Source organism: Haliotis rufescens, unplaced genomic scaffold (genome assembly GCF_023055435.1).
Source record: "Haliotis rufescens isolate VD_foot unplaced genomic scaffold, xgHalRufe1.0.p SCAF_2, whole genome shotgun sequence".
NCBI classification, from domain to species: domain Eukaryota; kingdom Metazoa; phylum Mollusca; class Gastropoda; order Lepetellida; family Haliotidae; genus Haliotis; species Haliotis rufescens.
In genome coordinates, this window is record NW_025963890.1 from 10,663,491 (window position 1) to 10,776,239 (window position 112,749).

Consider the following 112,749-nt stretch of genomic DNA (forward strand, 5'->3'; position numbering starts at 1 on the left):
TAAGATGTCTTTTACATCAACAAAGACGAAACATTATAACTACTTTCAGCTAATTAGCCCATATATAACGGAAACACATTCCGCCTGCACCGGTTAGCTCCCTTAGCGACACTTACGCGTAACGTGGCTTGGGACAATGTTGGGGTTGTGTGTAAGCTCCGTCCGAATCCCCGTGTCGTATAATCGGTCTGTTGTTGAGACCCGCTATCGCTTCTGTAAGGGTACTGGGCCTTCTTTCAGGGGTAGTTGTAAATTACAGCGACTTAAAGTGGTGTTGCTTTATCTATTTTATGAGCTATAAGAGGTCAGTGAAGGGGCTAACCCTCTTGGCACGCCAGGAAGGCATCAACTGGTTTATATCAAAATGCACGTTTGAGTAGAACGGTTATAAACCAGGATGTGTGGTTTGGATGTGAGGAGCGGATACGCTGTAAGTTCATACAGAGAAAAAAGAAAAATTATATTTTACGGCCAGTGCTGATGCGGTTATATAGACCCGGAAGGTCCATGGAGTGTTCGCGAATTTTCAATTTGTTCCAATAAATGCACTGACTGCTCCCTGGTTTGTTTAGATTCCTACTCACCACCAACCATGGTGTGCCTGATCCAGATTCGAACTGCTCGTGTCGATACACCCCAATCTCATTAAAATCAGATCTTAGTTTTCGCTACCGCTCAACCAATATCTGAGGACATCCCATTACGGGTCACCTTCAGACCGACCTTGCGCGAACTTTGACCGACCAATGGAATGACTAATCACCCGGCAGCTTTCTCGTATGAGGTATATTAGTCACTTTTAATAGTACGAGTGTACAAGTCAGCACTGACTTCAAACTGTAATCATATGGGAATCGAACTCTAGTGCCGAGCAAACACTTGAACTACTATACTACCCCACTGTCCTTACGGGATCAACAGACATAAGTTGAAAATAATTTTTGGCCATATTATTCCTTGAAGGTTCCTTTTTAACGGTGGTTAATGCCGCTCTCAGCAATATGCCAACTTTATGGAGGCGGGCTGTAAATAATCGAGTCAAACAAACCAGTGATAGATATTATGAGCATCGATCAATCCCATAGGGATACGATGACACGCAATAATCAAAGTCACCAAGCTTGATTCATTACGTCACCTCTTACGACCAGCAAAGGTGGACCTATTTTAATGGAGTTGTCACAGTATGTTACCTTACCTGATCGATTCCCGACTACATCGAATAATGTTCTTTCTATCAACCACTGGTTTTCCTGGTCCACATATTTTATAGGCTGTAAACTAACCTCTTCAAACTAAACCAATCAGGTGCGTGCGTGCGTGCGTGCGTGCGTGCGTGCATGTTACCCTAGTGGTCATAAAGCGCTAGTTCGTCGCTACCCTGGTTTGTTTCTGAACAGAGATACACTCTTGCTGATGGGATATGGTAGGACCATTGCCCAAATTAGCTTTAAACTCTTCTCACTCACTCACACACGCTACGTTTAAGGGCTAATGTTGCTTTAATAAACACTGAAATGCAGATAATCGCCTTCGTGGTTGAGAGTACAGACCGGGAGGTTGGTGGGTGGGTCTCAGGGCGCGTCATAGTTAAAAACGTTAAAAGATGGTACTTGTTATTACCCTGCCTTGCGCTCGGCATTGAGGGAATAAAAGAAGGACAGGTCGGCTGGGAGGCAACATACTGTGTCTGAATGGGATATCCAAGTTTAACTACGGCATGGTTTCCTAGTGGCCTTGCACTTTAAAACCCGCATTTGTTCGAGCAAGTGCAGAGCGGCCACCACACACACACATGCATGCACGTCGCTATATAAGTGCAATTATCTTGACCGCGAAGTTAAACACCATTCCACATCACCTAACCGCACTTGAAAGACATAGATAACCTGAAAGGTCATGTTGATAATGCTGCAAATATGTTGTTTTTTTTCAATCAAACTGTTTGAAATTGATAAGTGTCAATTAAGTGACGTACATTGTAGTATACAGCACTTGTATAACTTTTATACAAGATAACGGTGCAATTCATTTATGTCGCCAAATCACGTTCAAGACAAACAGAGCATCACGTGACCCTGATTAATGACAAACAACAACGTAGTTGTTTACCTCGCATCGTGTCAATCTCAACAAACATGATGTGAATAAGGTTCGTTATCTCTGCCCCGCATTCCCGTGGAGATAATCCCGTCAGTGACAGCCACGGATGAAACTCGCGTTGAGGCATGCCCGGGCAATGAGTTTGGCTTCTGAAGAGGGTGGTGTGCGGAGAAGGAGGGTGCGGCATGGATGGGGTCAGGATCTAGGAAGGGATTGGAGCCGTGTGTGGGTGGTGGGTGTTGGTGGAGGGGTGTTGAAATTGTATCTTGTCCAGAAGCAGTAAACTTGCTATTATTTATTACATTGGATATGTTAGACTGAAGGTTTAGATTATAAGCCGCTGGGGTGGGACGTTGGGGTGAGGTTTTAGGGTACCAGGAGTGGGGTTTGTCGTTTGAAATTGTATCTACTTGATACGCTGCAAATGGATGTAAGTAATCGGTGGGGATATGAAATTTGGTAAGTGAGCCCTCTGGGGTGAGAGGGAGGGTGGGGCTTGGACGGGGTCAGAATTAAGAAGGGATTGGAGGTGTGTGAGTGGGTGGGTGGGATGGGGTGTAGGGGTTGGAGGTGTTGTTGAAATTGTATCTTGTCCAGAAGCAGTAAACTTGCTATTATTTATTACATTGGACATGCCAGACTAAGGGTGTATATAATAAGCCGCTGGGGTGGGAAGCTGGGATTAGGTTTTAGGGAATCAAATGGGACTTGGTGATTTGAAATAACATCTACTTGACACGCAGCAAATGGATTAATCTTCGGTGTTGATATGACATCTTTCAGTGAGCCTCTGGGGTGAAAGGGAGGATGCGGCTTGGACGGGGCCAGAGTTTAGGGCTCGGACAACTAGACACTATATTTACTTATATTTAAGTAAGCGTACGTGGGTGTAATTGGACGGTTTGAACGATTAATGAGAATGTCACGGTAGGGGTAAGGAGGATGAAGGATAACATGTGATCACGACAGGGGTATACGTAGGGCGGACGAAGGAGATTGTGTGATCACGGCAGAGGTAGGGTGGAAGAAGAGAATATATGATCACGGCAGAGGTAGGGTGGAAGAAGAGAATATATGATAACGACAGAGGTAGGGAGGAAGAAGAGAATATATGATCACGGCAGAGGTAGGGTGGAAGAAGAGAATATATGATCACGGCAGGGGTAGGGTGGAAGAAGAAAATGTGTGATCACGGCAGAGGTAGGGTGGAAGAAGAGAATGTGTGATCACGGCAGAGGTAGGGTGGAAGAAGAGAATATGTGATCACGGCAGGGGTAGGATGGACGAAGGAGAATATGTGATCACGGCAGAGGTAGGGTGGAAGAAGAGAATGTGTGATCACGGCAGAGGTAGGGTGGAAGAAGAGAATATATGATAACGACAGAGGTAGGGTGGAAGAAGAGAATATATGATCACGGCAGAGGTAGGGTGGAAGAAGAGAATATATGATCACGGCAGGGGTAGGGTGGAAGAAGAAAATGTGTGATCACGGCAGCGGTAGGGTGGAAGAAGAGAATGTGTGATCACGGCAGGGGTAGGATGGACGAAGGAGAATATGTGATCACGGCAGAGGTAGGGTGGAAGAAGAGAATGTGTGATCACGGCAGGGGTAGGGTGGAAGAAGAGAATGTGTGATCACGGCAGGGGTAGGGTGGAAGAAGAGAATATGTGATCACGGCAGAGGTAGGGTGGAAGAAGAGAATGTGTGATCACGGCAGGGGTAGGGTGGAAGAAGAGAATGTGTGATCACGGCAGGGGTAGGATGGACGAAGGAGAATATGTGATCACGGCAGAGGTAGGGTGGAAGAAGAGAATGTGTGATCACGGCAGGGGTAGGGTGGAAGAAGAGAATGTGTGATCACGGCAGGGGTAGGGTGGAAGAAGAGAATGTGTGATCACGGCAGGGGTAGGGTGGAAGAAGAGAATATATGATCACGGCAGAGGTAGGGTGGAAGAAGAGAATGTGTGATCACGGGAGGGGTAGGGTGGAAGAAGAGAATGTGTGATCACGGCAGAGGTAGGGAGGATGAAGGAGAATGTGTGATCACGACAGAGGTAGGGTGGATGAAGGAGAATATATGATCACGGCAGAGGTAGGGTGGAAGAAGAGAATGTGTGATCACGGCAGAGGTAGGGTGGAAGAAGAGAATATATGATCACGGCAGAGGTAGGGTGGAAGAAGAGAATATATGATCACGGCAGGGGTAGGGAGGATGAAGAGAATGTATGATCACGGCAGGGGTAGGGAGGATGAAGGAGAATGTGTGATCACGACAGAGGTAGGGTGGACGAAAGAGAATGTGTGATCACGGCAGAGTCAGGGAGGATGAAGGAGAATATGTGATCACGGCAGGGGTAGGGAGGGTGAAGGAGCATATGTGATCACGGCAGAGGTAGGGAGGGTGAAGGAGAATATGTGATCACGGCAGGGGTAGGGAGGGTGAAGGAGCATATGTGATCACGGCAGAGGTAGGGAGGGTGAAGGAGCATATGTGATCACGGCAGGGGTAGGGAGGATGAAGGAGAATATGTGATCACGGCAGAGGTAGGGAGGGTGAAGGAGCACATGTGATCACGGCAGAGGTAGGGAGGGTGAAGGAGCATATGTGATCACGGCAGAGGTAGGGAGGGTGAAAGAGCATATGTGATCACGGCAGAGGTAGGGAGGGTGAAGGAGAATATGTGATCACGGCAGAGGTAGGGAGGGTGAAGGAGCATATGTGATCACGGCAGAGGTAGGGAGGGTGAAGGGGCATATGTGATCACGGCAGAGTCAGGGAGGGTGAAGGAGAATATGTGATCACGGCAGAGGTAGGGAGGGTGAAGAAGCATATGTGATCACGGCAGAGGCAGGGAGGGTGAAGGAGCATATGTGATCACGGCAGAGGTAGGGAGGGTGAAGGAGCATATGTGATCACGGCAGAGTCAGGGATGGTGAAGGAGAATATGTGATCACGGCAGGGGTAGGGAGGGTGAAGGAGCATATGTGATCACGGCAGAGGCAGGGAGGGTGAAGGAGCATATGTGATCACGGCAGGGGTAGGGTGGATGAAGGAGAATATATGATCACGGCAGAGGTAGGGTGGAAGAAGGAGAATATGTGATCACGACAGAGGTAGGGAGGATGAAGGAGAATGTGTGATCACGACAGAGGTAGGGTGGATGAAGGAGAATATATGATCACGGCAGAGGTAGGGTGGAAGAAGAGAATGTGTGATCACGGCAGAGGTAGGGTGGAAGAAGAGAATATATGATCACGGCAGAGGTAGGGTGGAAGAAGAGAATATATGATCACGGCAGGGGTAGGGAGGATGAAGAGAATGTATGATCACGGCAGGGGTAGGGAGGATGAAGGAGAATGTGTGATCACGACAGAGGTAGGGTGGACGAAAGAGAATGTGTGATCACGGCAGAGTCAGGGAGGATGAAGGAGAATATGTGATCACGGCAGGGGTAGGGAGGGTGAAGGAGCATATGTGATCACGGCAGAGGTAGGGAGGGTGAAGGAGAATATGTGATCACGGCAGGGGTAGGGAGGGTGAAGGAGCATATGTGATCACGGCAGAGGTAGGGAGGGTGAAGGAGCATATGTGATCACGGCAGGGGTAGGGAGGGTGAAGGAGAATATGTGATCACGGCAGAGGTAGGGAGGGTGAAGGAGCACATGTGATCACGGCAGAGGTAGGGAGGGTGAAGGAGCATATGTGATCACGGCAGAGGTAGGGAGGGTGAAAGAGCATATGTGATCACGGCAGAGGTAGGGAGGGTGAAGGAGAATATGTGATCACGGCAGAGGTAGGGAGGGTGAAGGAGAATATGTGATCACGGCAGAGGTAGGGAGGGTGAAGGAGCATATGTGATCACGGCAGAGGTAGGGAGGGTGAAGGGGCATATGTGATCACGGCAGAGTCAGGGAGGGTGAAGGAGAATATGTGATCACGGCAGAGGTAGGGAGGGTGAAGAAGCATATGTGATCACGGCAGAGGCAGGGAGGGTGAAGGAGCATATGTGATCACGGCAGAGGTAGGGAGGGTGAAGGAGCATATGTGATCACGGCAGAGTCAGGGATGGTGAAGGAGAATATGTGATCACGGCAGGGGTAGGGAGGGTGAAGGAGAATATGTGATCACGGCAGAGGTAGGGAGGGTGAAGGAGCATATGTGATCACGGCAGAGGTAGGGAGGGTGAAGGGGCATATGTGATCACGGCAGAGTCAGGGAGGGTGAAGGAGAATATGTGATCACGGCAGAGGTAGGGAGGGTGAAGAAGCATATGTGATCACGGCAGAGGCAGGGAGGGTGAAGGAGCATATGTGATCACGGCAGAGGTAGGGAGGGTGAAGGAGCATATGTGATCACGGCAGAGTCAGGGATGGTGAAGGAGAATATGTGATCACGGCAGGGGTAGGGAGGGTGAAGGAGCATATGTGATCACGGCAGAGGCAGGGAGGGTGAAGGAGCATATGTGATCACGGCAGGGGTAGGGTGGATGAAGGAGAATATATGATCACGGCAGAGGTAGGGTGGAAGAAGGAGAATATGTGATCACGACAGAGGTAGGGAGGATGAAGGAGAATGTGTGATCACGACAGAGGTAGGGTGGATGAAGGAGAATATATGATCACGGCAGAGGTAGGGTGGAAGAAGAGAATGTGTGATCACGGCAGAGGTAGGGTGGAAGAAGAGAATATATGATCACGGCAGAGGTAGGGTGGAAGAAGAGAATATATGATCACGGCAGGGGTAGGGAGGATGAAGAGAATGTATGATCACGGCAGGGGTAGGGAGGATGAAGGAGAATATGTGATCACGACAGAGGTAGGGTGGACGAAAGAGAATGTGTGATCACGGCAGAGTCAGGGAGGATGAAGGAGAATATGTGATCACGGCAGGGGTAGGGAGGGTGAAGGAGCATATGTGATCACGGCAGAGGTAGGGAGGGTGAAGGAGAATATGTGATCACGGCAGGGGTAGGGAGGGTGAAGGAGCATATGTGATCACGGCAGAGGTAGGGAGGGTGAAGGAGCATATGTGATCACGGCAGGGGTAGGGAGGGTGAAGGAGAATATGTGATCACGGCAGAGGTAGGGAGGGTGAAGGAGCACATGTGATCACGGCAGAGGTAGGGAGGGTGAAGGAGCATATGTGATCACGGCAGAGGTAGGGAGGGTGAAAGAGCATATGTGATCACGGCAGAGGTAGGGAGGGTGAAGGAGAATATGTGATCACGGCAGAGGTAGGGAGGGTGAAGGAGCATATGTGATCACGGCAGAGGTAGGGAGGGTGAAGGAGCATATGTGATCACGGCAGAGGTAGGGAGGGTGAAGGGGCATATGTGATCACGGCAGAGTCAGGGAGGGTGAAGGAGAATATGTGATCACGGCAGAGGTAGGGAGGATGAAGAAGCATATGTGATCACGGCAGAGGCAGGGAGGGTGAAGGAGCATATGTGATCACGGCAGAGTCAGGGATGGTGAAGGAGAATATGTGATCACGGCAGGGGTAGGGAGGGTGAAGGAGCATATGTGATCACGGCAGAGGCAGGGAGGGTGAAGGAGCATATGTGATCACGGCAGGGGTAGGGTGGATGAAGGAGCATATGTGATCACGGCAGAGGTAGGGAGGGTGAAGGAGCATATGTGATCACGGCAGGGGTAGGGTGGAAGAAGAGAATATATGATCACGGCAGGGGTAGGGTGGAAGAAGAGAATGTATGATCACGGCAGGGGTAGGGTGGATGAAGAGAATATATGATCACGGCAGGGGTAGGGAGGATGAAGAGAATATGTGATCCAGGCAGGGGTAGGGTGGAAGAAGAGAATATATGATCACGGCAGAGGTAGGGAGGATGAAGGAGAATATATGATCACGGCAGGGGTAGGGTGGGAGAAGAGAATATATGATCACGGCAGGGGTAGGGTGGAAGAAGAGAATATATGATCACGGCAGAGGTAGGGTGGAAGAAGAGAATATATGATCACGGCAGGGGTAGGGTGGAAGAAGAGAATATATGATCACGGCAGGGGTAGGGTGGAAGAAGAGAATATATGATCACGGCAGGGGTAGGGTGGAAGAAGAGAATGTATGATCACGGCAGGGGTAGGGTGGAAGAAGAGAATATATGATCACGGCAGGGGTAGGGTGGAAGAAGAGAATGTATGATCACGGCAGGGGTAGGGTGGAAGAAGAGAATGTGTGATCACGGCAGAGGTAGGGTGGAAGAAGAGAATATATGATCAAGGCAGGGGTAGGGTGGAAGAAGAGAATGTGTGATCACGGCAGAGGTAGGGTGGAAGAAGAGAATATATGATCACGGCAGAGGTAGGGTGGAAGAAGAGAATGTGTGATCACGGCAGAGGTAGGGTGGGTGAAGGAGAATATGTGATCACGGCAGGGGTAGGGAGGATGAAGGAGAATATGTGATCACGGCAGAGGTAGGGAGGGTGAAGGAGCATATGTGATCACGGTAGGGGTAGGGAGGTAAAGAGAATATATGATCACGGCAGAGGTAGGGTGGACGAAGAGAATGTATGATCACGGCAGGGGTAGGGAGGATGAAGGAGAATGTGTGATCACGACAGAGGTAGGGTGGACGAAGGAGAATATGTGATCACGGCAGGGGTAGGGAGGATGAAGGAGAATATATGATCACGGCAGGGGTAGGGTGGATGAAGAGAATGTGTGATCTTGGCAGGGGTAGGGTGGATGAAGAGAATGTATGATCACAGCAGAGGTAGGGAGGGTGAAGGAGCATATGTGATCACGGCAGAGGTAGGGAGGGTGAAGGAGAATATGGGATCACGGCAGGGGTAGGGAGGTTGAAGGAGCATATGTGATCACGGCAGAGGTAGGGAGGGTGAAGGAGCATATGTGATCACGGCAGAGGTAGGGAGGGTGAAGGAGAATATGTGATCACGGCAGAGGTAGGGAGGGTGAAGGAGCATATGTGATCACGGCAGAGGTAGGGAGGGTGAAGGAGCATATGTGATCACGGCAGAGGTAGGGAGGGTGAAGGAGAATATGTGATCACGGCAGGGGTAGGGAGGGTGAACTGAAGGAGCATATGTGATCACGGCAGGGGTAGGGAGGGTGAAGGAGCATATGTGATCACGGCAGGGGTAGGGAGGGTGAAGGAGCATATGTGATCACGGCAGGGGTAGGGAGGGTGAAGGAGCATATGTGATCACGGCAGGGGTAGGGAGGGTGAAGGAGCATATGTGATCACGGCAGGGGTAGGGAGGGTGAAGGAGCATATGTGATCACGGCAGAGGTAGGGAGGATGAAGGAGAATATGTGATCACGGCAGAGGTAGGGAGGGTGAAGGAGCTTGCGGGTGTGGATGCGGGGATGGACTGGTTAAAATCTCCGGTGTGGTCCAGGAAACAAACACGGTTTAGGACAAGAACGTGTAACGGTATCAATTGAGATATAAAACTTGGATGTGGGTGGTGTGTGGGTACAGATCTATGGGGATTGGGTTTTCGATACTGGATCGAATCCTGATATGGATATCTAACCGAAGCGCCTGTTCTTTAGAAGTAAACACGTAGGAGTTATAAACATCCATATAACCCATTGTAATTGATGCTTCTAGAAAGACGATTATTACACGCTCTAACGAAGTGAATGAGCGAGTTGTAGTTCAACGCCGCTTAACGGAGTGAGTTGGGTTTTGCTACCTTGAATACTACTATTGGTATGTCAGCTTATTGTTGGAGGACAACCACAATATGACGCTTATTGTAGACGATAACCGTGTCATTAGCACTACTATGGTGCCGACGAACCAGCGGATCCTAAACAACAAAGGGAGGAAACTCTGAGCCTCTGTACGACTGCACAAGTGACAGAGAATAGAATGTGTGAACGTACAGTGCTGACATCTAGGCCGAACGCCGTGACGGACGCAATCAGCAGTTTGTTAGGAAGTAGGGCACAGTGAAATAACTACCTAGTTTAACACATGATCTATTGGCAATCATGTGAAGCATCCCCTACAGACAAGTTATGGATAGCCACGGCGGAGAGCTGTTACCCCATTAGTCGTGCTGTACTCACATGACAGACAACATATGTAAGCACAGGGCAGGTTTCAAGTCACCCAGACAGTACCGTACAGCTTCTAACTAGCCCCGATAGAGAAGCACGATTGACGCGCATGCGAATCGTGTCCAAAGCATGGGTCCCAGCAGAGTGAGTTGACAATTCGCCACGTCATGTCCTACAGAGGTTAAACAAGCTGCTTATTCTTTTCCGCCCTAATTGTCTGGAAGGAGATCATTCCTGGTCATAAATAGTTCTTGTGATTACTTCAGAACTTGTGTAAATCCAAGTAAAACTACGCCCAGAACAGCCACTACTACCCCTTGCATGGTTAGAGTTTTTTAATATGACAGGGGGCACGGGTGGCCCAGTCGTCTAAGGCGCCGCGATTCGCTGTGCAGAGTTGCGTCCCTTGGGCATGCCAGGAAATAATGATTGTGGGTTTGAATCCCGGTTCGCCCCGATTATGTTTCTAGGTTTGTCAGCACCATACCCGTGCTCGTGGGTTTCACCGAAGTGGTAAACGTCTGAGACCTGCATCACTTCGAGCTTTCCTCCCACATTAAGCTGACACGCCGTCATATAACTGAAATATTGTTAAAAGCGGCGTTAAAACCCAACTCACTCACTTCTAATATGACTGAACTGTTTCTCGTGAACTGCACGTGCAACCGAGCATGGATTGTTTCCTTGTATAAAGCAAGTGAGTATGGTTTTACGCCGCTTTTAACAATATTCCAGACGATGGATACCAAAATTGGGCTTCAAGCATTGTACCCATGTGCGGAATCGAACCCGTGTCTTAGGCGCGACGACCGAACGATTCAACCACTAGGCTACCCCACCACTAGACTAACATCGCGCCTCTAAAATGAACACAAATTCCAGAAAAAAACCAGTTGTTAAATTAAAGTTATAAAATATAATAAAAAGGAGCCCAGAGACCTTTCTTCATTTTCAGATACTGCAGTAATATAGACTTGCCTAAACATGACAGACTTCCATAGGTTGTATTTGATGTATTTGTTTCAGGATGTGTATGACAATCATAGGTTTCTGGTACACTAAAGGGTGGCGCCTTGGTCAACTGGGCCGCTCGTAGCCCTTGGTCAGTTGTGAAATCGTACAGATTGTACCCTTACCCCTGTTGAATTAAGCATGTCAACGAAAGAGCTCAAGGACGTGTTTTCGTGGAAATCATACTGGAATGTAGAAACGTCCTCTTGATTATATACGGGGCGGTCGGGTAGCCTAGTGGTTAAAGCGTTCGCTCGTCACGCCAAAGATCCGGGTTCGATTCCCGACATGGGTACAATGTGTGAAGCCCATTTCTGGTGTCCCCCACCGTGATATTGCTGGAATATTGCTAAAAGCGGCGTAAAACCATACTCACTCACTCACTCACTCACTCTTGATTATATACACACGATGTAAACTGATCGCCTGGCAGAGGGAGATTCCGGCCTGACAGGGTGTCACTGTGCACTTGTTTTTGTTTGTTTGTTGTTTGTTGTTAAACGCCGCACTCAGCAATATTGCAGCTATATGACGGCGGTCTGTAAATAAATCGAGTCTGGACCAGACAATCCAGTGAATGATATCATGAGCACCACCAACGCAATTGGGATCGATGACATGCATCAACCAAGTCAGCGAGCCTGACCACCCGATCCCGCTAGTCGCCTCTCACGACAAGCATGGGTTGCTGAAGACCTATTCTACCCCGGATCATAACGGTTCATGTGTACTTAATATTAAGTACTGCAATTGTTGGGTAGGAATATTTGAAATTAAATATTGAAATTTAATCAAATCTATTTTGAATAAAAGAGTAAAACAAGGTTAATACAGGAGGAGACACAAACTGCTTGACAGGCTATTTCAAAACAGGTTTGACTAAAATTCAATTGAACTTTGACTGAGATGGAGGTTAATGGCACTGGTTGGCTTTAGGCAAAGGGGGCGAGTATAAAGAACTTATTATTAGGTGTGCATACACATATAGTCTTCGTTTATTCAGAAACGCGTACTGTAATTCGTATGTAAGGTTTGTATAGTTTTTGAGTGACAACATTCAACATGACCTTGCTAGGCTTATATAAAGCTGTGACTGCATGATAGACGTGCTGTGAGATTTATGTGATGTATGTATCGCTTTGTGAAGGCTGTGTGGTGGCTATGTGAAGACTGTGTGATGGCTGCGTGGTGGCTGTGTGAAGACTGCGTGATGTCTTTGTGACGACAGTGTGGTGGCTGTGTGAAGACTGTGTGATTGGTGTGTGGGGGCTGTGTGAAGACTGCGTCATGGCTGTGTGAAGACTGTGGTGGTTGTGCTAAGACTGTGTGGTGGCTGTGTGAAGACTGTGTGGTGGCTGTGTGAAGAATTTGTGGTGGCTGTGTGAAGACTGTGTCATGGCTGTGCTAAGACTGTGTGGTGGCTGTGTGAAGACTGTGTCATGGCTGTGTGAAGACTGTGGTTGTTGTGTTAAGACTGTGGTGGCTGTGTGAAGACTGTGGTGGCTGTGTGAAGACTGTGGTGGCTGTGTGAAGACTGTGTGGTGGCTGTGTGAAGACTGTGGTGGCTGTGTGAAGACTGTGGTGGCCGTGTTAAGACTGTGTGAAGGCTGTGTTAAGACTGTTTGATGACTCCGTGAAGACTATGTGACGGCTGTGTGAATACTGTGTGATTGTTGTGTGAAGACTGTGTGAAGACATGTTGTGGACACGTGCTGTGTGACGTCACGATTCAGCATGGAAATGTTCGATGTTGTGTAAACTATGGGCGAGATTAACATGGATGAAAAGGATATCTGTCTTCCAAAAACCATCAGAAGCCAATCAATCAATCCTATTTCCATTGCAAGTACAAACTTCAGTGTTAATGCTTGAAGAGAAAAGGACGACAGTCTATCTTATCAACACACAGGTATCTATGCACGTATACCAACGGTATTATTGGTTATGCGGTCCTTTGAAAAACATCCACGTGAAGAAATAGATGAACCAACCCACTCGTGTCTGGTTATTCTGTCTTTATCAAGGCACAAATACACAAAATATGTTACAAATATATAACAAATACATAACAAATATATTAAAATTAAAGCTGATTTAAATGCAAGGGCCGCTTGTACAGGAATGCAAAACGGCGGATATCCTTAAAAGGGCATATTTAAGGATACACGTCATCCGCGTTTTTGAGGAATACCATCCCCACAAAAGACTGGGGAATAGCAGAGGACGCTGCGTCACAGGATGTGGTTTACAACATTCCCCAGGAATAGCAACGCAACAGAGACAAATGGATTTCCCGGTAGTTAATCCACGTGCAGGAAGGTAAAGTGCACGTGTAGGAATTCGTACCCTGTATTGGAGCTTGTCGAGTGGATCCGGGTTTTTTCGTCACAGCTGCATCTTGGCGACACGTGACCAGCAACCACTCGGATCCACTCGGCTTATAACGATAGTTACGTAATACCTCGTGATACTTCATGGATTCACTGCAACCTTTGTAACGCCAAATCCCGCAGCCGTTTTGGAAGACTGGTTATGTTGTTCTTTACCGAAATAAGGATTTTGCTTGCCAAAATAAACGGAAAACAATTTTGTGTAGGGATATTATGTTCATATTTACTAGTTCCAAAACGGATTCCTTCGAGTGCTGGCCGAGATGTTATTAGGACTGAGACGATCCGATTGGATCGGCAACATTACATCTATACCTCGCCTGCATAGCGTTAGCGTGCCTGCTTGCAATGAACAAATGGCCGACTTTGGGAGATTAACCATTGTCATATTCTTATAAAGTAAGAGATTGTCAAAATTGTCCATTAAATATATTTAAATCGCTAGGTTATTTACATATATATATCTTTTGTCATTTGTATTAGAAATCTCAGAAGAAAAACATGTCATAAACTAGTCTGATGCAGTCACAAATATGAACGGAGTTAAACGAATCAAGTTATTCAGAAAAAGATGTAACAATATTTATGTATATATTTACTACATACGACGCATTAGACTAACATACCTAGTCTGTGAAATGAAATTATCTTACAGAAAATAAACACTTGTTAAATTATCGTTATAAAAATATAATACAAAGGAGCCCAGAGACACTTTATTTTTAGATACTGTAATAATCTAGACTTGCCGAACAATATAGACTTGCATGGGCTTGGTTGGATTTATTTATATCAGGGTCTGTAAAACACTAGCGACGCATTGACAGCGAAACAAACAACTTGTTTAAAAATCAACCAGTGTCGTTTGGTTTATAATGAAGGATGAATTAAAGTCTGGACGGCAGCCTGTTCTCAGCAGCTTCTACAATTTTGGAATCTTTAAATTCTATTAATAATAATATAATATTATAACCGTAATCTTTAGACTCGCATATGTACAGGGGATGGTTTGGCCTAGCGGTTAGAGCGTTGACGTGTTTGATTCTCCATATGGTTCCGTGTGTTATGCCCATCCTTGTGTGTCTTACAGTATTGGTTGGAATAGTAATTAAAGCCGTGTAAAACTATAATCACTCGGTTTTTCTACTGACACCGGATTTATTTCGAAATGCCTAGCGTCCGTGGGTGTTTGTTTGTCACTTACTCCACAAACAAACAACACAACTAGGACTAGCGAGGATGTAGGACTAGTACAATGTCAGGACATGGCAAATTAGCCAAGTGCTCACACCCCCTCCGCCACCCACTCACCCACCCCGCCCCACCAAAACGATTTGTATGTTAATTTGTTTGGAGTGATTACTTTAAAAGGGTATGCTCTCATTCAGGTCAATTTACATCGACTAATTTATATCACCATCTATTGGTCTGTTTGTTCCTTACACATACAATAAATAGCTGTAAAAACACGAGATAAGAGCATGAAATATGCACAGCGGTACCCCATGCAACACTAGGGACACTGCCTCGAATCATTACGCATGTGTAAAAACAGCAATAAAACTTATGACCGCCTATAAATATACAAAGCCAAACTATCCGAAATAAATACAATAAATCAACAGAAGGGTCATCCATTTAGATTTACGACACATTACCTACTCAAAACCTGCATATCGAGGTACGAGCAGTAAAGCCTGGAACCTAAGCGTGGAGTCGGCCAAGGAGTGTTCTTCCACTTCCTTCTTTCAACCTTTCAAGCGGAGAAACTGGCCCCCTGATCAGGAAAGGGGCGGTGAGCGTGTATGTCTCCTCGACCCACTACCCTGTCAGAAACACGCCTACCCTCATGTTCTTCGCAGGAATGCAATAAATAAAAGTAATAGTGACCCATATATCCTACAAGGCCGAAAAAAAGAAATATTGACCAATGTATTCTATGAGGCCGGACTTCGTGTGGTTAGTGTTAAGGTGGCGATGGTTCCTGGTAAAGTTGGAATAAACATGGTGGAATCCCCCATACGTCCACCGACAAGGCTGCCAGATGGGAAAAGAGACTCGTGCTAATTTAAACCTGTTTGATACCAATGGTTTATTGGCCGGAATAATATGAGTATATATATTGTGTGTGGTAGTTCATCGGGTTTTAGCGGTGAGTTCGAATCCCATTACTGGTACAACGTGAGAAGCCAGTTATTGTGTATCCAGTCTTGGAGAAATATTGTGGTGTAAAACCCAACTCGCTTAGTAATAAGTAAATGACTAACTCACTGAACATATAATACAACAATAATGAAACTGTAATAATCACAAGTACAACTGTATGTTTTAAGTGACCGTGGTAATGGAAGAGTTGATGGTTCTTCAGCAGTATTCTAGGGGATGGGGGGCAGGATTCTGGCAGTGAGTATCTACCATGCATGTGTTTCCTCCCAAAATACAGATAAGATAAGATAAGATAAGATAATTTTTATTGCAGAAACGTTCCATTACGGGACAGATGCAATTTTAAAAGACAAGACATTATGATTTACATATACATATATACAGACATACATAATTTACATTCCTGTAGACACATACAAAAACAAAATAATCAATATTACATATTTTTATACATAACATGTCAACGGTTGATTATGAGGGGGTATTTATTGTTTGAAATTATAGATGTGGAAACAAATGCAGTTGATATTGACTGCTTCATTATTTGACAGGATGTATTGAAATAATTTGTCTTCATGACTGTGGACATTTACATTTACATTTCGTCTGGATAGTTTTTCAAAGAGTATATTTCTTTCTCGAGTGTGTTTAATACAGTGAAGTAAGTAATGTTTTTCGTTATCAATGATTGAACATGTAGAGCATAGCCTCTGATGTAGTGGGGTTGGTGGCTTTGTGTGTCTTCCAAGTTCAATATTTAATTTATGGTTACTTAATCTTAGTTTAGAAAAGTGAACTCGATATTTTTTTACTTTACAGTGACTGAGATAGGGTTCTAAATTTAGATTGAATGAGTATGTTCTTACGCCGTTTTTAGCCAAATTCCAGCAACACACGCGGGAGACACCAGAAATTGGTTTCACACTTGGCACTCATGTGGGGAGTCGAATCCGGGCCTTAGGGCATCCCCACCCCCAACCACGGTACCGGGATTCGGATTAATGAGATTCCATATTTAAAGAGCGTGCTGCGCGAGATGCGAGATGCGAGATTTCGGACAAATGGACACATTTACCGCCCTCCCGACAGACGGTCAGTCACCCCGAGACGAGAAGCAGGGGCGTGGCCCATGGGGATGGCGTTCACATGTCTGACGTGAAAGGTGGGGGTGAGGGGAGGGACACTTGTTCTGTTTATACAGCAGAGGAGGGTCCGGGGAGGGAGAGTTCCGGAATTCTTATCAGGGATGTCTTAGCTATCTACTTTATGTTCGACAGACAGGTTGGGCACTAGCCTTGCAGTCCCGAGACCGACATTCTTGGAAAGACTGCCGTTAGTGTACCGAACCACTTATCCAAGTCGTGTTTAGTTCAAGTTTAGTTCATTTTTAGTTCGAATATCACACACCAGAGATATTTGTTTGTAATTTTTTCCATATGTGTGAAATGGATTAGGACTACGTAATTATGCGGCCCGTGGGTGGCAAAACAAACAGAGTTTATTGTTTCATTAAACCATGCAGCTATCGAGTTTCCGACCTCGCTGGCTCTAAGCCTCGCTTTAGACAAACAATGTAATTACCGAGTAATCACTATATTCAAAATTCGTAAAAACGGAAATCTCTCCACAAATAAATGGTACGACTGTAGCAGTATGTAATACAGCTGTAGCAGTATGCAATACAGCTGTAGCGGGATGTTGATGTTGTTTACTGTATTGTACGGGATGTTCTTTGAATATGAAGGTCAGGTTTGACGAATTGGGATTTAACAACGCGTATTCGATTATTAATGCTAGCCCACTTACCATGTCGTAGTTTATAATGGCTGTCCCACTGAAACACAAAGTATATTGACTCGGAGTCAACCTGCCTTTTTTCCACCAAATTAATACCGAACGCCAGGCAGGGTAACGACAAGCACCATCTTTTAACGTATTTTAGTATGACTCAGGCAAGGATCCGAACCACCGACCACCAGCCCTCCGGGCAGACGCTTTATCCACTAGACCATCTCTGAGTCCGCACTGGTACAAGCCGCCACAGCCGCATGTTCACTATATGAATTAACTAATAATAAACCGCGACTTAGACCCGTGCTTGTCAGAAGGGCGACTATGGTTGTCGTAAGAGGCGACTAACGGGATCGGGTGGTCAGGCTCGCTGACTTGGTTGATGCCTGTATCCCATTTGCGTGGATCGATGCTTATGATATCAGTCACTCGATTGCCTGATCCAGATTCGATTATTTACAGACCGCCATCATATAGCTAGAATATTGCTAGTATAAACAAGTAAAACCCCATTTGACCATAGCCACCCTGATGTTAGACTTAAGACCTGCATCACGTCGGGCTCCCCCACCCCCCTCCAACCCCACCCACACCACCCCCCTCCCACACCACCCACACCACCCCCCTCCCTAGCTTGCACGCCGTGATGTGACTTAAATACTGTTCACAAACTCAGTCCGATTCATCAGAATTAAATTTTAATTTTCAGTTATCAAGAAGATCTATATGATCACGTGCGTATCATGATATGCGTGCGTGGTGTGCGTGCGTGCGTGCGTGCGTGTGTGTATACACCAACGATGTAATTATGAAACAGTTGAAATCGAATCACCGTTTCCAACTTTCTCTTGATATCACATAGTCTGTCTTACAGACCCTGATACAAATATATATCAAATACAGCCCATGCAAGTCTATAATGTTTGGCAAGTCTAGATCACTATCTGAAAATGACGAGAGTCACTGGGCTCCTTTTTATTATATTTTTATTAAGATAACTGAACAACTGTTTTTTTATGTACAATATGTTCATTTCAGAGACTAGATGTTAGTCTAGATATCACACGTCATGATATTATAGGAAGTGATAACTTTGACCCACTCGATTCTCCTACACCGGCGAAGTATCCACTTGTGACATGCAAGAACACAGTCCCAGCCATCCTCTGTGATTAACCATTGTCCCCTTGCGGGGAACTGCCCACAGCAAGGTCTTGTAAGAAGCCATCTCACCTATAACACAGCTGATAAAATAGACACTCTGCGATATCACCGGCGGTAGCTGTAATTCCTAATGGCGACCAGTATGTTTTGAGTTGTCTTCGTACATTACCTAATTGCTGTGTGACATAGGCCACCGTCCGTTTACTGCCAGAACGTGTTTTATTGCAACTAGGGCAACCACGCCCCAGCCCCTTGTCTCCCCAACCTTGGATGATCTTTGTAATAGATCGTTTCATACCGGAAATTGTCGAAGGCTACCGGAATTTACCGATATATATTTTTTTACTCCTTGCAATATGATCCAATTGGTAGATGAAAAATAATGATGTAAAAGGGGTTATTTTAAATACGTATTGACAATAAACATTAATGTGTTGGTAATAAAAAAAAAGTTTGTTTTGAAGCAATGATGGAAACAAGCGCCCTTCTCAAGAATATTTTATAAATAACTAGCCAGGAAACACAATACGCGTATCACACTCGGAGAAGCCACACGGATATGCCACCATTAAGACATACGGATATGTTTACACATTTCCAGAGAAATTTAGAATAAACTACACGACTGTCAACACGTAAAGTTATTATTTCGTTTTGTAGGTGATAGTGGTCAGTCTCGCTGTAATACAGACCATGACCATTTACTTCGCGGAAATCAGCTAATGCTGTGGCATTGCTGAAACCACCAATGAGGTAGGAAAGTCCTCACTTTCCTTGTAGTGTGTGTGTGTGTGTGTGTGTGTGTGTGTGTGTGTGTGTGTGTGTGTGTGTGTGTGTGTGTGTGTGTGTGTGTGTGTGTGTGTGATATCACTATAAGAGAAGTCCCAACGCCATTGAAGGGTAAACGCCTATATGACACTTGTGACTTTGGGATCTCCTCCCACATTAAGCTAAGACGCCGTAATATAACTGAAATACAGTTCAATGAAGTGGCGACTGTAGTCATAGGGGGCTATGCTTGACGTAAGAGGCGACTCACGGGATCAGGTGGCCAGGCTCGCTGACTTGGTTGATGCATGTCATCGTATCCCAATTGCGTGGATCGATGCTCATTATGTCAATCACTGAATTGTCTGGTCCAGACTCGATTATTAACAGACTGCCGTCATATACTTAGCTTGAATATTGCTGAGTGCGACTTTAAACAACAAACAAACAAACACAAACTCACTCACTGTTACACCATAAATACAATTAGAAACCAACTGACAAGGAAAGCATGGCATGATGCCGGGTTACATAATGACAAGCCGCAGAAGCTAAACAGAAGCAAAGCTGATGTAAAGCAGTAACAAGGGAGAAGCAAGAGCAAAGCAAGAGCAAAGCAGGCGCAGTGCAGGCGCAAAACATAGCAAGTGGAGAAGGCAGATGCAAAGTAGGCGAAAAGCCGATGCAGAACATGCGCAAAACAGAGCAAGCAGGTGCATTGCGGGTGCAAGGTACGCGCAAAGCAGGAGCAAAACATGCGCAAAAGAGCAAGCAGACGCAATGCAACAGCAAAGCAGGAGCAAGGCAGGAGCAAGGCAGATGCAAAGCAGATGCAAAGTGGGAGCAAGGCAGTAGCAACCCATGCGCAAAACAGAGCAAGCAGGTGCATTGCAGGTGCAAGGTACGCGCAAAGCAGGATAAAGGAAGATGCAAAGCAGATGCAAAGTACGCACAGAGCAGTAGTAAAGCAGATGCAAAGTACGCGCAAAGCAGTAGTAACACAGCATGTAGTACAAAGCAGACGCAAGGCAGGTGAAAAGCAGTAGCAAATCAGTTGCAGCACAGAAGAAAAGCAGAGCGCTCACATTATAAGTAACACTGGCTTGCACTTGCCCTGCCAGCCTGAAGTACAACGTAGGATGAAATACAGCTTCAACGTCGAACGCGTGTATACGGCAATATATGCATAATTGAAGCAAGGATGAGAGTGAAGCCAAATTTCCGTTAATATCAAAGACCATATACATGTATGGTCTCTTGTTAATATCAAGACAAAATCGCTTCAGTGTGTCCTTCTTGTTGTATTAGTGGCAGAATCTTTTATTTAACACTTTGCAATTCCTGGAATGCCAATGGCGAGAAAATGACCCACACATGCGCAGTGAACATGAAACGCTGAACCGTCACATCTGAGATCACTCCGCCAGGCACGTAGGGACTATATTTCATCCGTCCTGTGACTGCCCCAAACCCACGCACTGTCTGGCGATATAATGGCATGCGTCCTCAGCAAGCAAATTACGTCGCTAATTAATCTGTGTTTATGTTACGGCTTTTGAACTCATCCCTTGCATTCCATATTGGAATCGCAGCAGGTGTTACCAGGGATCGTAAAGAGAGGTGCCATCATTTGCACAGGATTTGTTTGTGACATCACGGACTTGTATTGGTCCGTGGTTACATACATACAAGCACAGTATAGATGTAACTGTATATAGGAACTCGTCAACGATGCTGTTGATAACGACAGTGTTCAGCATTTGTAAGCGACGTGTGTTGTTGTTACAAAAGAGAAAAGCTTTTTGCAAATTTTAAATAATTGATTTTCTGCCCGCCATGTGTCATGTAACACTATCATGTAAGCAACATTCCCAATTTAGATTAAATATTTTTATAAATATTTTAAGGACTTAAATGAAATCACTAAAATATATTTGTCAATTGAAAGGATATAAGGACATCTTCAAATATTCAGATTAATGTCCCTTTTCTTGAAACATAAAGTTTTTATTTTCATTTAAAGTTCATTTAAAAAATAAAACAACAAGATAGTCATGTATTTTCTCTAAAACGATAAACCCCACTCATCCAATTATGAATTTTGGTCTCGGGAGACCAAGTCTTCGAAGGCACCGCAGTTGCCTCCCTTAGCCGTGATTGGGGGTTCGAGTCCCATATTATGTTTTTCCAGCTTTAGCAGCACCATCTCTGTGCTCATGGGTTTCACCAATGTGGCACGCGTCTACGACATGCATCACCCCGGGCTGTCCTCCCATATCAAGCAGACACGCAGTGACATTACTGGAGCACTGTATAAAGCGGTGTTAAACCAAATTAACTCACTCACACAATTAGATCTGATGTTCTCGCCTGGTGACTTGGATAATAAATGGTTTGAATATCCTTAACATGAATCACAACATGTGTACAATATGTGAAGCCTATGTCTTTACACAAGCACATCCAGTAATTTAGCACGGGAGTTTCAATGTGAAAACATCCGATGCTGATACCTTTTCACAAAATTCGATATCCATACAGTGACAAGCACAGGTTGAATGCTTCAATGGGTTTGACAAGGCAGATCCTGTGATGAAGGGTACTGGGATTTTTGCAACATCGTCCTCGACGGCCGAGGTTGATACTGAGCACACAGATTTTGGAGTTTGGTAGTTACCATGATGTTGAAGACTAAAATCTAGTCTCTGAAATGAACATATCGTACATAAAAAAACACTTGTTCAGTTATCTTAATAAAAATATAATAAAAAGGAGCCCAGTGACTGATACTGCAGTGATCTAGACTTGCCAAACATTATAGACTTGCATGGGCTGTATTTGATATATATTTGTATCAGGGTCTGTAAGACAGACTAATGATGTTGTTGTTTCGCTAGTTTTCGTTTTCAACAATATAATTAAAGAAATGATTGAAGCAATTTAATATATAAAAAACACTTTCGTGTCATTATTGTTCGAAAGAGATATGGTTACTGACGTTGTACTAGGTAACTAAAATTATATTCATTTTGCATTGATATATTGAAATACATTCGGAATTGATGTATGATGGTAAATATGCATGCAACATAGAAAACAAAGGGAAGATGCGATCACCTTGTCTTACTCCAACTTTTCAATGAAAATGTCCATACAGCTGGAAATTATTTTACCCCTTCTAACTAAACTAAGGGAAAAAAGAAACTTTACCTCTCAGTTGATTTTATCGTATGTTTGATTTTCAATTTAAGGTAGCGATATTATATCCCCAAAAATGAAATGTACTGGCACTTATATAATGAGTCAGCACTCCAAGAATATTTCTACATTGATTTACATTTTCAAAGATTATTTGAGTTAAAGCTTTTAATTATTTTTAAAATCGCATAATACACATGTGCTGATATCTCAGAGATCTTATCTTTGAAAATCAATAAATTTGGGGGTTTTTTCGCACATATTTCAAACATGGTAGGGGTCATGTGATTACAAATTCAATTATTGCCAATGTCTTCGTTGAACCAACTCTTTTTACACAGGATTACCAAGCCACAGATTACCTTTTACAAACTGTTGCATGAATAAGAGATTGTTATATAAACATAACCAAATTAAACAACAGCTCTTTCAATTTTCTTTTACTTAAAAAACAAACTCGGTATACTTTCATTTGCGCCTCAAATCGTATTTATTTTCCAGTGAAACATAACCTTCCTTGTCATAAGATGCGACACACACACGCACACTTTAACTATGGATGAATAATTATAACTCAGGGTATATTAAAAAGTCCTATCCCTGTTATAGTCGAGTTTACGTCATATCGGCGACATAGAACTACCTACACGAAGCTAGAGCGTGAGTTGTCAGGCCAGATACATTATGCACTTACAAACTCATAACATATTTACATGGTTTTAACTTAGCTGTTTTATTTTAAGTCCTTTGTCTTGCTTCCGTTCAGCCACCATGGTAATGCAGCAGGAAGTGATTTGTCATACACGGTTTTGCGTAAAATACAAACAAGTCTCCTTTAGTGTTGTATATATTGTACAAAATCATACACGGTAAATGTGTACTTGTATTGAACAAAAAGATCTCCTTTAGTGTTGTTCACACACACACACACACACACGCACGCACGCACGCACACACACACAAGCACGCACGCACGCACGCACGCACGCACGCACACACACACACACACACTTGTTTTCAAAATCCTGAATCAGCCTTTGAATAATAAAAGTATTTTGGGATAAGGGTCCAAGCACTGCAGGGTACATAAAGGTACATTTCCTGCACTAAATGATCATACCTTCTGGGTTAAAGGGGTTCGATTTAAGTGATGAAATCTTAACTGTCTTTATGCGTACTTATTACCCGAGAACATATCCTATTTTCCTGAATAAATTCATTTAATACAACAAATTCGTTCATACCCGTCAATCCGATGCGATATTTTCTATAATACTGTACACGCGGATGGATTTAACAATATATGTTTAAAGTAACTAAACAAAACAGGAATTAAGGTATATAGATTTGAATCGCATTTTTTTTAAAGCACTGTAAAATATTGAAGGAGGGTTCATCATTTACAACCCTTATATTTTTGACATTGTCAAAACGTGTGTAGTCTTAAAATGCCCGTCAGACAGCATTAATATTCCTTTGTTTGCCGATACGCATCTAAAGAAAAATACGTCATAAAAAAATCACCACATTAAAAAGACGTTGCTCTTCCCCACTACGCCTATCACAGTTAATAGCTTCGAATACAATGTCTGATTTGTCGACGTGTCTTATTACTCGACACGTGAAGAATTCCATTGGCAGACTGACGTTCAACTGGCACGCGTCTCCTAACATTAACACCTCAATAAAACGCCATTCCATATGCCCCATACGGAGGAGACATCTCCAGAGGGTCCGCGTGATGAATTCAACATCGTCCCGCAACATTTAGAGTGGTTTAAAATACAGAAGCCTAGTTTGCACAGTAATATATGACTTAATGAACAAAGCCTGTTATCGGGAACGTCTCCTAGATGGCGCTATTTGTAGACGTAATGGCGGGACGGAAGGGGAGGTAATTCTCGCATGCTTTTATGCATTGCATATGGGCGCAAATAGCTTTTCGTGGCCTAAGTTCACCTTTTATTGCACTGCTACACCTTAAGTTAGCACAATATTGTTTGATGGTTATTTAGTCATACCTTTGGTATTTCATTGTTTTCAAACCTATTTTAAGCATCATACATATTATATAGTTAAAAGCAAAATTGCGTTGGTGGGGAAAACTGTAACGAGTCTTTTATGTTTAAACAATTTACGAAAATTCAAAGAATGGCATCTGCCTATGATTGGCTAAAATAATTTCTGATAGTTTAACTTAAAGAAAGGTTGACTTAGTGGTCACAATATGTGATGAATTAAAACATTTTGAGGCACCAACAAGCTGATCACATGTTCGTTATAATCAGTGCCTCGTTGAGAGTTACAGTATATACACATTTTTATAAAGTTATAAAGGATATAAGTAATAATTATCTAAAAAAACCTGGAAACCTTTTAACAACGATCTAAAAATTAAGTCCCTTTCAAAAGGCATTATATATTTTCAACTACATGTTTATATTTGGACTCTGTACACCTGTTTCGTGTAATGACATGTGGCTAAATGTTCCACCATGATGAATATATCTATACAGACAGACAGACAATTTATTCTTATTTTGTGGCCATGAGGCCAATAGTACAGGGCAGTTTTAAAAAGGTATGCCTAGGACGCCTGTTAACATCAGCACTTCTATACAGTTGTAGACAATTTGCATTTATCTTTTTGTCATTTTGTTTAAATAAGGTGAGTCGTTAAATAATGTTTTGTATTTTGGGATTTTAGAAGATGTATACATTTTTGTTGATTTAGGTTGCTGGTATAGAAATTAGGAATATATTTATTTATTTCTACATACAAAGGGCATTTAAATAATATATGGAGTTCATCTTCCTGCAAGTTCAAACAATACTGGCGCATAGCTACACTATCATCATTAACTTCTAATGTTTTACTTTTAATGTTTCTAAACAGTTGAATATTTAAATTAAAGATACCAAACAGAAATCGTATGATATCTAAAATGAGTTGATATTAACATAAACGTGATACCCTGGCAGTTGATTTATTTTACATCTTTATATTTACATAAAAGTAAATACAATTAGCCGCGCTCACCGGTTGACTACGGGTGACTGATTGGATGATATAAGAGTAGGCGGGGCTTTTGTCTACATGAACGATGTCACTAATTTCGTATCTTTGTCTGCAGTTGTTTTGTGTGCGTTATGATTAAATGAGCGATTTCTGAAGTTAGTGTGTTTGACTATTTATTTGCATTAATTGACTTCAAAATGTTTGCGTTTACGACACAGTGTGGGCACCGTTCCTGAATCAATGAACTAAGTATTGTTCATTTCAACGCTTGTACGCTTTTGAATTGAGACAGCACTTAATGTATAGATAAAGGTAAAATATGTAGAAACGAATTGTTCAGGCAGAGTTTTTCCAATATCCCCGAGGGGGAAAGACCATCAACAACCTCGCCTTTCAGCAGTTGAAAAACACCAGACAGTACCTTTAGACGTCTGTAGCCTCTATGAAAATGTGGATACAGTAAACTACGGTTATAACGAACACGCTTATAGCGAACTGACGGATATAACGAACTTACTTTTTGGTCCCGACTATTTGCTGATGTTATACTGTATATATGCTTATAACGAACTACGGTTATAACGAACTAAAATTAGTAGTCCCTTTGAGTTCGTTATAACCGTACTTTACTGTACATCAAGCAAGTCAATATTGTGTAGTTAATACGTCTTATGTACATCTTGAGTTATGAACAACTGATGACACGGTTGACAATAATTATTTTCCGCCACTGTTTTAATGTCATGTTGCCAACAACCAGCTTGCAAACGCTTAAAGGCAGAAGGTGGGAGCTATTCAATCAGCGTAAGGACACAATAATATTTCTTTGCGATATTTACTATATCATTTCTCAGAAAGCCTTGCCCCTATACTGTTTAAGCTGTGGCTTTTGTGACTGCATTGAATACTTCGTAGAGTGCGTGAACCTGGTTTTAACGCCGCTTTGAACAGCATTCCAGTTATATCGCGACGTGTCAAGGTGTGGACCTTAAAAATCTAAAAACATTATCAGGCCGAGATTCGAACTCACGGTCATGGCTAGGTTGCTGTTGCGCCAAAGGGACGCAACTCTGCACAAGGAATTGTGGCGTTATTGATGACACGTGCCCCTTTTAAACCACCTGTATTGACAGCCACAGACTGGGTTTTCCGGTCTTCTCACTGTAATGTTAGTACATCCAGAGGGTAGCTGATCTGTCACAGTTATCATTCATCACGGAGCGGAGGGGATCCTGATGGTCGAGGTGTTGGCTCGTTACCCCGAAGACCCGGTGTGAAGTCTATTACTGATGTTCCCTGTTATGAGATGGCTAGGCTATTGTTATTTACTGCGTGAAACCTCACTCACTCACTCACTCACTCACTCACTCACTCAATCACCCACTCACTCACTCACTCACTCTCACCCACCCACCTACCCACCAACCCACTCACTCACTCACTCACTCACTCACTCACTGTGAAAGACGGTCCATTATAGATTCCACACAAAATGAAAGACCAATGTAACTATGGACGGGTTGGTGCTAATAGTTAAACTGGCTGACTGTGTCGTACGCTGACGCATAGATCATCATACTGTCGATCACTGGTTTGTCGGTTTTGCTGTAGTTGAAATACTGACGAATGCTGCATAAAAGAATAAAATCACTTACACATAATAATTTTAAGGTGACTGAACAACACATTCCGCTGTGTGTATGTATATGTAGCCTCTGTTCAGGAACCCGATGTATAAGAGCAGTCGCTTAAACACAACAACACAACACAAGACACGTGTAACATACCACAACGCAACAACATTAGTTTTGCACAGTGAATTCGGAATATCTGCATTTAATTTAAATCAAAGCCAGTCATGATGATAAAAATAGGTTATATAATCAGCTATATAATCAGCATTACAAAAAAAATAAAAGACAGAAATGTTTTGTGTATGAACGATTTGATGGACTATCATGTTAGTCCTAAAACATGGCAACGAACATAGAACGCAATAAACATAAACAATACAAAACACAACACAACAAAGATATCACAACAGCTGCAACACGTGGCATAGCAACACACATGAAACACAATATTAACATGTACACACAATAAACAAAGATAAAGCAAAAAATCACAATAAACACGGAACACAACACAACAAAGATAAAGAAATAAATCACTATAAACACGGAACACACCAAAACAAAGATAAAACAACATAACACAATAAACACGGAACACAACACAACAAAGATAAAACAACATAACACAATTAACACGGAACACAGCACAACAAAGATAAAACAACATAACACAATAAACACGGAACACAGCACAACAAAGATAAAACAACATAACACAATAAACACGGAACACAACACAACAAAGATAAAACAACATAACACAATAAACACGGAACACAGCACAGCAAAGATAAAACAACATAACACAATAAACACGGACACAACAAAACAAAGATAAAACAACATAACACAATAAACACGGAACACAGCACAGCAAAGATAAAACAACATAACACAATAAACACGGAACACAGCACAACAAAGATAAAACAACATAACACAATAAACACGGAACACAGCACAACAAAGATAAAACAACATAACACAATAATCACGGAACACAACACAACAAAGATAAAACGATATAACACCATAAACACGGAACACAATAACAGGCATACGAGAACACAAGAAACATAACACAATAAACACGGAACATAACACAACAAAGATAAAACAATATAACACAATAAACATATCACAACATTCATAACATATAGGGGCGGTCGGGTAGCCTAGTGGTTCAAGCGATCGCTCGTCACGCCGAAGACCCGGGTTCGATTCCCGACATGGGTACAATGTGTGAAGCCCATTTCTGGTGTCTCCCGCCGTGATATTGCTGGAATATTGCAAAAAGCGGCGTAAAACAATACTCACTCACTCATAACATATAACTCAACACAAGAAACATGAAATAGTACAACACAATAACAGGCATCCGAGAACACAAGAAACATAACCTATGACATGACATTGACATAACAACACTAGTAAAACACAACACTAGTAAAACACATGACAACACAACAAACACACAACACAAGGCATTAAGGAAAGGATATGTTCACCAAGTCTCGTTTCCCGTAGTAACAACATGTAAACTTTAAAAAGGTGCCTCCCGACCCGCTCGACGGGCGCATTGGTTATCTGGAGATGCGGCTGAAATATGTCAGCGCAAATTACGCTTGAAAAGTGTCACTAATTACCTTACAAACGCGCAAAATTAAACAGCGCATTAAACATGCGCCGCCTGGCTATATCTGCAGATCTCCCACGCCGCTATCTTGTCTATCAAAGGGAATTATACGCCTCTTATGTTTTATGGCATTTTCGACAATTTCCTCGATAAAAGTAAACAGCCAATCAGATTTATGGTAGTCACGTGACACTGATGTATTGTACCAATGGGACACGGCACCACTATACTAGAGACTTCAAGTTCCTGGCAGACGTTTCAGGAACCTGTTATCAGGAGATCGGTGCCATTATCTCTTGATTCAAAGTAAACCAGAAGACAATGGATGAAGAAGAAATTCCCCTGAAGTGGTTTTGAAAAATATATTATATTTAGATCGCTCATAGATGGATAGATGTGTATTTATACTATCATTTTCGGATAGAATAGAATTCAAACCTTCGCGGTGTTATTAACATATGCCGAGTTTTTACATTATCAAAATTTGATAGGATAATAACGAAAAAATCTAACACCGCCTATATAAAGTTTATTAAACAGTAAATATTGTAAATACAGAAATTTAACCTACACGTTTACATGTTATTCTCCGGTATCAAATTGAAGCTTAAATCAAATTTACTACCCCATATTATAAAGGTGGCTGGTACACTTCTGGTATTGTCATCAATGTCTATGGGGTCCTTCTATTGTTATAATAACATTCGGGGCAGCTGTGGCACCGAGTTGACCGATTTACTGTCCGTCTGTATATTTGTTTGGGTTAACTTTCTCAAGTTAAGGAAGCAGTAAAATTGTTTATCTTGTTTACGACCTACAAAACACTGACCCTAGATAGGCCCCATGGGTCAGTTCAGCAGATTCAGTGGTCATGATGGCCTCGTCATAAAGCCCGGGGCCATGTGGGGTCCAACGAAATCTGTTGGTGGTCGAGGAGATGACTGGTTCAGATGGCAGTGTGCGCGTTGCGCACTATATGAAGTGAAGACAAGAGCCCAGTCGTTTCGGTCATGTTGGTCTTGGAGTAATTTTGGGACTTTAGTTGGGAATATGGAACGTTCAAATACAGCTGAAACATTTGACTTAAACTTTTGTGATGTAGCACAAGATTTTGTTATCGAGTTTACGGTGACGTTTTATTCATGAAACAGTTTCAGGTACCGGTGATACAGACAAAGTTCAGTTTCATGCTGCCAAGGGTGGTAAACTTATACAACTTTGAGTTTTGTCTATTTCTTTGTTGAATTGAAGGAAACAAAGACGTGTTTTCAAGATACAAATATTGAAAATATTGTTTGATATCTTAACATTTCTGTTTATAGTACTATTTTAAAATAACGGATTTGTTTGCGTAAATGATAAAAATGTGTGTTAAGATTTTAATAAAAACTAACAAAAAATATTATATGGGATAACAGGAACGGAAGGGTTAATAAAAGAATCTGTCTGTCCGTCTGTCTGTGTGCGCGCGTTCGCGGGTATGTGTGTATGTGTGTGTGCGTGTGTGCGCAGTCTACCCCTACATTGTACAGAGGATTAAGGGATTAGGGTATAGTCTGCATTAAACTTTGTTCAGCTTTATTCATTTATTTGCTTTTCTGGCCACAGACTGTTGCATATATACAATTCATATTTAAGATTATTTACAAGTTACAACAATTTTCTGCAATAGAGTGTAGACATTGTTTTTACCCAGAGGACTTTGCATTATGACTGAACAAAATTTTGATAATTCGTTTAGCACACTTTTTTTTGTACTATTAAACACACTGTGGAAGTTTAACCCATTTGGGTTATCCAGGTAGCAAATGAATTCTATAGCTTTCAAAATAATTACAACTGAAAAGTACTTAAAATTCATCACCAACGCCCCACTTCAACTGGAAGCCTGGGACAAGATGTTTTGACCTGATTTAGTGAGAACCACTGGTTTTCACATAAATTATTAAAATATTGTTCAGCTACAAGTTCGGATTTAAATATTGTATATGTTACACCTTTTGATGATTCCAACATTTCAGAAGACCATATTTGTAGATAGTGACCGGACAGTGTTAAAACAAGGTGAATACCATATATACATGAAACCAGTCTTAAAGATAGATTCAGTTGACAATATCATTTTATTCGCATTACACTTAGCACGCGTATCATCTAATAACAATTCTACAATATATAAGAGATATTAGTTGCTTTTCCTGACACGAGACGGGCCCAAATGACACCATACGTGCATATGTTTGGATATAAAGGGATTTTCTGCTAAATTCCCCGTATTTCATATATGACGTGCTCTTTTTTAATTAAGTTTAACTGATAAAAAGTTCAGCAACTTTCACATGAACAATTTGCACATGATAATGATTGTAATTCCTTAATTATTGCATGCGACCACGGTGAGCACCGCCACCAGAAACTGACTAGAACTCACCCCCTTATTTTTCTACGGTCTACGTTGTTTTATCAATGCTGGGCGTTCTAGGTGTAAACCTTATGCTCGTGCGTGTGTACGCACCTTTGGTGTCCGAGAAATGTGAAGAGGGAGAGAGCATTGATATTTCAATGAAAAAATAACATGGAGCGTTTTACAAGGTACTTTAAGTTAAATCATATGTTAAAAAGACTCAATACCATCGAATAGTGTCATACGAATGAAAGTAAAAATCACTTTGACAAAGTGAAAACTGGTGTTTCCATTCCAACACATCGAAGGCATGTGTGGTAAAACCTCATTACCACGTCCTCCTCTGAGGGAAATATATACACAACCTGCACGGCAACTAGATAACTGCTAAAAGCTTATGGTTTCAGTATCAGGAGTAATTTAAGTGTTTGAAAGTAATTGTACCCGACATCGACCAAATGATAGGCTGTTGTAAGTATCCCGCATATGTAAACCAGTTTTACTGAATGTAGTTTTGCGGCGAAAAAATAAATAAAATATAATTCTGACACATTTCAAAGAATAATGTCTTAGATGTTCCCTAATTCATACTTACTAACCTGTTTCAACAAATCGCACGGGAAAGCTCCGTAAACGATTACCAGTGCACTGTAATTAAGGCATTTAAATACGTCCCTCGCAATCGGGTTGTTTCATGAAAGTTCACGGAAATGTCCGACGGGATCTGACAGTAGGATTCAGTGAACAGTTTAACAATACATGTAAATCGGAAAAGTGACGACTAAAGTCGTCCCGGCTACCGCCCAAACATGATGGTCAGACGAGGCCGTAGAGCTGATTTTATGAGCGCTTCATTTAATTATCTGCAAAGTCAATGAGAATTGAATCTAGATTGTTTCGACGATAGTTAGTTTTGTTTGTTGTTTAACGCCACATGAATCAATATTCCAGCTATATGACTTGCTGGAGACATATGTTCTTACCGGGAATCCCCAAGGCTTGTTTTGACGATAGAAGCGGACCGTTTTCAGAGTAACTTTCAAGTGTTATGAATGCTTGAGTAAAGACTCGATGGCCTTGTCCTGCTGCTACAGAATGGTAAGGAATCAGTGAATTCAGCAGAATGAATGGTGCCTATGGAAGCATGAAGCATGCCAGTGTTTTAGGGTACTGTTAACCTCGATTAAATGCAGGGCCTCGAATAAACACCGGGTCTCCATTAAAGTCCAGGCCGCGATTAAACGCCAGGTAGCTAATATGCAGCTATTCTCCCCATTATTTTTCCGATTAAACGGGTCTGAAAGAAATATATGTCCGAGCGTTTAATCGAGGAAATACGGTAATACTTACCCTCAGCCTACATCTAACTTGATCCATTAGATAGTTTGGGTTTATCACCTTTGTAATATTACACATATTACATAATGAGCTGAGGTTACAAATCGTTAAGCAATGTCACAACATGGTGCATGCTTAAATGTGTGAAGTGGGCCCAAATGACTTTCCCAATATTTTAGCATGTGAATTTTGTTAAAGGCCACTTTGAACATAATTTCAGTTATATCACTGTGTGTCAGCTTGGAGTTGGGGGAAAGCCTGGAGTGATAGTGAAATCCAGGAACTTGGGTACCTGCTGTCAAACCTAGTAACACAATCAGGGCGAACTTGTATTCGAACCAAGACCACATGCCCCCACCCCCCAACCCATCCCCCAAACTGTAGACATTTACCCCTGCTACAAAGAAATAAAATATGTCTGCAACATTTTATGCTGGAAGGTCTAACACAATTCTGTAATCTCTCTTGAATCTGTCAAGATCAGGTGAGCTTCAAGAGAAGTCAGGTGAGCTTCAAGAGAAGACAGGTGAGCTTCAAGAGAAGTCAGGTGAGCTTCAAGAGAAGTCAGGTGAGCGTCAAGAGAAGACAGGTGAGCTTCAACAGAAGACAGGTGAGCTTCAACAGAAGACAGGTGAGCTTCAACAGAAGTCAGGTGAGCTTCAACAGAAGACAGGTGAGCAGTAAAGACTGGCAAGAACGTGTACACTTTGATTAATGAATTTATTGCTTCCAACATCACATTTGTTGGTGACCCGCACCAGTTATAAAAAGTCAAATATCGAGAATATCACAGATTAAACAAGGGAAAAATAACCCCAAGCATATTTCAAAGATAAAATATCTGATTGTATGGGCAACATGTGACTATGAAATACAATTCACGGACAGGTCCCACCATTGTCAGGATCCATGTGTCACAGCACACAAAAAGGCACATATCATTTTCTCTGCCTAATTCTATTGTCACGCCAGACCAGAGTTTCCTGTTTTACAGATATTAGCCTAGGTCAGTATGCTAAGACAAAAGATGTGACCATGCATGTATAGCCTTTGTCAGAGCTCAATTGCACAGGAAGACTTACTTCTGAATAAAGGAATAATTGAACTATAATACATAACAAGGGTTGACTGATAAGTTCTAAGTCTTGCATGGAAGGAATTGTAATAGTGAAATCTTTTGTTGTGGACTTACATGATGTCACAAAGGTATATCCACAAAGACCGGAGTTAAATGAGCAAATTGTTTTGCTGTGTAAAAGCAGGAAAATAACCAGCAGTCTCTGAAATGGAGAAACTTGAAGAAAATGTAATCAATGAACCCTTCTGTTATTGTGAGACTGTTTCATTTTCCTTAAACATGTTTTGAATAAACATTGGAATTTGAATACACTCAGCTGAAAAATGACTTCATTTTTCTCCCCAAAATATGGCATATTTTTTTTAAAACGAGAAAAAACATTTAACTGCTCTGACAGCATAAAGAGGAAACTGCCGTCTCATGTGCCTGTAAAATATAGGATATTAGCTCAGGAATAACAAGGAAATAATGTTGACGAGGAAATTAGGCACAATTGTGAGTCATGACTGTAGCTCACCTAGAAGTAGTCAATCAATTAGAATGTTTAACAGTTAAAAAGGACTCCACCAAAAGCAGTGGCATTCATGAATACTCAGGCTAAACTAGTAACAAATAGGAAACAAGTAACTAAATGTTCTCAGTGTTTCAAAATCTGCAAGAATCAATTGGCATTTTCTAATGGTATACATTTTTTTTTAATTCTTTCACCAAAAAATACCTACAGTTAATTCCCAATGACTTAAGCAAACGATGATGTCATCAGAAGGAGAAATATGCCCGCCTCTATACAGCTTTCTCAGACAGGGAATTTCAGTAGACAGAAAGATCTCTTGTGATGAGCCCTACTAATAACTACACACATACCATGTTTCATGACATTTTGAACAAATATGGTAGAAATGACTTTAAGACAGTTCAAGGTCAAATCCTAAGGTCAAATCGAGGTCAATATATTAAATATCGCCAAAAACTAAAAAAAATATATGTTGAACCTCACTACTAACGACAGACCTCTTTGGTTATAATGACTCGTTATAATGACTCGTTATAATGCAACCCTGGTTGTAATGCCATGTATTTTGTCAGAACGGATTTCAGCAGTGCTAATTTCCCAGGTTATTACCACACTGGTTATAATGCCAATGTCAATGTTTTTCAGAACAAACGTTCCACTTCCCTGGTCATAGTGCCTTTTCATATTAAAGTATTTCATGTAATATTGGCAATGTAGTTAATTGTTTTGAAATAATTGTTTCTTCTAAATTAACAAACTAATCCACTGATCTCAGTTGTCATCATAGCCAATCCTCACGAAGAGAATGTTTCACCTTCATCAAATAACAAAACAAATTAGGTGTGTTAATGATACTGTCCTGTTTTGTAATAATATTCTCAATCGCCGTTTTCAAACATTTAATTACAAACATTACGTTGCAAATGGATATACAGTCCTCCCTGATTATAATGCCTACCTGGTTATATTGCCATATTTTCTGTTGGATGAAAGTTGGCATTTTAAGCAGGGAGGACTGTACATATGTTCCAAATTTCATTATATTTTGAACAAAAATGACTCGTAATAGCTGTTTTAAATATGGCTACCATGGCAGCCATTTTGAAAATCAGATAAACATCATGTGCAAATTGGGGTGTCATTGGTGAGAACAAGCATGTGATATAGTTTCAGCTTCACTGGGCAAGTGGTTTCTGAGAAGGTGTTCACAGAAGGTGTTCACAGAAGGTTTTCACAGACGCTGACAATGCCAGGCCATGACATATGCTCACTTGACTTTCAGTCAGGTGAAAGTAAATTTCAACTGAAGGCACAATCATCATCCATTTGTGTTTAAAATTGTCACGCAAAATAAGGCACAGAACATAACTTTCAAAACAAATATTAATATTTAACCCGTTGTTTGGAATTTTTTAAAAACACCACTGTACAAAATAGAAGATCTAAGATCTTTTTGTAAGACATTCATAAGTCTGAATAAATGCAATGGACAGCAAATTATGATTTATCCATTTGTGAAATCATCCACACTCTGAGAGATGCATATTCTTGCCACTGTCTTGGGATGTTCTCTTCTAAGTACACAGTCTGAAAAATAACAGAGTGGTGTAAGGGAGATAACTCCTATCACAAACGAATGCATACTGTATGTGGAGCGGAATAAAACAGACACCTTCAATCAATACCCATGTTTCCCATCACAGCTTGTTACCATATATCTGAACCTGCTGAGCTACAGAATAACTATATGTGTATATCATCATTTTAATATTTTCTGAATATATATAAGGTGAGGTAAAATTGGGTTTAACGTCGCGTCCAAGATTATTGCTGTTATACAGCGACGTGCATGCACGTGTGTGTGTGTGTTTGTTGCGGCTTGTACTAGTCCGGATTGATGCTGATTTATAGTGCTAGCTCACTGAGATACCATGCCACAATTTAACATGAATACCCCACTCAGACACAGTATACTGACTCCGAGCCGACCAGTCCTTGATTTAGCCCCTTAATGCCGAGCGCCAGACAGGGTACCATCTTTTAACGTCTTTTGGTATGACGCGGCCGGGGATCGAACCCCGGACCTTCCGCTCTCCGGGCATACGCTCTACCACAAGACCACGGAGGCGGCCTGTATATATAAAGAGACTAATCCTAAACTTTTGAAGTATGTGAAAATAGTTGCCCAACAACTTTAAGTATTTGAAACCACATCAAAGTAGAGAAACAATTACTTTGTGAAAGTGATTTGTACAAAATTCAGTCAGTGTTGAATCAAAACATTTATATGTATTAATATGGCAATCAGATTTGGCCACTTTGAATACTATGATATAGTTTATGTTGGAGGGAAAACCCCAAATGGTTGTTAACCACCTGTTTGAAAACACGCATGGATATAGAACTCACGAAGCAAGGGTCAAATGATTAGTGCAAATCTGGGATTCAAACACAAAACCAGCAAATCCTGGCACCAAAGGGAGATAACCCTGCATAGTGAACTGAGAAAGAGCATTACAACATGTTTCTTATTGGTGCTTAAATCCTTTTGCCATTTTCAGTGAAGCATTCTCATGAAGAATAACAATGACATGGTCTGTACAGTCGTCTACTAACCCACAGGTCTTCCTGCAGTAGTCCTTCAGGAAGGCGTCGTAGTAGGTTCCATTAGGGGAGCAGCCGAGGGTGCTGTTAGACCAGAACCAGCAGGACAAGCTAGGAGACCGGTCAATACACACTGTAACAAACACAGACCGATCAATACACACTACAACAAACACAGACCAGTCAATACACACTGCAACAAACACAGACGGGTCAATACACACTGTAACAAACACAGACCAGTCAATACACATTGCAACAAACACAGACCAGTCAATACACACTGCAACAAACACAGACCAGTCAATACACACTGTAACAAACACAGACCAGCCAATACACACTGCAACAAACACAGACCAGTCAATACACACTGCAACAAACACAGACCAGTCAATACACACTGCAACAAGCACAGACCAGTCAATACACACTGCAACAAGCACAGACCAGCCAATACACACTGCAACAAACACAGACCAGTCAATACACACTGCAACAAACACAGACCAGCCAATACACACTGTAACAAACACAGACCAGTCAATACACACTGCAACAAACACAGACCAGCCAATACACACTGTAACAAACACAGACCAGCCAATACACACTGCAACAAACACAGACCAGTCAATACACACTGCAACAAACACAGACCAGTCAATACACACTGCAACAAACACAGACCAGTCAATATACACTGCAACAAACACACACCGGTCAATAAACACTGTAACAAACACAGACCGGTCAATACACACTGCAACAAACACAGACCAGTCAATACACACTGCAACAAACACAGACCAGTCAATACACACTGCAACAAACACAGACCAGTCAATACACACTGCAACAAACACAGACCGGTTAATAAACACTGCAACAAACACAGACCAGTCAATACACACTGCAACAAGCACAGACCGGTCAATACACACTGCAACAAGCAACACCCTGGAAAGGATGTGGGTGTGTTGGCAACTTACATGTGGGGGATGGAGTGGTGATGGGGGGACTTTTGGAGCACTGCAGCTCAGGACAACACCCTGGAAAGGACTGAGAGCTGTCGGCTACTTTGTTACAGTTGTCATCATCTGGGTTTTCATCATTTGTGATCTCTCTACATCTGAGGAAGGAAATGTGATTGATAATAAAGTAAAGTTTGGAGTGAAAACAAACATTACATCTTATCAATGTCAAGGATGTAATATATTAAAGGTTGATATTCCCCATGCTTTCATTGTTTGTTTGTTGTTTAAAGCTACACTCAGCAATATTCCAGCTATATGATAATATATGATAAGCATACCTGGATCAGACAAACCAGTGATTGATATTATAAGCAATGTCTCAGGACAATCAGTAAAGTCTTTTTATTGACTATTTATCATCCAACTTTTTTGCATTTTATAAACAATATTATAATTAATAACCAGCATTTTGAGCATAAGAAGACAGCTAAGCAGCTTCAGTGGCAGAGAGATTTGTGATGTCATTTTATTGTGACGTCATGGTAACCAATATTACAATAGTCTGCAAAGCATTGTGTTGCAATTTCATGTTTGATCTCAGCCAAGAGGTTTCTTCTGTGGAAGCCAGTCTGGGATGACAGATATCATATCCACTATATCAATGCAATAAGACACAGTGCATGCAATATCAACACTAACACCAAAGCCCAGTAAATACAATGTTTATTCCTATTAGTATTACAGGATATTTTAATGTTTTGAACAGAATTCCAGTTACAATATTATCACATCATTTCAGCTTGATGTGAGAGGAAAGCACAAAGTGATGCAGGTCTTAGATATCTACCACTTTGGTAAAACCCATGAGCATGGGTATGGTGCTGACAATCCTGGAAACATAGTTGGGTTGAACCAGGATTTGAACCCAGGATCATAGGATTCAGACATGCCTAAGGGACACAACTCCGCACAGACCCCATGTCCCCCATCAATGTTTGATACAGTACATCATGGCACTGAGGTTCTGCTGATGATTCTCAAAAGCTCGTGAAAAAACAGTGGAATTTATCATTAACATAGTGTATATTTAACCTTGTAGGTCTCACCTTAGCTAACATAGTGTATAAATGCAGTTTATATGCCTTCAGGTGCATATTAATATTTTATTACAACATTTTATCCAGTATATATTTTATGCTTGTACAGTCATCAGCACAATTAATGATTAATGCTACTTACGTCTCAAGAATGATAAAGTTAGCCGACTGTGCCATGAAGCAGATGTTGTTGTCACATGCTCCAGGTTGAGAGGGCCAGGTGTCCATGTGACCTTGTTCAACATCAGCGTTATCTCTGCAGACTCCTGCATCATGTCCATACAACACACTTCAACTTACATGTCTTATTGCCATGGTTATAGTGAATCCACAGTAGCATAACTCACATTACAAATCTTTCTGAAAGGACATGGTAGGGTATGGGCCCTTTTTGTCCATTGAAAATGAAAAATATCAAATATAAAAGTTATAGAATACTTGAAATAATGCTATGACAATTATCAGACATGTTCACATGACTGAAAATTAACCTTATTTTCTTTCTGACACCTGCAGGTTTTGGACATCTGGTATGATTAAGTTACTAAAACTGGCAAAATATTAATTGTGAACAATTCATCTCTATCTAGTCATTGTAATAGTCTTGATCTACATATAAGAAAATCAGCAAACTTGCTGTTCTAATATTAGAAAAATGCTTCCCCAAAAGGTCGGAAATATGTCTAATTCAACTTCATATAAACACTTCAGATAACTGTCATAATGATTTCCTAAAGCTTTGTTCATATCTTGAATAAATATGCAGATCTATTGGGTTGTCTTCATCATGTTATCACATTAACTTGTCCAGTTATATAGATATATGTGTGTCTTGATTGTCCTATCATTTTCCCCAAAAAGGGGTAAAAACAATCATTCTCCAACACGGGGTAAAAAAAATCATTCTCCAACAAGGGCTAAAAACAATCAATATTTTTAACCACTCCGCGGCCCATGAAAAATCTCGTGACAGTCTCGCTTATAAGCAAACCTGATACGTCGATTTAACGTAAGACCAATATCTATCCCATCGCGAAAGAAATGACACTAAAGCTGCCTTATTTTTCAGGAAATGAGCCAAGATAAAAATCGATATTCTGACTGAATAGGGAATTTGAAAGAAAGATATTTATCAACAAAGATATAGTTTACCTGTGAGTTTGAGTTGACTTCTTATCTTTGTAATATTAGTGGAGGAGACAGTCTGTGACAACACTTCGTCTCCATGCTGTGTCAAAATGAAGAATAAAGTCGTAAAGAGAATCTGTAAGCAGAAACGTCTGCTCCACGGCGAGTAATTTCCTTCTTCGGTCGCCATGTTGTTTACAACAGGTGCCCGTGCCAACGATAATAATCTCCACGTTTATTTTACTTCTTGTTTGACTTGTATTTTTTAATATGGTCTTGTCTCAATGAATTCATAAATTGAATTGAGGTATTAATTCAAATGCACTTTTCTTTAAATTCGCATCGCTGAGACATAAATGATGGCTTCTACCCAGGTGTCTGTCACTGCCAGCTTGGACTGGTTAGCTGCCATGAGTCGGCTTGCTGGCTAACGCAACTGTGCGTGACAAGAGACTGGGCTACCGTCTGTGATGACTGCGGAAATAAACTTTGAGGCAATATATCACTGGTTAATAGGTTACGCATGATCTGCGAAGATTTCGATACTACAAAAGGTACGCGTTAATTAATTTCTTCAACATATACAAACAGACACAAATATTAAGAACGATGTAAGCTCATCGGATGTATCCGTTATTTGTAGTCTGATGAAAAACAGTATCTCCGCGGTGCAAGCATTTTCGTATACAGTTGGCTATCGGATGCAAACTGAACATTATAGGAAAACAACAAACCAAGTTTGAAAGTATTGAAATATGGATGAGCTTTTTCTTCGCGGATTCAAAATTTGCTTATAATGGACTATAATTTCGACTGGTTTGACTTGTGTTGAGGCCTCCCGCGTTCTTGCTAATCAATGAAGACAAATGCAAATATCGTACAACCAACAAAATTTATAAGTATAAAATCAGGCAGTTACCTTGTTCAAGGAATGTATCCGTCAATATCCACATGAAGGAACAATATCCCATGTATCTGAAGCTGTGCAAAGAAACCTGTTCGATGTCACATGGCTTTGTAACAAATCTAATATTTTCAAAGGTATGTAGCGTTTCGGTATACAGTTGACTACGGTTATAACGAACTCGAGGGGGCCACTAATTTTAGTTCGCAATAACCGTAGTTCGTCATAAGCATACATACAGCATATATACAACAAATGGTCGGGACTAAAAGTAGGTTCGTTATATCCGTCAGTTCGTTATAAGCGTGTTCGTTATAAACGTAGTTTACTGTATCATAACTCGTGTTCGTATCTCAACTGATCACGTAAGTTTGTTTCAAGTGTTTCACATCGGTGTTAAGTCTCATTGGTCAGCTGAGATAGCACACGAGACAACTATGTTCATGATGTCCAGGGGCGGTCGGGTAGCCTAGTGGTTAAAGCGTTCGCTCGTCACGCCGAAGACCCGGGTTCGATTCCTGACATGAGTACAATGTGTGAAGCCCATTTCTGGTGTCCCCCGCCGTGATATTGCTGGAATATTGCTAAAAGCGGCGTAAAACCATACTCAGTCAGTCAGTCATGCTGTCCACGGTTCTTTACAACAAATCCAGTTAGTCAGATAATGAAGAGCAATCAATCAACGTATCATCGGCTAATCCCCACCCTCCAAACTGTGGACACAATACCTTCTTTTTTGTTCTCATTCATGGCATAACTTGTAATGATGTTGATAATTCATGTCTTTTGACAATACAAGTATGTTTATGTTGCATTTTCTCCGAGTGAGGATAAGTGAGCCTTTCACATCACAGTCAACAACTGTTTCAGTCATATTACAGCAGGGAAGGTGGCGTCAATAACCTTGGCCAAGGATACGACACAGTGCCTTGCATGATATGGTATCTTGAAATGGAAGATTTGAAATGATCATTTATAGATAAGGGTTACAGGCATACTGTCTATCATGCTCATGTCTCGATGTCAAAGATTTCGGTTTGCTCACGAAATACTCGTATTGATGAGGATGACCATATTGCCGTCGAGACAAACTATTTGTTTTCAAGCCGATGGATGCTGAGTTTCTTATTTACACATTTATGAGCTGTCGGTCTTTTAAAAAAAATATTTGAGTGAATTTCGAACTCAAACCAAAACAGATCGAGGTACTTACAAGCCTTTATGACGGACGAGACACAGTTTGCGTGCTTCAGACTGGATATGGGAAAACGTCAAGTTACTTGCACAGGTAATGCAATACCTATTCGGCAAGTCCGATCCCTGTATAATTATCATCTTATTCCCTCTAAATTCATTCATGGAGCATCAAACTCGGTCACTATGTGGTAGAAATATTAAAGCTTGCTATATGAACGTGGAAGCTTCACCCACAACTACTTTCCAGTCTCCTACTGACTGTAAGCAAGATCAGGACACAGACATGTCACCTGTACACGAACACCTGGTATCATCACTATGTGATAGTGATTCATAAACATATGCTTATGATTATAGTCGGAATCGTACAATCAACTCTGTACGATCTCCTAAACCACGTCGTATACCACGTCAGAAACTTTTAAGGCCGCTTCACAAAGCCCTCTTAGTGTAAATAACGTCGTAAAATCACCCTAACTCTACGACAGCCCTAGGGCTATCCTTAAGTAGTTACGACCTCGCAATTTTAAACCATCATGGCGACACATGCATTCCATTTAGAAATCATCAGAAGAGAACGTCGTTGTTTTCCGGGACAGAAGTCGGACATTAGATGTTTAAGATGATACTGGTTTGATTTTGCAATATCGATTCCTAATACATGTCATCATTGAACTGGTTAATCGAGTTGATGAACAGCTATCTTGACTGACTCAGCGTCCGTGGTCACTAACTACAGAGGTCCAAGTGTTGTGTAGCTTGAGATACTTTGCTAAAGGTTTTGTTTAATAGCGAGATCGGTGACATTCACGGAGTTAGCAAGTCAAGCGTTCCCAGAGTACCACGTCATCAATTCTAGGTAATGTCCGTCTGATACATTTTCCATCAGTGACCAAGCACAGACAACATATGGAAGAATTCCCCCAAATATGTGTTTCCCGAAGGTTATTAAATGTACTGACTGCATACTCATCCCTATACTGAGGCCTAAATGCAAACGACTGCGACGGCTTTGACTTCAAGATATTCAAAATAAGCGCAAGTATCTCATTGCTGAGAAGAATGCTAGCGCTTTCATCCCCGAGCTAAACAGTCCCATCACCCGAGATGAGTGAGTGAGTGAGTGAGTTGGGTTTTACGCCGCTTTTAACAGTATTCCAGTTATATCACGGCGTGTCAGCTTAATGTGGGAGGAAAGCCCGGAGTGATGCAGGTCTAAGACGTTTACCACTTCGGTGAAACCCACGAGCAAGGGTATGGTGCTGACAAACCTAGAAACATAATCGGGGCGAACCGGGATTCGAACCCACAATCATAGGTTTCTGGCGTGCCCAAGGGACGCAACTCTGCACAGCGAATCGCGGCGCCTTAGACGACTGGGCCACCCGTGCCCCCTCACCCGAGATGAAGTACAGAATGCCACCAACAAAGCAAAAGTTGGAAACCTGCAGGACTTGTTAACTTACAAAGTATTAAATTGTTTGATAGGCATTACTTAGAAGTTGACGGATGACAAAGTTAACACAATTTATGGATAACAACGTCTTTAAATACTGCAAAGGCGACGTTTCAGTAAAGATCCTTAGGCTGGAACTTGGTTCACAACGGTCAGAGACCATATACCGATATATGGTATATGGTCTCTGCAACGGTATAAGGGTTTATACCGAAACGTCGCTGGACGCAGAACAGTAGTTTATCTCACATTATATGTATTGAGAGAAACCAGATGGGGCCAAGGAGTTCAGTCAATACCCAAACTTACTGATATTACCTTTAAATCACGTCTGTATACAGAAGATTATGTCAACCTCCCGCGTTTCAAAAGAACACTTCACTGGTGCCATTCCGGTCAACTACATCCGGGCTAGACCGCGAGTAAAAGTCAGACTTGTCAACAGCGCGCGTAGTATCGCGATCGCCCGCCTTCCTGAACACGCCTCTGGATCAGCGCCCCTTTTGTAATTATGATGAAAGGGGAAGTAACTCCTACCAAACTTTTGCTTTTTTAGGCCACAGTCATAAATTAATCCACTTTCATTTGTGTACACCTCCATATTCATGTGTTTCGTTTAGCTGAAGTTAAGCCAAGTTCCGTGCTGGAGTCTGTCAAAATATTACGCATGCTTCATAAAATAATGTACACTTGTCAGTTCAGCTAGGGTATTATTCAGTATATGACATACCACATTCTTTGGCCATGACCCCATCACTAATAGTTCTGATTCTCTGTGAAACAAACACAAACAACAAAATTATGATAAAAATTTATTTTGACATTTTTGATACACGTTGCTAAAGTGTGTAGAAACATGTCACTCAAAACTGTAATTTTATGTACAGTACACCACACAATCCTGTAACGTTGCAGCAAAAATATCAACATCTCATGTTGTGTGATTACCCAACTCACAAAACGTGAACTCTTTGTACAGCATTGGAATCATTGGAATTAAACAAACTCTGAAAAGCAACTCTCAAAATAATAAAATATGACAAATCCCCAAAATAGTTTACCATAAAATATACACACTTTGCTGAAAATCTTTCAAAACCTGCAATTTACTTAAACTTAAAATACAGGGAAAATATTAATCCTGTTCAGTTTGAAGTTACTTGTGACTTTATTTTTGGAACCTAATTTTTAAATTCTACATTGCAACCGGAAACTAATTATTTTCACGATACTGGACACATACATGTATTCCCCAAACAGAAAACTTTATACACATCTAAAAATATTTTGACAAAAAGTATTTTCACTTAACCCCTTTGAGATCACAAGTTCTTAACATAAATATCTATTGTACAACATCAATGAAGAGTGTGTGTCCGCTGTAATAATATGAAATGAACATAAATATGTCAATATCATACATCGATTGATGAAATAAATTCTATTTTTGAAATGGGATTAATTGTTATAACCACCTTTTTTCAACTAATCTTACTAAAAATAACTAAACAGAATCTACTTTAAAAATTTATCCATTTTAGTTTCTAAAAATGTTACAATTCAGGAGATGCTTCTGAGGGACCATATAATAATTAATCATATAATGGGTAGGTTTCTTGGCAGGATAAAGCCAATGGATAAAAATGGTATCCATTGGGGTCATAAACTGATAAAGATGCAAATATGAAAGGTCAGGTAGGTACTACTTTCAGTGCTTACTAACAAACATGGCATCGCCCTTGTCAATCAAGTCAGAATTACCATCCCCAGAAGCTACTGTGATAATTATTATAGTCAAAACAATAGTCTAAGATACTGAAAATCAATGTCTAACTGGGAGGTAACTGAGGCATTTGAAAGATTTGGCAACTTTGGAGATACAAACTGCAGAACAATTTAGCGAAGACACTAGCATCAGCCTCCATATCTGTGATTGTAGACCTCTTCGGCTCGGGGTCTTTTACCCAATTTCAAACAGTTCGATTTTGCCGAAATATCAGTGAATTGTTACCTTGTTTCATTTTGTTGCTGTGTGTACACCAGACTCTTAACTTGGGAAACGATAAGACAGGGCAGGCAGGCTCCAAACAAACATGATGTCTCTTCGACTTTTACTCTAGCGGGTGAACCGATGCTTTCAACAAGGCTCGCAAGATACAATGTTTATTCCCAATACTGGATATTTCCCATCCCAAACCACACTCGCATGATAACCTCTGTGTTCTATGTCAGTTCATGTGTGTTGACTAATGCTGTATTTCATTGAGTCACTATGGAGCACATTCTACACTAATACTTATTTTATTTGCATTCAGAAAATAAAGACTGAAAAACAACAACAATCTGTTCATAAGTTTGTGTAGTAGTCTAGAAATGTAGAAATGTCTGCACATTATTCAGGCATTCTGAACTCTCTGTATTAAATAAGCCTATAGACCCTCAGACTCCTTTCTTACAATGCCTGCATACAAGCTCATAGTGTATTCCAGTAATTTGATTAAACGTGTACAAATTTGTACACATATTAGTTTATTTAATGAGTTACATACCATGTATTCAATTCCTCAAAGCAAATGCCATGAACAATTTAAGTAAGCTGATATCAACAGAAAAAAACTAAAATGATGTTTGTTAAAAAATCACAAATATATGAGATGGCAATTTCCTATTTCCTATTGGCAAACAAGATTTTGAACTATATGTTTTCATGCATGATTTCAGTACTGTGGGAGGTGGTGCATGTATCAATGAGAATCATAGACAACATTTGTAGTGAAGTAACTTGTCCACTTATCACTGCTTATTTATCTCAGGTAAGTTTGTCTTGTTACTTTCAGTAATACAATCCCTGCACACAGCATGGATAGCAGAAATTATTTAATAAGAGCATTGTCTATTTTGGAGACAAAATATTTCATTTGAAACATGACGGCTGAAGGAATAAAGAGAAGAATTTTGTCTTCAAAAATATTGGATATGAATTAAGGCCTACTCAACATTCAAACAATATCAATTTCATAGTCCAGACCATGAACGTGTCTCAACATTTCCCTTACTTCAACTATGAAAATAAATAACTATTTACATTTATAAGAAACATATAGCACAAAAACAACATTCCTGAATTCTTGTCAGTTTAAATCTACAAACTTCAATAAATTCCTTTGAGGAGGAACGATATCACCAATTTCAAACACTTCCTGCTAAAACGTTAATATATTAAGCAGCTGTAGCATTGCTGTATGTAACCTGCCTCTTTTGAAAGGCTTCTTTTGATTGGGCAAACAAATATCTGTGCAAGGCATTTGATTGGCTTATGCAGGGATGTGTTTCATTACCTGTTCACTGATCAAAGGTGGTACAGCAAAAGGCTATGGGCCAGATACTCAACACATCATTCTCCATAGGGTTTCACATTAATTAGTACAGCAGAGATAATTTTCATTACCTCTCTTTCAATAACATTTGATCAAACCTGGCTACATAAGTTTGCGAACACTATCAACACTAAACAATGGCTCGAATAACATAAAAGAGTAAAGTTGACACAATATATGAATAACAACTTCTTTAATTACTGTAACGGCCATGTTTCGGAATAGATCCTTATATTGTTGCCAAGCTAGACAAAGGATCTATACCGAAACGCCGCCTTTACAGTAAATAAAGAAATTGTTATACATAAATTGTGTCTACTTTGACATCCGTCAACTTTTAAGTAATGACTATCAAACAATAATAGAGTAAGGCTTAAATTATCAAATTTCACTTTTGGTAATTCTTATATGCGAAATGAATAAATGGAAATTTAGGAACTGACATTGTATCCATTTTTAAGCAAAAACAAAATGTGTGAGGTAATGGCATGAAATATAAGATCCCTATGGAGAATTCTGATTTTGAGAACATATTTGTCACCTCAATGCATTTGTCATGTAAGTGTGTAGACTTTCAACAGGAATTCATGAATGAAAAAACGAGAGAATTTACAGCATGTTTATAGAATATATACACTCATGGACATATTCACAGAAAATGGTAACAGCACTGTTGCTATGGAAACATACAAATGTACAATAAGTACAGGTACAACACCCTACATGGGTCACAGGCTGGGATGCAACAACAGCATCTTCATCATATCCCCTTAATGCCTGTCTGTCTTCATTACCACATTACTTGTATCATAATCCTCACAACAGAACCCATTTCTCCCTCCAGTAAACTTGTAATACAGTGATTAGAGAAATTAAAGTCCAATTTTGAATAACACACATATTTTTTTTCATGACATTCCACCAATAACATACTTTATATGTGCCAGAATTCTATCTTGAAATGGAATGAAAATATGAGTATCACATCTTTACAGTATTCAACATCCTGTAATGAAATATTTTTAAATCTAAAAAGTGTTCACTTTTCTTGAAAACACAAAATATTGTCACTTTTCAAACAGGTCAGTTTGGAAATACTCAAATTGAATATTGATGGATAATATTCAAAACTGACAAAACGATTCTGCCCATCCCCGCCCATGACACCATAGTATGTCTGCTGAGGAAAGGTATGGGTTTAAATGCATATATGTGTGTGGCAGACCCTGAGATTGCCTGAATGTATACATGTACACAATCTGAGACACCCAGAACACTCACTCACCATGTACAGAACATGCACAACATCTGCACAGAACGTAACCATCCTAGTTTGGAATTAGAACCTTGAATGATAGCCGTCTTCCATCCTAGGCTAGCTTAAGTTCATCCTTAAATAAAAACATCTCCAACTGAAGTTCATGACTCATGTCAACCTCACATGTATCCTGCCAGTCCCTGTTTGGCATTAACCCAGCTTTACTGAAGCACTGTTTTGAAAGGTGTCATTTTGCCTTCTCTGAAATGTGTCTGTGGCTTTCCCTGTCAAACAAGCTACAAAGTTACAACATATAGGATAAATAATGCCTTGGAATACTGCAATGAACCACTCACCAAAGGCAGCTTAGTTCAGGAGCTAACTGTAAAGGCCATAGCCAAATCTATTATCTCAGTGAGGCCCATGTGGCTGTTGTAGGAAGATGAAGTATCTCTGAAATTACTTGACTACACCTCAGTCATATCTCTCTATAATCCATACCCAACGTTTCTGTACTAGGATATGTGTTAAACGACCTTAAAAGTGGAAAACTAAGAGATTTGTGTAGAGGGAATGTAATTCATGACACTGAATACACACTGCATCGTGTGTGATGTATGACTCTTAAAAAAAGCTTCAGGACATCCCGGTATGCTGCATGACACTCAGTACACACTGCCTGGCGCTCAGTACGCACTGTATGACACTCAGTACACTGCATGACACACAGTACACACTGTATGACACTCAGTACACACTGTATGACACTCAGTACACACTGTATGGCACTCAGTACACACTGTATGACGCTCAGTACACACTGTATGACACTCAGTACACTGCCTGACACTCAGTACACACTGCATGGCACTCAGGACACACTGCATGACACTCAGTACACTGCATGACACTCAGTACACACTGCATGACACTCAGTACAATGCATGACACTCAGTACACTGCATGACACTCAGTACACACTGCATGACACTCAGTACACACTGCATGACACTCAGTACACTGCCTGACACTCAGTACACACTGTATGACACTGGTACGCACTGTATGACACAGTACACACTGCCTGACACTCAGTACACACTGCATGACACTCAGTACACTGCATGACACTCAGTACACACTGCATGACACTCAGTACACACTGCATGACACTCAGTACACTGCATGACACTCAGTACACTGCATGACACTCAGTACACTGCATGACACTCAGTACACTGCATACACTGCATGACACTCAGTACACTGCATGACACTCAATACACACTGTATGACACTCAGTACACTGCATGACACTCAGTACACACTGTATGACACTCAGTACACACTGTTTGACACTCAGTACACGCTGCCTGACACTCAGTACACACTGTCTGACACTCAGTACACACTGTATGGCACTCAGTACACACTGTATGACACTCAATACACTGCATGACACTCAGTACACACTGTATGGCACCCAGTACACACTGCCTGACACTCAGTACACACTGCATGACACTCAGTACACACTGCATGACACTCAGTACACACTGCATGACACTCAGTACACTGCCTGACACTCAGTACACACTGCATGACACTGGTACACACTGTATGACACTCAGTACACACTGCATGACACTCCGTACACACTGCCTGACACTCAGTACACACTGAATGACACTCAGTACACACTGTATGACACTCAGTACACACTGTATGACACTGGTACACATTGGGAGCGTGACAGGCATGATGCTGTGTGTGATGTGGCACTGTTATAATGCTACTAGGCATATGTCAGACGGATTATGAAGGGTTGACTTAATCAAATACTGTTCTTCAATCATTTCAGGGCATTACCTCTTCCATGTAAATATTGTCATACAATAATTGTATTTGTATATCAAGCTAGGTGTCTCACTGATATTTACTACACAAAGAAGTTAAAGAACACCCAACTCTTTCACATGACTATAGTTAATCTGCCATGGCATGACAGATCAACTTTTGTAATATGGAAGAAATGGGTGTTCTTTAACTTCTTTTGAGTAGTATATAACACACTTAATAAGATAAGGAATACCTTGCTATGCCTTCAAATAGTCAAGGTGTGTTGATCACTCCTGAGTGAACTGAATGACTTTGCTAAGATGCTGGCAAGGGAAACAATGGACACAAATAACTTTATACTTGAGGTTATTTTGAAAATATTTTGCTGATAATAATGGTGCTTGATTTTATTCGAAAAAAACTGCCCTTGAAATAATTCAGAGACTAACAAATAGGGTTGATATGGCAGTAAGCACACCTTCAGGCAACGACAGCATCGGCTTATAGACTTTCAGAAACTTTAGTTTGTATCATTCATGCTGAAGAAAATAGTCAAAGGCCTTATTATGAAAAGTTCTGCAAATGTCATGCTGGGCATGTATAGGTGAAGAAAGAACAGTATATACAACCTAGGAAGTATTGACGAACAGGCTAACGATATTTTGAGATTTTCTGATTGTAATCAGAATTTGTCCATTCTTGAATGCTGTCATTTCTCCCACCATTCTAGCATGCAACCAAATGATCAATATGACCTGACTGCCTACACTACCTCAGTAACCCATTCAAGCTGTTGGTCCATACCAGTCACTGCAACAACGTTTCCACTTTCGAACCACCTCCCTGCCATAAGTCATCCAGGACATTAACATATATCCATGTACACAAACAGGTGCTGACAACATTAAACACATACAATATCAGCAGTTGATTCTTGTGATAAAACTTGATGGCAACCGTGCAACATACATCAAACTCCATGTTTCAGAACTTAGAAAAAGCATAACATCATTTTCAAAGTGATCAAGTAGGTGTCTGTGTGTTCTTTCCAGTCCTAACAGATTACATAATAACCTCATGGTCTCTTCATTTCAATGCATTGTTTTTTCATTCATTTGTCCTCCCAGCAAGTCAGAATATAAACATCACATACTAGTATTTCATTTCAAACGGTTCAGTATATTGGGAAAATAGTTTTTCTTGAAACTTGATTCATGCTCATCGCCAAATGTCATTGTTTATCATCTGTACGGGTTAGGATGTAAACAAATAATAACAATTTACTATTGAAAGTTAAACGTTTTGAGAAGAACCTGTCTACATTTGAGTCTTAATTGTTAAAAAATATATATATATATATTACAAAAAATGTCTAACAAGTCATTTCCATGCCTATATTGCCAGTTTGAGCAAAAGTACTGGTACATGATATCGACTAATACATCTTAATATCATTTCTAGTAGTAATCATGGTCAATCTTGAATGAGGTATGTCACTGCAGTAATCAAGTAATTACAGGGGTATATATTAAATATATACATTCCTGGCAAGGTAATCAAGTAAACACAGGGGTATATATTAAATATACAGATTCCTGACACAGCAATCAATACAAAATCCTGACTACAGTTTATGACAATGTCGGTCTTATAATCATAATGCATGATCATTGATGATTCACCGGAATTGCGAATTTGTTACACCTGGTAATGTAAAAGATTTTGTTCTGAACTTCATGTATACATTTATGTTACAATGAAATTGAAATACAAGACCTACACAAAACCCCACATCATTTATGTCATGTCAGAATGGTCAGTAGTCCTTCAACCTAACTTGTGCATACATAAAATATGAGTGAGTGAGTTTGGTTGAACGCTGATTTGAACAGAATTTTAGTTATAGAGTCAGCTTGTTCATTTTGATGTGAAAAAACCCCCTCCTAGAATGAAGCAGGTGTAACACCATTATTGTGAAAACAAACAGGGGGATGGAGATAAGCAGGAAACAATCAGGTCAAATCTGGGATTCCAACCAAAGATTGCATGTATCTGCACTGCCTTAGGCATGTTAGGGACACAACTCTCCACTCTTTATGACTGGGCACCCATGTCTCCACAGCTTACATTAATACCCAAGACTATTTATAAATAGTGAGTGAGAACGGTTTTACGCCGCTTTTAGCAATATTCCAGCAATATCACGGCCGGGCACACCAGAAATGGGCTTCACACATTATACCCATGTGGGGAATCGAACCAGGGTCTTCGGCTTGACGAGCAAACTATTTGTAAATAAAAGAAATATACTCTTAATACTCTTAAATGAGTTTGAAAGACTTGCCACGATGAAAATATCTTCGTCATATGCACTACTTCTGGATATTGAACTTCTCATCAAAGTTAAACTTAATAGAATAATTACTGGGTTACATAAATGTTTTACTTGCATTGGTCATTGTGGAACCGATGTACTGTAAATATCACACCCGATACTGACACTTTAACTGGAGGAACGAAGAGCCCTCTATAGACAGACAGAGCTGATACCATCTCATCATAATGACCATATTATTATTGGATAAAATTGAGCTTTTTGTGTTTACCATACTTCCTACAACTGGAACACGCTTTTATTAAATATCTTCCATGGCCTTTCTATTTCTACTGCAATACTGTAAGTAAAAGAGTTAACTAGAAATGGGGCCTAGCTGATTTTGGCATGTAGTCACACTGTGATGGGACCATGGGAGAGCAAAAACAACCAGGGATGTGGAAATCTTAAAATGTAAATCTGCTCCACGCGCTACACAAAAATGCTTGTTCAGTCAAAGGCAACTTGTACTTTTTTAATTAGGGAATGTTTTTTAATCATGTTTTTTGCGACAAAGTCAACCAGGGTTAGAACTTAACACTAGCCATGGACTGGGCTAGTGCAATGTTTTAACATTACAAGGGCATTTTATCATTACCTGGGCCCCGTTCCTCAAAGCGATCTTAGCACTACGATGATCGCAAACCTATGTTAAAGTATGGGACTTACGATCACCTTAGTGCTAAGATCGCTTTGAGGAACGGGGCCCTGGCCTAATAAATATTTCGAATTCAGTTCTTCAGCTAATCATGAATAGAAAGGACTTAATAACGCTGATACTACAGACGCATATTTGCTTAACTAGCTAATCAATCAATTGTTATTGTTATGTCTTTCTTATAACAAACAGGTCTAAAACAGTGAGCTGAACATTGAGCAAGATGTGAAGATTTAGTGGATTAATGAGACATTATCCCCAGTAAGACCAGCTAAGAAGAAATTCCCAAGTAGTGCAGGTTGGAACCCACAAGTTAAGGATACATATGGTCCTTAGGCCATCATTAGTTGGTTTACAAAAGTCTTGACCAAAAATTCAAAGTAGGTGGTTTAAATTGTCAAAATTATTACCATTACTAATGAATGAAAAACAAACAAGTTTTGTCATGGCAAGATAATGGAAGATATTTCCTTGTTTTGTTTCTGTTAGAATAAAGATTGTTATACATATTATTCACCATTTCCCACAAACAGCGGTGACAAAATATAATGGGTTGTTTTTCCATTTCACCTTATTGTGAAAAAGTCTTCCTAGAATCCCTTGTCAAAAGTTTTTTTTCTTCTTTTGAATTTAAGTATTTTTCAGGGTTAAAAAGAAGAAGAATATCAGGCCAAACAAGAATTCGAAGCCACCTCATTGCTAAGGGACACAACTCTGCACTGCAAGTTGCAGACCCTTGGATAACTCTTGCCCCGTTCAGATCTATGGAAATTTGAATTTTTCAAAATATGTGACATGTTAGTTCCACATCCCTGAGATCAACGTACACTATTTAGCTTATGTCACGATTAAGAGTGTTTGCACCCATACTTCAATTCTACACACTGTCCCAGTCTCACTCTACATTTGTTAAAAAATAGTCCTGAACATTATTTGGATAGAGGAAGCCATGCTGAAGAACGGTTGAACATGATGAACCATAAAGACATTATGTAAAGTGCATTGAAATGAGACTTGAGTGTACACTGCTCATTAACACCTCCACTCCGATCTTGTAGTGTATTGTTGGGCTGGTGTACCTGGTTCAATAGTAAACAGATTGTGCTAGGTCAACAAATTAACAAACTCGTAGTAAAGACTGTGTTATGTTGTGATGAGGCAGGTAACACAGAGCCGAGACGGACCTATGCAGTCATCATGACAGAAAGCACCACATTTCTTGCACATAACCATAGCCTTGAGACTGCAGGCACACGATGAAGGATTAATTGTCGGCGTGCCTTCAGACACGGAAGTCGCTGTGACCGTCGTTCCAACCGCCGTTGATGTAAGCGGCTGCAACATCACGGTAGTCATGTTTGAAGCAGCGGTTATCATTTGCACATTAGGTATTGCTGAGGTTGTTGCCATTATTGACACTTTTGGGTTGGCAAGTAAGTTAGCCACTTGGGTCTCCACGCTATTTGATACAATGGAAGATGTCACTGGCTGGGCACTGCTAGCCGCAGTAGTCTGGTTGCTTCGAAGGGCGACAGTCTGCACACTGAAGCTTCCAGACACTACCGACTGTGGGTTGGGCTTACTATTGCCTTTCCCCACAATAGAAGCAGGTCGAACTACGTAGCGTGGAGACCCTTCACGACCTGCTTGAGTAGGAGTGCCAGCTTTGGATAAAAAATTAACTTCTTCAGAACTTAAGTTGAGGCTTACTTCTCCCTGATTGCTTCCCGTCTGATTCGAGGCGTCACCTCCAACGCTCGCCGATCTCACAATTGTCACAACTTCTGGTTTGTTCTGAGTAGGCGGAGCGCTAGAGGCTCGAGGAGGCGTGCTGCTGGCCAACATCGCCCGTAGATTCTCGTGTGTGAGGACGCACCGGACACCAGATGAAGTCCCACTGGTGTACACCTTGCCTGTAGTGGCGGATGAAGCTTGAACCGAGTTGGTCAGTGTTCTTGTACTGTTTGCACCAGCACAAGTTACCACTGTGCTGGAGGGAGCACTCACAACCAGCACCGTGTTGGGATCTAAAGAATTATTGGATGTCACAATCAGAATCTGTTTCCCTTCTGTGTTCCCAGCTGAAGAGACTGATGGGACCGTCAATACCCTGGTAGGAGATGCTGTTCCCGAGGTCAGCGATGCTGCAGGACTTGCGGTCGATCGACTTGCTTCTCCATCTGATTGGACGCTTTGATCTGACTGACTGCCAGACTGAGAGAACAGCAGTTTTGAGGCACTCATTTGGCTCTGTTGCGGCCCAGTTGCAGGACCAGGACTGTTCACTTTCACAATACTTTTCTCATATTCAGCCTGACATATAGCCAATGATCTTTGTAAATTGATACCATTATTGGGTTCTGTCTTAACAGGGGTTGCAGTTTTGGAAGGTGTCTTTGGCCGTCCGGTGGAGGTTAACAAGATATTTGGATGATTCTTGGATAGGGCAGGACTCAAGGATGGTGCTGGGCGTTGCTCAGTTGTAGTAGGCACAACTGTAGCAGCCGCCTGCTGAGCACGGGCACGTGTCTGTGCCTTTATCTGAGCCAATGTCCTTGTTTGAGCCTGGGCTGGGACTCTCCCTACAGGGGGACTAGGACTCGTCAACAGGCTCCGTACTGATGAGTTTTGGGACACATTAGTCGAAGACCTGGTCTGAGGTGGAGAGATGATTGACACAGTTGTCTGAGCTTTGGCAGCTTGAGTCCGAGCTTTGATCTGAGCTAAAGTCCTAGTCTGCCCAGCGACCTTAATAATTCCTGGGGTTGTAACAACAGAACCAGTTTGAACAGACTTAGCAGACGAAACGTCAACAACCTCTGGAGGAGTGTTCGTTAAAGCTGTCCGTAACGGACTAACCGGTTCAGCTGACTGTGACTTCTGACTCCGAGCAGCCTCAGTCTGAGCCTTGATCTGAGCCAGGGTCTTAGCCTGAGCTTGCCGCTGACTGGGTGACAATCTTTGCTTCTTGGCTGGCGTTGGGCTTACTTCAGCTTTGTCTACTTTGGTCGTTGAAGCTGCAGCATTGGCTGTGGTGGATGTGACGGTTGCAGTCACTGTTGTTGAGACAGTGGTCAGCAGTCCCACCTGGGCACTGGATGCTGTAGAAATGCTGTTGGTTATACTATGTGATCCGGCTGGCATCACTGACTCCACACTTGCTGCTACGGCTTTGGATAATGACTTGTGGCGCAACATGGACGACACCAACATGCTTCGTTTATGGGCTGTATTCTTCTTGGCAGCAGGCACGGAGTTCACAGGCTTGATAGGCGATGGACCAGTGGCTTTCGGTACATCCTTTAATATCCTGCAAGAGACAAAAATGTGTGTCAGCATGTTAAATAAAAACTTTCAAAATTTATCTATAGACAGGATCTATAAAGTTGATAATATCAAATGTTTGTTTGTTGTTCAATGCCACACTCAGCAATATTCCAGCTATATCTATTTGGTCACCTCTTACGACCAGCAGATGTTCCTGGGGACCAGTATTAACCCGGAATCCCAATGGGGATAATATCAAATGAATTCAAACTGAAATATAAGTTTCAGTTCAAATCAACAAATACACCAAGGACTGTTGGTAAAGTGAGTGAGGTTTGACGTTTTGAACAGTGAACTGTTATACAAAGGTGTGTCAGCTTAATGTGGGTTGTATGCCCAAAGTGATTCAGATCATAGAATTTTTCCACCTTGGTAAAAACCCATGGGCACAAATGGAGGTGTTGGTACATCAAGGATCTTTAGGGGAGAATCAAGCATTTATGCCCACAATCAGCAGATACTGCCACAATGAAGAGACACAACTCTACACAGTAAGTCGTGGTGTCCTAGACCACCAAGCCACACAGTTAAAGAACGCTCATCTCTGAGCCCTAACATTTAAATACTGTATATGAACTAATATTTTCATCTCTCAAACCAATCTTGCCACTAATAAATAGTACGAACTTGATATTCTGAATTAAATAAATTAATCTACAATAATTTAAATGATAATGATGATAACTAGACAAATATATGGAACATCTTTTACTCACCTTTGTCCCCAGAAAGTCTCAAAATGTTTAGCCTGAAACATGACAATTCCATTTGTTAGAGTCATTACATTTTGAAACTAGTTTTATACAAAAACTAGAGAATTCCCAAATGCAATAAACGTATAAGACCCGGGAATATATGACATAGATACATAACAAATGACATGGAACCATTATGTAACCTGTGCAAAGGTCTTTCTTATACAGACCTATGGGTAAGGGGAGATAATGTTCAAATTATCTCCCTTTACACAATTAGAATCAATTACAATACGAACAATAAAATGTCATAGAATGATGAGTAAACTTATGAAACAGTTCTCAAGCCATTGTCAAAGAGCGCTTATTAAGTACAAATACTCGCTGCAGGAACATACTGTTTATTATAATAACAGACACTGTCTACAAACTCCTAACCTTCCAAGGGTCAAGTTTGGTCTGTTCCTTCTCCTCTTCTTGCTTCAAGCGTTGCATGTTTTCTGGAGTAAATTCACCTGAAACAAACAGAATTCCTGTCAGCAGGTTCTCACTGCACACAAGATATTGTTTCCCAAACACATACATAGTGAAAATGGATGCAAACGGATGTTACCATGGTTACCAAGTGCCACGAAAAAGTTTGGTTGTTTGACTCATGGAAACTGATCAAAATAGTTAATTACATGTTGATACACACTACTGAAGTTTCTATTCTGGAATGAAAAACACTCAAGGTTCAGCGTGTTAATGGTAGATTTTCTTCAGTTTTACATTATAATCCCCATCTTTTATAGGATCCAGGCTCTGAGTATGTTCAATGATGTGCATCAGCAAAATTCTTGGAGTTCAAGTGAAGTGTACCACATGTCACAGCTAGACATTATTACAGAGAGTCCTCTAGACTCTTAAACAGATAGACCCAGCGAAATCCCTGCTGTCATACAAACACAAACCCTGCTGACAGACTATCTAAAAGGTAAAACTGTTCTAATTAACCAACTGCAATGATGAGCTCCCAATCAAAGAATCAAAGCAATCTATTGTGTTACAATTGTATGTTTCAAACGGTGATGACTAAGTACTCTCTCTCTCACCTTCTGATAGCCTTTCTCTCCACTCCTGTTGTGCTTTGGCAAAGAACTCATTATTCAGTGCTGTTGGACTGATGCTGCATAAAAACAATCAACATTCAGTTTTAATATTTAATATATAATCATTATTTAACAGTTTCCAAAAATGAAAAATATGAAATTTTAGTATAAATTGTAGATTTATACACTTATCCTATCTCACACTATACAATTCTTCTTCTTTGATCCTATGTGGAAACATGCTAGAACCATGTTATCAGCTTCTAAAACAAAAAACACTCACCCGAACACACCCCAGCATCCCTATGGTTACTGACCAAACAACTGGGTCAATTACGTGCTCCGTGCATGGAAACCTTACATGAACTGACCTCTGTCTCTACCAACTCATTCTCTTTCATAGAGCCATCAGGCTAAGGGAACTGAGATGAGGGGGGTGGTCAGGTGGGCAGATCGCATGTGAGATAGGATAAAATTTCAATTTTTTGTTGTAAACTTAACCTATCTCACACTATGCATCTTATCGCCCGGTTGGACAGTAGCCGCAGATTCCCTAGCCTGTATAGACTAAAACCATGAGATATACACGAGGAAGCAGGATCTAAACAGTGCAAAAACTTATATATATAAATAAGTAAAACTAAAACACTGCCAAGTGCCTGAAAGACATCAACTCATGAGCAGGAAAACACAGGAACAACCGGTGATACCGATACGTTAATCAAACGAAACTGCATGAGATCTGGGATACATGCCGAATATGTTTTCACATACGTAATCATTCATTAATTGACCGTGTATCTGTACACAAGCCATACAGCCAACGACTTGAAATTGATAATGGACCGGTATCGATTCTTCAAACAGGGCGCAGCACTATCTCCGACGCACAATAAGGTGCAACTGTTTGGCATCTCTTTTAACGCTTCGTCAAGCTCATTAAAGATTCGAGTGACATGCACCCAACCAGGAGGAGAAGAGAAACGATCGACAACATCCATAAGAGGATCTTTGAACCGATAGCCTACTTTAGAAATACTCAAGTGGTACAAAGGTTTGGGACATCATTTGGAATGGCTGCGCCTTGTGGAGACTTCCAGGTTGAAGACTAAAGTCTCTACAGACGAGTTAATCCACCCTAGAAAAGGGAACTGGGTCTGGGAAAACCTCTAACAATCAAAAACAATCAACACCAAAGTTAATGTTCAAAGACTTCTTTAGTATAGATACCTGTAAAGGTCAGGAACAAGCTTATATGACGTCATCTGTGTTTTTTGGCATGCGACAGTTGTTGCACTAAGAGCAAAGGGCTGAACTTGTGGAGACCCTGGACATCAGTGACTGAAATGCCCCGAGTGAATAGTGAGGCGAAAAGCGTCAGAAGCACCATTTCATGATAGCGGAGAGGGTGCAGTTACTGTATATGGTGGAAGCACCTCTCGTGAGGGTTGGACATTGCAGGTGGAGGCAACCTAGCAAATGTATAGGCCCGGAGTATGATGGAATGAAGCCAAAATGAGAGCATTTTACAGGAAATCTCAGTGACCGACCCAGTCAACAGGGAATGATGAGTCCCTCCTGAAAGTTGGTATCTTTCTGAACTTCCTGATAGGCCTCCTGTGTCCGGTCGAGCGAGAAGGTGACGAGACAACCACAGGAGTTGATACAGCCTGGGTCAAAACTGGTCATCCCAGATACAGTGCTGTAGCACACCACGGCAGTGAAAATCTGTGACTGAGCTGGCGTGATGGGATAGCAGATCGAGAAGAATGCTCGTGATTTTCTTCTAGATGAGGAGCACCACACTTCTAACTAAGACATCCTCTTGATGGGAGATGGAGGCAGAAAGAGCTTCTGTTGCAGACAGAATAGATGAAACGAGTGGCAAATGCGTAAGTTCTCAATTGAGACGAAAGTTCCGAGCACTGTAGGAGAGCCTTCAAAACTGCCTGAATGAATGAGTCAAACTTGCAAGAAGAATCGATGTAGGGGCACTAGATTCCCGAGTAGCCGAACTTGGAGGATCCCCACACGGAGACTTCTGTACGGAGAGAGTGGATGCAAGAATGGCCACTTCTACAATCTAAATACAGTGAAGGATGTCTATCCTCAGGGGGAGGGGACCGATGACGGTCTTCGTGATGAGATCGTTGTAGAAGGACAACAAACTGGAGATTGACTACAGCCTGCAGCCAAACAATTATCCGAGTAACCCGGCGGGTATGGGTAACCAGGTCAAGGATAATATGAATCCCTATGGAGAAGGTAGCCCTCCAACCCAGACGGGTCATCTGAGTGTGTCATTCTGAGTACAGTCCCAATCTCTGCAATCCAAGTGTTGATGGTGGTAATCAAGACAAGGTGAAGGATCCCTGTAATAAGACGTATCTGTACAGGCATACAAGGGTAATCAAACTGGGGAGTGGTCACCAGAGGCCGACCAGGCACTTGAGTGAGTGAGTGAGTATGGTTTTACGCCGCTTTTAGCAATATTCCTTTAACCACTAGGCTACCTGACCGCCCCACCAGGCACTCGAATCACACGGAGCATTCAAAGAGGCCCGGCAATCTGGAGACTGGAAAACTTGATCACCACCATTTGATCATTGAGCAGGGGAGCAGGAGGATCACCCCCTTCGGCGATTCCAAGTGGCTTTCTTTCCACGATCCTTAGAGGGACATTCAAGAGCATGGAATCAGAGCGGCTAACGAGCAGAGGACATGCCATCGTAGAACGGTCAGACGAACTGACTTCCCCCAAACTGAGTCGAGAACAGAAGCAGGATCGTCCGCCACCATTGACTACATAGTCGTCGAAGAAAAGAACAAGTAGTAGACTGAATGTCTGAAGGGAGAGGAGGCTTAGGCTTTGTCGTGGGGGGTCAAGTTGTGTGAAGACATGGTCAGGCAAGAAACACGCTGAACGTAGCTTGTGCCTCCCCCCTCTCCAAAACCAATATATTTGGGTCCAAGAAAGACAAGGAGTTGGCAGAGATACACAGGTGATCAGGTCATGTAAGGTTGCCATGCAAGGGAGCATGTAATTGACCCAGTTGTTGGTCAATAACCCTAGGGATGCTGGGGTGTGTTCAAATGAATGTTTATGTTTTAGAAGCAGGAAACATAGTTCAAGCACGTTTCCACAAAGGTACGGAGAAGATGAAATAATAGTAAGTTTCCAGTTTACAAAATCTTTCCACAAACAACATGCACATAGTAGCAAAAGCATAAATATAAATTTCCTGTCTTCAAGTCATCTACAACTATCAATCAGTCCTGTTCTCACATGTATCCTAAGTGATCCTACCTGAGTGAGTTCTCTGTGTCGGGTAGTTTGTCACACTCAGGCAGCAGTGTGATGAGTTTGTACCGGTATGCAGCAGGCAGCATGTTGAAAGTGTCATAGTTTAGTAATGCCTGCAAAAAAAGAAGAATTACGATGTAATCAACATTGTCAGGAATGGAAAGTAAAGAAGAACGTCTACTAGCCCAAATAGTGATAATAATTCCCCCCTCCAAATGTTTGAAATTCTACTAACTCTTAGGATATCTTAAATATCAACAAAACTGGTCGGGCTGTCGGGCTAGTCCTAATTTCCATCCTCGTTGTGATAAATGATTACCAGGCTGACAGTAATGTTGTCTCCACACAGGCTAAAATTTCTCAGTCTGAAGCTAATTTCTAACTATGTTTCCACAAGCAACAACAGATGGACCAAGAAGAATTTACCATGTGTGATTATGATGTGAACAAATGTTTTTCATAAGGAAATATTTGTCAACCCATTGTCCACATATATAATTGTGATCAATTACATCCTGATGATAACTGGGCATGCTATACTCAGCAGTCAGCGACTTCAGCTACTAGTTAGAAGTCTGAGTCAAGAAAAATTCTGTTCGGTCTAGTAAACTCGGCTAAGAACAGACTATATGAACGTACTAAAACTTAAACAAAGAGCCAAGTTCAGGCTTCCAGAATTTGCAAAGACTGTCTAAGGAATTTGCCTTTGGTATGCAAATTTGGGATAAATATTTTTGTTCTCTAAAATTGGTACGTTTTTAAAGTTATTATTTTAGGAGGAATTTTAACATTACATTTTAACATTGCATTCCATATATTATTAATAATGTCAAATGAAGGCTTTTCCTCTTTTATGGTCTTGTAATCAGTGGAATACAAGCCATTAGCTGTGGCTATATTTACATTAAATACGACAATTTTAATTCCCAGCCTCTGAGGTCTAGATAAGCCCTGATACATTAATTGTGCCAATACCTTGAGGTTTGTGTTTACAAGGATGGAGTCTGGCGTCATGTCAATGCAGCCCTCCTTTGTCTGGGCTATCTGCGCAGCTATACTCTTCCTCTTGTTGGACCGCTTGCGTGGCTGAAAATTGATTTTAATGTTTTATTAATGGATGCGATTATTTATTCAGTAACATTGGTAAAATCTAATACATTCACTTAAACATATAACAAAATACTTAAAATCTGGAAAGTTTAGTGAACAGGAAAATACTGCGAAAACTAAGAGTAGCACTCATAACAGTTTCGTGACACAGTAATGTTTGCAGCAGGGATCCAGAAACTGGTCTGTGCACCGGACTTGTCCGGTTGTGACTGCAAAATGTCTGATCAGAAAAATTAGCCTTTTTCATAGACTCATTGGCCAAATACCTGCCACATACTGCTACCTGATAAACTAAATGGTGACGTGATTGGATACTGCCAAGCCACTTAGCCAATCAAATTGTTGGGCTTAGCTAAAGCACTGGAAGGGAGCTAACTCTATACCAAGTTGATAACATTCAATATGCAGTCAAGGGTGTGCCAGTGTCAATATAGGCATAATGTCCAAAATATTTACATTTTCACTCTTAATTAGCGTTTGTTTGGAGTAACAGTTATTAAAACAAATATTTAAGGTATTATCAATATTTTTTGCTCAGTGCATGACTTTGATCTATGCTTGTATGGGGAAGTAAAACATCATGATCCACTGATGTATTGTCCCACCACTTCCACATCAGATGACAGGTGACCTCACCAATAGCTATCTATCTCAGATCCCTATTGCAGTACAAGTTACAACTATCAAATAAGCACTTCTTGTTTGAATCCCTTTTCGGGTTTGATAAAACCAACATGCTCAATGCAAGACAACCTTAAAACAGTCCCAAGTCTGTAGCTACATTAATAAGGAAATCATATGCACTTCCAGTTTATGACTGTGACCCTAATATTCAGCCCAAATACATGATCTTACGACTGAAATGATGCAACATGTTTGAGAGTATTAGCCTATGACAAGAAATAGATGTTATAAACAGACACAGTAAATACCCCCAATAAGGGAAATAAGCCCAAGATAAAGGTACCAGTCAACACATGGTAAACATGGGACCAAGATAAAGGTACCAGTCAACACATGGTAAACATGGGACCAAGATAAAGGTACCAGTCAACACATGGTAAACATGGGACCAAGATAAAGGTACCAGTCAACACATGGTAAACATGGGACCAAGATAAAGGTACCAGTCAACACATGGTAAACATGGGACCAAGATAAAGGTACCAGTCAACACATGGTAAACATGGGACCAAGATAAAGGTACCAGTCAACACATGGTAAACATGGGACCCAGATAAAGGTACCAGTCAACACATGGTAAACATGGGACATAGATAAAGGTACCAGTCAACACATGGTAAACATGGGACATAGATAAAGGTACCAGTCAACACATGGTAAACATGGGACCCAGATAAAGGTACCAGTCAACACATGGTAAACATGGGACCCAGATAAAGGTACCAGTCAACACATGGTAAACTTGGGACATAGATAAAGGTACCAGTCAACACATGGTAAACATGGGACATAGATAAAGGTACCAGTCAACACATGGTAAACATGGGACCCAGATAAAGATACCAGTCAACACATGGTAAACATGGGACCCAGATAAAGGTACCAGTCAACACATGGTAAACATGGGACATAGATAAAGGTACCAGTCAACACATGGTAAACATGGGACATAGATAAAGGTACCAGTCAACACATGGTAAACATGGGACATAGATAAAGGTACCAGTCAACACATGGTAAACATGGGACATAGATAAAGGTACCAGTCAACACATGGTAAACATGGGACATAGATAAAGGTACCAGTCAACACATGGTAAACATGGGACCAAGATAAAGGTACCAGTCAACACATGGTAAACATGGGACCAAGATAAAGGTACTAGTCAACACATGGTAAACATGGGACCAAGATAAAGGTACCAGTCAACACATGGTAAACATGGGACCAAGATAAAGGTACCAGTCAACACATGGTAAATATGGGACATAGATAAAGGTACCAGTCAACACATGGTAAACATGGGACATAGATAAAGGTACCAGTCAACACATGGTAAACATGGGAAATGGACAAATGACAGCTGAATCATGGATTTTAACTTCTTTACTTTTTCAATGCACTGTTTTGGCATTGTGTGAAAAAAGTAAGTTAATTTGTCTTCATTCATACTACAGCTACAATGCCACTGAACGATGGAAACTGGACACACTGCCATACCTTCATACTAAACTGAGTGGAGGCCAGAAGATCCCGGAGAGTCTGTGTTTTGTTGGGGGAAGCGTGACCTAGCAGGCCACCAATGGCAGAGGCTGTCTGGTTGTTGTTGACCTTTGTGGGGCCATTCTTCTCTGCCTGTTGACCCTGGCCGGACCTAGTCCCTGTGCCCCCAGTCTGGCTGCTGGATGACGATGCTGCATTGTTTAGTGTAGGTGAGAAGCTCACCTTTGCTGCAAATTACAATATTACATACATCACTGTTCACTCTGACTTTTCTGACATGGAGGCTTTATGTGAAAGTTTCAAATATTCCATACAGCACAATGTTAAAATGCCCCATTGTATTTGAAAATGTGGGCTTTTTTTCAAATTTAGGGGCTAAAAGCACAAGGCACTACCTTGGCATTATCCCAGATACTTATATATTAATTTGTTGCTGTACAGCAGAAAATAAAGTGTTTTATGTTTATCATATTTTGACAACCTTGATATCAGGTTTAACCATGTTAACATACTTATTACTTAAGAAAAAATGAATAAGACAAGAAACTATTCCTGTTTGATATCACGACGGAAACCTTTGTTTTTGTGCATGGTGCGCACATAACTGGGGTACCACCTAAAATGAAAACTAAACTGATGCTATTATACTGTGTAATGATTATCAGTGTTCAAAATTAAGCCTTAGACTTTGGGGGTGCCTAGAAAGATACTTAAGCAGAAATCCTAAAGACTCTTGGAGCCTCCTCCAACCAATTCTATCTAGGACACTAAGAGAAGCGATAGAAGTTAGCACTTGTCCTATAGTCCTTGCTAAACTGCCCAGTCGTTAAGGTACCATAAGGACGAGTAGAAATTTGCCACTTTGAAGTGTTTTGCTATGTTATCATTGAGAACTTGTGGACTAAAAATGTTAGTTTCTGTTGCAGCTGACATTCATCAAAGGTCAAATAAACCTTTCAATGTAATACTTCCCCATTGGGTGAACATGGTTGTGGTGAGTGAATGAGTGATTATTGTTTAACACTTGATCAGCAAATCATGCAGCTATCCATAGCTGGTTGAAAGACGTGTAAATGTAGTCAGCAGAAAGAGTGAGTGAGTGAGTGAGTGAGTGAGTGAGTGAGTGAGTGAGTGAGTGAGTGAGTGAGTGAGTGAGTGAGTATGGTTTTACGCCACTTTTAACAATATTCCAGCAATATCACGGCGGGGGACACCTGAAATGGGCTTCACACATTGTACCCATGTCGGGAATCGAACCCGGGTCGTGGTCGTGACGAGCGAACAATTAACCACTAGGCCACCCGGCCACCCCTCAGCAGAAAGAGACAGTCAGCACCTTAAATTAGGGCAAGTTGATTATCGGAAACACGTCACTTTTCTTAGGCATCATCTTTAGATCCCGATTTTTGTCTTACCTTTTTTTGTGCGAAGAGACTGCCTGATGCTCCTGCCTCCGGCTCCCACCGTGACACTTGATCCGCTTCCTGAAGTGCTGGGCTCCATTGTAGTCCATGACAAGTCTGCACGGCTCCCTTGTAACCTTGACAACTCAGGTCATACTCACGTCTGGAAAACAAAGTTAGGATATAAGAATAAAAGTCAAGGTGAAGTCATAACTGTAATGATAAAATTGTAACTTCTAGGGGTCGGGATGGGATGGAGAGATGCACATACTTTTGTTTCCTCAAAAATATCATTTTCCCTAAAACCCCTAAAAATGCTTCATAATCTTTTTCAGAATGTGTCCAGCATAGGACCAGCAATACCTAATAAAACTTATAACATATTACAGACATCTGACTACAAATATAGAATGCAGCACATTGATCATGATCTGGAAAAAAATGTTATTCCTAGCAGGATAAAATCAACATAGAAACTGTTTCCATAGGCGTCCTTTACAGATAAATATGCAAATATAAAATGTCAGGTAATATTTTAGTGTTCATAAGAAAACCCGTCATTGTCCTTGTCGTTTGATCAAAATAATAGTCTTAAGATACCAAAAATCTAAATCTAAAATGGGCGAAGTGAGGCCTTTCACAAGTGTAGACAACTCTGAGGTAATACATTGAGAAGAAATTTAGCAATTTCAGTCGGGATATCAGTTCCCATACATGTGCTTTACCTATGTGGCATGGAGTCTCCTCCTAAAATAAAAACAGTTGGATATGGCTTCCCTTTGACAAAGGGCAATTACTCTAGCCGACAGACCAACAGATTGCCAAAAATCACTGACAAAGTTGAAAAATTGTAGACAATTGTAGACAATTGTCTTTAAGCCCTTATGGTAGCTACATCACTGTCAAAATTTCATGTGAAATGACTGTTGTCACTGTCTGACTGATTATTCATTGACATTGTAACATAAGATTTCGATGCATACATTCCAGGACAACTTGCAATGTTTAGATACCATTTGTGAGAGAAGTTTATAGATAAAATGGTTATCACGCTTGTGTGTTTAGGAATAATAAATATCCAAGGCTCGCTAAATACAATGTTTGTTCCTAATGCAGGATACTTACCATCCCAAAACACACAAGCACACAACTTCTCTCTCTATATATATGCTAAGGCTAAAATCTCGTGAAAGATGCTGAAAGCAATTTCAGACTGGTACTAGGCACAAAAGCCTTTGGCACAGACTACAAACATATGCAAGTCAACCACACCTTCGAATTTACTTTCCGTCTTCCTCTTAGTCTTAAATTGCTCAGTTCAAATAGGAGCATAAATATTCATGTCAGTCATGCCTGGATAATCAGATTAAAATATCATCCTGTTGAATCAACTTGAATGTGAGGTGTTTACAGCCAGCATCAGCCACAAATATTTAGCAGCCACTTGCAGTGTAAGACATAAGCATCTAAGCTACAGCAAATTGTGCATGTTCTGAGGAATACAGTTTTAAAAAATAGTGTTGTGTGAGTGTGTCCTCTTCTGGAGATCCTCTTGAACACTTAACTTCATGGTTATGACAAGGACACCTTGAACTTTCATATTTAATTCACAATACTGGAAATACATGCTGAGGTGTATCTGTGTATCGCTTGGGATTTGAGATGATACTAGGGATGCAAACTGGCACTAAGCCACTTCCTGTGTCAGTTTGTCTAATGTTAAAGGTATCCTGAAAGGCTAGTACAATTTCAGCCTTTTTAGGCATTTTTCTTGTGTTGTTATCACTACCGGGGCTAGTAAGTGTTCCAAGTAAAGATAAGTTTCTGCTATTCGATTCTGATAAAGGAGCATTGACCATGTTGAATGAATACATATGTAGCACTGTTAAGCAATGCTATCTGTTTCTGGAGTTGAAACTGATCTTAATCAAGCATAATCCATCAAAAATCAATTATCATCAGAAAGAAGAAAAACAAGCTGGCTTGCAAAGGGTAATTCATTTCACACCAACATGACCAAGGGAATAATGCTGAAGTAAAAAGGGCTGGCCTACAATGACGGGCAGTTACTAATCAAGCTGAACCAGAGCATAACTGCATGACCACCGATCATAGTTAGATCATAATGACACACAATACCAGTGTTCCCCCTGGCTTTTGAAACTGCCAGTCCTTGTGGACTGGCATCTCTAAAAATTACCAGTCCTCCCTAATTTTTTCCAGTCCCAACTTTCAACAAATAAAAAAACGCATGAAAATTATTTGGTTTTAATTCTTAACATCATGTTCAATGCAAAGATGTCATCTCTGAAGTAACTTAGTTAGATCTATACGCCATCCACATAAACTTCAGTCACAATTTTCTCTTCTTTTTTTTATATATTTCAAGACAAGTCACTACAAATGGATATTTAACCTAGAAATAGACACGGGGAAACCCTGATGGTAACAGACAAGCCGACTTGAATATCAACGATGTTTTGTTCAACAACAAAGATTTATAAAGGTACTTTATTTGCCGGTCCACAGGGACTGGCAGTCACATGAATTATCAGTCCAAGCCTAATTTTGTCTAATGTAACTAATTGTAAGCACCCCTATCTACCTTAGACACCTCTTATTACAAGCATAGGACGCTTGGAGCTATTCTACCCTAAAATCCCCACTGTGGTGCACAGACAGTAGGTTAGGCTTAACACTGATGTGAACAGACATGGTTATATCACAGTGTGTCAGCATGGAAGTGAAACCTGAAGTAATCAGTGGATCATGGCAAGGACACGGGAAACAAATCCGCTGCATAGTGAACAGGGACATCTGTAATCATGTTTCAACTTCAGATTCTTCGTATACTAAGCTTAAAATAGTTAAAACAGTGACATATCAGTGAAATATTGATACTTCATCACAGTGTAATTATCATAATTATTCATCAAATTATAAATAACTAAAATTACCAGAGGAAACAAGATGACATTCAAAACATCTTTTCTAAGACATCCAATCTCATTAACCAAATCAGATCTTTTATGCTGATACGATATATCCCTCTGCAGGATTGGTTGGTTTGTTGTTTTATGCCGCACTCAGCAATATTCCAGCTATATGACGGCGGTTTGTAAATAATCAAGTCTGGACCAGACAATCCAGTGATTGATATCATGAGCATCAATCCACACATTTGGGATCGATGACATGCATCAACCAAGTCAGCGAGCCTGACAACCCGATCCCATTAGTTGCCTCTTACGACAAGCATAGTCGCCTTTTGCGGCAGGCATGGGTTGCTGAAGACCTATTCTACCCGGATCTTCACAGGTCCCCTCTGCACGAAGATCTGAGGACATCTCAATAGGTCGTGCTAGGCATGTTAGGTGAACTATCCAATAAGCATGATCAGCCAATGATCACCCAACACTATGATATTGTTGTGGATAGTGCATACATCCTGAAGTTTCAAAGCTCCATGGCATCTACAACCAAAAGGGAATACTATCAAGGGCATATTTGCGTTAAATAGGTTTTTTTATAGCTAAGATTGAAATTTACAAATCAAGGTGGTTAAGAAATATAGTCGAATCATTTCAGAAAGCTAACATCTGATTAATTCAAGATCCCAATCATCCTTCATTTAGACTTGAGGGGGGCACAGTTCACCCAGGATTCACCAGGTGCTTCTCTAATGAATGTGTCCTTTCGGGATGTCACGATACGACTATCCCCCAAAATGATATGAATCTCTTTACTTAATCCACTGTAAATAAGCGTGAATTTTTATATTTTACAGAGCACAAACACTGTAAAAAATAGACTTGAAACTTCCTGAATATCTGGTCTGGTATTTGAAAATAAAAATGTCTCATTTCAATTGATACAGTAATTTTCAGAAAAAAACGAGTGTCAACACCAGTTAGAAAAAGACAAGAACAGATTTTAAGTCTTAAAACTATGTACTTTGCACAATGTATATACAGTATAAGTTAATAAAGATAAAATTGATTATTAAAATGTAGGTAGGATCCATTCCTTTGCGGTTATAAATGTTCCATGTGTGAAATGATAAGGGATTAAATTATGAATCAAAACAGGATTAAAATATGAATTGATACAGGTAACACTGGGTAAACATGTACCACATAACGTATCATCCGAGAATAGTATTGATGCATCGCTATATCGGTGAATCAGGACATCCCTTGTGTTCCTGGATGTTTACACAGAGAGGTATTATTTCTGTTGTCTCAAACTGTATCAAAGTAAAAGATCTGATATTAATGAGATTGTCATGATTGTAACTTATAAATGTAAGGCATCTGACAGCATTGCTGCTATCATCTTGGCAATTACATTGTTCATATAGCAGCACATTTATCACTGTTTATTCTGTACCAAATCACACCTCCTGTAACTCCAAATTTGGGAAATATAACAACCTTGTTTCTAGTGGTTGGACGATACATTGGTGCATTGGCAGATCGCGTTTTACTTCTTCTCGATACAAATTCACAAAGCATAGCCACAACTGTGATGTAGACAAGTTTGGTTTCATGATGAGTCACGTTTTATGCATTGCAGATGATAGAAGTTGTGCTTACAGGCATCACAGCGATCGTTATGCACGAAACTTCATGCAGGAAGTGGAGAGATTTGGTGGTGGTAGTGTGATGATGTGGGCAGCCATCTCCTACACTGGTAAAACAGACTTGGTGGGGAATTTAACGGAACAATGTTACACAGCCCTCCAGATCTCTAGATTAAAACCCAATCCAACATTTATGGGATGCACTGGATCAACGACTGTGAGCATGTCAGCAACAACCACAGAGCTTCCGACAGTTGGTACAAGCACTGCAGGCAGCGTGGATAAACATTATCCAGGCCATATTCAGGATCTGACTGCTCCCATGAGACAACGATGCCAGTCTCTTTTGGATTCTAATGGTGGCAATACAATCCATTGAGAATAGATGACCTTCACCTTGAAAATCTAATGGTCCATGCATGCCATATGGAACATGGGTCAATGACAATGATGTGTGCTAATTTTGAACAATCGATTACCATCTGTTGATTATCTATATCATCTCCAAAATATACATCTAATATCACTTTCGCGTTTCGTTTCGAGTATATATGGGTTGGTCTTATTTTTCAAGTTTCCTTTCCTTAGGTGTTTTGTGAAAAAACTTTAACATTATTTGAACAATGTAATCATTCTAACAGATCCTAAACACAGTTAAACATGCTACATGGAACATGTTTTGTTTCAAAACACCAGTGGAACAAATAAACATTAGGACCACTCAATATCCTCATTGCACACATGGCATCTGATTGAATTTATAATTAGGGTGGTGTGATTCACCTATGTACCAATACATTGTGTACTTACGCCTGATGATAAGATAACATATGCCTACCAATGTTTTAATTCATGTTCTAATTCTGAATTGAGTAACCGGGCCTGACAACAATTTCGGCTAGTGTTTTCTTACCGCCTGTCACATAAGACAATATTGAATCATAATTCCAGAGCTACCATTAGAACTAGTCTGAATTTACCAGCCATACAAATTACCCGGTTAAGAGAAACTGATTGAAACTTGTCAGTCGGGCCACAAGGAAAAAAATCAAGCAAAACAAGCATCACAATTCATATTGTATCATGACACAAGAATACTACACTGATACGCATAACTGACACCTCTCCCAAATGACAATTAGACCTGGTTACGATATACTGGTCAGGACACCAAATTCTATTTTCTTGTATTTTTGACAGCATTGAATCACAACACAATCGTGACAATACAGACATGTGATTCTGAAACTCAGTTGATAATCTTATCCCTTAGTTTTTTCGCAGATCGACCATGTTGACATTTGCTTGTATCATGTGCATGAAGAAATTTTATTTTTGTGGTTTAGTTTCAAATTCGTAACAAATACGACTAACTCTGGTTAGTTAGCAGCTATGGGCATAATGATGGTAATGACGAGTGAGGTATGTGTATCACGACCACCTTATGATTTGTTATTATGACTAGACAATGCTAAACATGCATGTTCCTCAAGTTTTTGAACTTTCCAAAGGTCACAGACACCTGCTTATTTAATTTACTTTGACAGCGAAACAATACGCTCAATTGATTCATTTTTTGTGTGGATACCTATATGATACCATTTAATGTCCAGAACAAAGGTTTCAGTTATATGCAACTTTTATGAAAAGCTCAGAACTTATCAACATGATCAATCAACCCTTGTACATAATCATGATAATGAGGAGAGTTGTAAAATCTAGTATGAGGGGCAAGTTGTTTATTGGCTTCCCATGCAAAAAATGTAACACTAAAGTAAAATTAATACATTCTTTTGTAATTTATACCATGTCATACTACATACTAAGAAACATAATATCTGTACATCTGGACATTGAAATGCCAGCTGTCATCCATGTCACCTGGTCATTTGATAATATATTCTGCATGAAACATGAAATAAAATAGAGTATGAAGGGTAGACATGGTAGAGGTGATATACATTGTACGCTACTTAGGCATGTCAACTGGTATTATTGTTAATCCTCATTTATTTCACTTGCTCCAATTTGCACATTGTTTGAAGCACTATGACTAAAAGCCATCACCATGTAAACATTCTAGCTGCAAAAGTGTGAAAAACATGCATCATCTAGATAGCTACACGCAGCAACAGCACCATCAACAGTGACAAAGTGGTTAACTTCTATGTAGGATATTAATATCAATGAGTATGATATTCATGAAAAGCCCAGACAAAACAAATTTCATCTGGAGCTGGCAAAGTCACAAACCTACGGTATGTTTTGGCAATAATTTAAGACTAAAAATCTTTTCGAGTTGACAAATGTTTAGTTGGAAAACGCAATCAAAATGCAAAATGAAATGCACATCAGCTGCAGAATGCTATCGGGTATTGATCAGGTGAACCGTTGTTTAATCATTTCTGAAGACGCATTTCGATCGATATGCCGACAAAGACAAAATATAATACGTAACGGCAAATTGCGGCATTTTTTCTGCCACTTAGAAAGTTTTAATACAGCGATTCTTGATAATATTGGCGGAAACTGTTGCATGAAAAACGTTGCAATTTGGGCCTTGCGTGTGTGTAAATAAATGCAAAAATCCGGCTATAAAACTCACAGTTGTGGCAATCAGAGAGTTAATCTTGTTTCTTTGAAAACTATTTTTTCAGTATTTATCCGTTATAGCTGGAAATGCTTGATAGATTCCACAATACAGGACAAAACTTTGTTGTTTATCTGCTTAGAAGTTGTGTGATCGCCGCCATTTTCCTAGGTCAAACAATCGCTTGCATTCGTTAAAACCCGGCTATCTCCGTTTCTTTTTTTCTTCTCGGTATTTTCCGGACATTATACTCGTGAGGTTACGGACGTATCCGGTAAATTCCGCCCGTAGTGACAAACTGGGCGTCAAAATGGCGGCCGAGGAGGTAAAAATATCAACATTGTGTGTTTATAGTTGATCGTAGAAACATAATCTTATCTGTTGCATTTTTTTAAAGAGTTCATGTGTTTTAATTGAAAGCTTTTAATTGTGTGATGTGTTTTAATTTACAAACACTGTTCTATCCCGAAATGTTCACAGCGATGTTTTGAAGTTACAGGCCTAATCCATGTTCACATGTAGTTTCGTGTCAATGTCGTGAAACATTACATACTTGGTGTATATCCTAGAGACTAGGGACAAGTTTACTGGTTTCGTTACGAGTTCTCTGTATATTGACTGATTGTCATCCAAGCTGTCCTGAAGATATTTTCTAATTTGGTAATGATATGGAAGTATGTATTTTAATAAAATATATTATAAAGTTTCATTAGTTTTGATGATTGAAAATAACATGTTTTTAACTTATGAAAGCTTCCATTACAATGACTTGTGTCGGGTGCAAGACCCCCAAATCCCCAGTTAAACTTAGAAACTGATACTATGGAAGGAGCTCCCATACACCCCTTGACAAAATTATGCTGAAGGTTTCGTTACCCCAAGTACGTTTCAGTATACAGAAATGTACCCTAGTCGAAGTCAGAATACAGAAATAGTACCTGGTACACTAAACAGAGGACAAGTAAATTATTCCTCAACCCGAAACCAAAACTGGTTCATGTTGTAGTTCCGGTTCAACTGATTTCCAGTGAATTGGGATCCAGAAACTGAAGAAAATCTTCTATGTTCAAAGTAAAGGAACTGTTTTAGCACACTACGCAATGCGGAATGGATTCATTGTTGGGTACCATTCTGTATTCTGATATTGGCTAAGGTACATTTCTGTATGCCTCTGGTGTCATGGTCGACACACTTATTTGCTATTACAGTAATTCCACTGCATGGTAAATTAACTCAATTATTTTATTCTGTGTGTAATTGTGTGTAGTATTACCTTATTTCAACCCTGATTTTGAGATACTCACCTTCGTTACACTTGCTCAACTCTGTTACACAATGATTTGTAACAGAATTGAATTTTTAATATCTGTTTTACCACATGGTACATAGAATGGAAAAAGATCCTAACTTGTCCATGAACTTTTATTTGTGATTATAAGCATCAGTATTTTGAAAAAACAAAAATAAATTGGTGCTGTACTTTCTTTAGTACATAGGTAACAGTGTTGACTAAGAACAAACATTTACTTCCGACCATTGACATCAAGATTGATCTGGATGTTTCCCTTAAAAAGGTCATTCCAGCCCTTGATTATGGTTGAAAAGTCTTGGCACTTCATCTTTGGAAGGGGCGGTCAGGTAGCCTATTGGTTAACGCGTTAGCTTATCACGCCGAAGACCCGGGTTCGATTCCCGACATGGGTACAATGCGTGAAGCCCATTTCTGGTGTCCCCCGTCGTGATATCGCTGGAATATTGCTAAAAGCGGCGTAAAACCATACTCACTCACTCACTCATCTTTGGAAGAAAGTTGACACATTACTCACTTTTGACCAGGTTGAATCAAAACAAACAAATCTTGTAATGGAGTTGATTATGTCATTGGGACAACATGAATCTGCTATTTTTTCATCTATTTTATTCTTCTGATGTTTTAACCAAATGCTTTTATAATGGCTGATGAGTATTATTTTGTTCAAATGTAGTTTAAAACACCTTATCTTAAAACAAGACTTTCAGCATGTTCAGAGATAATGTTATGCGACAGCTGATTTTCACATTTATTAAAGTTTAAATTACCTAAACAGAAGGTAGAACTTGAATCAAACTAAAAGAAATATGACAAATATGCTCTTCCAGGTACAATTAAGTCCACAAAATCTGATGTTATTTATTACTCTAAGACCAAGTTTCATAACTGAAAAGTAGGGACAGACATATTGATATTAATAATTTTGGGATCACATTGAGATTTTCACCCATCTGTGCTAACAGTGACCACTTCAGCCAACATTATTATTATATAACACATTTTTATAACGCACTTTTCCAGGTACTAGTATCTGCTCAAATGCGCTTTATTTGTTCCCCGACAAGCATCTTCCAGAGGCAAGGGAGTTAACTGACTTTAAAAAGTCCAGTTTCCACCCTTGCCGAACTAGGCTGGAATTCCTGGGCTCGATTGTAGCGCCACCAGTGGCTATTACGAGCTATGTCCCTTCTATGCCTCTCCTAAGGACCAATCAGATTCAACCTCTCGCATCACTTGCATTTGTTTCAAACAAAACGGTGGCGCCCTGTCAAGACGATCTGATCGATAATCAAGATCTATATTGTGATAAAACGAGTCTTACATCGCGAAGTGCATCAAGTCATGTGAGCACCTTGATTAAAAACATGAAAAGATTTAGAAATTATCTGTTGACAACGAGCTAGCGGTGCACAGGCTTTGCAAATCCTGCAGTTGACCGAAATCTACATGACACTTTACAAACCGGATTTCGATTTCGGTGCACGATTTTGATTGGACTATGCATAGACTCGTTAGTCCAGCCAAAATCTAACTTCATAATACCAGCCTAGTTCGGCAAGGGTGGAAACTGGACTTTTATAGTCAGTTAACTCACTTGCCCCGGGAAGATGCCCGACAAGAGGATCTGTATGCATTTCATTTATCATTCTTAACTCCCTGAGGAGTATACAACCCATGCTGCCTATGGGCGCTAGAGGGATTTTACATCTACCTCACACATCGGGCAGGCCATACCCATTCCTTTCTGGGTGAACAGAGGCAGATTTGAACAGTCACTTGCCCAGGGGACACCACATGTTTTGACACTTATGTATGTATGTATTCGTGTTTCCACCATCTGGTCATTTACCATCAGACGAGTGGGTTCTTTCGAGTGCATACGGTGGATGTACTATACACAAGGGGTAGAGACCACACTAAATAACAATCAGGCTTATAAGTGGGATGTGATCGCAGTACCTGCAGCTTGCTAGCCTTGCGCTATGACCGCTACCCACTATGCCCCCGATATTGAAGAGACAAGGAAGGCTCAGGTATACTGCAGCCTAGCCATGGGTTTTGCTATGGTTGTGTTAGGAAAAAGATGGTCCTGTTTCAAAGTTAGAACTGGTCTGAGCGAGCTATGTTTGTCGTAAGATTGTCATAGCAACTATAGATTGGATGGTCAGGCTCAGTGTGGATTGGTTTTTTTCTGGTCCAGACTCGATTATTGACAGGCCACCATCAAAGAGCTCGAATATTGCTGAGTGAGGCATTAAACAACACCTAAAGCAGTTCACTGCAGATGATTCCCATTTAAGCAGCACTTTTCCTTATCTGTCTCAGCCTTGGCAGCCCAAGTAGTTCCATTTTGCTTTTATGGTGCAGCCTCAGTGAAACTACATAGAACAAAGACCGGTTGTTATGTCTACACTTGCAAACAAAGTCACGATTAGCTGGATTGCACATAGCAACCAAGGGAACTTTAATATATATAATTAATGCAGAAGTGAATTCTAATTTTGGATAACTGACAAGACTATCTTCACTTAAATGGATGTGGTATATATTTTTGAAATGTTTTTAACCCAGTGTGTATTGCTGTCACAGTATCAGTGATATTTTCAATTTTCAGTAATACTGAAGTCTACAGCAGATTGAGTTTTGAAAGACATGGCTGGTATACACTGGGAATTCTAGCCTGAACCCAATCTCATTAAAATCAGATCTTAGTTCTCGCTACCGCTTAACAAAGATCTGAGGACATCCTATACCGGGTCAGGTCTGACCGACCTTGCGCGAACTTTGACCGACCGATAGAAGGACTGACAAGAAGTCGACATTAGCCAATCAGAAGGCATCTTTCTCATGCTTTACGACACTAATTTCAAATTGGCAACTACGCTTCGAAACATATTTTGACAAATTCTGGATTACAAATTTGAAACCTGAACAAAAGAACATTCTGGAATGGCTAATAGATGGTCTACATTGTAAGGATTCAGTCGTTAAACCCATAACTATCGTTCAGAATATCCCGTGTTAAGTTTTCGAGGTTGCATTATCAGAATTCACATTCCGACTGTCACTTTCATGATCTGGTAAGCAACGCTTTGATTGGTTGGATGAAAGGTTGTTCTGACGTGACCCCAAATGGGATGTCCTCAGATCTTTGGTGGTAGCGAGAACTAAGATCTGATTTTAATGAGATTGAGCCTGAACCCATTTTTGAAGCAAATTGACCCCCAAATCAAACTACAGGGAAAAGTTCAACACATCTTTAAAAAGAAGGCTTTTGATGCCAAAGAAGTATAGTTTGACAGTTTATTGTTAGGGGTCAAGTGAATATTTTTTAGACTGTAACCCTCCTACAATTTATGTGAAAACCATTGCATGAATGTTACATGTACTGTTTTGTACCCCATCATTCCAGCAGAGTCCTTTAATCTGGAAACTCTGTCATTAGGGATGTTGATAAAGAGTCAGTACTACTTAGTACTTGGCAGTACTTGATAATACCTTAAAGATGAGTCCAACTCAAGTCCAGGATGATTTGGCAAGTCTAGATTGCAAGTCTAGATTGCCTAAACTCTGACATGTTGCGTTGTTCTGGCCTCTAATTGGATTTTATTTTGTATTTTGTAGATATATATTTTAAAATATAACTTTTACTCTTGGACCAAATATTAGTCTCACTTACCACCAACATCTATATGAATGATTTCACTGTCCAGATTGTCAGGGTTTCACTAAAGTAACCAAATCGCTTCATCCTTGGTAGCAACCCATGCTTCCCATAAAAGGCAACCATGTTTATCATAAGAGGCGGCTGACGGGATCGGGTGGTCAGACTCTCTGACTTGGTTGATGCATGTCATTGTATCTCACCTAAGGGCAGTCAGTTAAAAGCATTCGCTCATCACGCCGAAGACCCGGGTTCAATTCCCGACATGGGTACAATGTGTGAAGCCCATTTCTTGTGTCCCCCGCCGTGATATTGCTGAAATATTGCTAAAAGCGGCGTAAAACCATACTCACTCACTCACTCGTATCTCAATTGCGTGGATCGATGCTCATGATGTCAATCACTGGATTGTCTGGTCCAGACTTGATTATTTACAGACCACTGTCATATAGCTGTAATATTGCTGAGTGCGGCATAAAACAACAAACAAACATCCTTTCTGGTCATCACAAGACAATTCCACTCTCATTTTCAGATCTCTGGTCAATGTAACATCACGTCAATGTAACAAAGTTTCCATGATGTCAACAACAAAAGTAGTTCGGTTGGAGGAGGTGAGCTACGCGGAGGGCAGCTTCTCCTCCCCAAGCAAGGCAGGAATTCTGAAGAATGAGGAATCTCCTTCAGATGGCCTGCTTGACAAAGGTGAGTTTTTAAAGCTGGTATATATGAAGTGTAGAGCTCTTGCATGAAGACAAGAGCATTTGTAGAGGGTAGTGTTTTGAACCACTTTAAAACCTGGAGCAATCATATAAAATATTATGGCAACAAAAGAAAGGCAAGATTTATGATTTGTACCTATTTCACATACTTTCATTGTCAAACCAAGATCTAAAGAAATACTGATCACGTATTAACTGACTTGACATTATCACATATATACCTCATGGTAAGTCAATCTAATTAAAGTCAATACAATAAATCTTTTACTTCAATACAATGCCACTCTGTGTAAAGATCTGAAAACACTCCATGGGTAGTCATGCCATGTGAAGCTTCTACTGTTTTTCAGCCAATCAGCATCAATGATTCTAAGTTCTTGGTACTAGTGAGTGAATCAATGATACAAATATGTTTTAGCATGAATTTATTGCACATTAATGACAGTACTACAAGTCGCTTTGTCTCCATGTTTCAAATGGATTGAAGTTTGAACGTATACCAAAAAAGCCCATTTTCTGTACGGACTGAATGGGTAGGGTTTTATGCCCCTTTTAGCAATATTCCAGCAATATCACGGCTGGGGACACCAGTGGCAGTAACAGGCTTCACACATAGTACCCATGTGTGCCTTTGGAGTAATGAGCAAACGCTTTAACCACTAGGCTTCCCTACCGCCCCTTCTAAACTGAGTAATTTTCTCCTCAGATGTTGATGGCAGTCAAGAAAAGGAGGAGACAGAAGAAGCTAAAGGTAGCAAAAAGTGTTTCAGTTTTTCACATTGACCCTTGCCTTGCCCCTTGATGCTGCAGCATGTAATCTGCTGGTCAAATATCAACATGTGTTCTCCTGATGACCCTTTCATTGAGTGTTGAGCATGTTCAATATGTGTTGAATGACACTCAAATGTATGCCACAGCGTACCTGACAGGTTTTAACCAGGTAATGCACTTCCAGACGACAACATGAATCCTTCATGACGAGAATCCTTTTGTATTTGTTATAACAAAGATCGCTCAACATGACAAACTCTCGGAAATTATGTCCTGATGTCAAGTCTATGTACTATGATGTGGTGGTAGAGTTACATGAATTATTTTGTAATTGCTCTAATCACTGTGGCAATTATCCAATAATTGACTGATGACAGACACTAGTTTCATTCTTGCTAATTTATTGTGTAGAAAGATTTAACACATTGTGACCAATCCCCTGTGGGGATTCTGGGTTAAAATAGGACCCCGCCAGCCTGTCTTGTCATATGAGATACAAGATGGATTGACCCAAACATTACTATGTTGTGATTATACAGTAATAGAACAGAAAATTTTCACAGTTCATAATCTGATCATGTCCACTAAAAACTTTAAAAACTGAGGATGTGTAGAGGTTGCTGTGATGAGGGTAGATCTTGTATGTTTTGTCTCAAAAAAAAATTAACATATGTTGTCATGCAGGGAAGGTTTCCACAGTTATTGAGTTATTACAGTACCTCAGAAGAAAGTTTTGTGAAACTTTTCCTATCTCACACTATACATTTCTCCTTCTTCGATCCTGGTGTGGAAACGACCTAGAAGAAAGTTTCCAGCCTTAAAGAAACACCTCACCCCAACACATCCCATTCATCACCATAGTCACCACTGTAAACCATGGGTCACCACTGCAACTCACATCTCTTCGTCGACGCCTCCCTGTTGGTCGAGGAGCACACGTTCAGGACAGGCAGACAGTAGGGCGTTGGTCAGAAGACGACCGAAAGTTGCACATAAACAATCTGGAGTTCAGAGCGATGATTCCTGCCATCAACCATCGGGCGGATTTTCTACGATCCTCTCAAGTCATGATCCAATCAGACAATGCACCAGTGGTCTGGTACATCAACAAGATGGGATCGACCAAGTCAGCATCACTTCTCAGAACAACAATGCAGTTCCTCGACCTAGTTTACTCACTTCACATCCAGGTTTGAACCAGACACATTCCGGGAATCCAGAATGTGATAGCAGATGCCTTATCCTGCCCAGATCATCAGTCCCTGACAGAGTGGCAACTACATCGCAAGTTTTTCGTTGGATTTGCTGCCTTCATCGAACTCCAACCTCAACCTCTTCGCAACCCGTTTCAACAAACAGTTGCCATAGTTCATATCCCCAATACCAGACCAGCAGGCAATGCTCTAGCTGTCTCATGGGAAGGACTCAGACTGAAGGTACCATCATCTTCCTCTATGACCAGACCTAGTACTCCCACTTCACTCAAACCAGTTACACCCATCACCGGACACACTTCATCTTTGTTTTTGGCACATCTCCAGAAATCTCTTATAAGTAGCCAAGGGTTATTCTCTTAAAGTGGTGCGGACTATCACTGATGCGCATCACACTTCTACTAAAGCTCTGTACGATCATATATGGAAGGCTTGAGATCACCTCTCCGACCACGACATCACCTGAACAAATGGCTGAATACCTTCAACACAGTACTTCAGCGCAGTACCAGGAAGCTGAAGGGTTATGCTTTAGCTATCTGTATGGCTGCTATTAATTCCATCATTGCCACAACCAAGGCCCATGGTCTCCACTGTTGCTGAGCTACATTCATTGATTTGCTTCACCCGGCTTGTGGATCAGTTCTCTCGTGTTGGCCTAGCAACTGACAGCAGCCGGTCACCGAGATGAAGATGCCAGCATGCTACAGTCTCACATCTCGTATCCTGTAGATACAGCAATAAATACTTAGAGCTACTTTATTGTTTATTATTATTCCATTGGGCCATTTTATACACTCATCTGTAGAGACTTAGTCTGCGTCTTAGAAGTCACTTTCCAGTGCAGCCATTTGCTTAAAAGGTATCCAAATCTTCCACCTGCTCACCTCTGTCTTTGTGAGCATGATGTCTCAGTAGTTGATTGTAGACCGGTATTGGTATTGTCAGACATTTCCTCTTCATTCTAAACGTACTCAATCTCTGCGGTTGTGGTTGATAGCTTTGACAAAGCGTCCAAAGAGATGCAAAGCTGGGCCGCCTAATGTCCAATATATTGGATCGTATGTGTGAAGTCTGTCTTGTAGAACCTACTAGCCGAAAAGGGGGTGTTTGTAACAGAACACTCCCTCTTCGACGGGCTGAGTTGTGTGCAAAATCACGAAACACATGATTTATCTGAGGTCATGCTGTATCTGTCTTAGTATTTGTTAGTTGTTTAACGCCGCACTCAGCAATATTCCAGCTACCATATTTTCTTGAGTATAGTGCGCACCCATGTATAATGCGCACCCCCCTCTAGCGGGTTCAATATTTTGGAAAAAAAGAACTTTGAATATTATGCGCAGAAAATATTCCATTATTTTCTTAATTATATGCAACCTTTACTAAATATATTTAAAATAATAATAACCCTAAGCGAAGCAGCTGATCGCTATTCCCGGGTATTATTTTTTACATGGAACATGTCTGACCAGTCACCGTCAAGGCTCACGTGCACGTGATCACGTGATCGCGAGAATTTCATGTTGACATAGAATCGTCAAACAAAAACAAATATGACTTTTAACGAGTCAAAGTATGTCATTTATGATATATGTATCCATTCTCTGTCAACTAAAGTTTGTTTCAAGGCGTCAATAGCGGTATTCTGACCGTGGTTGCTGTTAATAACGGTGAGTTGTGCGATCTTCCGATCGCTTCACACACGATTTCGCCGAAATTAATAAAAACAATATTATAAGGAATTTTGAATAAAATCAATGAAATAAGTTACAAACATAAGTCCAGATATACAAAGAACACTTTTTATAGCCAGACAGTGTAATTACATAAGTATTTTGCGTACTTCAGTATGGATTTGTTGACATGGTATTTCCGGTGTTACGTGCTCACGGTAATGTCTTTCCATGGGGGGAAAAAACATCCAAACTCATAATTCGTGTATAATGCGCACCCCCTTCTACACAACTGTGTTTTTTCGAAAAAAAGTGCGCACTATACTCAAGAAAATACGGTATACAACGGCGGTTTGTAAATAATCAATTCTAGACCAGACAATCCAGTGATTTACATCATGAACATTGATCCACGAAATTTGTCTTAGTAGCAAAAAGAGGGTTTTCAGAAGCAACCCTTACACAGGTTCCTATTCAACACTAAGCTTTCTGACAATCATTGGATTTAATCATTGTTTAGTATCAGCTTCCTTGTGTATGTCTCATGGTTGAGGTCCTATTACAGGTTAGGGTATCTGCACCCCACCATCCAACCATGGGATAAATGCATATTGTAAGATAGGATAAGTTTTAAGAATTTGAAATTTTACAATAAATTGTATATTTATATACTTCTTCCTTCTCACACGCTAAACGCCCACCCAACCACCCCTACATCACAGTTACACCACTCGGTATGCTCTAGAAAGAGAATGAGGGTGCAGGGAATGTCAGGTGATCAGGTCGCAAGGGGTCACATCTCACAGGATCGCAGTGGTGTGTGACCCATGGTTTACAGTGGTGACTATGGTGATGTATGGGATGTGTTTGGGTGAGATGGGTTTTTTTAAGCTGGAAACTTTGTTCTAGGATGTTTCCACACTAGGATTAAAGAAGAAGGGGAAATGCATAGTGTGAGATGGGATAAATATATAAATATATAATTTAATGTAAAATTTTCAAAACCCTTTCCAAGTTCGATCATCCATGTAGTTATGGAGACGTGAAACAGTTTATAGATAAAAACTATAATTTTTTAAACAACGTTTCATGTCTCCTTACCCTTTGAGTATCATGTTCTCATGTTTATCCAACATTTAAATGCCTATCAAAGAATTCAGTGCAGTTACGTTCAAGATGTATTGAGAGGTTTGTACATGAAATAAATATTTATTTTCCAACATTTCAGATAAAGTGTATCCTCTTCCTTCCAACTGGCCGAAGATACCTCAGCTTGCCCGACGTCGTAGTTGCGAGCTGACAAGGTCAACAGAGCCATGTGTGAAGAAGGCGGTGTCTCACCTAGAGCTGGTACAGAACATTATCGATGAGTGGTTCAAGAAGGCAGAGGAGGATGTGAAGAGCAGGACGTCCAGTCGAAGAGAGTCCATAGTGTCCCTCCCAGGTCAGTCCAGAGTTGTGTCCCTTTGTGTCCCGTGTTAAAATTGGGCTTCCAGCAGCCTATGCTGATCGTAAGAAACGACCAAATAGATCAGGTTTACAGAGCTCCAGATAAGCTTTTGGTGTTGTGGGTATTTTACCCATGTATTTTAAAATCATTGGGTATCAGTAATTCTATCTGGGTATTCACATTTCTGTTACCCACTAGTTTTTACACATGTGGGTATTTAAGTTAAATATTTAAAAACACTATTCATCTAGTCCCTGCAAACTGGTGTCGTGTGGGTTCGAGAGCTTTATAGGACTCAAAAATACCACGATACTTCCACAGGAAAGTGTGATGGCAAATGATCATGATGTAACTGTCATCGTGGAGTTTGGCAAGGTTGACGGAATGCCCGTTTATAATTTCAAAATAAGTTGCCGTTTTGCTAATCGAATACGCATGGTTACTTCACAATATTTTGATGATACGCACAATTAAAAGCGTATCTGTAATGTTCGTTTGCGTATTTGATACTCTTGGATTTTATTTTACTGCGTATTTCTGCATTTCTGATGCGTATTTTACGCACATACGCAGCTAATCTGGAGCTCTGGGTTTAGAAACTCATGACTTGTGTGTCATACCCTGATGTAAATGGACGAGGCTTATGATATCAATCACTGGTTGGTCTGACTCAGTTATTTACACTCAACCATTATATAGCTGGAATATGGTGTGACATTAAGCAACAACAAATTTGATAAACATGTACAAATGTAAATGTACCAGGGTTCCATTTTATACCCTGACCAGGAACCTCCAGTACTAGATACAATGTCTGTATCGGTTCCTGTTATGTGGTTTAATAGTGTCAGATCTTATTTTTGATATCATATTATTCCAGAAACCAGAAAACAACTGCGGTTTGTGGACGATCAGGCAGCGACAGCAAGTTCGTCAGGACACCGGTCACGCACAGTCAGTGAAGCGTCTCAGGCTTCCTCCCAACTGTCTGTCCCAGAGAACCTGTCGGTCAAGGGGGTCGGGGCAAAGGCTGAACAAGGTTTGGGGAGGATCATCTCTGATCTCAGTACCATGGCAACATGGAATCTATTACAGCAGTGATGACTAGCTTAAAGGCTTTAGATTAGCTAATTATTACTATGAGAAAGACCCTGCAAGCTCTTCATGGTAAAGGAATATTCAGTGCATTTGGTTTAATAGAATTCGAAGCTTATTTAATCTTTTGATATTCCCATCAACCTCTCAAAGACACATTAAGATCAGGGTGGCGTTGTACAAAGCGATCTTAGCGCTAAGGCAATCGTTACTTCAATACCTTAACATAGGACCCGTGAAGATCCGGGCTAGAATAGGTCTTCAGTAACGGGATCGGGTGGTCAGGCTCGCTGACTTGGTTGATACATGTCATCGATCCCAATTGCGTGGATCGATGCTCATGATGTGGATCACTGGATTGTCTGGTCCAGACTCGATTATTTTACAGACTGCCGTCATATGGCTGGAATATTGCTGAGTGCAGCGTTTAACAACAAACAAACAAAAAACAAAACCTTAACATAGACTTACGACAGTCTTAGCACTTAGGTTGTTTTGTACGACACTCTGATGTTTTACTCTGACATGATAGCTCTTTGTGTAAACATCCCAGGACATCTTCAAAGGAAGGGGCATAACTCTTGTAGACCTTCTTACATACCGCCAATAATATAGTAACCTGATAACACTTGTCGTGATTGGTGACTTAATTGATCAGGTGGTCAGGCTCAGTGACTTGGTTGATTGCTAGCCATTGTACTACAGCATTAGACATTACTCATAATATCAATCACTAGTTTGTCTGGGCCAGACACAGTTGCCCTCATAATGGTGGAATATTGCTGACAGCATCATTTGAAAACAATGAAAGAAATATATTTTCTAGCTCAACTGGTGTCTATTTGGTGTTTACAGAGGCTTGTGAGGTCGAGAACCAAGGTCTGGACATTCCTTACCTTGGGGCTGAGGACGTGATTGACGAGGTCATCACTCTGCTGGCCAGGCTGGAGAATGACCGGCATGAGACTGAGGGGAAGCTGGGGCAGGAGAGGGGGAAGGTCAGTAAACTGACCACCAAGATTGATGACCTGTGTCTCCGGAGGCTGAGGGATCTGCCTGTGCTTGTTCAAAGAGGTGAGGTCAGAATCAGCCTCAGATGGCTTAGTGGAGTTGGTCTGGCTGCACTGTATTCTAATTTGGGTCACCTGCATGTTATTTTGCTGGTTGTTGTTGTCTTTCAGGACCTGTCATGGCAAGAGTTGTCTCCCATGGCTACTTTCTTAATTTGCTTTCATCTTTTGTAGGAATTAGTCCGCCTATATCTTGTGTTTGAATTTATTATGCTTTTCCCTCAATGTATTTGAAGGTCGTTTCTATACAGTAAACATGATACCGTATTGGGCGTATTAAGTGTTCTGCTCCAATAATCGCCCCTGACCAACATCTGTACCAATCTGTAAGTACTCTTTATAAGCGCCCCCACTGAGACCAAAAAGTTTTGTTTATTAATCCTAAAAAGACAGCAGGGTAGGAGGCGTATATAGCTGCCTAGTAACTATTATTAAACAAGTTTTAGATTTCATCGCCGTTTGAACTAATTTTGTTCACTACCATTCAATATCTGACAACAAATTTGACTCACTTATACTTTTAATAAGTGTCCCCATTGTAAATTTTCAAAGTGCCCAGGGCGCTTATTGTGGCAAATACAGTAATGCTTGTTGGATTGACTCTTTTGATACATGACTTTGTTGTGTGACACTTATCAGAGAGGTACACAAAGTATGTGATCTGGACTACCAGTTGTCAGACTTCTATTTCTGTAGAAGCTTCAGTGGCTGAGTTGGCTACAATCTCATTAAAATCAGATCTTAGTTCTCGCTACTGCTAAACAAAGATCTTAGGACATCCAATTACGGGTCAAGTCAGACCGACCTGGTGCGAGCTTTGACCGACCAATGGAATGACCAATCAGAAGGCAGCTTTCTCGTGCTTTACGGCACAAATTTCAAATTTGAGACTACGCTTCAAAACATATTTTGACAAATTCTCGATTACAAATTTGAAACCTGAACAAAAATACATTCTGGAATGACTAATAGATGGTATAGACTGTATGGATTCTGTCGTTTAACCCGTAACTGTCGTTCAGAATACCCCATGTTAAAGTTTTCGAGATTGCATGATTAGACTGTCACTTTCATAATCTGGTAAGCGACGCACTGATTGGTCGGATGAAAGGTTGTTGTGACGTGACCCCTAATGGGATGTCTTCAGATCTTTGTTTAGCGGTAGCGAGAACTAAGGTCTGATTTTAATGAGATTGAGTGGGCTAGATCACTGGTTTTGTGTGCTGGTGATAAGGTGCCTCACTCTGGCAGTGTGGGTTCGAATCCTAGATGGTGCTCAACCCCAAAAAGAACTAGAATTTGTACTTTACAAGTGTTATGCCAAATATAACATTCCTTGCTTCTGAGAAGTTTGTAATTTAGTAGCTATTGGAGTTTATTGGTCTCTTATTACTAATTAAAACTGTACAAAGAATGATCATTTAGTGTAAGTGTAAGATTGTATTCCGTATATCGCTGTGTATAAAGCGACCCCACGTATAAGACGACCCCCCTGTACACGCTTTGGAAATCAACCCAAAATCCTATACTCCGTGTATAAAGCGACCTGGAATGAAGCACATCACAAGTGTGCACATAAACCTTATATTTGCAATGAAAATTTGTTTATTTTGCTTTGTTTTTTCTACGATGATTGGGGGTGGTCGGGTAGCCTAGTGGTTAAAGCGTTCGCTCATCATGCTGAAGACCCGGGTTCGATTCCCGACGTGGGTACAATGTGTGAAGCCCATTTCTGGTGCCCCCCGCCATGATATTTCTGGAATATTGCTAAAAGCAGCGTAAAACCATACTCACTCACTCTACGATGATTGTTCGAGTGTGTAACTCCAGCACACGTCGTACATGGTTTGTGTTTACACGGTGCGACACCAAATTGGTGCCCGTAAAATAAAATTCATAAAATAACATAAGAACATATTTCAAGTTACGAGATAGTGGGACAACTGTAAAAGACGAAATTGACTATTGATAAAATCAGCAGTTTGAAGCAGGTTAGCTACAGACAAAATTTGTCTCTTTTACTATATTCCTTCTCCACTCACATCAATGTTCAGGTATTGCATGTCTCACCTGCACTCACATCTCTGTCCCCATCAGAGCATGAAGCATGTATACTCGACCTCAATGAGCTGCAGTGGCATGTTGCGTACCGAGGTCGCAATGAGGCACGCATACAGAACAGGAGAGAAATTGCAGATGTTCTCAATAACAGACTCAAGGAGGACATCGCTTTTGTAGAGAGGCATATGTAAGTGATATGTAAAATGTTCAGTCATATGTAGAATGTTCAAGTCATATATAGGTCATATGTAGAATGTTCGGAGACATATGGAAGTCATATGTAGAATGTTCAGAGTCATATGAAGAATGTTCAAGTCATATGTAGGTCATATGTAGAATGTTCGGAGACATATGGAAGTCATATGTAGAATGTTCAGAGTCATATGTAGAATGTTCAAGCCATATGTAGGTCATATGTAGAATTTTCGGAGACATATGGAGGTCATATGTAGAATGTTCAGAGTCATATGTAGAATGTTCAAGTCATGTGGGTCATATGTAGAATGTTGAGAGTCATATGTAGAATGTTCAAGTCATATGTGGGTCATATGTAGAATGTTCAGAGGCATATGGAAGTCATATGTAGAATGTTTGGAGTGATATGTAAGTCCTATGTAGAATATTCAGAGGCATATGTAAGTCATATGTAGAATGTTCTGGGGCATATGTAAGTCATATGTAGAATGTTCAGGTGCTCATTTTGCAGAGAAATATTTACGAAATATTAATTTTACTGAATAAGCTTTCTGTATTTGGTAGTGGTCTGTTTTGCAGGATGATGTTTACATTTACAATTAGCTAATCAAGTGTTTCTTCATTTCCTTATGTTTTTAAGTCAGATGTTTACAGCAATAGCTTCAGCATTATAGTCTGGAAGGTAATTTAAGGTACCGATGTTTACTACAATATCTGAAAAACTATTGGACCTACTCCAGTCAAAGTTGGTATGGGATTATTAAACAGTCATACATAACTGGATATTACATTTAAAGACAATCGGTGCATGAATAAAAAATCTGTCTATTTAGCTATCACTATATTTCATCAACAACCAGACCTGTTCGTCACGGGTGGAACGAGCATTCATTGAAACAGCCATCTGCATAATGCTATCCCTGCGTCACAGGGCCATATGACACAGTTGAACCAATCAACTCAACTCGAAAGGGTGCACGGGAATCAGGCACGCACGAATACGGTGTTAGCGTTGGGCGTCTCAACGTGCGTGATTCCAGTGCACCCTTTGGAGTACTGGAGTAGGTCCGATAGTTTTTCAGATATTGTAGTAAACGTCGGTACCTTAAATTACCTTACAGACTATAGTTGTAGTAGTAATACACTTGTTCTGTCAGGGATTGAACACAGAATCAGCAAGTGTCAATATGCGTTGTCAGTTTGGAGAGTACTCACACATAGAGACTGGAAATTGTTGTTCAATCTATTCAATATTATGAAAACTCAAAATCAAAATTACTGATTCGACATAATAAGCGCCTAGGGTGCTCTCAAAATTAGAAATAGGGGGCTCTTAATAGAATATAATTTCGGTGAGAGAAAAAAGCAGAGTTGTTAGATCGTAAATTTCGTGGTTTGTGCTGACAGCCTGAAATGACAGGTATATTTTCCAGAATTTAATTGCCCATAATTAAGGGTGCATATAACACAAGAGTGCGTATTATACACGAATAAATAAGTCTTGTGTTCATTGATCAATCGGAAGGGGTGCTAATTGGGATTGTTCACTAGCCAATATATTAAAAAATATCGCCGTGGGCACTTATTAGAGCGGGGCGCTTTATACGTCGAATATGGTTAGTGTTGTAGCCTCATTGACAACACATTGTTGAGCTGAGTCCGTTGAGTCAGCTTGCTATAACAGTGGACTGAGGGTGTCATGAGATAGGGTTCTGTATGGATGATAGTGTGAAGTGTATATGACTGTGTCTGCAGACCCCTGGTGCAGGAGAAGCTCCTTCTGGAGATGGAAGCCATGGACAAAATCAAGAAGGCTCAGGCCGAGGTGAGATTGCATACACTATAACATCAATTACTACAATTATACCTTATCCTGATTCATAGTTATTGCTTATCTCTTCTCATCATCCCTGAAAGGTAGTGGAAACTTCCTGTGCTGTGTTCCCCAAGAACAGAAAAATATCTCCAAACGCACCCCTGCCACGGGCAGACATACTTGAGCCACGTGACCATGCTGGCTTGCTTACTGTCTGTCTCTCACTGTCTCATTTTTGAGCCAACGAACTAGTTGGGAAATTTGTTCTCTAAATTTCTATCAAAATTATCAAATGACAACACTGATCTCTCAGCCACTGAACATGCTGAAGCTGGTTCGCTGTACTTTGTGGACACAGGAAACTAGGTTATTACTGTTTACAAGCTGAAAAAGTTGGAAGTTGTTTTTGATGATAAATAGAATCTCACTCTTGTGTCTTTTGGTACTAAATACAGTGATTCATTGATATACCGCTGCCATCGGGGTCCAAGATCCTGTATATATATAGACACTCATCGATAAAGTTTAAAATTTCTCATCAAGCCTTGGAATTTTTTACATGATGTATATTTGATATCAAAAGACTCTTGGGCTGAGATTCTTTGTCTCATTCCGGGGGTAAAGGAGTGAATATATAGACCTGGGTTGCCAGTATCATTCAGTGTAAATTCTGTTGCCAATCAGAAGACCTGTGACAAGATGACCCGTTGATAAATGTGTATGAATCAACTGCCTCATGTTTCCTGTTACAGACTGACCAGGAGCTGGAGATGACCAAGCAGCGACAGGCCAAGACTGAGCAAAAGTCCGAGGAGGCGGTCAACAAGGCGGAGAATGAACGTGGACACATCAAGCGAGAGCTGGACACTGTCCGAGACAATCTTAGTCAGATAAGGTACACAATGACTTCGAACCCTTTGCTTGTAATAACGGAATAGGTATTTTCGCATAAATGGTTAACCACTTGGACAATATCTGATGTTTATGGCTCGGTACACTGACAAGGATCAGTGATGACAGTGACATTCATTGGTTTTCTTGCTGCAAACTTGCAAAAGCAAGTTGTAGATTTTTGTGATTTGCAGATGCATAGCATTTTTGTATCTTTAAAGCCATGATACAATATATTAAGACTATATTTGTATCTTCTGATGTGATGCCCTGCCACGAAGTTGGTTGCAGTACACTATCTATTGAGAATCATTACAACCCTAATACATGACTATTACAAACTTCATACACAAACTTTGAGAAGGACCTCCATCATTGGGCATCTTCCCGAAGCAAGGGAGTTAAGTAACTTTGAAAGTCAAGTTTCCACCCTTGCTGAATTAGGCGAGAATTTCTGGGCTACAATCGTAGCCCCACCAGTGGTTAGTACGAGTTATGTCCCTTCTATGTCCCCGCTACTGACCAATCAGATTCCACCTCTCATATCACTTGCATTTGCTTCAAACAAAATGGCGGGACCCAGTCTTGATGATCTGATCGATAATCAAGATCTGTATAGTAATAAAACGAGTCATCCCCCCTGAAGTGCATCAAATCACTTGAGCACCTTGATTAAAAACATGAAAATATATGGAAATATCTGTTGATGCCCAGCAGACGGTACACATGCTCTACAAATCCTGCATTTAAACGAAATTGGCATGGCAGTTGCCATTTTGTTTATGAACCAGATGTCGATTTAGTTACGGACTTTTGATTTGACTATGCATGAACCTTCCATCCTAGTTTGGCAAGGGTGGAAACTGGACTTTTAAAGTCAGTTAACTCCCTTCCCTTGAGAAGATGTTATTGAGGTGAACAATCTACACCAAAGAAGAATCATGTTGCTGATGATGCTAACAGTCACTTTGTCCCCTCCAGTGAGGATCTGTCGGAGGCGAAGATGACGTACAATGCATACGTCCACCAGCTGAACGACATCCGGCAGCAGCTGAAGGACAATGACCAGGAGATGAAGATCCTGGAGGTGAAGAACGAGAATGCCAAGGTGGCAGAGGAGATGCAGGCAACCAAGGTACAGTCCGTATTTCGGGGTGTCAAGGGCAGGGCCATGTTCCACTCACTGATTGTAGTGCTAAGATGATCGTAACTCCCATACTTTAACACAAACTTACGACTGTCGTAGCGCTGAGGTAGCTTTGTGGAACAGGGACGTGGCTGAATTAACAGTGCCATATGCTTCATCCAGGATCATCCAGAGTATTGTATGTCCATTCTATATGATATATTCCATGGACCCATTGACTTCCATAGCTTTGTTTGGAAAGTGACCTTATTACAGCGTTCGAAATACCTGCCTGCCCGACCGTCCGAGACGGGTTGACTTTAACTCGGGCTGCCAGATTTTCAAATCCCCCTGCCCAACGGTCATGTTATATTTCATATGTGAAAATATTCTAAATATTTCCCGATGATAAGCATTAATTCACATGTAAAGTTGAATGATAAAATGTAACCAAAAAGAAACCCCGTTACCTTTTAGACAACCTAAAATTTAGGCCATATTTAGGAATAAGGATATTTACATGATGTATTCTAGGATATTAAATACAAATCTGACCTAAAAAGTGTTTGCTATTTCTTTTCTTGCATTACTTCATGTTCAGTGAATTCGATTTAAAGTTTTAATTAATTTATCCTGAGAAACGTATGATTATAGTGGGCAGGCAGGTTTTGGTCAGGGCTGGCAAGTATTTCAGCTAGCCAGTCCTGTGGTCTGGCTGAAATTTTTGGGAGTTTCATACCCTGCTTATTATCTGTTTTTCTCTTATCACTATTTTAGCACAGGAGGGTGCTTGAAGTCAACAACCAATTAAAATGTCCCTTCTGTATCTTTAAGTGGAGTTATACTTACACACAAGAAGACAAGTACTGTTGATATCACTGCTTATTTCAATTATGAAAGGACAGTGTAATTTGGTTGGACGTCTAATTTTGGAGTCATGTCATTTGAACTAGTCTTAAATGAAAATTATGGTGGCAATGTATCATTACGGGATTGATATTCTTGCACAAGATAATGGAGATTGCCCATGCCTGTCATTTGGTGGTGATAATGTGTCATCATAGCATATTATTTATCCATGAATCTTTAGCGCTGTCTCACTCACTCACTCACTCACTCACTCACTCACTCACTCATGTTTCAAACATCATCTATTCTTCACCAGGTCCGAGATTTCCAAACAAGAATCGCAGAGACGGAGTTCGAACACCGCAAGTTGAAGGCAGACAATCAACAGCTGGAGCAGAAACTAAGGACAATGGTGAGGGGCTCACACATCTTTCAAGTCATTTTTTATCCAGCCAATTCAATCAATCTTTCTAGTCATTCCTTGTATCTATCCAGTCATTCCTTCTTTCTGTCCAATCAAGTCATTGCTACTGTGTATCCAGCCAATTCATAACATCCATCCAGTCACTTCATTCCATTGATCCAATCATTCTTTCTATCTATCCAGTCATTCCTTCTATCTATCCAGTCATTCCTTGTATCTGTCCAAACAATTAATTCCTTCAGTTTATCCAGCCAATTAATGTCATTGATGCAGTCAATTTATTCCATTGATCAAGCCATTCCTTCTATCTATTCAGTCATTTTTTTCCATCTATCAATTCATCATATCATAATCAATTCCTTCCTTCTAATTGTTCATTCCATCCATCCAGTTATTCCTTGTATCTACCCAGCCCTGTCACTTCTATGCATCCAGTCAGTTCCTTCATTCTATCCACTTATTCTATTCATCTTTTATTCTATTTTTTTCAGTCCTTTCTTCTATCCAGTCAGTTCATTCCATCCATCCAGTCTTTGATTCCATGTGTCAATCAAATCATTTTGCAGAATATTCATTTAGTTGTTCAGTTGTTTGTCTATTTGTTTGTTTGTCCCTGTCTTGATTCATTGATCAAAGCATAGTATAGTTATATTCCTTCAATTATTTTCTCAGTCAATGAGAGGAGAATGTCAAAAATATAGTGGATATTTCATGTGTTGAGTGAAATATCATGTCCCTCTTCCCCGATCACAAGATGAGAGAAACATGATAATTACATTAAGTAATACGTTACCACTGTTATACCGAGGCTGTTGTCTCCCACAACTGCTGCTATAGCGAAATCTACCACAGAGATCTCAATTACCTCATGCAGCACGTGCGTAGCCACCCAGCTGCCATGTGACACCCTTCACTCTTGTCTCCTTCGTCTGCTTAGCAAGACGTGTTTTCTGCTGCTGAAGCGTTCCTTGAAGATTTGGTGATATTTATTATAGTTTATTCTCTAATAAACTGTGCTTTTATGGGGCGTTGTGGTAGCTACGCTTGGTTATAATTTTCCCGCCAAACGGAAAATTTTTCCCGCCCTTTTTTCTATATACTTGCGGGGTTCGCGTATGCACGTTGTGTTTTACGTTTCCCCTGTTCTTGTATGTTTTGGGGGTTAACATCACTTATTTCTTTAATAAAAGTTATATGTGTATGTTATATGTTCACATTGCTCGTTTATTTTCTTGTGAAAATGTTCGTTTGTGAATCATTGTGGTGCGTGCGTTGTAACCATGTTTTGTTCTTTGTTTATAGCAAACAATCAATGTCTGACATGGATATGTCCCCAGTATCCACCCCCTCTACCCCTGCTCCTCGGAGTTGTGGGGTGTGCAGAAAGTTTTTGTCGTCCCGGGATCCCCACGATCGTTGCCCGCGGTGCAGGGTTCCTTGCGGGGACACCCGGTGCATCCTGTGCGAAGGTCTGGGGCCTGCGGAGTTTGAGCGGTACCGGCTGTACGTACAGTCCGTCTCCACCCCTGTGGTGGCCGGTTCGTCCGGTCGGGGTCCCCGTGCAGGAACCACCTCCTCGGCTGCGGCGGATCCCCTTGCGGCCCTCGGGCTGTCTGGGGATTCCGTCGCCGCATTGTTGTCGAAACTTGTGGTCTCCAAGCTGGCGGCCTTATCGCAAGATAGGCCGCTGGCTGTTCCGTCCCCGGCCTCTTCGGTGGCCGCGGGGTCGGACGCGGGGTCCACCGGTAAAGCGGCGGATCTCTTGGCGGCCCGTGTGCTGTCCGGGGATTCCGTCGCTGCATTACTTGCATAACTTGTGGACTCCAAGCTGGCGGCCTTATCTCAGGATAGGCCGCTGGCTGTTCCGTCCCCGGCCACTTCGGTGGCCGCGGGGTCGGACGCGGGGTCCACCGGTACGGCGGCGGCTCCCGTGGTCACCGGTCCTTCCCCCGAACCGTTGCTCCCGCTATCGGTTTAGGACCGCGTGGCCATGGTTTATGACCTCTTTGAGGACATGCCCCGGCCGGTACCGCGGGGAATCCACGACTGTGGGTTCCTCCGAGGTATACGATGAGTCTTCCGACACGGCTTTCCCCGCATCAACCTTGCTGCGCGGTTTCAAGCCTTCCTTGGAGAACGCCTTCGCGGCGGCCTCCGGTCGGGGTCTCCCGTTGCCTCCGATGTCGTGGAGAAAGGGTTTCTTCCCGGTACATGACCTTGCCTTTCCCGAGGCTGGTCCTACCGCGGAGGCCCATGTTGAGCGGTTGGGTGTCCGTGCCCCACCGGCTGCTACGGTAACGCAAGCTACCTTGCACCAGCTGGACGCCCTTGCTCGGCACTCCATGTCTCACGGAGACACTTACTTGGCTGCAGCGGCCCGTCTGGTCGAAGGTTCTCCCACGGACCGTGACCAGCGCATTTACAACTGCCTGCTCAGTTTAAATGCTTCCCTGGAGTACGTTGCCGAGGACTCTCGGCACACACTTGCTCTTGTTGGGTCCCTGCATAGGCGCCTGGGTGCCGCTCCTAACCGGAGCGCGCCCCAGGCTGCTGCGGCCGGTAGGTCTAAGGGGTCGGGTTCTTCTTCCTCTGGGAAGTAGCCCCGCCCTGAGGGCTCCGGTATGGGCAATCAGCTGCCCTTTCGCGGGAAGACGGGGAACTGGGGGAAGCCCAAGTCGTCGACGGACGGCAAGGGCCCCTCCAGGTGACTCTCATTGGAGGGGTTCGTATGCCGACAGCGCCAACTTCGGTTGGCCCTTAGGCGAACCCGAGTCACTTGGCCCTGGACAGTTGCGCCTGCCGCAACCTGTCAGGGCCCCCTCTCCTTCCCCAGTGGGAGCCAGACTCCAGACTTACTGGGAGAATTGGGAACAAGTGTTCGACGACCCGTGGGTGGTCAACACGATTCGGTACGGCTATCGGCTTGATCTCAAAGCGAATCCGCCGCTCACCGTTGCCCCGTTGGCAGGTTTCGATTCGGAAACCGATCTTCCCATCCTCGCCGATGCCATCGGCAGGTTGGTGGAGAAGGGGCAGTACGGGAGTTAGCTCTACCAGAAATAACACCGGGGTTTTACTCCAGGATATTTCTCGTTCCCAAGTAGGACAGTGCCGAACTCAGAATGATTCACACGTCCGCTCCCTGGCTGTTCACCCGGTTAACCACCCCCATAGTGGGGTTCCTCCACAGGAGGGGTGTCCGGTACTTCGCGTACCTGGACGACTCGCTAGTAGCAAATCGAATGACGGACACCCTGTCACGCCATCTCGTTTTCGCACGTCGGCTCTTGGAGCAATTTGGGTGGATTATCAATCTCCCCAAGAGCGAGTTAACCCCTTCTCAGAACTTGCTGTTCATCGGAGGTCGGTTCAACACGGTGTCCCATCGCCTCTTTGTCCCCCCAGACCGGTGGCACAAAATTCAGGCGTTGATTGCCAAAGTCTTAGTGGTGCAACAGACTGTTCACTTTTGGGAACAGCTGTTAGGGCTACTTGTATCAGCCCAGGACTGCACCGCACGGGGTCGTCTCCAACTCCGCCCGCTGCAACGGTTTTTAATCCAGTTGTTAGCAACGGAGGTGAACAGTGCGACCGTCGCCCTCCCGGATCGGCTCCGACCGCATCTGGAGTGGTGGACAGTCCCTTACATTGTCTTATCAGGAGTCTCTATGCGGCCCTACCGGGCCACGTTGACCCTGTATACAGACGCCTCTCTAGTGGGCTGGGGCGCCCATCTAAAGGGGGAGGTGAGCTCGGGGCTGTGGTGCGTAGACGAACTAGGTCTTCACATCACTTGTCTCGAGTTCAAGGCAGTGATCAACGCAGTCAATCACTGGAAGCATCGTCTCGTCGACGCCCGGCTCATGCTGGCGACCGACAACACGACGGTAGTGTCCTATGTGAACAAACTGGGGGGAACCCACAGTCACTCGCTACTCGATCTCACGTTCGAGTTTTACACTCTGGTGGACAGTGTCCCGTGCCAGATACGCGCCCGTCACATCCCAAGTGTGCGGAACGTACTGGCCGATGCTCTATCGAGGCCTCAGGATCCGAGCCCCACAGAGTGGATGCTGAACCCAGTAGTGTTTCAGTGGCTGTGCGAACGTTTGGGTCGTCCGATGGTCGACCTGTTCGCAACGCGGTTCAACAATCAACTCCCGTTGTTTGTATCACCAGTCCCGGACCCGAGGGCCATCGATCACGATGCTCTCGCGTTAGACTGGACGGGCTTGGTCGCTTATGCTTACCCGCCGACAGCGTTGATACCACACATTCTAAGCCGGCTCCGAGGAGTTCGCTGTCGAATGTTACTGATCGCGCCCATGTGGCCGAACAGATCGTGGTACCCCGACTTGCTGACCCAGGTCACGCAGTCGCCACTTCCACTGCCTGTGAGACCGGATCTCTTGATCCACCCTCACACCCGTCAGCTTCATCCAAACGCAGGGCAGTTCAATCTGCACGCGTGGATGTTGTCACCGAGCGTCTGAGGAGTAAAGTTTTTTCTCGCCGGGCGTCTCGGGCATACGTTAGTATGCATCGTGATTCTACCCAGAAGGTGTATAATGCACGTTGGGTTATTTTCACGAAGTGGTGTTGTAAACATCACATTCATTCGCCAGATAAGGTATCTGTGCAGGATATTGCTCGTTTCATGTCTCACTTGCGAGAGACCTCGAAACTCTCCGGGGGTTCCATTGCCAACTATGTCTCGTCCGTTGCTACGGTACGGGACGTTGCTATGGGTACCAGTCTCTCCAAAGAGCCGGTGATACGGGGTATTATCAAGGGTTTCAAACAGCACGATCTTAAGAAGGGCCGCCTTCGGGCACCGGCCTGGGATCTTTCCCTAGTGTTGCAATCACTTACGGAAGCTCCGTATGAACCCTTGCATAGTGCTTCGTTCCGGCATGTGACTTGGAAAACAGCATTTCTCCTCTCCTTTGCCACGGCGGCACGTGTATCCGAAATTCATGCACTCGATGTCGCCAAGGTACGATTCGATAGGGGTGACGAAGGAGCGGTCCGCCTGGGCCTGCTCATGGGCTTCGTCGCCAAGAATCAGAGAGTCGGGCAAAACGGAGAGAGAATTCACTGTAAGATCACTCAAAGAAATCTTACATCCTGCTGATACTGAGGACAGAGCGCTGTGTCCGGTTAGGGCCCTTAAGTATTATCTTAAGGCTTCGAATGAACGTAGACAAGGGCGTGACCGTCTGTTCATATCGTGTAACCCTAATCGCACGGTTGACGTAACTCGCAACTCGATTGCGTTGTGGCTTCGTTCTGTCATCAATCTGGCGTACCGGTCTCGGGGGTTACCGGTAGCGGGGTCAAACCCGCACGAGATCAGGGCGCTAGCGGCAACATTTGCCCTACACTCGAATATCTCTGTTCGCAGAATATTACGAGGTTGTTACTGGCGTTCTGACTCGGTTTTTGCCAATCATTACCTCAAACAGGTCGCTGATGCCGTCGTGGAGAGTGTGCACCGTCTTGGCCCGCGGATCGCGGCGCAAGCGGGCACCTAAGGGGTGTGCCCAGCGCAATTCCGAACTCCTCAGGCGTCTGACCTTGCACGGTGGTCAATCTGGGTCGACTCCAATGTTCCCACTGCCGTGGGTACAGGAGTTGGGGTCCCGCAAACCAGCGCACTCACACCACAGGTGAGGGCGGCTTTTTGTGTGCTTTGTCCTTATTTGTATTTTGACAATTATGTCTTTAATTGTCTGTCGTGTATCCCAACCTTGTGATGCATGCTTACAAATACTGGAATTAGGTCACGCGCCTAATGCATACTTTAAGTAGGCTTGCTCTGGGATATACGGTCTGAATGAAATTAATTTCCCTCTTTTCGACTGTTTAACCTGATCTAAGATTAAGCTCACGCGGATACAGTGTTCTCATCCGCTGCGGCGATGAAATACCTATCCAGTGGGGCCGTTTGGAGTCACCAATCGTTTTGGCAATGACGATTGAGCCTTACGGTATGCGCTTGACAGTGCTTTGGTATTCCTATAGGGTAACGCCTAGCTAGGTGCATGCGCATCGAGTGCTTCCGCCTTGGTGTTTACTTCCGCTGGTCGGAAGGAACGCTAGCAGTCAGGATTCGGGTTGTAGGTGCTCCCCACCGCCTACTGTGGTAGTCAGCCTCGGTATAACAGTGGTAACGTATTACTTAATGTAATTTGTAGAATTTTCCTATTCGGAATATTCTATAAGTAATACGTTACCACTGGGCTGCTGCCCGCCCGTCCGTCCCCCGAGCACTTGCTCTCGCAGGAGACAAGAGTGAAGGGTGTCACATGGCAGCTGGGTGGCTACGCACGTGCTGCATGAGGTAATTGAGATCTCTGTGGTAGATTTCGCTATAGCAGCAGTTGTGGGAGACAACAGCCTCGGTATAACAGTGGTAACGTATTACTTATAGAATATTCCGAATAGGAAAATTCTACAATTTTACGAGACACATGGAACATCCTATTTATTATATACTTTTTGTGTGGTTGTCTGCCGGAATATTAAATTATTTCATTACAAATGTAAAACCTTGAAACATAAATTCTCCCTACCTGACACACAGGGACGGCTCACCACCCCTTGTATCTGCGACCTAAAAAGTAGTTCATGTTTGCAAAATTTAAAAAAATATAAACCAAAGAATGAAAAAATATTTAGGGTCACGAAAATTCATTATCATACATTTAGATATGATTAAATACAATATCAACTTTAACAAAAATATTCTTGAAAACTTTTTGACTGCTGTTGGAAGTGAAAGAATACACACTGGTAAAGAAACAAAAATGGCGCTTTGCGATATGAACGGTCTCGATAGATGAGTTAAATGAAAAACGAAACATTTTCGAGAGAATATTAAACGCCAAGAAGTGATATTAGCTCCATAAGTGATCATCTGTCAGTATTTTACCTTGTCAATGTGGAATGTAAAACTAGAAAAAGGACGTCAGCAAATTGTTTGAATTGTTTGATTGGCATTATGTCAGCAGTTTGTGAAACTATGATAAAGGGAGACAATATAAGGGGAGGTAACTCTTGTATGACAATAGTTTCATGTTTACTACAGTGAAGTATCAGGTGTTATGTACACTGCAATGAAAATATCACTTTTCTCAACTTCAGAAAACTCAGTCTTTCACACTGAATTATATAATAAATGAAACAAATGAAGTAGTAGTCACTGGAGGATCCAGACGGGGTATACCCCCTTCTTCAAACGCCTTACACATTAACTGTGTACTCGGCAAAGTCACCTAGTGACCTCTGGCAGTGTGTGCACTCCACTGTTTCCAAATCCTTGATCCACCTGTGGTAATTAAGTTGAGGGGGCGGTCGGGTAGCCTATTGGTTAAAGCGTTCGCTCGTCACGCCGAAGACCCGGGTTCGATTCCCGACATGTGTACAATGCGTGAAGCCCATTTCTGGTGTCCCCCGCCGTGATATTTGCGTAAAACCAAACTCACTCACTCACTCACTCACTAATTAAGTTGAGTCCGACACTGTTTCCTCTGCTGCCACCAGAAAGCCCAGAACACTCACAAGCGAGACGAGCTGAAGCACAAGCTCAAGCAGCTGGAGGGGAAGCTGAGGACGCTGCTGAGGGACACGAAGGAGGCCAAGATGGACAAGGAGGACTGTGAGGACAAGCTGGTCAAGTGGTGAGGACACTCTTTGTTCTGTAACTGTTCTGTCAGTATAATAATGCTGGTCAGTGTGTTTCATACTAGGGCTGGGGTGAGTCCAAAGTTACTACCCCGGTACTCACCCCCCTATTACCCGACCTTACCCGTGTACCCGCTGTAGGTCTCAAGAGATAGGTACGAAATGTCCGAATAGGAATCGTTTGACCGTAGCCTTTCAAAATGTATTGAGATACATGTATAAAGTGATCTGGTCATGCATACACTGAAGTTTACTGACGTTTTATCTTATATATTCAAGCATAAAAAAATCAGAAGGAATGGGTGCATTGTCAGAAAGAGATGAGAATGTTGTTGACTTGATGTGTTCTTTTCAATTGTTGTATTTAAACAATATAGGCCTATCACGTGACTAACCACAGGTACGGGTAGTACCCGAGTACCCGAGTTACCTGTCCCAGTCCTATTTCAAACTATCACCTTTGAGATTTGTAGATTTATTTAGATACACATTAAAGAATATTAGTTTATAGAAAGACCATGTAATGTATGATTTCACCTAACCTCAAGGCCTCTTACAACTGAATGATATCAATAGTGGCCCTGTACCTGTACATGACCCTGACCTGTATCTGACACTGACCTTGACCCAAACCTGAATCTGACCTTGAACATGACCCTGACCACGACCCTGACAGTTGACTGTTCTCAGACTAAGATGATGAAGTTTGTAACAAGTTGTTTGTTTGCTGGACATAAACAGTGTCACTAAGACTGACAGCATTAAATTATGTGTATACACTTAAAAAAACTGTGGGTTGACATGTTTCTTTTCATTGACACTGGTCAATATTCTGTGCTTGTCATAATGAAATATTTATATAATAAAAAAATATTATGCCTTCAGTGACAACAAGAAGGTGTATGATGAGAAAAACATGGTGCGCATCAATAAGGAGATGCGACGTACGGACACCTTGTTCAATACAACTATGGAGGAATACTCTAAGGTTGGCGCCATGAACCAACACATAAGGGAACAACTTCGAACTGAAGAGGACAAGGCTTTCAAAACGGAGGAAATGATCAAAGTAAATAGTTCTACTTTGTGTAATAATCATTCTTATCTTGAAGTATACATAACAAATATATGTAGATGAAGGTTCTATTATTTAAGTATGCATGTTAATTTTACTACTTCCTGATTGATGGCACGGATGGCCCACACAATTGGCTGTGAGTTGCGTCCCTTGGGCATGCCACAAACATATGATTGTGGGTTTGAATCCTGGTTTGCCCTGTTTATGTTACCAGGTATGTCACACCATACCCCATCTTCCCGAGGCAAGAGAGTTAACTGACTTTAAAAGTCCAGTTTCCACCCTTGCCGAACTAGGCTTGAATTCCTGGGCTCAATCGTAGTGCCACCAGTGGTTATTACGAGATATGTCCCTTCTAAACCTCTCCCATTGATCAATCAGATTCCACCTCACTTGCATTTGATTCAAACTAAATGGTGACGCCCAGTCAAGACGATCTGATCGATAATCAAGATCTTTATTGTGTTAAAACGGGTCTTACATCACAAAGTGCATCAAATCACGTGAGCACCTTGATTAAAATCATGAAAAGATTTGGAAAATATCTGTTAAAAACAAGTTGGCGGTGCACATGCTTTGCAAATCCTGCAAGCGATCGAAATCAGCACGACAGTGTACGAACCGGATTTCGATTTCGTTGCGAGATTTTGATTGGACTCATTAGCACAGCCAAAATGTAACTCCATAATACCAGCCTAATTCGGCAAGGGTGGAAACTGGACTTTTATAGTCAGTTAACTCCCTTGTCTCAGGAAGATGACCGTACCCCTGCTCATAGGTTTCACCAAAGTGGTAAATGTCTAAGACCTGCATCACTTGGGGCTTTCCTCCTGCATCAAGATGACATGACGTGATGTGACTGTTTTACTGTTCAAAGCAGTGTTAAACCCAACTCACTTACTCACTACGACCTGATGCTTTCTAAGACAATGATTGCTTGAGAAAGACTTTGTTGTGCCTTTCCTTCTACTGATCTACTGATAACCCTGGAGTCATCTTCCCGAGGCGAGGGCGTTAGCTGACTGTAAAAGTCCAGTTTCCACCCTTGCCGAACTAGGCTGGAATTTCTTGGCTTGATCTTAGCGCCACCAGTGGCTATTACGAGTTTTGTACCTTCCATGTCCCTCCTATTGACCGATCTGATGCCACCTCTCATATCACTTTCATTTACTTCAAGTAAAATGGAGTCGCCCTGTGAAGAAGATACGATCAATAATAATGATCTATGTTGTAATAAAACGGGTTTTACTTCACAAAGTACATCAAATCACGTAAGCACCTTGATTAGGAACATGAAAAGGTCTGGAGAATATCTGTTGACGCCAAGTTGTCCGTATACATCTTTGGCAAATCCTGCAATTGATCCAAACCTGCCCATCATTTTTCTGACTGGATGTCAATTTCCTTACATGATTTTGATTGGATTCTGCATAGACTCGTTAGCCCAGCCAAATATATAACCCCATAATTTCAGCCAAGTTCACCAAGGGTGGAAACTGGATTTTTTTATAGTCGGTTAACTCCCTTGACTTTGGAACCTGCCCTGAAGTAGACCTTAGAGGATTGTGGATGCCTATGGCAATCTAGCAGAAAAACAAGTGTAAACTGTAGTGTCACCATGCTCAAGGCATTCCACATAAAACTATTCTGATGTCCATTGGTCTGTATTAAGAGTATTAAAAAGAATAATGATAAGTATTTCTTAAATCTTTTCTGATTTAATCTAAACTATTGCATTTGGTTTCAAATTTGAATCAGATTTCAAAACCTATAAATTGGAAACACAAAAACTCTATTCCACCAGGACAAACTGTCAAAATAAATGCCAACTCTTTGGTAGCAGCAGAAGTGATGAGTTATGTAGCGTTGGTTGAATAAATATTTTTAAAAGGTTGAATTGATGATTTTAGGGATTAGTGAAGATAATTTTGATCCACATATATTTTGACTTTCATCTTTCGCCCACCCATCTGCTCTGGGACAAATTAGTTAGAAAAATTCTTTTTTTAATAAAACACTCTGATGTTACTGGTCACAATCTCAAATGAGTTGGAAAATTGCATGCTTATCGAGGTGGTACCTGTCAAGACAGTTGACAAACTGGTGCTGTAAATTATTTTTTTACAGTTACAGCCCTTCATCCATGTAATTTTACTTAGAGCATAGTGGCTGCAATGGGGACAATATGAACAAACAAAATTCTAATGTGCCGTGGGCGGGGGATACTGATAACACTGTTTACTTGTTGAGAGTAATCCCAACCCTGAGTATCCCATACCTTCAGAACCAGTGTGAGACGCTGAAGAAGCAGGTGAAGGATGAAGTGCACTCTCGCACCGTACTGCAGGCGCGCATCAACTCCGACTCCTCCGAGATTGACAGGACCCGCCAAGACTCAGCCAAGAAGCAAAACAAGGTACTGTAGCACTGATGAGGGTGTTGATGGATCAATATGTTAGGTGCTAAACTGCCTGTGATACACGTCTCAGGGATGAAACAAGAAGGCATGTAGTTGTTAAAATGTCTCAAATGCTCAAAAGCATAGCAAGGGTGTTGTGCTCTTGTGGTAAAAAACCAAGTCACACTTTCTACAGTATAAAACTATTACCCTGTTCTTGGGTTATCCTGGCAATCACTCATATCAATATACAAAATTAGAAATCATATCAATGCAAAAGCAGATATTTTATGAATACTAAAACTCACAATAGATATGTGTACCCAACTCACACACATGAGTCCCAAAGAGGGACGGGTCAGCCGAAATTGCTAAGGCAGAAGGCGACCTCTTAAACACTTAAAGTAACAACAACAACAACTATATGTGTCTGCTGACCCCTCAGGCCCAGAAGGTAGCGGACGAGGTTGGGTCAGCAGTCAACAATGTCCTGGAGAAGGTGCAGAAGCTGAGGAACACCAAGGATGAGAAGGTCAAGGTGAGGAGGCGAATGCATAGAACAGGACAATGACGCCTTATTCAAAGCCTTAATGGTCCTTCCAAGTTCTACTGTGTTGTGACTGGTGTGATTCTAGCATTGGCAATACCCAATCAGCCTGCATGTCGTAACTCTGAACTTTATCTTTGAAAGGTCTACACATTTATGACATTAGACCTTCATGTGGAAGAAAAGATATGATTTATTGTTTCCTAAACACTGCTAACACCTTGGAAGCACTATTACTGCTAGTTATTGTAATATGAAACGTGATATCTGCCAGTGAATGTAATATGAATGGTGATCTCTGCTAATGATTGTAATATAAATGGCGATCTCTGCTAATGATTATAATATGACTAGCGATTTCTGCTAATGATTGTAGTATGCAACGTGATCTCTGCTAGTGATTGTAATATACATGGCAATCTCTGCTAATGATTGCAATATACATGGCTATCTCTGCTAATGATTATAATATGACTAGCGATTTCTGCTAATGATTATGATATTAAGGCTGATCTCTGCTAATGATTATGATATTAAGGCTGATCTCTGCTAATAATTGTAATATGAAACCTGATCTCTGCTAATGATTGTAATTTGAGCGGTGATTTCTGCGAGTGATTGTTATATGAATGGTAATTTTTGCATATGATTGTTTTGTGAATTGTGATGAGGTGATGATGTGTGTTCCAGCTGAAGTCAGATCTGGACACCAAGATTGGCAGCATCCAGAAGCAGCACAGGGAGAGTCAGACCACCTTCCTGGAGAGAATCGGCCACCTGGAGCCGCGCCACAAACTACTCAAGGTCACTAACTTACACCCAGGGGATTCACTGTTAGAATTGGTCCTCATACTGGTCATCAGTGGCGACCCAGTGGATCATGCTTGCCGGAAAAGGCGACTATGTTTGTCATAAGAGGCGACCCAGTGGATCATGCTTGCCGGAAAAGGCGACTATGTTTGTCATAAGAGGCGACCCAGTGGATCATGCTTGCCGGAAAAGGCAACTATGTTTGTCATAAGAGGCGACACAGTGGATCATGCTTGCCGGAAAAGGCAACTATGTTTGTCATAAGAGGCGACACAGTGGATCAAGCTTGCCGGAAAAGGCGACTATGTTTGTCGTAAGGGGTGACTAACGAGATCGGGTGGTCAGGCTCACTGACTTGGTTGATGCATGTCATCTTTCCCAATTGCGTGGATCGATGCTCATGAAATCAATCACTGGATTGTCTGGTCCAGACTTGATTATTTACAGACTACCGTCATAGCTGAAATACTGCTGAGTGCTACGTTAAACAAATAAACAAACAAACAAACACTTACAGCCATGTCGCAGTATATTTAGGACAATAAAAGAGTTGTACATGAATTACTATGGGAGAGTGGACTGTATACAACAGTTGGAGGCTTGTATTCCATAGACAAGTTGCCTATATCAGTCTGTGGTGATAACTGTAGTATCTACTGGCATCATTTTCAGTCGAAGTTGGTGTCATTATTGAGAAACTATTGTAAGTTGAGTTTACAGAACAGAGAGAAATGTCAGTAGGCCCTGTTTATGGACAAATGGCTAAAGTCGCAGGCTGAGTGTTCCATTGGGTTTTAATGGACTACACAGGGCACCTACAGGGTTGTATTGAAGTGTTGTTTAGGGCTGGTATTGATGTATACCTGTGTTGGTCTCTGTAGGACGAGGTGTTGAAGCTGGACAAGCACCTTGACCACATTCAGTGGAAGTCAGACATGATGAACAAGAAGATCGAGGACATGGATGCCTCGGAGATCATGATGAAGAAGATCATCAACAAAACAGAAAAGATCATTGATAAACTCACGTATGTCCGACTGCTTTGTAAACTTCCCATTAGAAGTCTAATATATAATGCATGCATGTTTTCGATGATATTGGTAAACAACCAGCTATGTTATCTTTAAGCTGGATGTTTTTTGTAATTTTGTTTTCTGAAAACAATACTAAGGCTTAATAACTGCTGTGTACAAGATTGGGATTGAGGGGAATAGAGTTTGTGAAAAGATTTATATTTGTTGTTAACTTGTTTAAAAAAACACACTCATTATCAAGGGATCACAAATTATTACAACTGACACTGGTAAACCAAGCCATAGTTCTACAGCACTCACATATATTATTGTTCTGATATTTTCCTTCTTCAGAGATGAACTAGATGAACTCCAAATTCAGCTGGCTGCTGCCAAGAAGATAGAAGATGACCTTCGCAAGGCCTACAACGAGGTCCTGGGTAAGATGTGTGCCATTTTTATGAATTAATTGTCCTAATGATGTTATACATGTAATACAGTATCATTATAATGTCCATGGTCAAGGTCATATTCAAGTCATCTTCACTTATCCAGGGTATTGTATCTTCATTCTCGTGTGATAAATATTCTAGATCCATGTGCTACCACAGCTTTATTTTTAGCCTAAATGGAATGGCATGATGCTAAAAAATAGCCATCTAATCAAATTATTCTCATAAGCGAGAGAAATTCTGTGCCATGTTAGACATGGAGATAGAGACATCACTTCTGAAAAGAAGCTGTGGGAGAGCATAGGTCCAGGGTATACCGAATTCGACATAAAAAGCGCCCGCTCTAATAAGCGCCCACGGCGATATTTGCTAATATATTGGCTAGTGAACAATCCCAATTAGCACCCCTTCTGATTGATCAATGTACACAAGAACTAATGTTTTTACAAATAATACGCACTCGTGTGTTATATGCACCCTTAATTATGGGCAATTAAATTCTGGAAAAATATATCTGTCGTACATAAACATTTGAGGCTGTCAGCATAAACCATGAAATTTATCTTTCAACTCTAATAAGAGCCGGGTGGTCGGGTAGCCTAGTGGTTAAAGCGTTCGCTCGTCACGCTTAAGACCCGGGTTCGATTCCCGACATGGGTACAATTTGTGAAGCCCATTCCTGGTGTCCCCCGCCGTGATATTGCTGGAATATTGCTAAAAGCGGCGTAAAACCAAAACTCACTCACTCACTCTAATAAGAGCCCCCTATTCCTAATTTTGAGAGCGCCCTGGGCGTTTATTACGTCAAATACGGTATATCATTATGGAATGACGATGTAATACACATGATAATTGACGATGTATTCAAGGTAAACGCTTTAACATCTTTTCTCATATGCATGTCAATGATATGAGGCATTTTGCATTTGCGATAGAGCCAACATAGAGATGGTCATATCACAGGGGTGTAATAACCAGACCCGTTTTAATTCCCTGCAAGGCTGAAATACCTTGTCAGTGCTTTTTTTTTATGGGCAATCAATATTGCAGAAGTTGTAAGAAATTGGAGTTATGTCCCTTTGTGTATTGTCTGTTCAGCTGGCTGTCCCATGACAATGTCTTCCAAACAAGGTGAAATAGATACACTTGCAAATAGAGACACTGCCACTCTTTGTACAAGACTTACCTAACTGTGAGCCGTGAGTTTTGGGGTGATCATTTACAGGTTGGGATCACAGTAAGGGTTATAATCAATAGGAAGCATGCTAGATACAGATTGGATTTTTGTTTTCGCATATATTACAAATACTTCCAACTTATTCATGTATTCTGTTTTCTTATTGCAGAGCGTATCCGTGAGAACAAAAGTAAACATGAACACCTGTTGGAGAACAGACAGGTAGTTCATAAACAGCACGAGGTAAGGGAGCCTTGACCTTCAGTTTTTTTCAGAATGAGGACCATGAAGTAGATTTTCTCATGTAGTAAGCTTTAGGTAGCTGGTGACAAAATGTTGTTTATGTTCATTACTGTTTTGATTATTCATATAGTTATCCTCTGTTAACAGGAAGAAGACTGCTTAAGATTCAGTTTCATATTTGTGTTCTTAGTGTTCCGTTCCAAATTTCTGTTTTTGTTATGATGAGTGTTTAATTTGCAATAGCAGAAAGCAAACAGTAAACCCTGTTTTTCTAATGGTCAATTATTATGGGGTGTGTGGTGGGATGTGGTGTTCAGATCAGTCTTTGAACTGTGTCATATTTTGCTGTCACACCCACGCACCCACCCTCATTTTATGTAATTTTGTTTTCATGACCCTTTTCCTAAATACATGTAGCATTTTGTCATGACCTCCCCCACTCCTTATAATAAGTGACCATACCCTAAATAATGTTCAAAATTTTAACTATTTATTTGAAAAAAATTAACTGTCATTTTTGTTCATGCCCCCTCCCCCCATAGTTCTGATAAATATTAGTGTCATAGTCACCCCCACACCCCCACACCCCCACATCCCACATCCCACACACCCCCACACCCCCACACCCCCACATCCCCACACCCCCACACCCCCACATCCCACACAGCCCATAATAAATGCTAAGTCCCTTATTCCAAACCCATTCCTACAAGGTTGTTTTGTTTTCAATTTAAATAAACCACATTCTTTCACTTGATACACATTTTCATAATAATATTCTGACAGTTAATTCTTATGTAAATAAATTTACACTGTGTTTGTGTTTGCATGTTGCAGTTGACCTCTTGTCAATACTGATATGACCATGAAATAGTTTTGTCTTAGACAGAATAGCAAACTGATCAAGAAAATTCAAAACAAGAAACAAAAGTCTGTTCTGTAATTGAATCAACTTTTTTAATGGTAAGGACCACCAGTAAGGGCTGTGTTGTTAATGTTGCATTTTTGGTGCACACAGTCTGAGAAGAGGCGTTGCTTGTACCGGAACAAGGACTTTGCTTCCCAGTACCGACAGCTGCAGAACGACTTCATCATCATGAAGGAGAAGCTTCTACGAGGGTACGAGGACCGGGTCAAGTTAGAGAGTGCCATCACAGACACTAAGCAGGTAAGTCCAGACCATGGCTTAGAGTGCTGTCACATCTTTAAATTAAATTAAATTAAAATAAATGTTTAAAAAGTGACTTTTCAGTTGCAGTCAAATTGTCCCACATCAAGCTGATATGTCACGATAGAACTGTAATGCAGTGTAGATAGCTCGCTTGCTCACTCACTCACTCACTCACTCACTCACCCAATCTCATTCTCATTCACACTGACTCACTCAACCACCCACCCACACTCACTCACTCACTTACCAACCAACCCATATCTCACCCACACTCACTCACTCACTCACTCACTCACTTACCCACCCACCCATATCTCACCCACCCACTCTCACTCACTCAGTCACTCACTCATCAACCCACCCATATCTCACCCACACTCACTCACACTCATTCACACTCTCACTCACACTCACTCACTCACTCACTCACTCACTCACTCACTCACTCACTCACTCACTCACTCACTCACTCAAATCTAATGCTTCACTCCTCTTCCATCTCCCCAACAGTTACAGTCTTTACAGAAGAAGCTCCACGGTGCCCTCACAGAGTACTTTAAACTCAGTGGACTTTACAACGAGTCTGAGCTCTGCAAGTTGGAACGAGAGTCCAGTCAGAACGGTGTCCGAGTGTCCCAACTCCAGGACAAGATGGATGAAGCACTGGTCAGTATCACCCACTTCCTCCAGACACAGATGGATGGCCAGACAGCCCGGAAGATGGCCTGGAACACTGTCCGGATGCAGGACGAGGCCCGGGCACAGGGCCTGAAGACACCACTGCCAGACTATGCCAGCAGACAAAGCACCGTAGTGTCTGCATGATACTGAATACTGTTATGATAATGTACCCATGTGATGGCTTAAGTACTGTTATTTTGAAATTCCTTGACTTTGTTTGATATTTACCAACAACCCATTCAGAAACCAATCATAATGTTGAGTTCTTATTTACTCAATATCCAAAGACTGCATTCAAAAGAAGAAATAACCTTTTTTTTAATTGAGGTGTCCTCAAGATAGCAATTTGGAATAGATGTCTATTGTTTCTAAATAAATTCAATCATTTCATATCTATTGAGAATAGCATCTTCAATTCGTCAGGCAAAAAAGCAATAAGTTGCATATTGTTTCATTATCAATAGGTTTTTTTATGTTGCATGAATTGTTGTGATCTCAAAGAAGGGACCTACATGATAAGTAATGCTTGAATTGCATTTGATATTATGCCAGTTTGAAAACCATATTTGGTACTGAGTAAATGTATGTTTAGATGTAGTGATCACTTTGTTGTGTCCAAAGAAAAGACTGTTATTGAAGAGGTTGATGTTAGTCGACATGGCCTTCTATCAAAGTTATGTTTTCTATGCCAAAAAGTGGAGTGGAAGTCATATTTTGTGCTGATAATAACTATCTGTGATACAGTTTGCTATGACTCGATGTCATTTGTTATGGTCTATCTTTACAGTGTTTTCCGTCCAAGGTTTAAGTGCCTTTACATCTTTTTGACTTTTAGTTAAACTGTGTTTCCTCATTCCAGATATACTGGTAACGCTAACTTAGCCAAACATTCGGATTATACCTTATACCTTCAGGTTTCCATAGAAACTGTCAAAAAACCTTGTTACACTGACCAATCATATCGCTGTGATTAACATACAGTATTGTACTATTGTACTATTACAGGACTGGTGAAGTGATATGATTGTCTGATGCTGCTTGGGTCTGAAGTATTAATATTATGATTGCCTATTTATTGATATAATGTTGTCATTGTACAATTAAATTTTAACTCTACTACTTTGGGGTTGTGTGTTTTGTATCCTTCACCTCCCATTGTGTAACAATTAGAGAGTTATCAACGAGCTACGAGAATTACAGGTTATCGGTCCCAAGTAAATGCATGGTGTTAACCCCGAGCCTATGGCAAGGCACTTACAGCATTCATTCATGACATTGGTTGGTTGGCTTGTTGTTTTACGCCGCACTCAGCAATATTCCAGCTATATGACGGCGGTCTGTAAATAATCAAGTCTGGACCAGACAATCCAGTGATTAATATCATGAGCATCGATCCACGCAATTGGGATGGATGACATGCATCAACCAAGTCAGGAGCCTGACCACCCGATCTCGTTAGTCGCCTTTTACGACAAGCAAAGTCGCCTTTTACGACAGATTTCATTTTATAGATCACCTGAATGGTTTTGAAGACTTAACAGTATTCACAAATTCAACTCCTGTGTCAGTCGCTAGTTTCACATTTAAATATATTTGCACCAAATGTCTTTGAGTAAACTTATGACCATGCACACTCTCTTTCCTGTGTTCTACCAATATCAGACCCTGTCTGTCTTTACGTTTTGACTTATCCAAAACAGCTGAAAGGTCAAACCTGAGAATTTCGAGGATGTCTT

At 41.3% G+C, this 112,749-nt stretch overlaps 4 protein-coding genes across 4 annotated transcripts; 2 read left to right on the forward strand and 2 right to left on the reverse strand.

Annotated features, from left to right (window-relative positions):
* The first annotated feature begins 20,196 nt into the window (after positions 1-20,196).
* Positions 20,197-33,354, forward strand: LOC124129712 (late embryogenesis abundant protein 1-like). The gene is made up of 2 exons (XM_048399204.1): positions 20,197-20,386; positions 33,155-33,354. Exons 1-2 carry the CDS (start codon positions 20,197-20,199, stop codon positions 33,352-33,354), a joined length of 390 nt encoding a protein of 129 aa, XP_048255161.1.
* Positions 33,355-33,376: 22 nt separating this feature from the next.
* LOC124136142 lies at positions 33,377-40,484 on the reverse strand. Its single transcript, XM_046501955.2, has 5 exons — positions 40,093-40,484; positions 39,083-39,206; positions 37,859-37,998; positions 36,879-36,999; positions 33,377-35,849 (listed from the first exon to the last, which is right to left on the reverse strand). Exons 1-5 carry the CDS (start codon positions 40,256-40,258, stop codon positions 35,837-35,839), a joined length of 564 nt encoding a protein of 187 aa, XP_046357911.2. The 5' UTR covers positions 40,259-40,484; the 3' UTR covers positions 33,377-35,836.
* A 3,940-nt stretch (positions 40,485-44,424) lies between these two features.
* On the reverse strand, positions 44,425-73,589 carry LOC124136141 (putative Polycomb group protein ASXL2). The gene is made up of 9 exons (XM_046501953.2): positions 73,437-73,589; positions 66,262-66,412; positions 64,844-65,073; positions 62,524-62,634; positions 61,552-61,661; positions 58,248-58,321; positions 57,592-57,668; positions 57,175-57,206; positions 44,425-56,441 (listed from the first exon to the last, which is right to left on the reverse strand). The coding sequence occupies exons 2-9, from the start codon at positions 66,347-66,349 to the stop codon at positions 54,275-54,277; spliced, it is 2,889 nt and encodes a 962-aa protein (XP_046357909.2). The 5' UTR covers positions 66,350-66,412; positions 73,437-73,589; the 3' UTR covers positions 44,425-54,274.
* Positions 73,590-73,717: 128 nt separating this feature from the next.
* LOC124136139 (coiled-coil domain-containing protein 178-like) lies at positions 73,718-112,132 on the forward strand. Its single transcript, XM_046501951.2, has 21 exons — positions 73,718-73,746; positions 78,933-79,102; positions 79,826-79,870; positions 84,009-84,224; positions 85,111-85,269; positions 86,181-86,399; positions 88,493-88,643; positions 90,407-90,476; positions 91,220-91,362; positions 92,340-92,493; positions 93,650-93,745; positions 101,303-101,439; positions 102,329-102,512; positions 104,806-104,937; positions 105,365-105,457; positions 106,157-106,270; positions 107,158-107,303; positions 107,644-107,729; positions 109,088-109,161; positions 110,180-110,329; positions 110,843-112,132. The coding sequence occupies exons 2-21, from the start codon at positions 78,976-78,978 to the stop codon at positions 111,155-111,157; spliced, it is 2,811 nt and encodes a 936-aa protein (XP_046357907.2). The 5' UTR covers positions 73,718-73,746; positions 78,933-78,975; the 3' UTR covers positions 111,158-112,132.
* Positions 112,133-112,749: the final 617 nt, after the last annotated feature.

What these genes read in the sequence shown, in the direction of transcription:
- LOC124136142 (XM_046501955.2), bottom strand. Translation starts at nt 40,258, where the DNA reads ATGGCGACCGAAGAAGGAAATTACTCGCCGTGGAGCAGACGTTTCTGC. An exon ending in AAGTCAACTCAAACTCACAG is followed by an intron (nt 39,207 to 40,092) that starts GTAAACTATATC and finishes GACATGATGCAG; the next exon opens with GAGTCTGCAGAGATAACGCT. An exon ending in CACCACTCCATCCCCCACAT is followed by an intron (nt 37,000 to 37,858) that starts GTAAGTTGCCAA and finishes TGTTTGTTACAG; the next exon opens with TGTGTATTGACCGGTCTCCT.
- LOC124129712 (XM_048399204.1), top strand. Translation starts at nt 20,197, where the DNA reads ATGCGCAAAAGAGCAAGCAGACGCAATGCAACAGCAAAGCAGGAGCAA. An exon ending in AGATGCAAAGCAGATGCAAA is followed by an intron (nt 20,387 to 33,154) that starts GTACGCACAGAG and finishes TGTCAAGATCAG; the next exon opens with GTGAGCTTCAAGAGAAGTCA.
- LOC124136141 (XM_046501953.2), bottom strand. Translation starts at nt 66,349, where the DNA reads ATGGAGCCCAGCACTTCAGGAAGCGGATCAAGTGTCACGGTGGGAGCC. An exon ending in CCACTCAGTTTAGTATGAAG is followed by an intron (nt 62,635 to 64,843) that starts GTATGGCAGTGT and finishes ATCAATTTTCAG; the next exon opens with CCACGCAAGCGGTCCAACAA. An exon ending in GACACAGAGAACTCACTCAG is followed by an intron (nt 58,322 to 61,551) that starts GTAGGATCACTT and finishes GTTTTTATGCAG; the next exon opens with CATCAGTCCAACAGCACTGA.
- LOC124136139 (XM_046501951.2), top strand. Translation starts at nt 78,976, where the DNA reads ATGATGTCAACAACAAAAGTAGTTCGGTTGGAGGAGGTGAGCTACGCG. An exon ending in GCCTGTGCTTGTTCAAAGAG is followed by an intron (nt 86,400 to 88,492) that starts GTGAGGTCAGAA and finishes TGTCCCCATCAG; the next exon opens with AGCATGAAGCATGTATACTC. An exon ending in TAGTTCATAAACAGCACGAG is followed by an intron (nt 109,162 to 110,179) that starts GTAAGGGAGCCT and finishes TGGTGCACACAG; the next exon opens with TCTGAGAAGAGGCGTTGCTT.